This window comes from Chiroxiphia lanceolata, chromosome 29 (assembly GCF_009829145.1).
Source record: "Chiroxiphia lanceolata isolate bChiLan1 chromosome 29, bChiLan1.pri, whole genome shotgun sequence".
NCBI lineage: Eukaryota > Metazoa > Chordata > Aves > Passeriformes > Pipridae > Chiroxiphia > Chiroxiphia lanceolata.
In genome coordinates, this window is record NC_045665.1 from 2,304,732 (window position 1) to 2,426,627 (window position 121,896).

The 121,896-nt window shown below is 55.4% G+C and overlaps 8 protein-coding genes across 11 annotated transcripts in view; 6 read left to right on the forward strand and 2 right to left on the reverse strand.

Moving 5' to 3' along the window:
* The window catches only part of MEX3A (mex-3 RNA binding family member A), a 12,552-nt gene extending 7,295 nt beyond the window's left edge, over positions 1-5,257 (reverse strand). The window contains exon 1 of the mRNA XM_032713029.1: positions 4,737-5,257. Within this exon, the coding sequence (XP_032568920.1) occupies positions 4,737-5,205 (469 nt within the window). The 5' untranslated portion in view covers positions 5,206-5,257. The remainder of the gene's footprint in view (positions 1-4,736) is intronic.
* Positions 5,258-29,551: 24,294 nt separating this feature from the next.
* LMNA (lamin A/C) lies at positions 29,552-51,920 on the forward strand. The gene is made up of 12 exons (XM_032713149.1): positions 29,552-30,005; positions 45,572-45,728; positions 45,917-46,042; positions 46,150-46,320; positions 46,422-46,547; positions 46,660-46,880; positions 46,972-47,176; positions 47,301-47,408; positions 47,573-47,692; positions 47,776-47,871; positions 49,632-49,886; positions 50,536-51,920. Exons 1-12 carry the CDS (start codon positions 29,656-29,658, stop codon positions 50,566-50,568), a joined length of 1,968 nt encoding a protein of 655 aa, XP_032569040.1. The 5' UTR covers positions 29,552-29,655; the 3' UTR covers positions 50,569-51,920.
* Positions 51,921-54,441: 2,521 nt separating this feature from the next.
* Positions 54,442-63,380, forward strand: SEMA4A (semaphorin 4A). The gene is made up of 15 exons (XM_032713015.1): positions 54,442-54,559; positions 58,019-58,156; positions 59,111-59,268; positions 59,375-59,437; positions 59,519-59,617; positions 60,115-60,223; positions 60,328-60,444; positions 60,547-60,677; positions 61,071-61,240; positions 61,313-61,463; positions 61,662-61,851; positions 61,940-62,055; positions 62,141-62,304; positions 62,379-62,491; positions 62,752-63,380. Exons 1-15 carry the CDS (start codon positions 54,556-54,558, stop codon positions 63,267-63,269), a joined length of 2,241 nt encoding a protein of 746 aa, XP_032568906.1. The 5' UTR covers positions 54,442-54,555; the 3' UTR covers positions 63,270-63,380.
* Positions 63,381-69,195: 5,815 nt separating this feature from the next.
* SLC25A44 (solute carrier family 25 member 44) lies at positions 69,196-74,539 on the forward strand. Its single transcript, XM_032712890.1, is given in 6 exon segments — positions 69,196-69,392; positions 69,394-69,495; positions 69,497-69,734; positions 69,737-69,928; positions 71,933-72,013; positions 72,328-74,539. Coding segments are annotated over 6 exon segments (1,089 nt in total). The 5' UTR covers positions 69,196-69,305; the 3' UTR covers positions 72,717-74,539.
* On the reverse strand, positions 71,035-115,458 carry SMG5 (SMG5 nonsense mediated mRNA decay factor). Of its 3 annotated transcripts, XR_004361094.1 has the most exons (23): positions 115,370-115,458; positions 109,720-109,818; positions 108,813-108,936; positions 108,061-108,217; positions 105,119-105,208; positions 103,786-103,875; positions 102,826-102,904; positions 102,116-102,241; positions 101,598-101,666; positions 99,983-100,191; positions 99,716-99,853; positions 97,975-98,676; positions 94,813-94,982; positions 94,463-94,538; positions 93,519-93,694; positions 93,015-93,173; positions 92,736-92,795; positions 91,746-91,905; positions 91,318-91,408; positions 90,631-90,705; positions 89,769-89,907; positions 88,776-89,369; positions 71,035-71,046 (listed from the first exon to the last, which is right to left on the reverse strand). XR_004361094.1 is itself a non-coding variant. In XM_032712888.1 (22 exons), the coding sequence occupies exons 1-22, from the start codon at positions 115,444-115,446 to the stop codon at positions 89,286-89,288; spliced, it is 3,150 nt and encodes a 1,049-aa protein (XP_032568779.1). In that variant the 5' UTR covers positions 115,447-115,458; the 3' UTR covers positions 86,517-89,285. The 3 variants fall into 3 exon arrangements, 2 of the variants coding, with proteins under 2 accessions (XP_032568779.1, XP_032568780.1); XM_032712888.1 differs by lacking the exon at positions 71,035-71,046 and having other exon boundaries at positions 86,517-89,369; XM_032712889.1 differs by lacking the exons at positions 71,035-71,046; positions 108,813-108,936; positions 109,720-109,818; positions 115,370-115,458 and adding an exon at positions 108,646-108,765 and having other exon boundaries at positions 86,517-89,369.
* PMF1 (polyamine modulated factor 1) lies at positions 75,472-78,963 on the forward strand. The gene is made up of 5 exons (XM_032712875.1): positions 75,472-75,689; positions 75,778-75,883; positions 76,600-76,700; positions 77,326-77,521; positions 77,841-78,963. Exons 1-5 carry the CDS (start codon positions 75,472-75,474, stop codon positions 77,892-77,894), a joined length of 675 nt encoding a protein of 224 aa, XP_032568766.1. The 3' UTR covers positions 77,895-78,963.
* Positions 79,077-80,854, forward strand: BGLAP (bone gamma-carboxyglutamate protein). 2 transcript variants are annotated; one of them, XM_032712892.1, is made up of 4 exons: positions 79,077-80,042; positions 80,309-80,353; positions 80,437-80,503; positions 80,641-80,854. In XM_032712892.1, exons 1-4 carry the CDS (start codon positions 79,982-79,984, stop codon positions 80,771-80,773), a joined length of 306 nt encoding a protein of 101 aa, XP_032568783.1. In that variant the 5' UTR covers positions 79,077-79,981; the 3' UTR covers positions 80,774-80,854. The 2 variants fall into 2 exon arrangements, with proteins under 2 accessions (XP_032568783.1, XP_032568784.1); XM_032712893.1 differs by having other exon boundaries at positions 80,644-80,854.
* A 3,307-nt stretch (positions 115,459-118,765) lies between the features above and the next one.
* TMEM79 (transmembrane protein 79) lies at positions 118,766-121,646 on the forward strand. Its single transcript, XM_032713086.1, has 4 exons — positions 118,766-118,861; positions 119,674-120,490; positions 120,702-120,915; positions 121,165-121,646. Exons 2-4 carry the CDS (start codon positions 119,767-119,769, stop codon positions 121,367-121,369), a joined length of 1,143 nt encoding a protein of 380 aa, XP_032568977.1. The 5' UTR covers positions 118,766-118,861; positions 119,674-119,766; the 3' UTR covers positions 121,370-121,646.
* Positions 121,647-121,896: the final 250 nt, after the last annotated feature.

A 121,896-nucleotide genomic window follows, 5' to 3' on the forward strand; every position in this document is an offset into this window, starting at 1 on the left:
CCACGGCCCCGTGGCACACGCTCGGGGTCGGAGCCGGAGCCGGAGCCGGCCGGAGTGCGGGGGAAGCAGGGCAAGGCGAGCGACGGGGGGGGATGCGGGGAGGGGGCTGCCAGACAAAGGCGGGGGCCCCCACCCAACACCAGCACGCTTTTCCCACTGCCCTAGATTCCGGGCGGCTGCGCTGCAGCGCGGTTCACTCGGTCAGCGCGGCATCCAGCCGCCCGATCCGATGCGCGGAGGACCGTGTGTGTGTGTCTCCCTAGAAAATTCCCTTTGTCTCTCTCCCAGACCCATTTTCTCCTCCCACCTCCAGTTCAAACTGCACAAAGTCGATCCCATTCTGCACTTTTCCCTGGTGTAAATTCAGACCGATTCTCATTAACACTTTATAACAACCCAGCACTGACTGCAATTTCTCTCTCCCTTTAAGGCTCATCCCGAGCTGCCAGAGCAGTGTATGGAGGTTGGCTTCAGGCCCCACCAGACCAGGTGGCTTTAGCTCCAAGATTTCTGTGAAGCAAGGAGACAAGAGGATCTGCCCCACTCGCTGCTCCTCGGATGCTGTACATCCATCCACCTCCACAGGGTGGGTGGGGGAGCTGCAATCATCAGACTTCCTCAATGGAAAAGGCTTCCTTAGACTATTTTTAAATGCTGAAAGCGTTGAAGCATGTTTGGAGCTACACAAAGAGCCCAATCACCTAGGGTTAGTGAGGCCTCTTGTTATTTGACTTCACCTTGCCAAGAAAGAGCAATTTATGTTAGGCTCCTCTCTCACATAATCTCATTCCTGGTGACAAGAAGCTGGTTGAAGTAGGCTGGGAGATGCTGCATCCAAGGATGTCTCTGGGTACAGGTGACAATGGATGCTACCACTGAGATGAGACCAAAAACCCTCAGAGGGACCAAAAATCCTTAGAGGGAAGGTCCTTGCTGGGAGCAGGCGCAGCAGGAAGTCAAACCTACACCACAACGTTCTCCCAACACCTGCACACACCAGACACACAAAGAACCAGCACCATGTCTCCCTAACCACAACATCTGGCCTTAAATGCGCCCTGCAGCCTCTTCCCTGACTCTACCACCAGCAGCCCAGTTTGTCCATGGGAGTGGGCAGAAAAGTTGAATATCAAGCTTGATTTGGCTGATTTACACCCATCTCAGATAACTTCTAGGGAAGAACCCAGATCATCGCAGTGGCTGAGGATTTCCGTCCCTTTCTAAGTTCACAGCACACATGACCAAGACGCGATGCCCTTAAGACACTCTCTGCTCCCTTAGCGTCTCTCCTATCTAAACCCACTCCCTTGGGTTGCAAGAAACTTCTCCACAACTCCCTTAGTATCCCATCATCTTCTCAAAAACCACCTGTAAACCCTTCCAGTGCTTTGTCTTTACACCCTGGCAAATTCATCCACACAGATGTGAGAACCCATGCAGTTCTGGACAGGCTGTTGCAGGCAAGACCTCCACAACAAGAGTTGGCAGGAGAAATGCAAGAGCCATCAAGCACCCCAACGTGCCACACAGGCCCCGAGTGGCTCTAGAACCAGGGAGCACTGCCCCTGCCATGGCACATGCTGGGAGGTTCAGTCACCCAATTCAGCACAGCTGGAGTTCTAACCCACCAAGGGAAGTAGGGATGACCTGCAAGAGCCACGACCCAGGTGGAGACGCCCCTGCCCCTCACCCTTGCAGCAACAGGAGGGCAGGCAATGAAGGTTATGGCTCCACCTCCAGTCAGAGAAAGGGGTGTCACTGGCAACCCTGGCCAGGGGTAGAGTGTTCATAGGCACCAGTCAAAAGGATTCTTATGACTTCATCCCCTCATCCTTCCTTTCTCAGTTTCCTCTCCTTCAGTTTGCCAAGCAGCCCTTGGCACATCCCACCAGCCGCCCAGCTCTCTGCCACGAACCCTGGGGCATCAGGTGAAGGAGCAGCTCTTGGTGCCTGTCTGTCCAGTTCCCACCAAGCCCCCCTTTCCAGGGCCCACCATGTCATGCCAGTCAGCCCTTCATGCCAGCCGGCTCGCAGCCGCGCTGCTGGAGATGTGCTGCTCAAATTCAGCGCACAAACCAGCCCCAGCACAAACCCGAGCAAGGTTTCCAGCAGGCGATTGGCTCCGCAAGGGCACGTTCACAGTTCCTGGGGAAAGCAGGAGCTGCCAAGCTCAGGCTGAGCTCCTGCAGCATCTCTCACTCCAGGTGGAGCCACCCCCTCTGCCACAGTTAAACCTGTTCACAAACCACCCTTACAGACAGTCCAATAAAAATATATGGGGCTTGAGTCTTATTTATGTTCAAGTGCCTTTACACTCATTCAGCAAAATGAGGGGTGGCCTGATGGCAGGTGGAATTCCCATGGTCAGGTGTGGGCACCTGGGCCCCCATGGCCAGATCCAGGCCTCTCATATCCATACGTGCCCGTGAGAAACATCTTCGTATATGGTAAATATTATTTTAAAATAATCAAAAGGAACAGTGTGTTTCTTCAGATCAGAAAATAGTAAGTTAGAGAAAACCCTGTCACCAAGTAAAGCCCTGAAATAATTTTTATTTCATTATTACTTTCTGCAAGATGTTCATCACCCCATTTACAGGTACCCATAAACCACGTATTTTCCTAGAAAACCATCCACCACATGAGCAGTACTACTGAAGGGTGACAATCTGCAGTTTCTGGGATTCCTGGTCAGGCATTCATGAGATTGCAAGATTCAGTCCCCTGATAGCCCTGCATCCAACTCCAGACCCTCGTAATCTGGCCTTCCACTCAAAAACAAGGCGCAGGAGACATTGGAGACATTCCTACAGGCCTTTAGAAACAAGTGTGGGCCACAATCTCTGCTGGAGTAAAGAGCCATGGCTGTGGGGTCTGTGCTGAAGGAATCCTGGCTTCTCCCAGCACAGGATCCATCCCACCTGTTTCCATGATGGGGCACAGCCTGCACCGTCTGCCCCACCGGCGGATGGAGCGCAGCCGCGGCCACATCCCCAGGGCTCCAGCATACTGACATTTCACAGTTTCCCAGATGTGGGAAAACCCTCACACATGCTAAAAATGGTGGAAAAAATCCAGGTCTGCACGTTCCTCTCCATCACTCTGGCCACAGCAGGCACGTGCTGCGTTCTGAACACATCGGAACACACCCCCTTCTCGGGAGTCTAGGGTAGTAGTGAGATCCTGGAAGAAAACAGCCCCTGCACGTTTCCCCTCAGTTCCGCCTGCTGAATCCTCTCTCTTTCCCAACTTTATTAAACAAAGGGGGCCTGATTCTCCACAGCCTCACACCCGCCCGTGTGGAGCCGGTGCTGAGCCCGCTGTGTCGGCCCGTGCTCCACTCCTGATGGTGTAAAGGCATCACGGGGAGGATCAGGATCAGGGTCAGCAGGATCTCCTTGGCCAGACCTTCACCCCGCTCCAGCCATCTCCCCAGCTCCCTGGCGAGGGGTCCCCATCCCAGCGTAGTGGACATCAGAGCAAGAGCTGTTCCCTCGGCTGCAGACGCCCCAAGTTTTGGGGAGGTCGGCACCCCACGGACTCCTGCCCACTCTCCATCCCGGCATGGGGACCGGACCCTTGCTCTGCGGGTCAGAGCGAGTGTAGCCTCCGCAGGGCCCATTGTTCCCACCACACACCCCAGCATCATGATGCCCAGCCCGGAGCCATTTATGTCCCTCTCCCTGTGGCTTCCCCTCGCCCACCTCAGCCCTTCTGAGAGCACGGGGGGAGGTCATCACACACCGGGTCCCACCATGAACCCCTGCTCGGATGTCTGCAATCCCAACCCACGAGGGAGCATCTGACCGTGGAGCCGCAGGCTCTGCCCGTCGCACTTCCAGAGCGACAAGTTACTTGTGCAGAGAAAGAAAGAAAAAAACCTCAACACTTAGCCGCACTATTATTATTTTTTTTCCTCTGTAGCGACACAAAACTTCTCTCAGCAGCACCGTGCCCCGGCTCCCGCAGTGCCCACGGGCAGCGCGGGGCCCCGCACCGCACACCCGGGAGCGGTGGGGGTGGACGAGGGGTGACTTAAGAGTGGGTGTGGTATGGAGATAGATATTTTTATTTTTTTTTTTTTTTTTTTTTTTTTTTGGTAAAGCCCTCCTCCATTCCACCTCGCTCCGAACGGAGCCGTGAGGAGAACAAAAGCATCACTGTGGCGGCGCGCGGGCAGCGGCTGCGGGGGGCCCACGCGGGACGGCGGGTCCCGCTCCAGGGTCCTCCCGCTCCCACGAGCGGCGGGAGGAGCTCGGCTCCCACCCGCTTTACCGGCCGCTCGGACCGAGCCCGGCACCACCACACCCCCTCCGCCCAGCCAACAAAGGGAGACTCCGGGGCGCGGGGCCGGGCTCAGCCCGCTCCCCCCGCCTTATTCCCAGGATTTTTCTTTTTTTAAGGAGAGCGCGGCCGGGATCGGCTCTTTGGCGGAACCGGGAGCGGCGCGCGGGGCCCCGGTGCCGACAGCCGGACAAGCCCCCGCAGCATTCCCACAGACTTCCCGTCCCACCCTTCCCAAAAACCCCCGTGCCGGGAGCGCAGCCACCCGCCCGCAGCTGGGGAGCTCCAGGGCTTTGTCCCCGGCGGGGCCGAGCGGCCCCGACCACGAACAATGGGCGGGAGGGAGCGGCGGGGGCGGCGATGGGGCCCCCCGGCCGCGGGGGGAGTGTCCCGGGACCGGCGACCGGGAGGACCGTGGTGGGGATCGGGGGTACCGGCGTCCCGGCGCTCACCTTGCCGTCCCACGATCTCGGCCACGTGCTCGGAGCTGGGCACCGGGACGCACTCGGTGGTGTTGGAGCTGCTCTTGAGCCGCAGCTCGGCCTCCTTGTACAGCGCGCACAACTTGGGCTCCGCCGCCCCGGCGCTGGGCGCCGCCGAGCCCTTCGGGGCCGCCGGGGGCGGCGGCGGCGGCGGCGGCGGCTGCTGCGGCGGCGGCGGCGGCGGCGGCGGGGGCTGCTGCGGCGGCGGCGGCGGCGGGTTATTGTTGTTGTTGTTGCTGTCCTCCACGAGCACCACGGCCGAGGAGGAGGAGGAGGAGGAAGGCTCGCCTAGCCCCAGCAGACAGAGCTGGTCCAGGGCGAGCTGCAGCGCCCGGTCATCCTCCAGCAGCGTTCTGTCTTTGCCGCTCCCACCGAAACAGCCTAAATCGCCGAAACCCCCGTTCCTTTCCATTATCCCTGGGACTACCAGGCTAGGCATGGCTAACAAAGGCTTGGGAGGGGGCTGGGGGCTGGGGGGGGGGGGGGGGCGAGAGGAGGGGAGGGGGGGGGACACAAAGAGCTCGGGAGGGAGAAGGGAAAAAAAAAAGGCAGAGGGAGAGAACGAGAGAGAGAAAAGGACCCTCCGCCCCCCGCCCCCCGCCTGGCCAAGCCCCTTTCCCGTGTAACCCGAGCCCCGCGCCCGCCGCCTCCACCGCGGGGTCCCCCCGCCGCCGCCCCCGCCCCCGGCCGCCGCCGCCGGGGGGTGCGGGGGGCGCGGAGCGGAGCGCGGCCCCGCGGGGGGAAACTCTTTTGTTTGAAGGCGGCTGGGCGCTGCGGGAGCGGCCCGGCCCGCGGGCTGATGGGGGATGTAGTCCGGCCGTGGCACACCCCCGCCCGCGGCGGCGGCGCCGGGGACCGGGCGGTGGGACGGGGGCGGCGGGGACCGGGACGGCGGCGGGCGCAGGGGGAGTGGATATGGGGAGGGGAGGAACACCCGCCGTGACACGGGGACGGGGATGTGGGGACCCACGGTGACACGGAGAGGGGGGCGGCGGGGCGACCGGCACGGTGGGGAGGTTGTTTGGGACCCACAGTGACACGAGTGGAGTAGGATGTGAGGGGACCGGCTGGGACACGAGTGGGGGGCTGCAGAGAGGCACACTGTGCAGTGGGTGGAGGGGTTGCAGGGGCACACACCGTGTCCCGGGTGTAGGAGCTGCTGCAGGGGAACCGACCGTGTCACCAGTGGAGGGACATGCCATGACATGGCTGAAGGGGGGGGGACACACCAGCCGTGCAATGAACGGGTGCAGGGGGCTGTGTGGGGACTTGCTGGCCAAATGCGTGGGGACCCATTGCAACATGGGTGTAGGGGGCTCCTTGGGGGCCCACCATGCAGCAAATGGGTGGAGGGGGCTGCGTGGGGACCCGCTGAGATGTGGGTGGAGGGGCTGCATGGGGACCCACTGTGAGTGACTGTGTGGATACTCACTGTGCACACCCTCGGCACGGAGGGGTCACAGGAGGAAGGGATCTGTGTGAGGACCCACCATGTGCCCCCCAGCATGGAGGGGTAATGGGTGAAGGAGGGGGCTGTGTGGAGACCTGCACCCCATCAAGGAGGTTTTGTGTGGGGACCTGCCACTGCCCACTTAGGAGCGTGCTGCGAAGGTGCCCGGGGTTGGGATCCATCCAGAGACCCACTGGGATAGCAGGGACGCCTGGGAGGTGTGGTGGCTCAGCAGGGACACCTCGGGGTGGTACCGCCTGGGCACAGGCTGGCAGTGACGGCAGGGTTGGTGGGGTGAAGGGTGGGGTGAGGGATCTGGCCGTGATGGGGCAGGTCCTGAAGGAGTGGACGCTCCTGAAGGGGGGAAAGACCCCAAGCCAAAACCACAAGCATTTGAGGGCCGATACTGCGTGTCCACCAGGACTGGGAATCACGGAAAACAAGGAGAAGGGAGAACCCCCATCCCCCCAAGGCCTTGTGATGGCTCCAGGCGCAGCGACGCTTGGCGGGGCTGCTGGGGCTCAGCTCCCCGCCCTTGGCTCCGTGCCCCAGCGAAGCCCCCTCTGCAGACTGGGAATGCTGGGAGGGCCGTGGGACAGCCCTGCTCCCTGGGCTGGCCTTTCTCATTGAAATGAGGAGGGTTCAGCGCGGAGGGAAGCAGTGACAATCGCTCCCCAGCTCCCAGCCAGTCGGGCTGGGCGGTGTATGTGTGAGCGCGCGGTTCTCCCCTCTCCCCTTTCTTCCTTTTGAATCAAACCAGATGTCTCCCATGAAATGAGATTGCCGGAGCTCACACTGGAGAGAGACAATGCGGAGGGATGCGAGGCTCCCGCCGAGCCACATCGCGCCGCAGCTCTGGCAGAGGCGACGGCTGCGGCGAGGGGCTGGGGGGTGGTGGCACTGGTGCCTTGTCACCGAGGCTGGAATTTTCTACCCCCCACTGTATCCTGTATGATTTCCTCTCTCTGGCTCTCTGGGATCCTTGCAGGGAGGTTTATTCTTCCCCCCCCCCCCCCCCCTCTCTGGGTCTACCAGCAGAAGATCTCAGCTGCGGCTAAACTCGGCAGATGGGGCACCCAGCACAAGGAGATGGCTCATCCACTGACTCAGCCGGTAAGGTGCTGCTGGAGCTCTCCTTGAGCGTTTGCTCAGGCACTTTGGGAAGGGGATTTTTTACTTTCGGTTTGGTTTTGGCATCCAGGTTTCCTGATGCATTGCACAAACTCGGGAAGACGCCGGTCAGACGGGCTGGCAGTGGCTGGTCCCCTCTGCAACAGGATCTGGTGTGGAGCAGCTATGGGTTAGAGCTTGTGGTGGTTGTGCTGTGGATGTGCACAAGAAAGGAGAAAAAAGTAAAGCTAAGGGCAGGAGAACCCACCCCACTGCTGCATTTCACGTGACTCATTTTGGTCGTGGTTGTAGAATAGTGTCTTGGAATTACTCTTGTATTTCTTTTTTCACCTTTGTGTGAGGATGGAACTCGTGAAAGTGTCAGTTCAGGATTTTCTTTCATCTAAGAGGTGGTGTCTGTTTGTGTTGGGATATGATGGATGGTGGCTCCATAGGCACATACACGTCACATGGCGTATTTTAACACAGGCACTCAGCCCTGTGTGCCACATGGAGGTTACACAGACAAAAATGTGCATTTAACACACGTGGATGTTCACACAAACTGCTGGTTACCTTGCACACACCTGCTGGTACACTCCACACTTACAACCAGGTGAAAACATTGTGTGTGTCTGTGTAAGCACGTGTGTTATAGGTGTGTGTGTGCAAGTGAGCAAAGGTACACAGTTATGTACATTGAAATATGTACATGAACCACATGTATTTCTATACGAGGTGTTTGTGTGCACACACGTTTACGTGCAGGGGTGTTCCCAGTGTGGATGTGTATCGTATATGCACCCGTGTGCAGGAGCACATGTGCCAACAGCATGTTGTGGTGCTGTTGGGATCCATCGTGTTCTGCCCTGTAAATCAGGGAGTTTTCACCTGTCCAAATTGGATCTCACACATGAGGCCAATAGCAATGCCTGCTCTGGAGGCAGCCTGTTATTTTAGGGGCACAGTTTTGCTTCCCATCTCCACTTTAAGTTCTGTCCCAGAGCTCTCAGGAGAAGAAAGAGCCCCTGGAAATCAGAAAGTGAAAGGAAAAAAGGGAAAACCAAAAAGCCCAAACTGCCGAGCTCCAGCTCTGAGCATTCCGACAGCATGAGCCAGGCCCAGAAATCACTAAACTGACTAAAAAGTTTGTGTGACTCCAAAAAAATAGTGAAAATGGGGTTTCTTTTTATTCACCTTCTCCCGGGGCTGTCGGATTTCACTCTGGTTACATCACCTTGCTTTTCTGCACAGCCACAAGGTCTAGCAACTTCCTTTAAAAAATGAAAATTCCTACTCGTGCAGATTCACATGACTCACAGAGCTGGGAATTTCAGGCAACCGGGAATGCTCATAGAAAAATTGCAGGAATTGGCAACACGGGCAGTGACTAATCCTGATGGGTCCCTGATAGCAACGTCTCTCAGTTCATACAATATTTTGGGGGCGTAGCTGGGCTCCAGCCAAGACTTTGATCCTCTTCCCAGTGATAGCAACTGCTTGGGAATGATCTTACCTCCCGTCTGGCATCGCTGCCTTTGGGGAAGCTGGATTTCAGGAGTAATTCAGGTTAAAGTTAGCGCTGCCAGGTGGCTTGAACTGGCTCGATGAGCTGGAGTAGGTCATGGGGGCTGGTGTCGTGGGGCTGTGGGAGGCTGCATTGTTCACAACTACACAGATATTGGAGTAAAAGGTTATTTTTTGGGTGCAAGTAGTGCTGGATTGCGAGTGAGGAGTTTGCTGCGGGTGTAATCTCCGCACAGCTACATCTACTCTGTGAACGTCCCTGCCAAGGTTTTGGCAGAAATGCAGTGTTTCTAGTTAAAAAGTTGGTATTTCCAAATGGTTTAAAATCCACATCCCTGAATTACTGTCAGGGAAGAAAAAAAGTATTAATTAAGGCCAGGGACGGCAGCAGAGTCCTCTGAGCAGAGAGGTCAGGATCGCGCAGTAGCATCACGTGCTCCTCGTCCCTTCCCGAGGCAGGAGGCTGCAGAATGATCAAAGAAAAGGGAGAAACTGCAAACTGCAGCTGCTGCTGGTGCCAGAGTCGGGGAGGGGTGGCCAGGCACCATGGCTGGTGACAGAAAGCCCTGTGGGAGGCAGGAATAAAGCTGACATTGACTGAGGAGGTGCCAGCAGCCTGTCCTTAGGCAAAACAGCGACTTACAGTCACCATCAAGAGCCAACGCAGAGAGAAATGTTCCGGATGAATTTGTGTCATCAATGTGAAGCCAAATTTGGCACTTCCCCGTGCTGCATCCCTCTGCCCCCTGACACAACCCAAGTCCAGGGTAAAGGTGGCAGCTGCTAGGAAAGGTGTAATGCTGGGGGAGCATCCCACATCCCGTAGACTGAGGTGACGAGCCGATGATGGGGAGGCCAGAGGGAGCAAACACCTGCTTGGAACCAGGACATCATTTTTAGGCTTTTCTTCATTTTCAACTCACATAGAATCATAGAATATTCTGAGTTACAAGGCTGGAGCTGGGGTACTATCACCACGAGCACTCCCAGGCAGCGTCTCCCCGTCCCTGGAGAGCTCATTTCCAGAACTGCTCAGCCGCATGCGAAACAGGAGTATCCCAAATGCTGGAAAACTGGAAAGGTTGCCTTCCACCCTGTGGGGCCGTGGAGCTCTGAGCCCACAGCCCCATGTGCTGGTCATTCCCTGTAGTAAGCATGTGGTTCAGAGGTGACTCTGCCCTCCGTGTTGGCTTCTCTGCCTGGGATGTCTCTGCGGCCTTGTCTGTGGCTGCCACTGTCCGGACAATTCATCTGCTGCCCCTTGATGTTAAACCTCTTTGCTTTGTCGATGGCAGTGGCAGCAAGAGGAGTCTTGCTGTCCGTGCAGGGATCCTAAAGTGCTTTGCAAACATTTGTTAATTAAGCTCTTCTATGAGATAAGTAAATTAGCGCAAAGCCTGATCCAAAGCTCCTTGAAGTCCATTGGTTTTGGTGAGCCCAGGTCCATGGGATCAGGCCCAGGAGACCAGATTTTAAAACCCCTCAATTTTGTTAAGAGCTCAGCATATTGTCTGCAGATGGGTGCTAAGCTACGGGGACAATCTGGTGCTGGGACCACAGGTGCTTCACCGTTGGTTGTGATCATAACTGTAGAGGTTTGGACTTCTAGTCATGAGGGTTTTCTGGAAAAACTGCACTAAGTTTGCTGAAGAAATTCCTTCATCCTGAAATCTGGATGATTTTAGGTCTGGGATCAAAAGTGGAGTTCAGTTTCAAGGTCACACTCTTGCCTTATTCCTGCTGCTTAGACATGTAGTTCATTTTCCAAGGAATATGTTTTCCTCCCATTAGAATCCCATCTTCTGCAAGCAGGTAATTCCCGATTTCAATTTCTAGGTCAGGTTTATCATGTGTTTCCTTGAGTATGCCCTCTTCTAAATTTTGTCCAGGGGCATGTTGGGGTTTTGGCCACTTGTCTGGTATCTCTGAATTTCCATCAGCCCAGAAATCCCGGTGCAGCCACAGATCAGCTCCGTGGGCATCGCACCCACCTCCCCTGCAGTGCCAGTAGGGCTGGCTTCTTGCATGTGCCCCCACCGGCTGTGTGGGGCATCCGCCATCAGTCAGCTGCTTCCTGGACATGTCAAGCCCGAGGCCCATGTGTTGGCCAGATGGTCTGTGTGTGCCCAGCAAATCCAACACGTCCAGGATGTGTTGGATTCGCTGCACGTTCATTGTCAAGCTGTGCAGCGCATGTGCACATGTTTCTGTCCAGGAAATCTTGTAGGGAAATATGGCAGCTCCATCCAAGGGACTTACCTGTCTCCTGTTACCCTGATAAACAAGCCCTGTCTGTATGGGTCCTCCTGAGAGAGGGGGATGTGCCAGATAAGGGGAAATGGTTTCAAACAAAAAGAGGGGAGATTTGCATTAGATGATAGGAGGAAATCATTCCCTGTGAGGGTGCTGAGGCCCTGGCACAGGATGCCCAGAGAAGCTGTGGCTGCCCCATCCCTGGAGGTGTCGAAGGCGAGGTTGGACAGGGCTTGGAGCAACCTGGGGTAGAGGGAGGAGCCCCTACCCATGGTAGAAGCATAGAACTGGATGAGCTTTAGGGTCCCGTTCAACCCAAACTGTTCCATAATTCTATGATTCTAGGATTTCCAGTCTCGAGACAAGGATGTGAGTCATGGAGTCAAACCAACTTGCATTAGGTGCAACCAGAGGGGCAGTTGTATTTCCCTGAGCTACAGAGGAGCTCCCTCGGCACAGTCACATCTTTCTGCTCGGCGGCTCAGTGCACCCACTTTTAACTCTTTCCAGTTATTTGTCATTTTACATGAAAACAGGGCAGGTTCATCGGAGGGGTGAAGCCCAACAAAATCATATTCTTTCAGGAGTATGGATGTGGGTGGTGTGGGCTGACTGCAGCCACATTTTTAGTCAAAGAAGGCCAACAAAGAGATCTGAAGTATGGATTTGGACATCTGTGCATGGATTGAAGGATTGATGCCTTGTTCCCACTGCCTGTAGTGGAGAATGGTGACAGTGGTTATTCACAAACACTCTCAACATACACAGTTAAATACATATAAAAGAGATTTTTTTACCTTTAATCTGAATGTTTACTTGCAGTTTATAAATCTCAGATGGAGTTGGTGTGCATGATCTTTAAGTTTTTTGTGTCTTTCTAAGCAATTTTACCAAAGTCATACAGCAAGTCCATGGCACAGCCTAGCAGAGCCAGGATCTTGTTTTTTCTCCTCTGGACAAGCACTATCATTCCAATTTTGTGTGGGAGCACCTCCCTCCCTCCCTCACTTTTCCCCATCGTATTCCACAGCAGTTATTGCACATTCCTTCAGAGATGAGGAAAGTCATTACGTTGCAGGTGATGCCTCCTTTCCAGGGAGGCTCTAATCATCCCATCGTGCTCCAGAGCTCTTCCTGTCGGTGCTAATTTTAGTCTCCTGGTGGAAGTTGCTGCCAGGTGCTCTGGATCGGATGGAGGCTGAGCCACGCAGGTGTGTTGCAATTCGGATGCTGCTCCGGCATCCTACATGGATCCAGCAGTCTGGATGTCAGACCTGGATGGGAAAAGTCCAAAGAACACATCTTGGGGCTTTTTTAGTGGATTTGCAGTTGCTTCTGCCAGCTCAAGGGTGACTGATGCCTTTCCAGAGGCTCAGCATAGACAGTGGGGACCTGCTTTTCCAAGCAGTTCCTTCTCATGCAGGCACCTAAACCAGGGCCAGGTTTTCCCAGGGCATTCACCTCCCGGCTCTGCCTGTCTGGGCAGGCTCCTGCAGGAATACTGAGTGATTCTGAGCAAGCAGGTCCTCACTCTGCTGTGCAGAGAAGACCTTGTCAGCAAAGGGACTCTGGGCACAAACAAGCAGGTGATACCATCAGGCCTTTGCGTTTATTCTTTCTCTGCAATTCCATATCCTTTTGGAAGCATCTTGCAGCTTGAAGAGAGGGTGTTTTATCATGGCTCTGGGCTCAGCCTTGCACTGCTCCACTCTGGATACTGCTCTTGATGGTGAAGGTTGAGGAGTGGGACATGAGGGCCTGGTGTGTATGAGGCACAGCAAAGGGACCTAGAGGAGCTGTGGCTGCTCCATTCCTGGAAGTGTTCAAGGCAAGGTTGGACGAGGCTTGGATCAACCCATCTCCAAGAGACCTTAAAGCTCATCTTGTGCCATCCACTTGCCATGGGCAGGGACACCTGCTAGACCAGGTTGCTCCAAGCCCCGTCCAACCTGGCCTTGGACATTTTCAGGGATGGGGCAGCCACATCTTCTCTGGACAACCTGTGCCAGTGTTTCACCACCTTCACAGGGAAGAATTTCATCCTATATCCCATCTAACCCTGCCCACTGCCAGGGTTAAGACATTCTCCTTTGTCCCATCACTTCAGACCCTGGTCCAAAGTCCCTCTTCAGCTCTCTTGGAGCCTCTTAAGGCACTGGAAGGCGCTCTAAGGTCTCCCCAGAACCTACTCTTCTCCAGGCTGAATTCGAGCTCATTGAAGGTTTCTTAGAGTTCCCTTCGCCTCTGCCTCCCAGGCATTAAGGATCCTGGCAATACTCCCATTGCTAGGTTTAAAACCTGGGAAGAACAAGGTCTGTGCCCAGCCTGGAGTGGACACCTGACCTCGACCCTCCTCGGTTTTGCCCAGGCACCACTGCACCAAGTGCATGGCGAGGCAGAATCAGACCCTGAGCCAATTTAACCCTTCTTCTTATCAGTCTAGACATCCTCATTATCCAGATAAAAGTCTGATCCCTCACTGAATCCCACTAAGCTCCTGCCTGTACAGTGCTGAAGGCAGAGGGCACTCGTCCTCACCCAGGACTCCCCTGCAGGTGGGAGATGCTGCCCCGGCCCTGGTTCCTGTGCTGGGAGCAGGTCGTGGAGCGAGCGTGTATTATTCTGAGTGCTTTACCAATTATAAGTCATTACTAATGCCTTTATTACTATTATTTAATAGATCATGTTAATTATTATTATTAATTTGCTTTAAAAGCAGTGTTTCCATAGCAACGGGGAGATGTGTGCTGCTTTTCAGGCACATCAAGTGGACACGTTCCTGCCTCCTCCCCAATGAGCTGGCAGCCTACTGCAGGGCCGGGTGATGGAGGGGGCTGTTCTTCCGTTCCTGTGGGGATTGTACCAGCAGGGCCATTCAGGGAAGGATGTCAGCACTGCCTCTGTCACTGGAGAGTCCCTCGTGCCATTAAGAAGTTCCTACGGGATGCACACTTTGTGCCTAAATGCTGCAGAACCCCCAGGAGAGTAGATCAGGTGCAGTAATGTTTGTACTCTGTGTGTGACCCAGGAGTGAAGGTGCCAGTGTTAATTCCTGCTTTGCTGATTCCCTGGCCCCCAGCGCTCCCTCAGAAAGTGCCTTGTCTCGTTTTATGTTTTCCAGTCAGCTGCAGAAGGACCAGGACTTGGAAGTCAGACTGAAGTCCGACAGATCTTGCATTCCCTGGCTGCGAGATGCCAAAACCCAGACAGGTCTGCAGTGAGCTGGGAGCTGCTGCCGGCATGCAAGGAAGCTCTGAGCCTCGGCAGGTGCCACAATGGTTCCAGGGGCAAAGGACTATCCAGGATGCTCAGGTGTCACCTCCCCAGTCTCAGGCAGTGTGCAGGCCTTGGTACAGGTACTCATGTAGTGAGAAGGGAGCATGGGGATGGTGTTGGCTCTTCCGGGATGTGTTCAAGGCTTTGCCGAGGGTGGAAAGGGAACGCGGGCACGCTGCTTTGCAGATGAGATTTAAACACTGAGCCCATGTTTAAAGTTTGTCTCTGACCCATCCTGTCCCTCTCACACTGTGCCCTTTGGCCTTTGCCCTGTGCTCTGCCACGGTCATTCCTCCCAGGAGGGATGTGCCTCACACACAGCTCCTGGGGCACAAGGGACTTGGGGTGTAATTTGTTGGGGATCACATACTCCAGCAGCAGTGACAGCACCAGCACATCAGGCTGTGCGCTGTGACCTTGGGAGACAAGTTTGCAGCAGAGGAGATGCAAGAGGCCAAAAGTAAAGCTCAGCCAGGAGTGGTGGGCTGGGGCGTGTCCTGACCCCTGCAGTGCTCAGTGAGAGCACGTGCCCAGCGATCACTCTGAAACAAGCTGGAGCACTAATTGCTGGCAGCCTGAACACAGAACCCAGCGCTGGGGAGCCCATGGGGACCACGGCTCCATCTGCCCAACCTCGAGGGATCCCTGCGGGGCTGGAGCCAGACATGCTGTCGCCTCGTCCCTGCTGGTCCAGGTGTCCCCAAGGGTGGCACTGGGAGCAGACATGTGTCCCCACACTGGCTGGGTCCCCGGCCTCTGCCTCGTGCTGGCAGGTCATCATCAATTCCATTCCCCCACGGCTTTCTGTGTTATGAGAGCAGTGGAAATCCATCATCTTCATAAAGGTTCCAGCCAGAGGCTCGATCCAGCAGCTCCTCAAGGGGGTCTGGAAGCTGCAGCCTTAAGGCACACCAGCAGTGACATCCAGGCAAGCAGCAGTGCTTAAGGCATTTGCTATAAAGGTAAAAGCATTTGTTCCACAACAGCACATCCCACATCTCTCCAGTTCACCCCATGCTGGCCGCTGCTGTCCTGGGACGGTGGGTTCCCTGGGACTGGGTGAGGAGATAACCCTGCTAAGCCCTGCGTGTCCCTGGGGAGAGTAGCTCCTGTCAGTGTTTCAGCTGCTAAGGATCAGAAATGGGGATGGCAGGTGGCTGGGACAAAAGCCCCATGACACTGTCACCCCCCATGCCAGCCGTGGTGTCCCCAGGGTTCAGGGGGCTCTGGCTGCCCTGCCATGGGGACGTGGGGTGCAGGCAGGTCCTGTCTATGTCTAGACAGGACTCACAGGGAGCACAGAGGCACCGTGGTCCCACAGGGACACCCGTGCAGCTCTGAGCTGCACAAAAGCTGCTGAATGCACCCGCTCCTCCCCCTGCTCCTCTAGAAGTGGAGAAACACAAAAGAGAGAGGCAGGAGGGCTGGGAGCGGTGGGAGAGAGGGAGGGAGGGAGAATCCCCCATGCCCGGAGCTAATCCCAGCTTCACTCAGAGAGGGATCTCGAATAACAACCATCCGTGGTCGAGGCCAGATGGATTTGATTTAATAACAAAGCAGGGGGGCTTGGGATCATTTCGGAGCCTGCCAAGGGGCCAGATCCTCCGCAAGCAGCAAAGAGCCATCCGGTGTAAATCCAAGGGTGAGCTGCAGACTGCTCACATGCTTCCCAAACTGCCAGGATTGCCTCAACTGTGGGGACATCTCCTGTCCCTCAGGAGCTCTCTGGGTCCTGGCAATCCTGGCCACCCATGGGGCACAGGGCCATGCTGAACCGGAGGGGCTGCACGTTTATCATGTGGACATGGCCAGGAGGGAGAAGGGGAAAGGCAATGCCTGAGGGTTTCCACAGCCCCAGCTGTAGTGTGTCACCTTGAGTACGGCTCAGCTCAGTGGGCTCAGACCCCTTTATGGGGTGTCCAGTGAGAGGAGCATGGGACAGCCCTTGGCCCTGCTTTTGCAAAGCCCAGGAGACCTCCCCTCTGCACCCCACAGTGGCTGAAGCCTCCCACTCCCTAGTTTCAGCATCTTGGAGGCAAGGAGGTGGCTCAGGACAGTGTCATCCCATCCCTGGTCCCTGCATCATGCCAAAGAAGGAGGCAGTGCCCAGGAGAGGGGGTAGCACCTGGGGCAGTGATGCTGATCTCAGGTTTTACCCTGCTCCTGCCTCAAATCCCACCCTGGATTTGCTTTGGAGAGTGTAGGTGGGTGCAAGGTGGGTTCTTGCACATGGCAGAAATTCAGCATTTGGGGAAAGAGCCCCCCCAGCTGGCTGAGCCTCCTCCTGCCCTCCCAGGACACTTGGGGCCTTGTCCTAGACCCCAGTGTCAGGAGATGCAGTAGGTGCCTTTTATCCATGCCTGACCTGTTCCCTTCCTTAAAGCAGACACAGAGTCAGTGTCAGCAGGTAGATGCTTGGGATGACTTTGGGGACCAGGCTTGCTGAGGCAACACCAAAAAGGCTGCCATCCCCTTTCCATCCGTGTCCCACATGGTCCTTGGTGGTGCTGAAAAGGCGATGGTCCTGCGGCAGGCAGGGTCATGGAGCAGCAGAGTGGCACCTCACTGCCAGGCCATCCCCACAGCCCTGTTTGCCGCGTCTGCCAGTTGGTGCCTGGGCCAGGCAGCCTCCCTGGAGATCTTGTTTCTGGAAATCGGAGCAGCCTTGGCGCTGCCCCGGCAGGTCCCCGAGCAGCAGGAGGTGCTGCCGTCAGCCCAACACCTGCAGGCTCAGTCGGCGACTGTTCCCGTCTGGATCACTTGGCGCTCTGCCGTGGGAGCAACGAGATCCCGGCGCCAGTGATGTGCCGGCAAGAGCAGAGGAGTGTTTTGTGCTCGGGGGAGGATGCTGGGGTCGTGCAGCTGGGCTGGAAGGACAGCGGGAGGGAGGAAGGTCCATCCCAGAAGCAGGGAACCGGCATACTCTGTGCAGAGAAGCCGGGGTGCAGGAGCTCTCACATGCATATCTCCATGTCTCCAAGGGACTGTGTATCCTGCTCCAATGGTCCCCTGCTCAGGACACCGTGTTCATCTCCATCCCTGTCCCACCTGCTCCCCGGTGGCACCGTGTTCTCTTGCTCCGTGCGGAGGCTGCAGCTGGTTTCCGATTCCTGCTTCCACCCAGCAGCACTGTTGGCAGCATGTCCCGTCTCCTGGTGGGCTCACTGGGACTATCTGCTGTCCGGGAGCCTTTTTCCCTTCTCTTTGCTGCTGGCAAACGGCCTGGATGGAGAACCGGGTTGGAGTACGGTGATTGAGAGAGGCGAGGGCTGTGCTGCCGGTGCTGTTCCACTACTGGGGTCAGGACGTTCCTTCCCACGCTGGCGTCAAGGGGATGCTCCCCACAACCCAGCGCTGCACTGGGTGCTCAGGGATAAGCGCTGCCGGCAGCGCAGACTCCAGAGAGGGATGTTTTCTCTCCTCATCCCCTTGGGAAGACGCCAGCCCGGTATGGGAGCTCGGGACCATTTATTCCCAGCTCTGCTGCCCTAATGAGAAGCAGTCTCTCAGCTCTGGCTCCGTGCCTGTAAAAACGAAGCTGTGTCTGTGCTTTCGGTGCCACGTGCTCTGCGGCCAGAGCAGGGGCCTGTGGAGCCGTGTGGCACAGGGCAGCAAGAGGGTGGCATCCCTGGGGGCGAGCACCCCGGGCTGCTGGGAGCCTGAGGGCTCTGAATGGCAGCCGGACGATCCCCACGCCATCCTGGGTCTCCAGGCTGGGAATTCTCAGAGACGAGTGACATCTCTGAGTCCCAGCCTCCTGCAGGAGCCACAGGGTGAGGCTGACCGTGGCGCTGGCGCACCCGAGCCCACCCGCCGGGACATGGGGAGAGGAGCCGCCGTGGACAGCGTTGTCCCGGGTCTGGGCTCCCCGCTCTGTACTGCGGGCGCCAGACACGAGATGGAGCTGCCGATCCCTCCTGTGCCCTGCCGGGAGCCGGGCTATGCTGAGCTGACTTTGGCCCCCGGCCGGCCGGCCGACCCCGCTGCTGACCACAGCCGGAGTGACCCTCCCGGGGGTCTGCCATCGTCTTCGGGGGCTGTTGGCCCGCCTTGGCCGCGCGTCTGAGAGTGCGGGCAGGCGGGCGCAGGGCCTGGGGATGCGGGTCGGCGTGGTGAGAGGGGTTTAGTGCCGTGTCTTTGCTGATGCAGAGCCCCACGGGGACCACGGCTGTGCTGGTCCCTCACTGCCCAGGGGAAGGGAACAAGGACGGACCTGGCCGCGTGTCAGCAAAAGCATGCAGCTGCTCAGGCCCTGGGGGTTATGGAATCACAACTGGTTTGAGTTGGAAGGGATTTTAAAGCCCAGCTTGTTCCACCCCCTGTCATGGGCAGGGACACCTTCCACTATACCAGGTTGCTCCAAGCCCCATCCAACCTGGCCTTGAACACTTCCAGGGATGGGGCAGCCACAGCTTCTCTGGGCAACCTGTGCCTCACCACCCTCATGCCTGAGAGAGCAAAGCTCTGTGCAGAGCCTGTCGTGTGGATAATGCTGTATAATCATGAATAATATGTGGGTTTATTTGCATTATGGTAGTTTACAGCATCCTCATAGGAGAGCAGGGCTTGGATTTGCAAGGGGCCATGCATGGATGTCTTACCAGAGGGGATGTGTCAGTGGACCTGTTGGTCACCAAAGCAAGTGAACTCACTGGTGACATCAAGATTGGAGGTAGCCTGGGCTGCAGTGGCCACGTGCCAGTAGAGTTCGCAGCCCTGAGGGATGTGGGACAGGCAGAGCCCTGAATTTTAGGAAAAAAACTGTGACCTGCTCAAGGAGTTGGTCAGTGGGATCCACTGGGAAACTGCCCCTGGGGACAAGGGGGTAAGAACAGGGTTGACAGGTCTTTAAGGACACTTTCCACAGAGTGCAAGAGCTCTCAATCCATGGGAGTGAGAAGTCAGGAAAGAAGACAAGAGACTGGCATGGCTGAGTCAAGACTTGCTGCTCAAATCAAAGGGCAAGAAGGAAATGGACAGGCAAGTGGGAGCAGAGATCATGGAAAGGGGAGGAGGGGCAATGGCTTTAAACTGAAAACCAGTAGGTTTAGATTAGATATTAGGAAGAAAATCCTCCCTGTGATGGTGGTGAAGCCCTGGCACAGGTTGCCCAGAGAAGCTGTGGCTGCCCCATCCCTGAAAGCATCCAAGACAAGGTTGGACGGGGCTTGGAGCAGCCTGGCCTAATGGAAGATGTCCCTGCCCATGGCAGGAGGATGGAATGAGATGGGCTTTGAAGTCCCTTCCACTCCAAAGCAGTCTGTGATTCTGAGATTCTATATGTTTGAAGAGACCACCTCTATACAGAGAAACCCACAGATGTTAAGACGGAAAAAGGCTGGGAGAATGTGCTGAACCCAACCTGGCAAATGGAGAAACTGAGGCACAGACCTGTGCATCATGAACAGATCAGCTTCGAGGACCCCACGCCCCACTGGAGGGTAGAGGGGATGTTTTAGGGGGTGGACTGAGCACTACAGACCAGGCAGATCTGAGTGACCAGTGAGGGGGACCAAGCTTTGCACTGAGAAGTGCAAAGGTAGAAGCAGAGGCAGTGGAAGGAGGAACTCACCTCCAGCATGGAACAGTTTGGGCAGTTTGGTGCTCTCTGTCGGTAGAGCCGAGGGTGTTTCCTGACTGTCCGTGAGTCATTCCCAGAGGGGTCTGTCCTCTAGCTCCTCTCGTGCAGTGGCTCTTGGGGCTTGTGTTACAGCACCTTGTGCTCCAGCTGCCGTTGGCCCCCCCATCTTCCATTCTCCTGCTCTCTGCAGCAATCAGAGTCTCCAGCCAGCACAGCCCCCTTTCCAGGCTCCATCCTGCCCTGTCCAACCCAACCCTTTGGTCTCAGCTCTGCCCTCAGATCACAGCGGGGATCTCTCTGGCTTCCCCATCCCAAACGCCCTTGAAACAGTGGCTGAACCACAGGGCTCACAGATCCCAACCCGCAGCCGTGGGGCCCTTGGCAACAGGCAAACAAACAGCCCCGTCGCTGGCTCCGTCACTGGCGTGATTCATGGTGAGGCCGGGAGGGCCCGTTCAGCCACTCAGCCTCTCCTGCCTGGGACAAACCGGTATGAGGCGTTTTTTCATCACATTTTTCCTTTGATGTCAATCTGTTCGTCTCCAGCCTCCCTTGCCTTTTACGTCCAAATCCCATTAAGAAAACTCCCACTGCTCCTCCACTCACGCGTCTGGGGGTGCTGCAGGAGCAGCTCTGATGCGGGTGAGCCTCGGCTGTGGGGCTGCTCCAGCTTCACCCCTGCCAGTCCCTGGTTCCCCCTGCAAACCACATCCTGGGGTCTCCCTGCGGCCACTGTGGGGCTCCAGGCTCTTCCCCAGAGCCAATATCCAAAGCTTCCTCCCACGGGGCAGATTTGTCCACCCTCCCTTGGGGAAAAACCTTTCCCCCTCAGCGCAGATGAGAGCGGCCTCGGAACTGTTCAAACTGTGCAGGGGCAGGAGAAAGCGGAGGGTGAGTCCCCCATCCCCCCCTCAGTGCCATGCCGTGAGCGCGGCTTCGTGCGACGTCCTGCTCTCATTTCTGTGACTGAACCCGTTTCGTTTTCTCCTTTAACCTGCGGGACTCTCCCAGTGCTTCCGTTTTGCACTATTTTGAGTGCAAATTTTTTTTGTTTGGTTGGTTGGTTTTTTTTTTGCAGCACTAAATGTGGTAAAGCCAACCATCTTTACCCATCCTGCTCCCATGCGCCCCGGTGGGAAAGTTGAGGGGACCGGGAGGGAGAGGTGTAGTAAAACAGCAGGAAAACAGCCCTGGTGCAGAAAGCTCTGTGGAGGGAAATGAATGGAAGCGGCTGTGGACACGCCCGTCGAGGCTGGCGGGATTTGGCCGGGGCGGCTTCCCCTGCTGACGGATACCGGGAGCATTGGTGTATCTCTAGGAAATACCGAGAGTGCAGAGGGGGGAAGGTGCTTGGCAGCCCCCACAGCCCAGGCCCTGGGCTGGTGCCCAGCAGTGCCCAGCAGTACAGGTTCCCTCCCTGGAGGCTGCAGCCCCGGCGCTGAGAGCTGGCTGCTCCCAGCAGCTCTCCACTGCAGGAGGAGCCCGCGGAGGCTCAACACGCCAAGTGCATGGGGAGCATGAGTCAGGCCTCGGGACTGGGCGAGAAGTCCCTGAAGGAAGAGTGTAGATCTGCGTCAGCGGGGATTTAGGCTGAATATGCAGAAAAAGGTTCTTCCCCCAGAGGGTGGTTGGGCACTGACCACACTCCCCAGGGCTGTGGTCACAGCACCAAGCCTGACAGAGCTCAAGGACTGTTTGGACAACGCTGTCAGGCACTTGGTGGGATTTTGGGGTGTCCTGTGCAGGGCTGGGAGTTGGACTCCGTGATCTTTGTGGTCCCTTCCAACTCAGGATATTCTATGATTCTATGGTTTTTCCTGTCAGATCCTGCTCTCTGAGATTGTCAGCATTGCTCAGAGTTGCCTCTGCAGTAGCAAAAGGTTGTAGATTTAGGAGGAAAGAATGGAAGAATGGAGATTTCCATGTCCCTGCAATTTCGAGCTGAAAGAAGCCAACATGATATTTTATATGAGAAAATGTCTGGGATGTTTCTGGCAGGATGTGCTGTCACTGAGGGGTTTGTTGCTGTCAGATACAGGGTGGTTAAAAGGACAAACAGGCTCAAGACAGGGATGAGATGGAGGGTTTGGAGGAGCAGTGAGTTTATAAAACATCTCTGGCATAAGAAGACCTCAAGCTGCTTACCAGCAGCTGGATGTGCTGGGGCTTGATTTCCTTCTGCCAGTGTGGGTTGGGCCATCTGCTCTGCTCCCAGGTGGTCACAGACATCTGGAGACATGACTGCTTCCCTGGGGAGCTGCCAAAGAGCCATCCCCAGCTGTGAGATGGTGGCACTACCTGAGGAACTGGAACAGCATGAGGTCTGCCAAGGAGGTGGGATGCTATTTGGACACATGAGGTGCATCCACTCTGTCCCTTCTGCACTGAGGATGCCAGGAGGGATGTGCTGAGGCCATGTCATTCCCAGGCCATCTCTGGCATCTCCCTGCTTCTCCCTTCTAAAGGCAATGAAAAGGGATGTGAATATCTGCACAGCCAGTGTGGGGCTCTGGGTGTTTGTCCTGGCACTGTCCCTGCTCATGTGCCTTGTCCTTGTCCCCATCCCTTTCCCAGGGCTACAGGACTGCGGGAGTGATGTCTTGGGGTTGCTCTCTGCCACAGCCCCCAGTCAAAGGTGGGGTTTAATCACTGCAGCTGGAGCAGAGGGGCAAGGCTGGACGTTGTGTACATGGGCAAAGTGCAGAAGTGGGAGATGCCACTCTACAGGTTGGAATAGTTCATCCTGAAGCTATTCCTGGAGATATTTGTCTTGTGGGATCCTTAAAGTCCCAAGCAGTGAACACGCTTGAGCACATCGCTGTTTTACTGTGGGAGCTGCAGCAGCCCTGGGCTACAGTTTCTTGCACTGGCAAACACCCATCCTGGGGATTCCCCAGGACAGAGTGAAGGTGCCAGGAGCCCTGCCCACTCCGGGACTTGGGCCTTGAGGCCCAAGTGTGGGGCTGGGTTGGCATCTTGGAGGGTGCTGAGGAAGCTTAGCAGGGCTAAGCCCTGGAGGCAAGATGCCTTTTATCCACCTTCAGCGTGGCACTGGGGAGGGCTGAGCCCTGCCAACAGCCTGGATCCTCTACAGCTCCATCCTGCACAAATCTCCCTTCGGCACCTCCACTGCTCTGCGAGGAAACTGGAGAGCTGCTGCCCTCTGACACAGCCGGGGATTCCTCTGGCCCGAGATGAGGGCTGGCACACCCACGTTCTGCCCACGGTGCTGACTGGGGCTCGGAGGCTCTGGCTTTCTGCGTGCCAAGGTGAGCTGGCACAGACCGCATGGCAGGAAAACCTCCACTGCCCTGCCAACCACATCCCTGCCCTGGCACCCCTGGCTGTGCCACAGGCTGGAGAGGCAGTGCCACGGGACTGGCCAGGGAGCTCCAGAGCACTGCATTTAGGCCAGAGGGCAATGTGCCTTGGGCAGACACACCCCATCTCCAAGGGGGGATTTTCCCTTTCCAGCCCATCCAGAGGGCAGCCCATTCCTATCTGGGGTATCCTAAGGGGCATCCCATCCCTGCTTGGCAGTATCTTAAGGGACATCCCTGCTTTGGATCCTTTTGTAGCACAAACAGTGAGAGTGGGTAGGAATCACCACAGGCAGCTCTGCTGGTTTATTTGTGAAGTCCCCGGTCCCTGCTCTGCCTCGAGGCACTGCATGCCCACTGAGATCACCCACTGCCAGAGACCCTCAGCTCTCTCATGGCTGAGATGACTCTACTGCTGCACTGTGGAAAGCAGAGACTAATTTCCACCAGTGCTGAGGTTCCCCTGATTTGCCCCAGGTGTCTGGGCAAAGCATAAAGGGATTTTTAACTTCTTCAGGTCTCCCCCTCAGAATCGATGTGGGTGAGCCAGGGTCCTGCCAGTCACTGTGGTTTGGGGGGCTGTTCCAAGGTGGCATTTAGTGGAACGCATGCCTGGATGGGGTGTGGGGGTGTGGGTGTGTGTGAGCCCCCATCCTCTGCCCCATGCTGGCCTGGGCTGGTGCCAGCCCATTGTCTTTTGGCTTTTCCTGTGCGTGCCAAGTTTGCTGCTTTGGGAAAACTGGTCATGAGGATGTGAGCCTGACCCCAACTCCACAGCACCGGGGGCTGCGGGGAGCAGAAAACTCGCTTGTTTGGTACCTTACACTCATTTCTTTCAGTGAAATGGAATATTTCGAGCGGATGTTTGCATGGTCTACTGACTTTATGGAAAATAGGCTGACCCTGCTCGATAGAAGCAACCCTCAGCAAAGCTGGAAAAGGGGCAGGAGGGCTCAGCATCCCACCTCTGATCCCCCACGTACTTAACTCAGGGGTTGGATAACAGAGCCACAAAGCAACACGACACCAGATCAGCTTTTCCTTTATAACTCTCCCCTCATGGGAAACCATGAGATGCATTTTCCATTGGGTCACCTCTTGCCGCGTGGCAGCCCAGCCACAGTACCCGTGCTCAGGGTTTGGGAGGGTCTGGGGGAGCGTGGAGCAGGCTGCACACCCCAGAGCACACCCGGCACTGTGGGTGGGCTTCTGTCTCTGCTGCTGTACCCATGGGGCCCTGCACAAATGGGTCCCTGCTGTCTTCTAAAGAGGGACTCAGACGCTGAATTTTAGGGATGTTTTTTCCTTGAGAGTGAAACATGGGAATGTGGGGGGATGTGGGTGTCCTCATGGCGGTTGCTGTGGGCAGACATCTGCCCCAGCACAGGCAGACAGAGCTGTTCCCATCTCAGGAGCTCCAGCAGAGCAGAGGTGACTTGTTCCAGTGTCCCCGAGGGACACGGCAGGTGCCCCATGAGCCTGAGCCTGCACCCACAGAGTCTCATCCTCCCATTAGGCCTGTTGTCTGTCCATCTGCTCTGCCTGGCTGCTGCTCATGGGGCAGTTTGCTGCTGCTGGTGGTTCCCAGACTGTCCTGGGTGGAGGGGCTTGGACAGGATCCATGCCAGAGCGGCCTGGGGGCTGCTCTCCTTCCCACTGTTGGATATCAGAGCAGAACCACTGGCACTGTCCTGGCTGTTGTGTGCTGCCAGTCGCAGCTCCTCAATAAATACAACTGGTAAATCTATTAATTTTACGTCTCTAATTGATGTATTGCTGTAATTACCTTTTATAACAAGGCAATTAAACCCTATTAAAGATTTTAGCTAATTAAAACTCCTCTATACACACACCCCAACCTCCTTATGTGCACAGATTGTTGAGGGGGGGTGTGGAACTGGAAGCCCATTGCAGCCAGGGCTTTGAGGTCAGCGTGGCATGATGTGAGGGGTCAGGGTGCTGGATGGGGAGATCAGGGAATCACAGGATGGTTTGTATTGGAAGAGACCTTAAAGCTCATCTCGTTCCAACCCCCTGCCATGGGCAGGGGCTCCTTCCACTAGACCAGATTGCTCCAAGCCCGGTTCAACCTGGCCTGGAACACTTCCAGGGATGGGGCAGCCACAGCTTCTCTGGGTAACCTGTGCCAGGGCCTCACTGTCCTCACAGGGAGGAATGTCCTCCCAACAGCTCATCTAAACCTACTCTTTTTCAGTTTAAAGCCATTCCCCCTTCTCCAGGTCCCACCCTGGCCTCTGCCACCACCTCTCTCTTCATCCTTGGGCGTGGCACTTAGGCAGGGCTATAGGGCTAATGGACTGCTGCATGCACCCAACCCAGCAATTTTCAACTCTCTTGGGTCAAAGATGGGAAAAAAATTGGAGGCTGGGATCTCCTCCTTCTGGTAGTAGGGTGGGTGGGGATGAAGGGCTAAGGGTGCTACGTCTTTTTGGCCAGAAGAGAGGGTTGGAAAGGGAAAATCCCCACTTGGAGATGGGGTGTATCTGCCCTGGAAAGGAAATAGCTGGAGAAATGGCCCTGTGCTGGGGCCAAGAGTGAGGGGAGTGCATCGGCTGGGGAGAGCACTTGGAAGGTGTGGGGGGGACCAGGATGGCTCAGCCCTGGGTTGCTCTGATGCCAAAAGCTGTGCAGTCTGGGAAGTGAACGCAGGATCCTTGCTAAGAGCCTAAAAGAGCTGAAAAGCCACTGGAAAAGCAGCCCACAGGGCTCCCCCGAGGGGCATTGCCTGGCACCATGTCATGTCCCCTTCCTCACCCCTCTGTGCCGGAGCAGCTGCACGGTGTGGGGGTCCCTGGAGCTGCAGCTCCTCTTGCTGCCCCCACCCCCAGCTCCATCACTGCCCACATACGCACAAGTGTTTGCACCACATTTGTGATATTCCTGGAATATTTTGGAGGCTAAAGAGCTGGAAAGGGGTTGAAATTCCAGGGATGTGACTGCTTTCTGCCTTCTGAGTCACACGAGGAAGATACAGCCCAAGCTGAGAGCCTCTCCTCAAGCCACAGACTCCTGTCCACCCCTCATCCCTCACCCTTCTGTTGCTCTGTTGCAGGGTCCTGCACCCTGAGTTCCTTCGGTGCCCATGGAACCTGGAGAAACCCATATTTGTGGGCTGAAGCATGGCACCCTGCCCATACTGGAGCTGTGGAGCACAGACTGTCCTCCTGGCTCATCTGGTTTGAGTTAAACCCTCCTTCCTTGCACAAGTGCCAAGTGCCTCTTTGCCAGACCCAGTGACCAGCTCAGGGCTGTGCTGGTGGTGGGCTCCCCATCCCCCTGTGCCTGTGCTGGGTCAGGATGCTCTTGCCTGCCTTGCTCTGCAGTGGGGCTGAGGACATCGCCTCTGCAGCCCCCAGGGGGTGGTGGGGAACAGAGCAGTGTGGGGCTGTCTGTGTCCAGAAGAAGAGGGTTTGCAGAGCTGTGGTGTGGGAGCATCAACAGCCATCCCATCCTGGGGAGCTCTATGTGCAGCAACTTCTGCAAAGGAGCCAAAGTCTGACCCTCCCCAGGGGCTCTTCACTCCGGGCTGCCAACAACCACTGCAGGCTCTGGAGCCATCACGTTCCCTCAGGTCCCCTGTCTTGTCCTCCCCCAGCCCAGGGGAGCCCTCAGGCTCAGCCCCCCAGGCAGTGAAGCGTGGGACTGTGAGCCAGGGTCCTGTGCACAGCAGGAGCTTCACGGGGAGCCAGAAGATGCTGGGGGTGCCAGAGCAGGGACCAGCTGTGCCAATGCCCCTTAGCTGTTATTTTCAGCTATTGCCCAAGCTGGTCCCTCCCTGCCTTTGCCCTGGATGCTGTTTCCCACACTAAGCAAGGAAGCTTTGGCCCCGCTGTCCATGTCCCCGGGGGTGCTCTGATCCGCATCCCTGTGGACGCTCTGGACCCCAGCAGACACCTCCTGCTCAGGGAGCACTGTCAGGCAAAGAACACAAGCGCTTTCCCTCCCGCCCAGGGGTTACTTTTTAAAACAAAACAGAGCTGCGCAGTGGCAGGTGGCCCGCGCGTCCCACAGTGCCCCGCGGCTTGGCAGCCACAGCCGAGCCGAGCGCAGGCCAGACCCGCCTTCGGCAGCGAGACTCTGTGGCAGGAGCGCTGGGGGGCCCATGGCCCCGGCAGGGCTCACCGTGGGGCCAGGGCCACCACCACCATTCCATCTGTGTCCTCTGCCCCACGGCACAGTCCTGCCACTCTCGCCTGCCTTGGGGATGTGACACACATGGGGGTCCCCAGGGCTGTGGTGTCTCCCCAGCAGGGAAGGGGCTGGCTATGTGCATGGGAGGATGTGGGGAAGGAAAGGCAGCCTGGGACAGCAGAGGAGGCAGGAGGAGGGAGGAAAAAGGGAATTCATCTGGGACTGAACAAAGGACAGGGGTGAAAGAGAGTTTCTATTTCTCCTGTCGAGACCCCCCCGGGGCCACAGGGAGGCCAGCCCTGGGCGGGCACAGTCACCCCCTGCCCACAGCACTTTGTATGCAGAGAGGGTCTTCCTGTGAGCCGGGGTGGGAAAGGAGGTGCAAGGAGGGCGGGGGGGGGGGGGAAGGGGGTGGCACGAGCACCCCAACCACCTCCCAAACCCCTCCCATGGCCGTGCCAGGAGGGCTGTGCCCGGCCACCTCCCCCTCGGCCCCCCCATCTCTGTCACGGCGCTGGGGCAGATTCCTGGCATAGGGCTGTTGCTTTTTGAAAGTCTGATTCTTGCTTTTTGAAAGTTTGATTTTTGCTTTTTAAAAGTTTGATGGTGTCCCTTCCCCATTCCGCTACTGTGCGCTGGCGGGCGGGACTGACGAGCTGCCAGCGTGTTAATCATTGCCGGAGCGCGCACACGCGTGTGTGTCTCTGTGTGCGCTGCATGTTCGCATGTGTTGTTCCGTTGCTGTGTGAGTCATTCCCAGCCTGCCTGGGGCTCTGCTGCGCTCCCCGAGCCGGGAAGCAAACTGAGCTTGGATTGCAGCAGGGACAGGAGGAGCCAGGCAGCCGTGGCTCAGGAAGTGGCGTGTTGCCTGTGCCCTTGACCTTGGACCCCTCTGGCCTCAGGGAACGGTTGGAGGAGGTTGGCTTTGGGGTGCCCTGGCTCTCACCAGTGTCCCCAGCTGCGGGGGGCATCTCCCTTTCCTGCTTTCAATGCCGCAGAGCCCAGCTTCCCAAGCAGGGGCTCACAAGGAGGAAGCTGGAGCCCCCAGGACCCCCGCCCACCCCTCATTTCTAGGGTGTAAAAGGGTTGCTTTTCTGTTTCCTTTGTCATTTCATTCCCATTTCTCTGACACGGGAGGGATTAGCTTCACAGCACAACACAAGGAAACACGGGTGAAATCTGGGAGGGCCCCCTTTCCGTGGCAGCACTTGGGGATGCCAGAAGTGTGTGGCAGATCTGGAAATCATGAACTGCCTGAGTCTTGGCAGTACTTTAAGGGAGGCAGAGCACCCCAGACTCTGCTCCCAGCACCTGAGAGGACCTGGAATCACCCATTCTGGGAACTGGACATACTGGAAGGATGGCTGAGTGCTGGTGGGACTGGGAATGGCTGGAGTTAGGAGAGCAGGAAACAGTGCAGGGAATTGAGATGGGGGGAAACTGGGCTCAACTGGTGCTCAGGATTTGTGGAGTTACAAACTGGCACAGCTGGCACAAGAAACTGGGAGGAAGGATAAAACTGGCCACAGCTAGTACTGGGGATAGCTGGGAAAAGGGGATATCTAGTGCTGAGAGAACTAGGCAAAGCCAGTGGGGGGGGAGAGGGGGAATCCTCTGGTGCCCCAGGGCTCTGTGATGCCTCAGGATTCAGGGGGACCCCAGGCCAGGGTGTTTTGGGTGACCTGGGACTGTATTTGGGTCCCTGCACCCTAGAGTTTGGGCTGCCTCAGGGTCCTGTGGCTCCTGCATTCAGGGTGTTCCAGGACCCCACACACTCTGGGGTCAGCAGCTGCTGAGATGCTGCCTGCCCTGTCGTGTGGGGCAGCGATGTCCTGCGGGCGCTCATTACTGCAGCCCCTCTCAGGGTGCACTTTGCCCTTGCCAAATCCCCCCAAGCTTCAAGCCAGCCTCCGTGAGGGGGGGGTGGGGGGGGTGTATCAGGAGTCACCCCGGGATGTGCCCCCACAGCTGCCCTCCCAAGCCCCCTTTTCCCAGGGATGCCTTTCCCAAGGAAGGGCCGGGACTGATGTGAGTTGTCTCCACCCAGGTTCTGGATAACTCCACCCGCCGCTGCCTCGCAGCTCCTCCTCCCGGTTACAGCCCAGCTGGGATATAAGCAAGTCACTCAGACACCAGGAGCTGCCGCGACAGCTGGGCGGGTGGCGTGGGACATCGCGCGCTGTGACCTGTGCCGTGTCCTTCGCCTCGACACCAGACCCCATGGCGACGCCTTCGCAGAAGAGGAGCACCCGCAGCGGGGCTTCGGGGACCCCCTTGTCCCCTACCCGCATCACCCGCCTGCAGGAGAAGGAGGACCTGCAGGAGCTCAATGACCGCTTGGCCGTCTACATCGACAAGGTGCGCTCGCTGGAGCTGGAGAACGCCGGCCTGAGGCTCCGCATCACCGAGTCCGAGGAGGTGGTGAGCCGAGAGGTCTCGGGCATCAAGGCTGCCTATGAGTCGGAGCTGGCAGATGCCCGCAAGACTTTGGATTCGGTGGCCAAGGAGAGAGCTCGGCTGCAGCTGGAGCTCAGCAAAGTCCGGGAGGAGCACAAGGAGCTGAAAGCCCGGTGAGTGCCCTGGGAATGGGGGGTCCCCCAGTGGTGAGTGCCCTGGGAACGGGGGGACCGCAGCAGGACAGGCGCTGTCGTCATGCTTGGCAAGGAGCCGGGAGGGAAGAAGGAGCAACCTGGAGGAGGCAGGGAGAGGAAAAATCCATGACCCAGCTGGGGCAGGAGTGTCCATGGTGAGGACAGAGAGAGGAGAGAAGCTCTCTCAGCATTCCTGCTCTCCCTCCAAGCGCCATCTTTGGCCAGGATGCCCTTGGGGGGAGTATCGGGGAGCAGAGCTGTGAAGGCTCAGGGCTGGGGTTGAGCAGACATGCCCTGGGCCCCCGGGAGGGTCTGTGCGACGCGGAGCACGAGCATCGGGCTGGCAGACCCTCTGCCTTCGTCATTCTGGAGCTATTCCTAAACACGCTCCGGCACAGCCCGGGAAGTGGTGCCAGCCAGCTGGCTCTGTCCTGCCCACAGATCTCGCCTGCTCGTCCTATTTTCCTCTGCTGTCTTTGGCACCAGTTAAAGAACCTGCTCGGGTTTTGTTTGCCTTAACCCTCCTTGTGCCAAGCTGCTCCCACTCTGTGGGGTCCCCGGCTTTGGGGGAAGCAGTGCCGGGGCAGCACCAGCTGTTGCTGAGCGATGTGCTCCCAGTCCACACTGAGTCTAGAATCCCCCCAGCCGCTTCCCATTGGATTCATCTCTTTCCTTCCCTGCCATCAGAAATGTCCCCCTCCTGGGCCCCTCCCTGCTGCCACTGGGTGCGTCTGCCCTCCCCTCCTCAGGGCTGTTACCGGTGACCAGTGCAGGTCCCCTGAGGACACGGGGCTCCCTGGCCAGTGTCAGTGCTGGCCAGGCAGGGGCTGGCACTGGGCTTCCCCCATGCTCTGCCAGCCCATGCAGTGTCAGGATGTGTCCCTGTAGCACTCAGAGCTCCCTGAGTCCTGCTCCGTGGAAGGAGCAAGCGGATCCCTTTCCGTCATCAGCTTTGGCTCACGGCCGGATCCGGGCTGGGCAGTGTCGGGACAACCCCCTCTTCCTCCATTTGATCTTTCGCCTCTTATTCTGGATGCCTCATTTTGAGTCTGCACCAAATGAGGCTAAAATTAGCTTTCCTCAGAAGATGCCATAAATATTCTACCTACTGGGAGGGAGAGAACGTGCTGCCTGTTACAAACGTCTCCAGAAGCTGTGCGGGGTTTTATTTATATTTAACTTTCTATTTCTCGTGCACCGCTGCAGCTCCGTCCTCGGATAAGCCAGCTTCACTTGCCCCACTTGCCACTCGCCAGATCCCTGCTCCCAGATCCCAAGGATCCGGGTGGTGGTGGGAAGAGGAGCTGAGCTGTCTAAAGGCTTTTTCTGCCTTATGCAAACCCAGAACTATCTTGGCCACGATCTTTCGAGGGCTGCAAAAAATGCCCAGCCCACAGCCTTGGCTGGCGGGGAGCTGGGAGCTGGCTGTGCTGCAGAGCCAGCCCTGTGGAAAATGGGTGTGGAGTTTTTCCCTGCGATGGGCTGTGCTCCGGGAGCTTGTGTGCATGTTCTTGAGCGCTGACAACCCCCTGAAAAAAGTTCTGTGATTCGAGGGGGTTCCCAAAGAGCAGCTCGTGGCTGGGAGGTGGGTTTCGGTGGGTTTTGGAGAGCGGTTGGTGCGCGGAGCTCTGGGGGACAGGGGTGTTTCTGTGTTGAGTCGTCTCTGAGTCACGGTCGGTGAGGTGGAAGAGCGGTTCTGCGGGGGAAGCCGGTGCTGTTCATTCCTGCATCTGGTGTGTCCCCACTTCTTGGGCGTGGTATCAGGGCTGCTCTCCAACCCCCAAAACCCTTGTAAAGTCCCCACAACCTTTGCAAAGGGGCTGCAGCTCATCTCGTGTCCATGGGGACCCGCTTGATGTGGCAGTGCTGCTCAGAGAAGGGCATGATCGGCTGCCGAGCCGTGATGCTGCGTGCCAGGCTCAGTTTGGCTGTGGTGTCCCAAGTCTTTGGGGCATGGGGGACTGGGGCAGCCACAAGACTGACTCTCTGGAGGGGTTGGAACTGTTGGCGGGATCAGGAAGGACCTGCTCAGGTTTTGTTCTGCTCCCTGACATCCAGTTGCATAGGGATGTGCCTGCTCTGCCGGCTCTTCTGCCCACCCCAAGCCCTTGGGTCAGCACCTGGTCTGACCTTGACACGGTGACACTTTGGCTAATAAGTAACTGGCAGCCCTCTGCATCCCTCACCGTGTCTGTCAGCCCTGGGGAAGCACCGGGTATCTCCCGCAGGGCAGGCACTTGGGGTGGTGTTATCAGCACCCACAGCATCACCGCTGCTCGCCATAGGGGTTGTCTCGCCAACACAGAGGGAGGGTGGGGGGCTGGGGGTGCCACTGCATGATGTGTCTGGATGTGACACAGTGTGCTGGGTGCTGGGTTCTCTGTTTGGGGTGGGGGAAGAGATGCTGGCTGGAGGGGGAGAGGTTGTGCAAACAGGGGACCAGTCTAACCAGTACAGACGCACTACTGCAAGAGCTGCATGGGTGGAGGAGGGTCTGGGTAGAGCTGAGTTGGGAGGTGCAGGCAGCTGCCTACTCTCTCTCTCCTGCCACTCCTCTGTCCCTGGCCAGCTGCTTTGCCTTTGGGCTGGACCTTTCCACTGCCTGTTTGGCTTCTCCCGATGGTGATCCCAGAGTACCCACCCGGCTCCTTGCACAGGGACCCTGTGCAGCCTGGTGCTGGCTGTGCCCCAGGACAAGGGACACCTCCAGGCAGCGCTGCCTGGCCCTGTTCCACGTGTGTCCCCAGCTCTCAATGGCCTGTGGATATGCTGGAGCAGTGCTTGAGGCAAAGCAGAGGGTGCGGTGAGGGTGGCTGGTGACTCAGGGGTGCTGGCAGCGCCAGCATCATCCACTCCCAGACCGTGGGGAGAGACAGGACCAGTCTGAAATGCCCTTGTCTCTGGTGTCCTCGAGCTTCTGTCCCCCTTCTTGGAGGACACCTGGATTCCAGCACAGCACTGGGCGGTTGGAGAGATGCTCTGTGCCCAGTTCTGCCCATCACCCCCTCTCCTTAAGCTGACTCCTGACTCACAGGGTGAACGGGAGCCACAGCTCTTGCCTTGCTCCATGAGGATTCACCCCATACCAGATGTGTGATGCGTTTGTCAGTGCAAGGGCTGTAGGATGCGGCCCTTGGGCACCTCCATCACCAGGAGAGGCCCCCTGGGGGGTTCAGTGCCCGCTCCATGGGTGAGGGTTGGCCATGCAGGGACCAGCTCCCTCCTCCAAGGCAGGAACCAGCCCTCGTTAGCACCGCGGCTGATGAGCGATGTCTTCCTGAATTGCAGCCCCTAACATGATTAAGCTGGTGCCTTGGCAGCTCCTCTTCCTCCTGGGGCCCAGACCTCATCCCTGGACCTAATGAGGACAAATCTCCTGTTTCCCAAAGGTTGTTGTGGAGGGAGGAAGCTCACCCAGGGGCAGAGCAAGGGTGGCAGCAATGGGGTGCCAGGAGGTGAACCCCACAGCCCTTCCCCAGCCCAGGGGGTTTTGCCCTGTGCTGGTTTCAGTGAAGACCCTCCAGGCAAGAGCAGGTGAACAGGACCCATTTAGTTGAAAAAGAGGAGGGGGTGGAAACTAGGACTCAGTGCTGCCATAAGGCCAGGCCCTTCTTTCAGCAGCAATGAGCTTGTGCTGGAACATTTTGCGTGGGGTGAAACCTCTGGCTCCTGGGCTGTTCCCCCCCTCTTCCTTGTGGAATCCCTGCCAGGGAGGGAATGCTTCAGCTGGGAGGAGGCTTTGCCCTTTTGGAGCAAACAAAGAGCAGCTTGTACAGCTGGGGGTGCTTTGGGGGAGTCAGCGACATAGAGCTGGGCTGGGCTGGGCTGGACCCCCCGTGCCCCTCTGAGACCCTCTTAAATGCGCCACCATGAGTCTCCAGCGCCGCAGAAACATTGGTTTTCCCTTGACATCTACAGGCAACAGCTTGGGATGGCTGGGCTCCTGGGAGGGAGGAATTCTTGCTCGTGCAAACATCCAGCCCCTCTTTTTCCAAGGACAGCCTCAGCAGAGGAACAGGCTCCAGCACTTTCGGTTTGTGGCCCCGCTCCCATTGCTGCGTTTGCCAGCGTCTTCCAGCCACGGCTCTTCCCTTTGCTGTTCTGGGGGATGAGGGGAGTGAGAGGAAATCCTGCTGCCTTAAACATTTTTATGTCGGTAGGATCCACTCTTCAAATTAAGGATCTTATCCTTGGAGCTAGGGCTTAAAGAGAAACGATTGCAAAGAGAATCAGGACTGGGTTTAGTGTGGGAAGGGATCCATCCCCGACATCCTGTCCCAGCCTGCTCTGGTCCCGTGTGCTGCCACAAGTGTTTTTCAGCCTCGCACGTGTCACTTCACTTGTCTGAATGCCATCAACATTCAAACTCTGGAGCCCAGAGAACCAGGAGTTGTTCCCGGCCTGGTGCTCAGGGAGGCAGATGGAGAGGGTGGTGTGGCTGGGGTGGGACACACAAGGTGGCTGCCAGGTCCGTGTTCTGCTGCATTTGTGCCCTCTGGGAGCTGCAATTTCCTCCCCTGCTTCTGGCAACCAGCAGAGGAGGAAGCCACCAGAGCTCTCCTCCTGGTCTTGTACAAAATTAGGGCTGACACAGAGGATTGCCCGAGAAGAGTCAGCCCAGTGGGTTTGGGATGAGCTCGGAATTACCTCCTGCTGTCCTGCCACTGGCTGTGTTACCTGCTCTTTGTGAGGCTGTGTGCTGAGCCTGTTCCTCTGTGACAAACTCGGCACGTTCCCAAACAGCTGAGGCTGGTGCCATGTGAAACCTGTCTCTGTCTGCAGCTGCCGTCAGACACCCGCAGCCACTCACTGGGGTGTCGGGGCTGGGTGCCCACCTGCCTCTGCTCCCTTCCCCTCACTGCCCGGGGTTGAATAGCTCCAGTGTGAAGTTGAACAACTGTGGGGGGCTGGCACAGCCCCCCTGCCCCACTTGGTGTAGTGGAAGCAGCAGCCCTGAGTACAGAGACCTCTGTATGACAGCCAGGCTCTCAGCCACCCAGGAGAAACCCAAGTTCATGGAATCATGGAATGGTTTAGTTTGAAAGGGACCTTAAAGCTCGTCTTATTCCACCTCCCTGTCATGGACAGAGACACTTTCCACTAGACTAGGTTGCTCCAAGCCCTAACCTGGCCTTGAACACTTCGAGGGACAGGGCAGCCACAGCTTCTCTGGGCAACCTGAGCCAGGGTCTCACCGCCCTCACAGGGAAGGATTTCCTCCTGATATCTAATCTAAATCTGCCCTCTCACTTTAAAGCCATTCCTCTTTGCCCTATCACTCCATAAAATATGTATATATGTCCTAGTTCCTCTGTGTGAAGGATATCACAGCATGTCTGTGAACCCATGGTGTGATCCAGCACTGTGGGTGTTGAGGAGAGCCAAAGGGTGTGGAAGTTGGTTAATGACATGCAGTGAACCCAACCCGCAGAGATACCACAAAACCCAGCTGGGGTTGGGACACCTCCGTTCCTGGGTGAGGCTGAGTCAACATTGCATGTTCTCGATCATAAACCGATTTCATCTTTACGAGGAAGGTGAAGATGCCCTTGGCTTGGGGTGTCCTCCACAAGCTGCAGACAGCCCTTATGCCCTGTTTCTGCCTTCCCATGGTGAGTAGAGCCAGGAGTTGTGACAGCAGCAGGGACACAGTTCCCCAGCACCCAGGGTGCAAGATGGGTGCTGCCCTGCCTGTACTTTACCTTCCTTACTAACAAGGTTGCACAACTACAGGTGTTGGTGCCGTGAACCTGCAGAGAAGTGACAGAGCCAGGGTGGGAGCAAACATGGGCTCTCCTGAAGCTGTTGAATTTTTGTGTCAGGACTATGAGTGGTTCAGAAGCACCTCTGTAGGAGCAAGGTTCTGATAGCACAGGTCTCTCCACCCTCCTGAACAGGAGCCACTTCCAGCCACTTGCTCTGGCTCCTTCTTTCCGCACTGGCATCCTCCTGCCATCCAGTTTAGTGCCCCCATCCTGGTCAGGAAGAGTTGGCGTCTCCCTGCCGCGGTGCTTGAGTAGAGCTCAGAACTTCCAGTTTGCTGGGGGATTTATTTAATAACAGTGTAAGGACACACTTTCTCCCTTAAAACCCCATCTCTGAGTTATGTGAGCCCAAATAAACATCCAAGCTCTTGGTGTAGATGTGTAACGTGGGCTTCAAAGAGGTGGGAGCCCAAAGGAAATGTGGCCCCAGTGCCCATGGGCACTGAGGGTGACCAGTTGCCCCACTGCAGCTGCCAGTCCCCACTGGGAAGAGCTGCATGTCCCCCTCTCCTTGCAGTGCAGTGGGCTCGCCGTAGCTGCGGAAGGGCTCTGGAGCAGCCCTGGCAGAGCAGGGGGATGAGTCACGCTCAGCCGCGTGTCTCCAGGCTGGAGCAGGGTGTGGCACTGCGGGGCCGCGTTTTGGGGGGACTCCCGCTGCTCCGGCAGTCACGCTCGCCTTCCTGGCAGCACAGTGGATGACATGCTCCCCAGCAGCATCTGTGGGGTGTGAGGATGCTCCGCTGCAGGGCACCGTGTTGAGCGGTGAGAAATTAGAGGGAGTTTTCCAAGCTGAGCTTTCATGCTGTGGGCTTTAGGGGGGAACAGGAGTGCTGTGGAGAGCAACCTTGCCCCTTGGCATCGTGCTTTACCATCTGGGTGACCCCCAGACCCTCCATTTGCAGGGCAGAGATGCCACTTTTCATAGCCCAGCCTTTTGCTGTGCCATTTCTGTGGAAAAAGCTGGATTGTGTTTGCCCGGTGGTGAGCGTGGTGTGGGTACGTGGGACTGAGCAGGAGAGAGGTGGTGGGGAGACCGGAGCCTCTCACGGTGACCCTGTTTGCAGGGTGGTTCTGTGCAAGCAGCAATTGGGGCTGAATTGTGCTTTCTAGGGATGCCACGTCTGCAGTCCTTACTCTGGGGAAGTGGTTATTTCCTGCTCACGTGCCAGAGCAGGTCTGGGCTCCGTCCCGGCACAGTGCAGGCTGGAGAGGAGAGTGGGCAGAGCGTATGGCAGAGCACAGCAAAATATTGGTGTTCACCTTGGCCGCTGCTCATCCCTGCATCCCACCCCATCCCAGCAGCCACCCTGACAGCGGTTGGAGCTCACAGTGCCGGCGCTGACTCACAGCGGCCGTCGGAGCGCACAAACAAAGCAGCTCCAGCGCAGCCTGCACCGGCCTCGCTGCCACCGCCACACGCAAACAGACCTTGTGGCAATGTAAACACCTCGCCTGCCTTTATCTGCACTACTGGAGCCAGGATAGCAAACCCTTTTGTTCCCAGGAAGATGGGTGGCAGCTGGATCCAACAATCCCCCACTTTGTTTCTTAAACAAATGTTGCTGGCCGGAAGCTTTGCGTACCCGGTCTTATGGAAAACGACATGAGCTGCTGCTACTGGAGAGAAAAAAGAAGGCCTTGAGCTTGTTCCGTGTTTTGCCTCTCTTGGCTCCTCTCCAACTTGTCCCATCTTGTGCAGGGATTCTGTTCCCACTGTGGGTCAGGATGCAGCAGGTACAAAGTGATCTCCTCATCCCTTCCCATCACCCCTTTGCATTCAGGGACCACATGTGTGAGCAGAGGGAAAGAAGTCAATGTCTGTACAGTGGCAGCGTGTTTTCCTGCTCCTGGGGCTGGGATTGCATCCCTGCTTCTTCTCCACTGCCCCATGTCCTGGCCATGTTGCCAGCTCCCAGGGAAACAGGAGCTTGCGGCTGTTTCCCCCCAGTGCTCCTGAAGACATGACTAATACGAGTGACTAAGCTCCTTGTTTTTAACTCCGTTTGTAAGTCTCCGGCCATGCCTAATCCCCCAAGGAAACACCGGGAATCTGTGCTTTGTCTTCATCCTTTGAGGTGGTGGTTTATGGGCTTTGCGTTTCTCGTTCATCCAGAGAGGGATGTATTGAAGTGAATGGAAAGTTCTGGGGTTTCCATGGAGGTGCAACACTCGGAGCTGCTTTTGGGGAATAAAAAAAAGACAAAAAAGACCCACAACTATCCCATTGAGATTTAGCCCAGTTATTGCAAAACTGGTTTTTGTGGTGTTGCAGTGAGATAGTCAAGGCTGGGCAAAACTCCTTCAATTTCATCCAGTCCAAAGTGTAATTGTTAATTTGTTGTTACATTAAATATAATACAGTTATATTAATAATATACTTATATCTTATATTAATGATATATACTTATATTAATGATAAACTCACTTCTCACAATGGTGAGACTTGGAATTTCCTTCTTCCCTTCTCTTCCCAAAAGCTTTAGTCAGGCTTTTGTATCATATACTACCTACAAATTGTTAGGAAATTCTGGATTGGAAAAACAAACTGACAACATTCTTGGTGGGATTTTTGGGATGTTCTCTGAAGGAGTTCGAATTGCCAATCCTTGTGAGTCCCTTCCAACTCAGGATATTCCACGATTCCAAGCTTTCTTCTTGTGCCTTTCCTACTGAAATTCAGAAGGTGGAATTGAGTGGCTTGGAAGGTGGTGTATTCACATATTTGAGTAATGTCTCTAAATTCTCTTTCCAGCGCAATTCCAGGCTTTTTTTAGCAAGTTCCTTTTTCCTGATGAAGAGCGTTATTGCTTTAATCTGTATTTAAGATGGTTTAATTCAATTAAATGTCTTTTAGATAACCCGATTCAAATTCCATGGGAAACCAGGGAAAGGTAGGCTGGTGTGTTTGGAATGGAGGGGTTTGGTGGGGATTGCCCAGTGTTTGATGATGGTGTTGAGATGTTCAGGTTTATGAAGAGATAGAATCATATAATTTAGGTTGGAAAAGTCTTCTGAGATCATTGAGTCTGGCTGTTCCCTCAGCACTGCCAAGGCCACCGCTAACCCATGTCCCCAAGTAGCACATCCACACATCTGTTAAATCCCTGCAGGAATGGTGACTCCACCTCTGCCCTGCGCAGCCTGTTCAAGTCTTTGGTGATTTTTTTTTCAGTGGAAAAAGTAGTTTTTGCAAGGGAAGAACCACCCCTCCCTCTGGAAATCCCAGGCTCAGCCCATCCCCTCCAGACCTGCACAAACACTGGCCAGGTTTTCCTGCTGCCATGCAGACAATTCCCAGTTACTAAATCAAATTTCAACTGGTGGCACTTTGCATGTCACCCCAGCCTGGAGGCTTGTTCCAGCTAACCCATGGTTTGGTGGTGGAGGGGTTCCATAGGGAAATCCTGCCCTCATTTTGTGGTGCCAGGCTCTGTGTGCTCCCGGCGCTGGGGACTCCAGCAGCTCATCCTCCCGTGCACTTTGCATCCTCTTTGCATCTGTCTCCTGGGGCTTGCTGTTCCCTGGAAAAGCTACAGGCAGGGGAAAGGGAGTTCCACAGGCAGCAGTGGAGGGTCCCACAGGTGACAGAGAGAGGTTTCACCGGCAGCCAGGCATTGGCAGACCTGATGGGACATTGTGATGCCTGCTCCAAGCTGGGACACATGTCCATGGAGTCTAAATGCTGTGCAGACACACATATTTATACCTGATGCAAACCTCCTCCCAAAAATGCAATGTGGGCAGTGGAAAGCCAAGTCCTGCACATTCCCTTGGTGACTCCAACATGGCAAAAGGGCAAAACCCCCTTTTCCAGCTCCAAAACCCCCCTGGTAATGCCATCTACTCTCCAAAACCACGGACCCTCCTGTTACTAGGGGGAACTCAGTCCAAACAGCAGTGTCACTTGGTGACTTGGGATTTCCATTCCGAGCTGCTGGCAGAGGCTGGGATGAGTCACCAGCTGGCGTGACAGCCTGGACAGGGAGCAAGCAACACTGGGGCTCCCCAACCAGCACCGAGCTACAACACCATTAATTCTAAACAATTAATATACTATTTATTCTCAGAAATGTGTTTCCAGCTTTTCAGCAGTTGCGGGGCTGTCAGTCCATGCTGCAGCCGCCTCCTGCATCTGTTGGTTGTGGTGCTGCTGAAGCCAAAGTGCTTCTCCCATCGTGAGGGGAGAGGCTGTGGGGTGATAGGGCGTTTGCTCTGATGCATCCAGGGAAAGGGGAAAAGCTCCTTCAAGCCTTCAGGAGGGGCACATGTGGCCAATCTCTGGAGGTACTGCTGTGGTCAGGTCCCATCGGGCTGGAGTTTGTGTGTGCTACAGTTCCCAGCGAAGCTCCTGGTGATGGGGTTTGTGGAGGGACAGGAATTACTTGGATTTGTGGAATGCCAGCCTGGGGGGTCTATTTGCATCCGCATTAAATGCTTTTTCCCAGTTTCCAATGAAGCAGCGGTTTTGGTTCATTTTAAGGAGGCAAGGAAAGGCCAGATCCCAGTTCCAAGAGGGGGAAGTCCAGCTCTTGGGAGATGGCAATGAGCTGTTTTCATCTCTCTTGGGCCCCATGTGGCTGAACAAGCCCCTCAGCCCCAAAGATGAGCATGCCAGGAATGTGTGTCGGGGCCAGCACTGACCCTGGCCCCAGGAAGGGTCTTTGGCACCACTGACACTTGAGGGTGGGAGCTGTTTCCGTGCATCCATGAGCATGACTGACGCTGGCATCCCCAGCTCCCTTTGGCAGGGGTTTGGTGCCCCACAGGATGCCGACTCCGTGCGGATGTTGTCCTCGCTATACATCACGCTGGCTATTTCCAGCTCCCCTGCTAGGAGACCAGCCTGTGTTTATCCTGGTGATTTGGCAGAGGCGCTGCGGCACAGATGAGTCAGGAGCTGGGAGAAGCTGCTTCACCACATTCCCATTGCCCCACCACAGAGGTTTTCCAAGTCCTCCCCTCCTTGTGCTGTCCCTGCTGCTTGTTCCTGTGGGACCCTGGTCCCTGAGATCCTGTGGGGCCCTGGTCTCTGGGATGGGGGAACAATCCTTGATGGAGAAACACTCCCTGGTATAGTGGGGCGATCCCTGCAGTAGGACAGTGATCCCCAGGATACATGCAGTGATCCTGGGACCTATCCGTGGCACTGAAGGCAGTGCCATGCGGAGCAGCCAGCTCAAGGTGGGGCAGAGCAGGTTTTCTGGGTCCTCCCAGCAATGACAGACCTCTGAGGGCACATGCTGCCTCTTCTACCTTGGGCTCCCAAGCTGTAAATGTACCAAGAGCCTTTCCTGGGATAGCGTTCTTGGTCCTACAGTAGCGTGGCCAGGAGCAGGTGGACGTGGACCCTGGCAGCCAGGTGGGACCAAAACCTGCAGTCCCAGGGGATTTGCAGATGTGTGTAAAGATTTATGGATGGGGCATGAGCCGGCGAGTTCCCTGAGTTGGCACATTCTCCAGGGTGGGGCAGCTGCAATTTGGAGCAGGGAAGGAGGGGAATGCCTGCACCTCCATTGGCTCCAGCCCATCTGTTTGTCCCCTTCCAGCGTGTGAAGCCCGCTGCTGCCCAAGCTTCAGCAACACTCACAGGGATAAATAGTGGAGGGCAGAAACCAAAGGGTGTTTCCTAAAAATGCATGGAGTGGGCTCTGGCGTCTCAGAGAGGGTTGGCATCTTTCCAGCAACCTGGTGGGCTTGTACCTGAAGCTGCTTCAATGAGCTCTGATGAGTCTGTCCTGTCTAGACTTTCCCAGAGGGAGAGCCCAGAGCTGCCAGGTTTCTGGGCTGGGATTTTTGGGGCAGAGAGGAGCAAGCAGTAGCAGATTGTGCTCTATGGGGCTGTCCCTGAGCCCTCTCTGAATCTGTTGCGTGTACTTCGCAGCCTCGTGTCTGTCAATGCTGAGCGCAGCCAGAGCAGATCCAACTTTCCATTAACATTTGGATTTTCTGGCAGCTCAGCTGCAATTTTCATTCTTTTTTTTTTTCCTCCTTCCTGCTTTTAAAAGCTAAAAATAAAACGTCTTGAGGCCCCTTTTCCCTCCGTCTTTTCTCTTGAGACATTTGTTTCTTGAGGATTTGATGCTTCTGTTGTGTTTTCTCCTCTTGGATTGTTTTTACCCATGGCTGTCCCAGCACAGGGGATCAAATCCTGTGGGACACTGAGCCCATGTCTCTTGCCCGCAGGCACCCAGCCCTCTGGGGTGAGTTTCTGCTTCCCTTTTCCCTCGGGGATTTGGGATCACAAGATCCTAAGGCTCTAGCAGGCGGGATGGGGATGCCAGTGGAACCCTCAGGGAGGAGGAGGAAGGTCTGGCTTTGTCCCCTACTCCATGGAAGTGGAAGCGACACAGCTGCCATGGAAGTTTTTATTTTTAGCCAAGCGCCAGCTGGAGCCTGGGAGGTTGCTGGGGAATAAAAGCAGGACCTGAGGGGAGTAGAAGGGAAAACTCAAAGCCCTGGCTGGACTGGAGTAGGGAGCAACGGGGCTGGCATGGAGCAGCGGGCACTGGGGTCCCTGGCACCAGAGAGGACTCACCTGTGGACTGACATCTGGAGACTGCTGCCACATTCGGGGTCATGGTGTGTTTGGAAAGAATCTGGGGGGAGATGCTTAGGTCCTAGGGACCCGAGTCACACAGACCACTGGACCTGCCGGAGCAGAGGACAGGACAGGACTCCTCACCCCTCTCCCTCCTGCAGAACTGCCCCCAAGCTCAACCCCATGGCTAGTGAGCTCTGAGCTCCCGGCTCTGCTCCTCATGGTGGAACCCAGAGCTAAGCATGGGAGGCTTCTGAGGCAAAGTGATTTGTCCTTGAGTCATCTGGGATTTACCATGGGGCTTTCCAGGCATCAGTGCCCAGAGCCCTGGATCCCTCTGTTCCCTGGTGAGGGACAATCTGATGGAGACACAAGTGTAACTATCAGCATTTTCCCCTCTGTTTGTCGCTTAATGAAACTGCTGTCCCTGAAAGAGTTGGAGGATTCAGGATGTTCCAGAGCCCCATCCTGAAGAGCCGGTGCCCCCTGGCTGTACCAAACCTCCACAGACAACACGGCGAGCAAAGAGCTGCAGCAGCAAAACGCCCAGGACGTCCTGGAGTCACAGGGCAGTTCACTCCGTCAGGGATGGCAGGATTGGACCCCGCCGGCAGTGCCGGGGTGGCCACACTGGCTGTGGGGACGAGTCACAGCCACATGGGAACACTCGCCCTCAAACACTGGTTGCAGTGAGCCTTGGAGCCTCGGAGCTGCTCCCAATTGGCATTCTTGTCCTCTGAGTCACTGGTATGAAAGGAGTGGGTTGTGCAGGAAGGACCCGGCACAGAGCTCCAGCAGCAGCTCTGGCAAGTGGGACTGTAGTTCTCTGGAAAACGGGGACCAGCACCATTTCTTGGTCAGTTATTCCACTGCAGGCTAAATTCCAAATTCTCAAGATTGCTTAAATGCTATTTAGGCACAAACCAGGCTATTTTTATGGAATTCATGGACTATGAAATCATACTCTGTGCACATCATTAAGATCCTCTTACCTGAGAGCCCCAAACATTGAAAATATGATATGAAAATCTGACCACAAAAACATCATATAATTTATCACAGATCCAACATGTTACACTGAGCCCTTTGCACCACAACAGAAAATGTTCTGGTCTGGGAAAGGAACTTTCAGAAATGGAAACCAAGGCAGAAGATGGATCTTCACACACTTCCAAGAAAAAGTCTTCAAGCTGCTTCTGGATTCCCAGAGGCTCTTGGGCTCTGCTTTTCTTGACAGCAACACTTAAAGTGTTCTGAATTTTGTCACTGTATATGTAGGAATAGTGATTTTTTAAACTGTCCTTCCTCAAGCTGAATTCCTGCTCTTTTAATATAGAATTCATCCTGGGATATAAAGTGGAGTTTATGCTTAAAAACAGTAGCCTGGGATTTTGAAACCTTTGGTTTAGTCTGAAAAATAACGGAATGACTTTTCCGTGCTGGCTCAGGTCAGGAAACAGAAAGAAATGCAGGAAAATCTGCTATTAGCCAAGCCAGGATCTTCCCACATCCCTGCGAGTCAGGGAACGCCGTCTCTGCTGGTGCTGGGGTCCCATTCCTGGTGGTCCTGAGGTCCCATTCCTGGTGTTCTGGACCCTGCCCTGGGATGGGCTGAGTGCCAGTGGTGCCGCCGCCCGCTCCCTGGTATTTGTGACCCATGATCTCATGGCGTGGGTGTGCACTCCCCGCTCCAGGAATGTGCCCCGGGGCTGGCGAGCAGCCAGTGCTCACCCACAGCCCGGGGGCTCCACAACTGATCCCAGGGCACATCCCACCTCCACCTGTCCCACACCCCATTTTGAGGGAGGTGGGATGACAATCCCACTCTGAGGTTGGTGGCTGCTGGGGGCCGTTTGGGTCTTTTCTTTTTATAGGACCTACCAAAATAGCACCAGGCTGCATTTTGGTGGTACAGTCAGATCAGATTCCCTGGTCACACAGCGGGGCTGTAAGGAATGGCCTTGACCTGCTGTCAGAGGGCTGGAAAAGTGAGGAGGGCAGTGGGAGCCAGGATGGTGTGGGAGTCTGGATGGTGATGTTGGAGGTCGGGAGACCCATCCACAGCCCTGTGCTGGGTGGCTGAGGTGCCACAGCTCTGCACCCACCAAGCGACAGCTCGTGGTGAGGTCTGGCCTCCCCAGTGCAGCCCCTGGCCCCTGCTTATCAGCCGGTGCCTCCCATCTGCTCCAGGAGAGGCACCAGGCTCCTGGCACTGGCAGGGTGCCACAAGCTCGTCTGCCCACTCGCCTTGGTAGGACAGTGCTGGCTACAGGGCATCTCCAGCTCCTCCCCAGCTGCTGCTGTGCCATCCAGCCCTGTGTCACATGATGCCACACTATGCCACACCACGCTGTGCCACACGTGACAATATCACATGCTCTACCACACCACACCATGCTGCACTGTGTCCCACTGTGTCCCACTGTGCCCCACTGTGTCACACCACAACGTGCTTCAGTGTCCCCACCATGCTGCATCATGTCCCACCGTGTCACATTGTGCCACTCTGGCCCCAGCCTGGTCAGCACTGGTCTCTCATGGTGCAACCGTGCTGTGGGTGTGCGTATCACACATGGGGGCTGCATCCTGAGACACCTCTTGTTCCCCCAGTCCTCCCCAGCCCTTCCTGCTTTCCAGTGTCCACACTGGGGCTGGATGGCTGGGGCCTGCCAGTCTCCTTGGCAAGTGGGTGTTAGGGGTAATCCTGCACCTCTTTTGGGGGTGATCAGAGGGCTGTGGACATGATTCTCTGTGTGCTTGAGTTACAGTTCAGGGCGGAGTTTCTGATACCAGCCATGAGGAGAAGGACTTGGAGGTGTTGGTGGATGAGAAGCTTGACATGACCTTAGAGCACCTTCCAGTACCTAAAGGGCCTTTAAAAACTGGAGAAGGATTTTGGACAGGGGCTGGAGTGACAGGACAGGGGGGAATGGCTTCCCACTGCTAGAGGGCAGGGTTAGATGGGATATGGGGAAGAAATTCCTGGCTGTGAGGATGATGAGGCCCTGGCACAGGGCCCCTGCCCAGAGAAGCTGTAGCTACTTCATCCCTGGAAGTGTCCAAGGCCAGGTTGGACAGGGCTTGGAGCAACCTGGGATAGTGGAAGGTGTCCCTGCCCATGACAGGGGGGGTGGGACTGGATGAGTTCTAAGATCCCTTTGAACCCAAACCATTCTATCATTTCCTGATGACTATGATTCTCCCTGCCATGCAGATAACCTGTGCCATCCTTTGCCCCACAGGAATGCCAAGAAGGAAGGGGACCTGCTCACTGCCCAGGCACGCCTCAAGGATGTGGAGGCTTTGCTTAATTCCAAGGAAGCTGCGCTCTCCACAGCCCTGGGCGAGAAGAGGAATCTGGAGACTGAAGTGCGTGATCTGAGGGGACAGGTGGCCAAGGTGAGCAGTGGCAGCCCTGTCTCCAGCTTCCCCAGAGACCCCTCTGTCCCCCCCTACCTGGGGGCTGCCAGGTCCCCACTGAGCCAGGGGGCTGTGGGGCAGATGCAGTTGGATGGTGGGTCCCCAGCCATACCGGATGCTGGGGTGTCCAGAGCCCACTGTGATGTTCCTTCTCAATTCCCTGCCAGCTGGAAAGTGCCTTGAACGAAGCCAAGAAGCAGCTGCAGGATGAGATGCTACGCCGCGTGGACGCCGAGAACCGGCTGCAGACGCTGAAGGAAGAGCTTGAATTCCAGAAAAACATCTACAGCGAGGTGAGCTGCAACATGCCGCCACGGTGCTGGGGTCACTTGGGAGAACCCCTGCTCTGCGCCGTTGTGTCCCCTTCCTGAGGCGACACCATCCCCTGACCTGTCCTCAGGAGCTGCGGGAGACCAAGCGCCGCCACGAGACCCGGCTGGTGGAGATCGACAATGGGCGGCAGCGGGAGTTTGAGAGCAAGCTGTCCGAGGCCCTGCAGGAGCTGCGGAGCCAGCACGAAGCCCAGATCAGGCTTTACAAGGAGGAACTGGAGAAGACCTATGGGGCGAAGGTGAGTAGACCCCCCTCAACACCCTCCTCTCCCCCCAGCCCCACAGAACACTGGTGGGGAGCAGGTGCTGGGGATGCTGATCTCCCTGTCCTGTCTCCCAGCTGGAGAACGCCAAGCAGTCGGCTGAGAGGAACAGCAACATGGTGGGTGCTGCCCATGAGGAGCTGCAGCAGACCCGCATCCGCATTGACAACCTCTCCTCAGAAGTGAGCCAGCTGCAGAAGCAGGTGAGCAGGGGTTCCTTGGGACATCTGCCCTGGAGATGGTCCTCTCCTGGGGATGATCCCCTTCTGGGCATGGTCCTGGTGGAGTGGCCACTCTCACCTTCCCTCCCCACAGTTGGCCGCCAAGGAAGCGAAGCTACACGATTTGGAGGATATTCTGGCCAGGGAACGTGAGACCAACCGGCGCCTGCTCTCTGAGAAGGAGCGGGAGATGGCCGAGATGCGGGCGCGCATGCAGCAGCAGCTGGATGAGTACCAGGAGCTGCTGGACATCAAGCTGGCTCTAGATATGGAGATCAACGCCTACCGCAAGCTGCTGGAGGGCGAGGAGGAGCGGTGAGCACGAGGCACTGCACCCAGCTCTGAGCTATGCGGGTCCCAGCCCTCATGTCCTCACTGGCTCCATCTCCCCTTCTCCCCCTACCAGGCTGAGGCTGTCCCCCAGCCCTTCCTCCCACAAAGGTGCATCCCGAAGCCACTTGTCCACCCCGGGCTCCTCCAAGAAGCGGAAGCTGGAGGATGGTGAGAGCCGGACCAGCTTCTCCCACCATGCCCGGACCAGCGGCCGTGTCGGAGTGGAGGAGGTGGACTTGGAGGGCAAGTTTGTCCGTCTCAGGAACAAGTCCAACGAGGTGAGTTTCCTTGAGGGGGATCCCTGGGGTGAAGTTCAGCTCTGCTCCATGGACAGGAGGTGAATGGGACAAGCTGGGGAGGAACTGGGGTTCTGAGGGTCGCTGCTCTCTCTCTCTCTTGCAGGACCAGGCAATGGGGAACTGGCAGATCAAGCGGCAGAATGGGGATGATCCCCCCATCACCTACCGCTTCCCCCCAAAGTTCACCCTGAAGGCTGGCCAGGTGGTCACGGTGAGTCACTGCCCAGTGGAGGATCCAGCCGAGATCGCAAGTCCTGCTGGGCTGCTGGTGATGCAGAGCAGTTGGGGTGTGCTTTTTGCAGTGACAGACCCATGTTCCTGGGCTCTGGGCTCTGCAGACCTGAGAGGTCACTTTCCTATTGCTTTTCTCCCCAGATCTGGGCCTCAGGAGCTGGAGCGACCCACAGCCCCCCCAGCAACGTGGTGTGGAAAGCCCAGAGCAGCTGGGGCTCCGGGGACAGCCTGCGCACCGCCCTCATCAACTCCAACGGGGAGGTGAGAGCCGATGGCATGTCTCGGCTGGGGCATGGGGAGTCAGCAGGCACTGAACCCCCCAATTCCCTTCCTGTCCCCCACAGGAGGTAGCCATGCGGAAACTGGTCCGCACTGTGATCATCAACGATGATGAGGATGAGGACGATGATGAAATGAGCATCCACCACCGCCATCACCACGTGAGTAGGGCACTGGGAATGCCAGTGATCCCAGGGGGGCCGGGGGGGATGCAGTTCTGGTCCCAGTCAGGGTGGGAGGCATCATGCAGGGTCAGGCGTATGGGAGAAGGTAGCAGGGAGTCTGCTGTGGAAACAACAACTTGAGAGAAGGCAACAGACATCTGGCACCTGGAGGAGATCTCTGCTCACCAAAAGAGACCTTAAAACCCTGCTGGAAGTTGCCTCCAACCCTAAGCAACCTTGACATGCCATGAAAGGTGTTGGAGGAACCGGAGGGAGGCTGAGCTGGTACTCCATGTCACCGGGAGGACAGGATGGACGGAAGTTGATGGATGACACTTCTCGGCAGCAGCTGCTCCGTCCTCTCTGCTTCGCGAGGGTGCTGGAACAAATCCAGGGGTGGCTTTGTCCTTCTTCTCAGCCCATTATTACCCTCATGGAGCTGAAATATGCACCAGGAGGATCAGCGAGCAGAGCAGGCAGCAGGCAGAGGAACAGGCAGCAGGCAGAGGGTAGGCAGCATGCCAGGAACAGAGCTGCAGCCAATTCTCCCAAAGAAACATCCCTGGCTGCAGCCCAGGAGCCCCCACCAGCCCATTGCACAGGATGTGTGTGTCCTGCACATGAGATGCCCACAGGAATCATGCATGGAGAGGTGGCAAGAGATCTGCTGGATGCTGCCCCAGGGTCTCTGCAGGAGCAGAATGTGGAATCCATCATCTGCTTTCCTTTGAGTTCTCTGGATATGAAGAGTGCTGCTGTATCAGCGGGTTGAGCTACTGCACTGTCCTACTCTGCTCTGCCCTTGTGAGACCCACCTGCAGTGCAGAGTCCAGTTCTCGGACCCCCAACAGAAGAAGGACATGAAGCTGCTGGAGCAAATCCAGAAGTAACCATGAAGATACTCTGAAGGCTGGAGCCCCTCTGTTCTGGAGACAGGCTGGGAGAGCCGGAGGTGTTCAGCCTGGAGAAGAGAAGGCTCCTGAGAGACCTTAGAACCCCTTCCAGTGCCTAAAGGGGCTCCAAGAAGGATGGAGAGGGACCTTGGACAAGGCAAAATGACTTCCCACTGACAGAGGGCAGGGTTAGATGGGATATTGGGAAGAAATTCTTCTCTATGAGGGTTGTGAGACACTGGCTCATGTTGCCCAGAGAAGCTGTGGCTGCCCCATCCCTGCAAGTGTTCAAGGCCAGGTTGGACAAAGCTTGGAGCAACCTGTTCTAGTGGAAGGTGTCCCTGTCCATGGCAGGGGGTGGAACAAGATGAGCTTCAAGGTCCATTCCAACCCAAGCCATTCCATGATTCTGTGATTCTCTTCTACATTGATTATCCCTGGACAGAGGAGCCAAGCTCCTGCAGCCAGTGCTGCCCATTCATCTGAAGGCTGAATCTTTTCCAAGAGCAAGTTTTCCCATGGACAGCCGCCAGCTTGCAAGGCGGTGAAGAAGAGGATGTTTTCAGAGGAGCACAGTTCAGGTGTGCTGAGAGCCTGGGGTGTGAGGACAGGGCAGCAGGGCAGGTCACCCACTGGCATCACACCAGCCCCAGTCACTTGGGATTAGAAATACAAAAATAACAATTCTGTTTTATTGTTTTTAAACCACACGATGGAGAGGATGGGCGAGTGCGGACCCTCTTCGAGGACTAACATGAAGAGGTCCCCCCAGGGTCACACCATCATCCTCAGAGCAGGGGTTCAGTGCAGAGGATACTTGGGCAGGGGTTCAAGGTCATTTTGTCTGTCCCCCCTCATGTCTAGGGGAGCTGCAGCGGCTCTGGGGACCCCGGTGAATACAACCTGCGCTCCCGCACGATCGTGTGCGGCACGTGCGGTCAGCCAGCCGACAAGTCAGGCACCCAGAACGCCGGCATCAACACCATGTCCTCGGGCTCCTCCACCTCCAGCGTGACCGTCACCCGCAGCTACCGCAGCATGGGTGACTCTGGCATTGGCCTCGGGGACAGCCTGGTGACCAGGAACTACCTCCTGGGGAACTCCAGTCCCCGCAGGCAGGTCAGTGCCATTCCCAGACCCCGGGTCTGGGCTGTCCCAGTGCTGTCCGTTCTCAACAGGGCAGCACTGTAGGGGGTCTCATCCCCTCCCTCCCATCCTTCACCCTGCTTTTGCTCTTCCTCTTGGCCTTGCACAAGCCTCTTTGTAAGGGACCGGAGATTCTGAGAGGGATTGGAAAGGGATGTGGCCATAGCGGCTCCCCCCCCATCCCATCCCGTCCCATCCCATCCCACACTCTGCCCCCTTGGCACCCCAGAGCATCCTCCATCCTTAACACACTCATCCCACCACTGCTAAGTGTTGTTCATGCTGGTAACGTGAACGCTTCAGCACTTGAACATATATTTATATCTATATAATATTAGATTAATATATACTATGTTCTATATTAATACTCTCAGTCAATATTATAACCCTCAAGTATCACCTGCCACTAGTTCTCAAATTTCTGAGCTATGAACACCCCAGGGCCAGGGAGGAGGCCCATTGCACCCCATTGCACCCCAAGGGCCAGGGAGGAGGCGAGCCCTGGGCACGCACAGTCCAGACACTGCGGGCGTGCAGAGGATCCCACTTGACACTTCACAGCCAGAGCAAACAGTGACACTGGATTCTTCTTAACCCTCTTCTTTTTCCTTCTCCCTCCCAGGCTCAGGCTGTGCAGAATTGCAGCATCATGTAACCCTGTGGCGCATTCCTGTGGTTCCTGCCCGTCTCCAGCTAGGTGTTTTTTTTTCCCCAAACCAAAAAAAAAGATTTTTTTTTTCCCTAAAAAAAAAAAATATCAAAACCCAAGTTTGGGGGTTTTTGTTTTCTATAGCAGGAATTTTATATATATATATATATTAAAAGTGCTAAAAGATGCTTTGATTTTTTTTTTGTAAAGAAAAAAATCTATTTCTATATAAAAAAAATCCAAACCAAAAAAAAGCTCCTCAGCTTCACAATTTTTTTAAAACTTCAGCCAAAGACAGCAAGGAATCATGTTTACGGAGCAGCCATGCAAGAGGAGATCACAGCTGAAATGCTCTTTAGATTGTACCTTTTTTGCCAAAGCTTTTTACATAGGACTGGGAGAAGTGCAGCCATCCCCACTGGGGCTGCTGTCTTGTCTCGAGTGGAGCACAGTGCCTTTACAACCCTTTTTCTTGGGATCTGAAGCCAAAATTCCCTTTTTTCTTTTCTTTTTTTTTTTTTTTTTGAGTTGTGATTCCCGGTGGTGCTGGCGTGGGGGCTCCTGGCAGCTTGCAGGCAATGCCCGTGTCTCTCCGTGGCCATTGCCCCCTCCCCAGCCCCCTGCCTACCTGCACTCCCAGCGCTCCACGTGCTATATTCCCCATATTCCCCATCCCAGGCATCTTGTGCCCTTTGGGTTCCCTTTCTTTTTTAAGCAGCCGAGTTGTGCCTTAGCCGAGGCAGGGGCCAGGCTGGGAACGCCGCTGGACCCCGCGTGGCATCAAGTGGAGATGGAGTAGGGGAAGTGAAAACCCACCAGAGCTGCATCCCAGGACCAGATGGATTTGGCAGCTGGGGTGATGGACCTTGCTCCTGCAGGCTCGGCACCAGGAGGACCCTCCAGGTCCCTCTCTTTGGGGGCCACTGCATCTAACAGGGTTCACCCCAGTTTTTCTCGACTGTGGTTAGTTGGACTCATCGCCGGTGGCCAGAGCTCAGGAACTGTTTCAGGGATGAGGTGAAGGATGCTCAGTCCAGGCAGGGCTGGTTTGCCAGGAAGGCACCAAGGAAGGTGTTTTGTTTGAGCAAGGGGGAGTTTGGGATCTGGCAGGAGCAGCTTCCCCCTCTGCAAAAGTCCATCCAGCCGTTGACAAAGATCTTGGCTTCTTGCCTTGATTGAGGAATGCCTGCAGCCCCCCCAGTCTCAAATGCAGGGGAGGGCAGGATCAGGTCCCAGGACAAGCCCCCCGCTCCAGTGGGATCTGGGGAGGCCATGTATTCTACTCATGCTTGCAAAGCTTCTGTATTACTGCCTGTATCTCCTTCCAAAGTCAAAATACAGCCAAACCCTTCCCATGCTGTGTGCTGTCATCATTGCTGCCCAAGGGGGAATTTGGAGGTGCTGCACAGGGATCCCCCCAGGATTTCTTTTAGCCCCACAGCCAGGGTGGGGGCTCAGCAGATACTGTGGATGGGGGGAAGCAGGGTGGCCCCCACACCCTGACTTATCCAAGGGTGGGATGCTGAGATCTGGGGCAGCCCCAGGAGAAGGACTGGCGGGGAGGAGATGGAATTTGCTGTGAGGGCTCAGACCTTCCGTACCTTGGGGTTTTGGGGACCAGATATTTCCCAGGATGGGATGGCCTGGGGAGGGGACAGAACCTGAGCAAGCCCCTGACTGAAGGTTTCCTCCTACCGTAGGGATGACCCCCACACTCAGCCAGGGGGATCCCCTTTGCCCCCGGGCCGTGCCAGGCACCAGAGTGAGGTGGGAGGCGATGCTGGGGAGAAGGAGAGCCTTAAAGCCGGCACATAATCGGCTTTACCAGGCACAGCGCTGGGGAGCCGCGATGTGAGGGGACGCGGGCGGGCGGCACAGCCAGGTAGGTGCCTGGGGTGCCCATCCTGGGGGTACCCCCTGCCCCAGCGCTCGGACACCTGGGTCCCCCCGAGCCACACGGGGCCACATCATCCCGGGTTTGGGTGCAGCAGGGCTGAGGCTCACAAAGGTAGGGGTTGCCAGGGGGTCTCTGGGGCATCGCTGCCACCTCCCAGCTTCAGGCGGGCTTGTGGGGATGCAGTGAGATGCCATGTCCCCTCCCAGGAGAGGGGTACAAGGAGTTCTCAGAGGCAGGTTCTCACAGGTTGGCAGGGGGCACACTGGCCCCCTGCCTGTACCCCGTTGGCTCCCCGTCTCTGCCAGCTCAGGTACATGCCTGGGGCAGGTACCCCCAGAATGCTGCAGCCCTTCCCCTCCATGGAGATCCATCCCAGCTCTTAGCCTGGCACTGCCAGGCCCCAAAAGTTATGAGGTTGTGCCAAAAATAGCAGGTACTGAAATGGCAGGGAGAAGCCCCACGGAGAAACTGGGACCTTATGCTGCTGCCTGGCCATGCTGTCAGGAGGAGACAAGCCGGGAGACACAGAAACTGCCATGGGGAAATGCAACAAGGAAATAATGCCCTGGGTCCTTCCCGCGCCCCCACGGGACCCCAGTGTCCCGACACCCCTGGGCTGGGTCACACTGGGGAAGGGCTGAGCTGGAGACCTGTGGGGTCCCTGCACAGACCCTCAGGGACACTGCAGAGCCCCATGGGGATGATACACCCACTATGGGGAGCTTACAAAGCCACATGGGGACCATACACACCCCACAGGGACCTTGCACAGCCCCATGGGGAGCATGTACAGCCCACAGAGACCTCACACACCCCTATGGGGACTGTGACAGAGCCCGTGACAGAGCTCCAGCCCCATTCCAGCAAAAGCACTGCCAGCCCCATTCCAGCAAAAGCACTGAGTCAATGTGGGGTTTCTCCTGCTCCTCTTGTTGTCCCATGGGGCTGAGCCCTGCTCCAGGTTCTCCCAGAGTCTGCCAGGAGGCAGATGGGAACCTAGAGCAGGAGCCATGGCCTGGCCTTGCTCACTTGTGCACTGAGTGTCGCAGTCTCTGCAGAGGTGCCCTGGGGTGCGTGGTCGGGTGGGAGCACCCGGGTTTGGGTACACACTGAGGACCGCCAGGTTTTTTGGGGAAAATCTAGCACAGGGAGCCTTGGAGCAATCACTGGGATGGGGTAGAGCTGGGACTGACCCCAGTGTCTGGCAGTCACCAGTTTACCAGCCAGGGCATGGACAAGCAAGTACGGGGGGCCCCACCAGCCCCATGCCGGCCCCTCCAGGCCCCTGCGTACCCGGGGGGATTAAGGTCAGGCTGCCCCACTAATCCCAAAAGGGAGTTAAGATTTGAGCTTGTGCCTGCTGCCACTCCCTGAGGCTGCACCCCAAGGTGCTGCATGTTGTGGGACCCCCATAGGGCACCCTGAGGGGACCAGGGAGGTCTTGGGGCCTGTGGCTCAGCTGTGAGGTGGAAGGGGTCCCTACAGCAGGCTCCAGATAAGCCTCCAGCGCTGGCAGGCACGAGGCACAAGCTCCTTACAGCTCCCTGGGAAAGGCTCCAACCTCCTGAACACCATGGGAACCAAGGAGCCACTGGGGGGGCACTTGGCTCTGCTCCCCATCCCCAGCAGGGCAGGTACCCCCATCGATGGACCTGTTCCAGGCTTACTGGTTTTGAGGTGCTGGTACTGCACCCCAGCTTGTGCAGAGACTGACACCTCCCAGTGCCTCGTGTGTGCTTGTGCAGTGGGGACTGGGGGCACAGTCACTTGCGGAGTCGTGTCGGGACGGTGGCTGCAGAGGGGGGAAGTGGGGGCTGAGGATCCTCTTTTGGGGCTCGGGGCACCCCGCTCTCACCCTCCTGGGAAGGAGAAGGGGGCAAGTTCCAAAGCAGAAGTAGGATCTGCTGGCACCAGCAGGGTCAGATTTCCTGGAAAGGGAAGTTCCAAGGGAAGAAGCGTCATCAACCAAAATTTGTGGGTGCTGTCGGGGGGGGACACACTGGAGGCCTGGTGCCACTGCTGTGCCACAAACCCCCTTCTGGGACACCCCAAAGGCAGGTAGTGCAGGAAGCCAGAGCCAGCAGCACTTGTCTGGGATGGGTGAGTGGGAATGGGGGGGCTGAGACAAGAGTGGGGTTACAGGGACAGGATGTGGATATCGGAGTGCTGGCATGGGGTGCAAAGATGGGGGCGCAGAGATGGGGTGTGGATCTGGAGGTGTTGAGATGGGGGTGCAGAGACTTGTTGCCGATAGCAGAGAGCAAAACTGGGATGAAGGGCCCCAATGTAGTTATGGTGGTACAGGAGTGTGTCAGGAGAGGGGTTGGATGGGACACGTGTGGGGGCGGAGGCATGTCCCTGCACCTCGAGAGGATGAGGGTGTCAGTGGTGCGCCTAGGGTGGTGAGGGGGGTGCCCACGCGTGTGCCGGTGGGCACCCACCCTGCCCACACGGGGCGTGGGGTTCGTCTGTCGGGGTGTGCGTCGCTCTGTCGGTGCGGGGCGGGCTCGAGCTCTGCAGCCCCGTGTCTGTCTGTCTGGGTGTCCGTCGGTCTGTCGGCGCGGGGGGGCCGCGTCCGGCCGAGGTACTGCCGTAGCCATGGCGACGTGAGCCGGATGCGGGGCCGGGGGATGCTGCTCCCGCCCGCCCGCCGCAGGTCGGTACCTCCGCACCGGGACCGGGGCCGGGGGCGGCCGGGGCGGCCGGGGGTGTCCGGGGGGGCTCCACAGGGGCGGGGGGCCGAGCGGGGCGGGGGCAGTGGCCATAAAGGGGCTGGGCTTTGGGGACCCCCAGGGCTGATGCTGCCAGACAGCGACAAAGGGGCTGAGATCCTGGCCCTGGAGAGAGTCCCCCGCCCCCCCTCGCATCGCCCCGGACTCCCCTGCACTCTGCCCTCACATCCCTTCTACACTCCCCTCTCCGCCTCCCCCAGGTCCTGTTAACACCTTCACACCCCCTCTACCCCCAGCTCCTTCCTGTGCATCCTTCTCTCTCTAACCTGCACCCCCCCCCAGCTCTCCCCACCCTTTGTATCACCCCCCCCATGAATCCTCTCCCATCTCCTCTTGCACTCTCAGCCCCCAGATTCCTCCCTTTCATCTTCTCATGTCTCTAGTCCACCCCTCCTCCTCCCTTGCTTTCCATCTCCCTAAACACACACACCCTGCTCCAGATCTGGGAGGGGGGTGGATCAAAGGAGCCTCCTCCAAGCTGAGCTGTCCCAGCCCCTTCTGGGTGTTGGGAGCATCTCTGCACCAGCCCCCATGCCACAGGGATGCTCCTGGGAGGTGACATGGGCAGGGAATTGGAGACCAGCAGGAGAGAAGGACCCTGCTGTGAGAAACTGAGGCATCAAGAAGGTCTGGGCAGCCAGGAGATCAGTGCCACCAGCTGCACAGCTGCCCACACTGTCACAGCTCACCTTGCTGAGCACATGGGCTGGGCCTGCTCTGCCCCTGGCTTACAGGGAATCCTCCAAGAGGAGATCCAAGCAGGGCTGAGATTCGCAGAGCCACGGCCGTGGTCAGCCTGTAAGAATGACAGGTAAAATAAACCACCCCAGTGTTGAGAGGCCCTTGGTGACACTTGCTCCCATGTGCCAAATCCCATACGGGGAGTCTGTAATGACAACATCCCCAGACCACTGTGGCCAGGGAACCCAGAAAAGAGGAGGGACAGGGCTATGAAGGGATTCCGGCTCCCCAGTCTGACGGAGCAGCCTTGAGGCTGCTCCTGCCTCACATCCTGTCAGCACTGGCTTGTGCTGGGGAACACTGGGGAGAACACTGGTGTTTCCCCAGTCCCCTCCCCGAGCTTTCAGCCTTACCGATGAGCCTTTGCTCCCTTTCCCACTCCCTCCTCCCCCTCTGCGGCCCCGATGGCTCTGGCCCAGGGCAAAACAATGCAGCCAGTCCAAGGCTCCGTGCAGCCCCGTCCCTCAGCCAGCCCTTCGCCAAGTGGGAAATCCGGGGCAGAGTAACCTACTTTCTGTGCTCACAAGGAGCTTCTGTCCCAGCCAAGCAAGGTGGTGGGGACAGCACTGCCCTCCCGGGGCTCCGTGTCCCGGCGGGCCGGTGTGGGCACCGGGGGAGGCAGGTAAGGAGGCCCCAACAGGGCAGGATGCTCCTCAACCTCGGCCGGAGAAGGACATTGCGGTGCCTCAGGTGTGGCTGTGCTGTTCAGGGGACCCCAGGGATTTGGCTTTGGTGGGTTTCTTGCCTGCAGCCTGGGGTGGAGGATGGAGACCCCAGAGAGACAGGTTCCTGGGACAGCTGCAGGAGCTTTGTGGGGGAAATGCTTGGGCCTGGGGTGACGGTCTGTGGGGGCAATGCTTGGCCCCAAGGGATTGTTTGGGGAGCAGTGCTCAGGCGTTGGCAAGCTGTTTGTGGGGGTAATAGCCCCATGGAGCTGTTCGTGGGGGCAATGGATTCCTGGTCCCTGGGGCTGTTTATGGGGGTAATGCTCAGCCCTGGGGGGCTACTTGTGGGGGTGATGCTTGGCCCCAGGGGGCAGTTTGTGGGGAGCAATACTCAGCCCTGGGGGGCTGTTTTTCGGGGTGATGCTCAGGCCCACTGTCAGGTCTTCACAGTCCACAGGAAAAATGCCATTACTTTGCTCACCCCAAAGATTTTCCCAAAGTAGGAAGTGAACCCAGGCATCTGGGCACCCCATTTACCCCCTGCCACCCACTGGGCACGTAGCTGGAGGAGCAGAGCACCCCGAGTTCCCATCCCAGCTGCCTCCACCAGGCTTCGCTGCCGTCCCCGCGGGGGTTGTGAGGCCGGGGAGGCGGGCGCAGGCACCCGCTGCCCCAGCCTGCCGAGGCTCGTCCTCTTCCAGCAGGACTTTCAGGTTCCCGCAGTCCCGGCGGGGCCACGTGGGGCTGGGCTGGGCTACAGCGAGCCCAGCACGAGCCGCGCTGGGGATCCAGCAGCGGGACCACATTTCAGCTGGATGCGGGACATGGGCCCGCGGGGGTCCTGTGCCCGCAGCCCCCAGGGCTCAGGCTCCCGCCGGGTGCCGGTGCGCCAGGGGTGGAGGTGAGCAGCTCTGCTGGCGCCCGCCGGAGAGGTAATGCTGCTCACTGGGCACACAGTGGCCATGAGCAAGGGGTCCTGGGGGCTGTGAGGTTCTTGAGATGCAGCTCTTTCCCCATCGCTTCTGCTGCGAGCTGCAGAAAGAGCTGCAACAGGGGGGTACCCCGTGTATTCCCCACTCCTTTTTGTGGATCCTCTGGCCAATGACGGAGCAGGACAGAGGAACCCCTGACAGGGATGGGCACCGTGGGGCTCTGCGGGGGCAAAGGCCAGAGCATCTGGACACCCCTGTGTGGGCGGTCCTGGTGCAGGAGCCCCATAGGGCAAGGGGACATCTCTGACTGTACTGGTGCGGCAGTGGGAAGTTCTTACCCGTACTGGGGGGCCACACGAGGCTCGAGGCACTGAGGCGCCCCCCCATCCTCCCCCTCTGTTCCGGGTGCTGCTTCCCCGTCTTGTTTCCGCTGGTTCGAGGTGACGCGCAGCCCAGCAGCGCGTGCCCTCACCCTCTCCCTCCCCACAGGGATGGTGCTGGGACCCTCTCGGGGCACATCCCTGCCGCCCCCCGCCATGCCCACCGCCCTCCGCCTGCTCTGTGGGGTGGTGGTGCCGGCTGCCATGCTCTGCACCGAGCCCCTGCCCCGCATCACCTTCCCCAGCGGTGAGTAGGACACTGGGGAGGAGGGGGAGGGCTGGGAAGGGCTGGGACAGCTGGGGAGGGGGGACACACAACATTGGCCTGGGGGAGTGTCCATCCACAGGATTGAGTATCCAGCATCAGAAGCTGTGGCTGCTCTCCATCACAGCCTTATCACCCCTCTCCTCACCCCCATGTGGGGCTGGGGACTGTGCCAGTGGCCACAGGTGATGCAGTGGGTGAGGGGATCTGATTAGGCTGGTTGGCGCCCCAGCAACTGTGGGAGCAGGAGTTGAGGACTCACCCCAGGGTGCCAGACCCAGCAGAGCCATTTTGTCACTCACTTGGCACTCAGAGTCTGCTCAGGGTCACCCTTAGGAGAGGAAAAGGTGCCTCTGGAAGGGAAAAGGCACAGTGTGTCCAGCTGAAAGGCAGGTGGTGATGGTTGGGCAGCAGGAGGGTCTGTGCCCCATGGCGGGGCCGTGCCCTTCCAGCTGTCACTTCCCATTTCCCACACAGCCATGATCAGAATTACAAAATCCCCCCCATTTTGGTGCCTGGTGGGGGTAAATGAGAAGCTGCAGTCCCTGTCTGTGTCTGGGGGCACCCAGGGGGCTTGTGACCCCCGCCCAGGCTGGCATCCTGGGGCAGTGCATCCCCCAAATGGAGCACTGCCCTTGGCTTTGGCCCCAAAGCATCACAGGCACAGCCTGGGGGAAAATGCACCCCATTTCTGGGGTCTGAGACATCCAGCTCTTGCAGCAGGACCTGGAGAGGGCAGGGGGAGGTGGGAACCTGGATGTAGGAAGTGGAGACTGTGATGTGGGAGCTGCGGGGCAAGCACTGCACCCCGTTTCCTCCACTAGAGGTGACACAAGCCATGGTGGCAGCTGCTACCACATCCGCCTGGGGGTGATGGTGGGCGTGGGAGGTGTGTGTGTGTCCCCCTGGCCCCATCACCCCCTTTGTTCCTGCCAGAGGACCCACGACGGACCCTCACCCACTTCAGCCAGGACAACGTCTCGCACTATGACATCTTCCTCCTGGATGAGAGTGAGGAGGAGCTGTATGTGGGGGCACGTGACCGGGTGCTGGCCCTCACTGTCACCCCCGGCAGCATCCATGCAAGAGCCTCGGTGAGCAGCTGTCACTTTCGAGGAAGCGGAGGGGTTCCCCTCCTCCCTCAGTTCCCCTACTGGGGCTGGGCTCAACAGCCCAGGACCGTTTCCATTCCCTTTGCAGATAATGTGGGGACCCACGGCTGAGAAAACCTCTGAGTGTGCTTTTAAGAAGAAGAGCCAAGAGGTGAGATGGCTCTGTGGGGGCTCAGGGGGTCCCACGGAGCTGCTGGGGTGCTCAGCCCCCCACTGTGCTCTTCCCCCCCAGACCGAGTGCTTCAACTTCATCCGAGTCCTGGTGGCCCTGAACCAGACCCACCTCTACGTCTGTGGGACCTATGCCTTCAGCCCTGCATGCACCTACATTGTGAGTGTCCCTCCCAGGACAGGGCCTGGGGGGGGGTCTCTGGGCAGGTTGTGTTTGTTGAGGACCCACAAAATACAGCCCCAGGAGTGAATTACATCATGAGGTGTCCCCGGGATGGGGAGTGCTGGGTGACCCCCCACAAGGGGCATCTTTGTGTTCCATAAAGGAGCACCCAGTGATTCTCACTCAGCTGCCAGTGACTCTTCCCCTGGCAGGGAAACTCTGATTTTGGGTTCTGGTCCCCTCAGGTGACCCCAGACTCCCTGTCCCTGCCTCAGTTTCCCTCTGGCTGAGGATGTGATGGGGACCATCACTCCCCAACAGGAAAGTGGGGAAAGGTGACAGGAGCTGGGTATCCCCCATTGTCCCCTGTCATCATCCCTGGACCCACCTTGAAGACACAGGCCACCCCATGTCTGCAAGGGATTCCACATCCATTCCCTGCAGATTTGGGGTTGTTTTTGCTCCTTTGGCTGATTTTTCTCCCCTTCCCACAGCACCTGGAGAACTTCACATTGGTGTCCAGCGGCAAAGGACAACCCTTCCTGGATGGGAAGGGCCAGTGCCCCTTTGACCCCCAGCACAACTACACGGCCCTGCTGGTGGGTGAGTACGGGCCAGTGGCCCCATGGGTGGGCACACCCCTGGGATGGAGCGGAGGGTGACAGTGTCCCCACCATGGCTCACCCCTCTGCCCTGTCCCTGAGCAGATGGTGAGCTCTACACTGGCACCATGAACAACTTCCAGGGCAACGAGCCCATCATCTCCCGCTCACTGGGCACCCGCACCCTGCTCAAGACAGACGCCTTCCTGCGCTGGCTCTCGGGTGAGCAGAGGGTTGGTCCTGGGAAGGACACACCTGTGCCGGGGGTGCCTGCAGCCCCCTCGACCCCAGCTCCTCACCCACCTGCCCTGGCTATGCCTGTAGACGACGCTGCCTTCGTGGCCTCCTTCAGCATTCCTGGGGACGACAAGGTCTACTTCTTCTTCGAGGAGACAGCCGAAGAGTTCGACTTCTTCGAGCGGCTCCTGGTGCCGCGGGTGGCCCGTGTCTGCAAGGTGGGTGCAGGGGTGATGGCAGGGAACAATGACAGGGGACAATGGGGGTACAGAGATGGGGGAAGATGATGATGATGGGGGAAAATGACAGGGGACAATGATGAGGGGTGATGGTGGGGAATGATGGGGGCACAATGATGGGGCGTGATGACAGGGGACAATGACATGGACAGTGATGGAGATGATGATGATGAGGGACAACAGTTGGACGATGATGGGGGACAATGACAGGGGATGATGATGGGGGATCATAAATATGACAGGAACCATGGAGGGTACAGTGATGGGGGATGATGACAAGGTACGAAGACAGGGCACAATGATGGGGGACAATGACAGGGGATAAATTGGGGTATCCAGCTCCTGTTGCTGAGCACCCTCTGACTCCCACAGAGTGATGTGGGGGGGGACAAGGTGTTGCAGAAGAAGTGGACGACATTCCTGAAGGCACAGCTTGTGTGCTCCGAGCCCGGCCACTTCCCCTTCAATGTCATCCACCACGCCTTCGCCCTGCCCCACCATGGTGGCGGCGCCGACTTCTACGCCGTCTTCACCTCGCAGTGGTGAGTGCCCAGGGGTGTGACGGGTGCCCGGAGTCCTGCAGCCTCCTGGTGCCCACCTGGATGTCCCCACAGGCAGGCAGGCAGGGCGGGCAGCGCCGCCGTCTGTGCCTACAGCCAGAAGGATCTGGAGAAGGTCTTCGAGGGCAAGTACAAGGAGCTGAACAAGGAGAGCTCCCGTTGGACTGTCTACAGTGGCCCTGACATGAGCCCCCGGCCTGGCAGCGTGAGTGCTGCCCACCTTGGGGGACTGGACCCTCCCAGGAACAATGCTGGTCCCCAAGGGAAGGGGTTTGTCTGTCACAGTTTGCCCAGGGTGCTCGCACTGCAAGCAGGATGCTGGCACAGGGTAGCGCTGTGACACAGCACACCCTCCCCTCAGTTTCCCCTCAGTTTCAGAGCACTGACCCCTCTCTCCCTGCAGTGCTCCGTGGCTCCCTCCTCAGACAAAGCCCTCACCTTCATGAAAGACCATTTCCTGATGGATGAGAAGGTGTCACCCATCCAGGGGAGGCCACTCCTGGTGAAGTCAGATGTCACCTACACGCGCATCGCAGTGGATGAGACTCGTGGCATCTCAGGGACCACCTACCGCGTCCTGTTCCTGGCCACAGGTGGGTTTATGGGGGGGTGCACACAGGGCCACCCCTCTGATCCTGCCCTTGGCTCCAAAGCCCCAGTGATGTCCCCTGTACCCCACAGCGAAGGGTCTCCTGCACAAGGCAGTGGAGCTGCCCGAGGGTCCTCACATCGTGGAGAGCATCGAGCTCTTCCGGACACCAGAGCCGGTGAAGAACCTGCTGCTGGCTCCAGGGAAGGTAAGAAATGGGACCACCCAACAGCCACCCCAACACTGGCATGGGGGCTGGGGGGTGGCTCAGCCACACACCTCTCTCTCCACAGGGCACCCTCTATGTGGGCTACTCCAGAGGTGTCCTCCAGGTCCCACTGGCCAACTGCAGCCTGCACCGGAGCTGCGCCGAGTGTGTGCTGGCACGGGACCCCTACTGTGCCTGGCATAGCCCCGAGGGCTCCTGCCAGCCCACCCCCATGGCCACTGAGGACAGGTGAGCACCAGGATGAGGATGGGAAGGGGGATGCAGAGGGGACTGGGGTGCTGACCCCGCTCTACCGGCCGCAGGAGCATGTGGCTGCAGGACATCGAGACGGGGAGCCCGGCTACCACATGCCACCGCGGGAGGAGTGTGGCCATGCCCCGGGCCTGGGGGGCACCAGAGGATCCCACCATACAGGGTTGAGTATGGGAGTGTGGTGGGGTGGGGCACATGGGTTGGGATGAGGCACACAGAATGGGATGGGGCACATGGGATGGAACGAATCACACAGAGTGGGATGGGTCACATGGGTGGGATGGGGCACGTGGAGTGGGACGGAGCACAGAGAGTGGGATTGGGCCCATGGGGTGGGATGGGTCACACAGGGTGAGATGGGGCACATGGGGTGGGATGGGTCACACAAGGTGCTCTGCCTCACCCCACTCTCAACACCCACAGTGCTCAACCCCCAGCCGAACACCATCGTCCACCTGCTGTGCCCCTGCCATTCTGCACTGGCCACCTACAGCTGGCAGCAGCCCAGTAGTGCCCAGAAAGACACGATGCAGCTGCCTGACCACACGCTGGTGGTCATCATGCAGCCGGGGACAGCCGGCATCTACAAGTGCCAGGCCACGGAGAACGGCTACACCTGGACTGTGGCTCACTATCAGCTCAAAGGCTCTGCTGGGGCAGCCTTGGGGGATGGGCTGGATGAGGAGGAGCTGGCCTGGGGGTCCTCGACCATTGGCACCCCCATGTCATACTGGTCGCAGTTTGTGACGGTGACGGTGCTGCTGGTGGTGACAGTGACCGCAGCTGCCTGCCTGGCCCTGCTTGCCTACTGTGATCAGCTCAAGGCCCCGCAGCAAGGTGCGGGGCTGCAGTGCTCCCCACAGCCCCCCGTCCCGCCACCGGGAGAAGGTGCCCCTCAATGGGGGCACCGGAGAGCCCCCGGCGCCCGGAGCTGCCTCTGAGGAGGAGGAGGAGGATGAAGGTTCCCACGCTTGCTGCCTCCAACTCGATGGGGACATCGACGTGGACAACAACCGGATCCACGTGCCGGGGCAGACACGGCGTGACACTGTCAGGGACACCCTGGGGAGGGTGGGAGGGAGGGGATGTGAATGTGAAGGGGTTTTGATGTTTTTTGGGGGGGTGGGGGGTTGTTTTTGTTTTGGGTTGGGTTTTGTTTTTGTTTTTTTTTATTTAATACACGTGTTTTAACATAAGGTGACATGCTGGGACAGGGGGTGGGGTGGGCCCTAGGAGCAGGCAGGGGGCAGGATGGGGCAAGGAGAGGGCAGGGGGCAAGGGCAGGTCAGGGGGACAGGGAAAGGACATGGCACAGAGAAGGAACGTGGCTGTGGGGCCAGGATGTGGGGTGGGGATGGATGGATGGACATGGCAGATGCTGTCACTGGTGTCACCCAGGGAAATACCCCCAGGATCCATTAAAACCTCAACACAGGGAAGGCTGAGCCTGCCAGGCTCCATGGGCCGACCCCCCGGGCACCCACCCTGCACTGCCAGACCCCTTCCCGGACACTGCATGGCCCTGGGGCAGTGGAGCCCCCTCAGTCCTCCCCAGCTGCCCACCCCTTTCCGACGCCTTTGATCCGCCCTTTCTAAGCCAAACCAGCTGTAAATTTTCCTGCCCTTTGCTTTTTTTATTAAAAAAGGGAAAACTCAACGTATGGCACTGCTGGGTCTGGGGAGGGAGGAGCACCGGGGGCAGCGCCAGCCCAGGCCTTTCGGGAAACGTGGGGGGATGTGCGAGGGGATGTGCGAGGCGTGTTCGAGGGCAACACGGTGTGCATGGGGGGGACACGTGTTCACGTGCAGCTCAGGCACGTGCAGGGCGTGACACACATGCACACATGTGCACATGCGTGTGCAGAGCATGTGGGATGCGTGTGCAGGTATGCGAGGTGGGCACGTGAAATAAGGGGTGAAATGAGGAGCAACAACATGAGGAAGGGGGGGGGCTCTCTTACACCTGCCCACCGCTCCCTCCCTGTGCGTGCATCCCTGCTGTTGTCCCCTGTTGCCGCTGTGCCTCCGGCCCTTCCAGAATTCCCCCCAGGAAGCACAGGTCCCACGCGCAGCAGGCTGACAGTCGCTGGCCCCTTAAGAGCAGTGAATTGGGCGCGGTCCCTTTAAGGCGCGCGCGTCCCCTCCCTGCCCACCCCTCCCACCTCCTGGGGCGGCGCCGCCATCTTTACTGCGGGCGCGGCATACGGCACTTCCGGCGCGGCCTCAGCCCTTGCCCAAGATGGCGGCGGCGCCCGGGCGCTGACGCCACCGGTCACTTCCGGCCGGAGGGCGGCCATGGGGCGACGAGGCCGGAGCGGGCCGTGCTGGCGGTCGAGCGGGGGGTCCCGCCCGCTGCCGAAGGTGAGGGGGCGGTGGAGCCGGGCCTGCGGAGCGGGGGAGAGCCGTCTGACCGTGGTGGCTCTGCCCGGTGCGGGGCCGGCGTGGGTGGTGGCGGCGGCGGCGGCTTGAACGAGGCCCCGAGGGGGTGCGGGGGGGGCTGTGGGGAGGGACGGCGGAGCTGCAGGTGGGGAACGGGGGGGCACAGGGAAGAGCGGGGGGGCGCGGTGGTGTGGGCGGGGCTGGGTACTGCGAGACCCCCTCGACTCTGAAGGAGCCCCAGGATAGGGGCTGGAACCCCCCGGGCTGCGGGAGCGAAGCCGCCCCGGGCCAGGCGGGGACACCCCCGGGACAGGGGGCTGGGGACGAGTGTGGCCCGCGCAGTGACCTTGAGCGGGGTCCCCAGGCCCAGCTCTGCTCCTGTTCGCATGGCCGAGCTTTTGTAGACGAAGTGGCCAGAGCTGGGGCCTTTCGCACGGGGGGTAGGAGCGTGGGGAGGGACTCCTGAGTGCAGGGCTGGGGGTGCTGGAGAAGGAAGTGTCTGTGCCGCAGTGGTTACTGAGCGACAGCTGCTCCGGGGGGTTGCGGGTTCTCGGCGAGGCTGGGGCCGGATCCTTTCTTCCCCCCGGGTTTGTATCCAGAATTCTCCCCCCGAGGTTTATATCCACAGTTTCCCCCTCCGGGGGTTTATTTCCACAGTTTCCCCCTCCGGGGTTTATATCCACAGTTTCCCCCTCCGGGGTTTATATCCACAGTTTCCCCCCCCCCCGGGGTTTATATCCACCGTTCCCCCCCCCCGGGGGTTTATATCCACAGTTCCCCCCCCCGGCGTTTATATCCACAGTTCCCCCCCCCCCCGGGGTTTATATCCTCAGTCCCCCCCCCCCCCGGGGTTTATATCCTCAGTTCCCCCTCCCCCCCGGGGGGTTTATATCCTCAGTTCCCCCTCCCCCCCGGGGTTTATATCCACAGTTCCCCCCCCCGGGTTTGTATCCACAGTTCCCCCCCCGGGTTTGTATCCAGAGCTCCCCCCCCCCCGGGTTTGTATCCAGAGCTCCCCCCCCCCCCGGGTTTGTATCCAGAGCTCCCCCCCCCCGGGGTTTGTATCCAGAGCTCCCCCCCCGGGTTTGTATCCAGAGCTCCCCCCCCCGGGTTTGTATCCCGAGCTCCCCCCCCCCCGGGTTTGTATCCAGAGCTCCCCCCCCCCGGGTTTGTATTCAGAACACCCCCCCCTTCCTCGGCTTTGCGTCGCTCCCACCCCGGGGTGAATTTAAGAAGCGAACGCTAAGGACTTTGCCAGGGGAGCTGCCAGCTGGGGCTGGTGTTGTGGCACAGGGAAAAGGGCTCCGGGATTGGAGCCTCGCAGTGGGATTGTGGATCTCGTGCTTTCCCGCTTGGGAGCATCTCCACAGGCAACCCTGTGAGCAGCTGGGCTTGCTCCGGATGGTTCCCAGGGGGTGCTGAGGCATTAACATGCTGGGCAGGACACAGCCCTGGCCAGGGGACACAAAGGCCCTGTCTCTGTTTGCCAGGGAATCATCTTTAGCTTCAGCTGCAGCCAGAGCGGTTTTTGGGGACTGGACTGACAGGGCAACGTTTAAAAGGACCTTAACTGGAGCATTGTGCTAAATTGAGTTCTGTGTTCAGGAGGCTGAGGCTGTGCCCAGACTAACTAGAGGGCAGGGGACAGCCTGCTGGGTATCCCTTGCTTGGATTTCCAGACAGAAATTGAAGAAATGCTGTTCTGTGTAGGGTGAGAAGGGACCAGTGAGGGGTAGTCTGGACTGTTCCAGAGTGCAGAATTGGCTGTGGGAGCTGGAGGGAACCTGGTGCACTGGTGCTTTGGTTTGGAGACCAGGTGAGTTCTTGGGAGAATTTACTTGAAAGATCATCCAAGAGTTGTTGAATGGATGTGACAGGATCCCTGGATCCCTGCCCTGAGCAAGGCCCTGGTCTAAATTTCTGTAAGAATTAAATGCTGCTGAGAGAAACTCTTGTGTTGGCAGAACAAGAATTGTGGCTGTGCTGGTCATCCCTGGGATGCCAGCATGCCTTCCCTCTTCCACACAGGAGGGGCTTTTAGTGCCCATGGGCCCTAGGACTTTTTGTCTTTCTAATTCAGATCCTCGGTGAGAGGAGTTATTTGTAATGAGTCCAGAGCAAATGCAGCTATTTCCTCAAGGGGTTATGGCTGAAATTCTAAACCCAAAGCACCAGAGTACATGAAACTACATAAAATCAAGGATATTTTATTATTATTATTTTGTTTTCCTTATTGCAGCAATGAGAATGTTTTTTGCAGGCAGTCCTTCACTTTCCCATGGGGAGCTTGTTTCTGTCCTTGGGTGGCAGAGGAATTTGGAGTATGGACTAAACTCTCAGGCTTCACCAGGAAATTGCATTGACCAGACTTTATTTTTTTTTTTAATAAAATATTGAGTTAGTGAGACTAACTTAACTTACTTAACAAGAACCAAGTCCTGTTTCATAGGTTCTGTTTGCAGATAATTCCTGGGCAGGAAGCTTTGTGAATTAATCATGGCACTCTTAGCAAACCCAGTAATGCTGTAATTGTAATTAAAGCAATCCTGGCTTTGTTTAGCCAGGCCATGGTGTTTGTGTGCCTTATCTGCCAAGGCAATTGCTTGTGAGGATGAAGAGTAGTTCTCTTTGCATTGGTAAAAGTGTTGGACCTGGTGCCCTTAGGTATTTTTAACTGCCCTGTCTGTGACAGCCTGTAATGCTGTTTGCTGCTGTCAGCGAATATTTTCTTGGCAGACAGGCAACGAAATGGTCAGTTAATGGCACCTCCACCCCTGCCCCTGCTGTAATTTCATAACTGTAGTTTCTTCTCTGTGCCAGAGGTAATAATTTCCGGTTGTTTTGTTACTGCCTTTTAACTGAGTGGCTCTGGACCCTGTGAGCTCTCCACAGAGGCTGCAGTGGGGAGACATTTCTCACAGAATCACAGACTGGTTTGAGTTCAAAGGAACTTAGACCTCATCTTGTCCCACAGGACACTTTCCACTAGACCAGGTTGCTCCAAGCCCCATCCAACATGGCCTTGGACACTCCAGGGATGAGGCAGCCATAGCTTCTCTGGGTAACCTGTGCCAGGGCCTCACCACTCTCACAGGGAAGAATTTCTTCCCCATATCCCATGTAACCCTGCCCTACGGCAGTGGGAAGCCATTCCTCCTTGTCCTGTCACCCAAGAGCTTGTCCAAAGTCCCTTTCCACCTCTCTTGGAGCCCCTTTAGGCACTGTGGAAATGTAAAATGCCCTCAAATCGATGTGTGGTGGTCTACTGCCCCTCCCTTTGAGTTCTCACTTGGTCAATCTGCTTTTAGTTGTCAGGTTGTGGGCCCCCTCATTCCAGTTCCCACTCCTTACTGCAGCTCTGCTCTCTGACAGCTCAGGTCGTGCCTGGGCACACAGGAAAACCATTTGCCAGCACCTGGAATGTAAGCTGTGATCCAGCTGTAGTCAAGCCCTTCCCCAAAGTTTTAGTGATCTGTTACTCCCTAACACCCAAGGTGCCTTTTTGATGTGGAAAGAAGCCCTTGCAGGCAGTGAAATGATCGCTGTCGTGTTGCGTGACTCTCCTGAGCTGCCCTTCTCTTGCTGCCTGTTCCCTGTGTGGGGGTTCCCAGAGAATTAGAGGCTTCCTGAGGGGAAGGGTCTGCTGGAGGAGGCTGAGCCAGCACCTCCCTCTCCTCCCCCTGCCTCTGGCACTCTGGAGATGGCCAGTGGTGGAAGGGGGGACAGTCTGGGGGGGGTTAGCAGACCAGGAGCAGTGTTGGAAGGGAGGATGAACTTTGCTCTGTAGCTGAGAAGCAGCTCAAGAGAGATCCTAGGCTGTGATTTAACCCTTTCTTTTCAGGGTATTGGTCATCAACGTGGAGACTCTACGTGGCTCATTGCATTGGCCTTGTTTTCCTGCTGTTGTTCCTCTTTTCACAACTTTCTCATCCCCCTTTCCTGGCTTGCATCATCCTCCAGCTTTAGGAAGATCAGAATGGAAATGCCCAAGAAACGTGTCTGATTTGTGCAGGGAATCTGGGAACACAAACAGAAACTTGTCACTTTCTTCTTTGTACAGAGCCTGGAACTGAAATGACGTCCTGACAGCTGGAGCATCACAGCCCCGGAATGACTGGGGAGAAGCTGCTTTGGTTGGCAATCCGTGATCCTGTGTGTCCGTGACAAGGGAGTGTGCTGCTGGAGTGGTGCTCATCCTCTGGCTCTCAACCTGCTTCCCAAAACCTGGAGCTTTACTTTGCACGGAGCAGTGGTGGGCTGTGGTGGGAGCTGCTATGTGTGCGAGCTGCTGCTGGAGCATATGAGAAGGTGTCACCACCCAGCCACGTGGTAGGATCCTGCCTCCCGAGGTGTACAGTCCCTCTGCTCTGCTGGCACAGTGCTGTGTGAGGGCTCGTTGTGTGCTTGAGGACAGTCAGCACAGTCTGAGGTGATGTGGGCAGCCTGTAGCAAACGGGGGCTTTGTCTTCTACCCAAGGTGTCTCTCGTTTCAGGTGCCGGCACTTGCCATCTGGTCAGTCAAGGCTGGAGGGCTAGGCCTGGATCTGCTCTTTACCTTGAGGGAGATCTGGACCTCTCCTCCCACACCCTGAGGAGCCATGGAGGACAAACGCAACATCCCCATCATTGAGTGGGAGCACTTGGACAAGCGGAAATTCTACGTGTTTGGGATTTGCATGACTATGTATGATCCGGGTGAGCGTTTACCCCTTCACGCTCATCCGGACACGGCTGCAGGTTCAGAAGGGCAAGAGCCTCTACAACGGGACTTTTGATGCCTTTGTGAAACATCCTGCGGACAGAAGGGACGGCCGGGGCTCTACCGTGGCTTTTGGTGAACACCTTCACGCTGATCTCGGGGCAGTGCTATGTGACAACATACGAGCTCACTCGGAAGTATGTGTCGCGCTACAACAACAACAACGCCGTGAAGTCGCTGGTGGCTGGCGGCTCAGCCTCCCTGGTGGCCCAGAGCATCACAGTGCCCATCGATGTTGTCTCCCAGCACCTCATGATGCAGAGGAAAGGGGAAAGATGGGCAGGTTCAAGGTACAGAGCCACGATGGCAAACGGCTTCTGGTCTTTGGTCAAACCAAGGACATCATTGTACAGATTTTCAAGGCCGATGGTTTTAGAGGCTTCTACAGAGGCTACGTGGCCTCGCTGCTCACTTATATTCCCAACAGTGCAGTCTGGTGGCCCTTCTACCACTTCTATGCTGGTAAGTCGAAAGGAAACTTGTAAATGTATCTTATCCCAGGTGACCCAAAAGCCCCTCAGATCAACTCTGACACTCTGGATCCAGCATAATTTGCTTTCTCTCTCTTGGGGTAGGAGCAGAACATGCATGAAGACAGAGAGAGCTATATCTGGTGTGAAGGAAATTCTCCAGGTGTTGGGTGGAAGTTTAACAGAGCAGCAGTGTTTCAATGCAGAGATAAAGATGAGGGGTGTGAGTGCCAGATGACTTGAAACTGGATAGCTCTAGGCAAGAGGGGCTTGATGTGTCTGCTTTAACTTTCTCTACCCCCAATCCCAAATAATGCTTCCTGCAAATGAGGAAGGCCTTCATTTGTTGTTGGGCAGAGTTTTGGAGCCACCGTGTAAGTATAATCCATCTTTCAGTTCACAGGGATCAGGGATCTCATGGATCTCATAAGTGGCAAAAGGCCTTTGAGAGCCCCAGTCTCATGGCAAAGCAAACAACAGGCAGAGACAAAGGCGAAGTCTTCTGTGGGTTTGTGTCTGTCAGGTCTTGCTTCAGTTTGTGTAGCTTTAAAACCAGCACCAAGTCTTGTGATGAAAAACTGCACTTAGTAGAATGTTCTCTTTCTGTGGCTCAGCATGGTACTCCTTAGGGTGTTCCCAAAGACTAAAGGTATTGGCCAGCTAAGGGTTATTTCTTCCTGGGATGATCCTTTAGATTTCTGCAGTGCAGCTTTGCAGTGGTTTTTAGGCTTGTATTTACCTAATTTCTGCCCAAAAAGTGATGGTAATGAGTAGCTTAGTTCTGCTGTACTGGGCTTATCCAAGTTTATCTTGGAGATCACCTGTTCTTCAAAATCCAGGTGTCTTGAACATCACATTTGCTTTCCAGAGTTATGGTAGCTACAGGGAGCTTTGGTTCTTCATCCCTGCTGCATTTAAAAGGCAGTGGCAGCTTGGGATGTTGGTCCAGTCTGAACTTTGTGGGGAGCACTCCCTTCGCTCTCCACATCAACAATTTATAAGACCAAAATCCACTGTATTAATTGTAAGATTGTCATGCCAAAAGACCTCAAAGGAGGGCAGTTGATATGGAGAGACTGGAGCTCTCTGCTGGCAGGTGTTTGCTCTTCCCTGGTCTTCTTAGTGGACATCAAGATGTTGGGAAACGAAAGCCTCGGCTGTCAATGAGCCTCTACTTTGGCTACATTTCCCAATCCTGTGTCCCTGGACGAAAGCAGCACCAGGGGTCATGAACCCTCCTTGGGCTCAAAGTGCACTGCTGGCCCCGCTTCCAGTCGTCGTTCCAGGTCAAAGAGTCACTTCCTTCCCTCCTGTCAGACAGGCACAAGCCCTCCACATTATCAAAAAATAACGGGGCTTTTGGACTGTCTTCTGTACAACTTCAGCAATACAAGTGTGAGAGATTCAAATCCCATTGGCCCAGTAGCAGGAGCAGAGTGAGGATATCTGGAATGAGCACTACATGGTGCTTTTCTCCTTAGAGTTTCACAGTGGAATACTAGGGATGTCTCCTGGACAGTGTGCTTGTTGGTGACAGCTTCCTGTGTGAATCTTTGCAGACACCTTCCAATAGAACCTTGTCTAAAGGCTTCCCCCACATTCTAAAGGGATAGGTGTTTCCATACCTGTTTTGGGAACATGGAAAGCTCATTCTGACTGGTTTGCCCCATAGGCCTAAGAAGCCAGTGTGGGAGCTGATGGGACACTGTGGGACGGAGCACTGGGAGTGTCCCATGGCTACCTAGGTGATGAGTCCTGCTCCTTGCACTGTGCTGGCTTTTCTGATTGTTGTAGGAAGCCAGCACCGCTTGGAGATTCCATGGGAGAGGTGTCAGGCTGTAAATCAGTATTCTGCCCACTGCAAACCAGTTGGAATTAGGGAGTGGAGTTAAAGACTGATAAGCAGCCATTGAAAGTCTGAAACTTTCCTCTCTCTCCTGTTCCCAGAGCAGCTTCAAGCTTGACTCCTAAGGACTGTCCCCACCTCCTCCTGCAGGCGATATCAGGGCCGCTTGCAGCTGCAAACAGCTTCCACACTCACCAACCCCCATGGACGTGGTACAGGGCTCGGGTCCAGGTAAGAGCTCAGCCTGCCTGGCATGTCTGTGGGGTGGGGCTCGGCCTTGGCTCTCTGATCTCTGTGGTTTCAGGTGAGCTGCTGCTCCTCTGCTCTCCCTGGGCCTTTCATCCTGGGTATCACCCGCTAATTAGCTCTCAGTGATAGCAGGAGCATCCAGGGAGTGGGGCTGGCAGGGCTGGCTGGCCTGCTCCATGGGCTTTCCTTTGAAAAGGTTGTTGGAGGGCAGATCTGTAGTCTCCAGAGTCTTCAGTTGCAGCAGAGCCCCAGCGTGCAGTCTGGCAGCTCTGTGAATGTCTGTTCTGGCATTGCAGGTAGAAGGCAAGAGCTCCATCTCCTCACCTTCAAACAGCTCATTGCAGAGGAAGGTCCCTGGGGGCTGAATAAAGGCCTCTCCGCCCGCATCATCTCAGCCACTCCTTCCATCCATTGTCATCGTGGTGGGGTAGGAGACGCTGAAGAAGCTGAGGCCTCCGCCCGGAGCTGGTGGACTCGAGGCACTGGTAGAGGCAGCTGGTGGGAGGGATACTTTGTGAACCCTCTGAGCTCGGACTGTCACGGGGTGAAGAGCCCAGGAGGAGACGCAGCTGCTGTGCCTTTTTCTCTGGCTGGTGGTCACAGCACAAGGCAGACGCAGGAGCAACTGCACTTCATCTCTTTAGATTTGAGTGTCATACAGTCTCTGCTGCTGGTTTTTGCTTAAAACCATCAACTGTGACCTTTGGCAACGCTGTTTGCCTGGGACAGTCTATTCCAGGTGTGTGTGAACGCATCCTGGCAGGTTATTAATTCCTTTTTTTTTTTAATTAAAGACTTACTGGCTGAAGCAAAAAGCCAGTTTATTCTCTTTAAATTATTTAATCTTTGCCAAACTTCTGAGGAGGGGAGTCCAACAGCCTGCAGCAGGGTCCCTCCAGTGGGATGGCTCTGGTGGCAGTTATGCTGTGGAAAGGTGGAAGCAGAGAATAGACAAATGACTTCTCCAATTACCCGCATTTATTTCAAGAAGGTGTGAGACAAGAGTAACCTGGAACCACTTCAGACCTGATTTCCCGCGTTTTGAATAGATCTGTACATACTTCTTTTGTATGTTCTTGGAAAATGTTCCCTGTCTCTCATCCTCCAAACAGCGAGCAGGCCAAAGGCGAGTCAGGAGCTCAGCTGACTGTTTGGAATTAGCTGATGGCGGTTTTGACACCTAACCTGTGTTTTTAATCTGTTGATATTTAATTTTTTTTTATTTTAGGGAAGCTTATTCTGATTTCTGGGGAACTGAGTGGTTGTCTGTGGCCTTGTTCGATGTGTCAGTCCTGCATGTTCAGGGTGGCTGTGGCCACTTCCCACCTTTAGTTAGTTTAAGCACAAAGAAATGCAGTTTGGAAGTGTCCAATTGTGGTGCTACCAGCAGCCAGATGAGAACTGAATGTGGTTTGAGCTACAACTGGATGCAAGGTGGGGAAGGAAAACCTTGTGCTGGCTTTTGATCCAGTTCAAACCTGACTGGTATGTTCATATTGAATAAGAAGTGATGGTTCGCTAGTACTTTGAGAGTTTAAATCCTGCTCATCCTGTTTGGGAAGGGCAAGGACAATGCTTTGCACACTTGCTGGATCAGAATCCTGAGCTATGGTCTGTATATTTTACCAGGTAAAAGCTTCTGGGGATAAAACCAGAGGCTGCTCTTTGGGGAGGGGGAGGGAAGGGATTGTTTGACTGCACTGTGCTGCTCTGGGTGGTTGGGATTTGCCTCATGCTGCCAGCCCACACGTGATGCTCATCCCAGTTCACCGTGTCCAGGAGGTGTGGGATCCACCTCTGGTCACAGACATGCACCGCCTCCATTCCTCTTGCTGCCGTGACCAGGAATTCTGGTCAAGGTGTTGATCTTGCTGGCCTGTGGCTGCTGCTGGGCTCTTCTGGGCTGTCTCTTCCCTGGGACTCGTTGGGCGTGGCTCTGCCCTTCATCCCAGCATCGTGGTTCCGCCCGGCAGGGATTGGATTTGCCACCATGTCTGCCGGAGGCGGAACGAGTGCTGTGGTGGGAGACACTTCTGTGCTGAAGGACAGAGTTCTAAGGTGCAGTGCTGTGATGGGGCTTTGGGTCATCAAAGGCCTCTTCATCCCACCTTTATTTCCTGCAGTGCTCAGTAAGGCAGCAGGTGCTGGGACTGCAGGCAAAGCTATTGCAGCAGCACCTTCTGCACCTGCCCCATTGCCTGTTGGTGGTTAAAAGTTGACACCAGTCAGCTCTTGCTGTACTAGGAGATTCTGCTCTGAAAACAGAACAGCAGCACCCCAGCTCACAGGGAGGGACCCAAGGGGACGGTGTCCCTGCTCTCACACCACAGTGGGACTAACACCGATATTAACAGGAACAATGACAGTCGGACCCTGCCAAGGGCAGCGGGGCCAGTCCTGGTGTGTGGCATGGAGGGGTGGTGGCACCGGCATGGGGAGACACTCGTGAGCTTAATGTTTCTCTCATAACCAGCAAAGATCTTGACAAGTAATAAACTTCTGAGACCCCAGTCTGAGTTTAAAAGTGTGTGAGTACTTGTGCCAGGGGGAGGACTCTGCTGCTTTCTGTTGTGTCACAGCTGTGCTTACTTGGGTTTTTGCCCTCTGCCATTGGAGTAGGACTAGGAGGAACCTGACCTGCCTGAGAAAGCGGTGACAGTGGCTGCACAATGGAAAGAGAGGCCAGAGTACATGGAACACCTGAAACATCGGCTCAGACCCCCCCTGACGACACAGGGTTGGTTCTGGTTGGCTCTTGCAAAGGGAAATGTCACTTTCTCTGTCTCTCTCTGTCTCTCTGGGCTGAACTTGGCTACTTCTCCTGCTGAATTCTTCAGGCTTGATCACTTTAAATTAAAAGATTGAGTACCCAGGGGCAGGGAAAGAGGGTGTTTCCAGGGTGGTTGGGAGAGAGAGGAAGGATTTGCTGCTCTGGTTCAAGGCCCAGAGCTAAAAGGAGGTTGTAGCCAGGTGAGGGTCCCTCTCTTCTCCCAGGCAACCAGCAGTAGGACAGGAGGGCACAGCCTTAAGCTGTACCAGGAGAGGTTTAGGTCGGATATTAGGAGGAAATTCTTTACAGAGAGTGACCAGACATTACAATGGGCTGCCCAGGGAGGTGATAGAGTCACTGTCCTTGGAGGTGTTTAAGAATAGACTCGATGTGGCACTCAGTGCCACAGTCTCGTTGACAAGGTGGTGTTAGGTCAAAGGTTGGACTTGATGAGGCTATATCTAACCTAGCTGATTCTGTGATTCTGTGATTTTGTTGGGAGTGGTTTGACACGTTTTGGGTTTGAGCCGCTCGGGCCCGGCATGGGGAGGCCCCGCCCACCATCGGGCCCCGCCCACAGGCAGAGGGCCCGCCCACTGCCCCTCCGCCCCGGGCGCGCTCCCCTTCCCGCGCTGGCAGCCGGCGGGGGCGGAGCCCCGCGCCCCCACCAATGGGAGCGGCGGGGGCGGGGGCGGCAGCCAATAGGCGGCGGGCGGCGGTGCGAGAGCGCGACCATGGCGGCAGCGGGCGGCGTGGAGGCGCGGCAGCGGTGGCGGCAGCTGAGGGCGATGGCGGCGCTGGCCTGGCCGTGCCCGCGGCCCCAGGCCGCGCCCACGTGTTCTCCACCGTGGTGGACACGTTCCTGGAGAAGCTAGTGACCGCCGGGAGGTGAGGCGGGAGCCGTGGACGGCCGGGAGGCGCCTGCCGGAACTCCGGCCCCGACACTGACCCTGACCCTGACCCCTCGCTCTTGCAGCTACCAGAGATTCGCCAGCTGCTACCGCTGCTTCTACAAGGTGCAGCCCCAGCTGACCAGGAGCATCTACGATCAGTTCATCTCTCAGCTGCAGTCGTCCATCAAGGTGAAGGGGGGAGCGGGCCCGGGGGGCTGCGGAGGGGATTGGAGTCTCCAGAGAGGCTTCAAACTCCCTGTGAAAAAAGCACTGAACGCGTCGGTTTTAAAGGAAGCAAATGCGTTTCTTGAATGGCAAAAGCAGAAAGCTGAGGCAGCTCCCCAAACTTCTCTGTCTTCCCCTGAAAGAGCTGTAGAATCCTTAAGGTTGGAAAAGAGCCTGAAGACCATTAGGTCCAACTGCTCCCCCAGGGCCATCACCCATATCCCCAGGTGCCACATCCATACGTCTGTTAAATCCCTCCAGGGATGGAGACTGAATCCCTGGTGATTCCCAGGATGGAGCCTTCATCCAGGGCAAAGCTGGAGAGACTTTGGACAAAGGCTGGGAGTGCCAGGACAAGGGGAATGGTTCCCACTGCCAGAGGGCAGGGTTAGATGGGATATTGGGAAGAAATCATTCCCTGTGTGGGGAGGCCCTGGCACAGGTTGCTCAGATAAGCTGTGGCTGCCCCATCCCTGGAAGTGTTCGAGATCAGGTTGGATGGGGCTTGGAGCAAGCTGGGCTAGTGGAAGGTGTCCCTGCCCATGGCAGGGGGTGAAACTGGATGAGCTCTAAGATTCCTTCTGACTCAGACCATTCCTTGGTTCCACGCCCAACGAGGGCTCACAAGTGGTGCCTGTGTTTGGGTCCTGCTGAATGCCCCTCATGTCCTTCCCTTGCAGGAGGAGATCCAGGAGATAAAAAACGAAGGGAATCTGGAGGGGCTTTTTAACTCACTGGATAAGATTGTGGAGGAGGCGAAGGACCGGAAGGAACCAGCGTGGTACGGATGGGGAGCAGAGGGATCCATGTTCCTGCAGGGGCAATGTGGGGTTCCTGGGTGACATTTGGATGCTGCAGGGAGGGTCTGAAACCTGCTGTCTCTCTACAGCAACATCACTGGGCCTAAACCACCCAAAAATTAGTTAAATTTGTGCCTCTCTGGGTCAGAGATCCATCTCTCTGAGCTTCCTCAACACAGGGAGGTCAGTGCCTCTGCGGAAAACCCAGTTCTGGCTGATCTGAAGGGCTGATGGGATGTTTTGGGCTCAGCTCCTGTCCAACAGCAGAGCTTCTCTGGGCCCCCGGCCCGATGCCTCGGCAGGTGCTGCGGATACCACCCTGGAAATGGGCCAGGGCTGTGAACCAGCAGCATCAGGGGGTTGTGTTTCTGTTGGGAAGGTGAATCACATCCTGCCTGCTCCAGGCCTCTGCTCCTGGTTGGGTTTGGGGAACTCCCCATTCCCTCCCAGGGGGTTCCCACTCTGGCTGTCCTTGGCTCCCGGTGCCGGAGGAGCTGCAGAGCTGCTCCGGTCTGGCAGCAGCTCGGGGTCACATTGGGGGTGGGGGATGCACTGCTGGGTGGGATCGCTGCTCTCCGGCTGCTCCAGGTGCCGGTGTGTCCCCAGGCGCCCCAGTGGGATCCCGGAGGAGGATGTCCGAAGTGCCCTGGTGCCCTACCTGCTGAAGCACCACTCCTACCTGCGCAAGGTGCTCGGGGAGAAGGAGGAGGAGAACAGGAAGGTGGCCAAGTCTGTGCTGGCGGGGCGGGACAGGATTGCAGAGCTGCAGCAGCTCATCCAGGCTCGCAAACAAGCCTGGCAGGTAAAAACAGATAAAACTCTTCTCCTCACAGCACCAGCCCAACGGAGGCTCGATGGTGCCCAGTTGGTGAACGACATTTAAACCCTCCACTTCTCCAAGGCCTCCCCAGCAGCCAAGTCCTGCTGAAACTGGAGGCCTGGGCATTTTCTCTGGACGTCTCAGGTGCTTTTCCCTTTGCACTGGGTGGGATATGAACTGTTCCCACCGGAGAGGAGGGGGTTGTGTTCTGTGTGTGCAGGGGACAGCAGTGTGTGTGACACACTCAGCCCTGAGTGGGGAGCCACATCCTGCTGAGCTCTGCGTGTTGTTTCCCTTCCAGGCGATTGGTAAAGAGCAGCAAGAGCTCATCACGACATTCCAGGAGCCCCAGTGAGGCCGTGGGGAGCCTCCCAGGTGGGATGTGCTCAGCCCCCCAAACTCAGAACTGCCCCATCAGGCCACTGCCCTGGGACTGGAAAAGCTGGCACAATCTGATCAGATTTGGTGAAGAAACAAAAAAGAATACATTGGGATCTTTGGAAACAGATGGCAATTCCCTATTCCCCGCTCTGCTCGACAAGGAGGAGAGTCCCAAGAGTATGTCTATATGCTCACCTGGTCCCTCCCTGCTGTGACAGCCCTGATTCCAGCTACTAAAGCCACATTTTGGGCCTTGTAGGTATTTTAGCTGCATGTTAGACAAAAACCAGTGCCTTCTGCCCCAAGCTGGGCTATGGCCAGGCCTGAGGAGCCTGGGAGCAGGAGCACATGCAGCCCAGGGCAGGTTCCAGCTGCCACAGCCCGTGAGGCAGCCGATGTTCTTGCCCGTGTTTGCCGGTTCGTTCAGTCTCCGTGTGCTCACGGACGTGGCAGCAGCTCCTCCAAGTCCCTCCTTGCCGTTTATTTTGTTTTCCCAAGTTATTCTCCAACCCTGCTCCCCTTCCAGCAGCATGAGGGATCTGGGCATGTGCTGTTGGCGTGCAGGGTTTGGAACGGCCTTGCCTCAGCTCCATGGGCTCATGGCACAGGGGGTTTAATGTTTCCCTGTGGAACCTCCTGGAACCAAACTGATTTTACCCATCTGGAGTTGTCTGTTATGGCCTCGTTGGAAGTTTGCCTGGCTGGGAAAGTGAGGGTTCCCGGGATCTGCCTGGTGAAGCCCCACGAACGACAGTGTCTTCAGCGTGGAGGAAAGGTCATCCCTTGAGGCTGGGCAGGGAATGAGGAAAGTCCCCCGAGGACTGAGGGGGCAGCCCTGTCCGGCAGCCACTGAGGGCAGCAGGTTCCAGGTCACCTGTCTGGGACATCCCCAGGGAGAGGCCGTGCCCTGGGACAAACCCAGAGCAGCAGCAGCCGTTTGCACCACGCCCTGACCTCTTTGCAATTAGAGCCCTGGACGGAGCGGCTGCTGCAGTTTCCCCTCGCCGCGCTGGAATCTGAATAAATTGGGGCTGTTGTTCGTGGCTTGGCTCACTTGGCCCACTTACTCTGTACTTTATGGGTTTGTCTGACAGGCTCTAGGGTCAGCATTTCTCTCCTCCTCCTCCTCCACCCCAAAGCCTCCAGTTCCGCTTTTCAAGACAGGGCTGGGATTTATAGGATCTGAAAGCGGTCAGGATCCCAAATAGGAATCTCACCCAGCGGCCCCAAGGAATCCCATGGCCCAGAGCCCTCCTGGAGTTAAACAGGAGCAAACTGGGGGTGGGTGAGCACCCAGACACTGCTGGGGTCTGGGGGAGAGGAGCATGTGAAAGGATGGATAGATGCGAGAAGTTCTGCTGGTCCAGCTGTCCCACTCCCCTGCACAGGGCCAGAAGCACTAATTTTGTTCTGGAAAAGCCCTGTTTGGGGGTTTTTAGAGATGCTGGACCTCTCTCAGGTCCTGCTTTTGGGACCAGCTGCTGCCCTGGCCATGCAGCCTGTAGGATGTGACATGGGAGAGCTGCATGAGACCAAGGGTACAGGCACCTACCTGCTTGCCCTCCTCCTGGGACACAGCACAACACTACCACAAGAGGAGCATGTGCCGGTCCCCAAAAAATGGGCCAACGAGTCCTCACTGGCCCTGCACAGGGAGGAAAACCCCACAGGTTTTGTCAGGAAAGTGTACTGGTGTGGCAGCAGCCTGCTGCAATCCAGCAGTGGGAAGGGGGACAGGGTAGTGGGGGACTGGGAGTTTCCCAGTGCCCCATTGCCTGTCCCAGGGGTCACAGGGTGCTGCCAGGCCAGCAGGGCTGGGCCCACCAGGAAATCCCCCTTGGCCTGGGGCTGTGTTTCCCTCCCTTTGTGGGCTCTGGCCAGGCACGAGGGGACCAAGTTCATCCCAAACCATAATTGCCATCTGTTCTGGCAGCTCCGGCCGCAGCGGATGTGCTGGAAATAACCCTGGTGGGGCTGTGGCCTCCCCTCGCTGGGGCTGCAGCACCCTATAAATCCACTCAGGCAGCCGGGGGTGCAGCAAGCCCAGTGCAGGGAGGCACCATGAAGCCCCTCGTGCTGCTGACCCTGCTGGCCCTGCTCACCCTCGGCGTCTGCCGCAGAGGTACCCGTGAGTCCGGGGATGATGGGGCTGGGGGTGGGCCGTGCCCTGGGAAAGGCTCTGGTGGGAGCAAAGGGACTGAGGGAGATTTGCTGAGCCCTGGGGCAGCGAGGGTACGGGGCTGGAGCAGAGAGATGGGGAGCAGGATGTCCTTTGACAGGCTGGTGAGTCTCAGTGATGGGTCTGAGCCTCCAAAGGAGGAGTGAAGTGAGGGCAGGAGCCTGCATGGGACCTTCCCGAGCCCACCCACTGCTCCTTGTCACCTCTAGCTGCCGATCGCTCCACCAGCGCCGACGACTCTCCCAGCTCTGAAGGTGAGTGACCACGGCCATGTTGCCCCCGCTGTCCCAGGGACGGGGGGGCACAACCCCCCTGACTCACTGCGCTGTCCCCTCAGCTTTCATCTCCAGGCGTGCCAGTGCCCAGGTGGTCCAGAGGCAGAAGCGGAATTACGGCTATGGCAGGTAGTGCTCGGTCCTGGGCCAGGGCTCACAGCCCCCAGGTGACACTGAGGGGGTCCCCGCTGGCTCGGCCCCTCTCCAGGAGCCTCCAGCCCCCACGGGACCCCCCAACACTCCCCTGAGTCCCCCGTCTGTCTCAGCAGCGTCTATGCAGCCCCGCCGGACCCGCTGGAGGCGAAGCGTGAGGTATGCGAGCTCAACCCCGACTGTGACGAGCTGGCCGACCAGGTCGGTTTGCAGGAGGCGTATCGGCGCTACTACGGCTTCGTGTAGCCCCCGCCACCCTCTGGCCGCGCTGCGGGGCAGGGGCTGAGCTCTGAGCACCCCTCACCCCCCTCTTTACACCCTCTCTGTTAGCCCTGAAAAGAAATAAATGCATATTGTGGAGCCAGTTCCTTCCCGGGCTGGGGGGGGTGGGAAATGGGAGGCTTCAGTGGACGTGCCCCATGTCCCCCCACCCCACACGGCTGAGGACCTCTGGACCCCCTCCTTGTCCCCTCTCAGGCTCCACGGTGGAATGATGTCACCACACCTGGATCCTGTCCCTGGCAATGAGGAACCCAGTGCTGCACCACCATTATTCCATTTTATTTTGAAGCTGCTTCTCTCAAGCGTGGGGTTATGGGGGACAGCAGGGCTTCTCTGTGCACCCCAGGGTCCTGCACCCTGCCCAGCTACGGGGCTTCTGTCACAAACCACTCTAATTACTCATTAACCCTGACACACACAAACACGTGCACACACTGCTGAGTCCCCATGTAGGGTGATGTATCATCCCTGCCCCAAATTCGTGGAATCACAGCTGGTTTGTGTTGGAAGAGACCTGAAAGCTCATCTTGTTCCACCTCTCCCTGCCATGGGCAGGGACACCTTCCACTATCACAAGTTGCTCCAAGTCCCGTCCAACCTGGCCTTGAACACTTCCAGGGATGGAGCAGCCACAGCTTCTCTGGGCAACCTGTGCCAGGGCCTCACCACCCACCTCCTGCACCCATCTCCCAGTTCACCTCCTGCCACAGCCCCTGGAGTCCTGTGGGACAAGACCACTGGCCCATGCTCAGCCAGGGCACTGGGGACAACCCCATCAACCTCTGCTCCCACCACTTGCAGCCTCTGCCAGTCCTCCACACCTTTCCCTGAGCCCAAACCTGTCAGTTCTGCCTCCAGCCCTGTGCATGCAGCCCCTGGGGCTGATACCGAGCAGTGGCCATGCTGCAGCAAGACATGGACACACAGGCACAGACACAGAGACACACAGACATGTTCCAGCAGCTTGGCACCTTGGCTTTGGGCCTAAGCAATGGGAACCACCAAGAGGACCCCACAGCTGAGAAGGAGGAAACCTCCAGCCCCAATTTCCTTACCCCAAACATACTGGGAGTAGCAGGAGAGGCCAGTGCAGACAAAGGAGTTCAAAGCAAAGGACAAAGTATCAGTGCCAAAAGCTGCCGACTCAGTGGTTCACCATCATGGAGGCACTGTAGGCAAACATCGAGGTGCTGGCAGCTCCCTGCCCCATCCACACCCCTGTGCCAGCCCCTCTTCACAGAGCTCCCCCAGGCCAGAGGGACTGAGGGCTCTGCAACTGTAGAAGCAGCAGATGTGGCAGGCAGGTGCTGACATGGAGCTGAAGGTGTGGGTGCAGCTGGAGGGGAAGGGGTAGAGGCAGAGCAGCAGGTAGACGAGCAGGGGCTGAGGGTGGGGCTCCTGGCAGAGCTCTAGGGAGGAGAGCACCAGGAAGTGCCACACGAAATACCTGTGAGGGCAGAGCATGTTTTGGGGTGAGCTCCATCCCAGTTCCTTCTCCTGATCTCTGTCCCTGTCTTCCTCCTTGTCCCCATCTCCATCTACATCCCCTCTTCACCCCCAGCCCTGTTCCCAGCCCTGTCCCCATCTCCATGACTGTCCCTTGCCCCCATTCCCATCTCCATCCTTTTGTCACTCCCATCCTTGTCTCTGTCCCCATCCCATCTCCATCCTCATCCCTGTCACTATCCTGTATTCCCACACCCATCACCACTCCTATTCCCATCCTCATCTCCATCCCTGTCCCATCCCCACCAGGTCAGCAGGAAGTGTGCCCAGATGCAACTGTCTCGTTCTTCATCTGAAAGGAGCTGAGGGCACAGCCATGGGCTGAGCTCTTGGGGTGCCACTATCCTGACATGATCCCACTCTCCCAGAAGATCTGTGGGGACATTAGGGTTGGTCAGGGAACATCCCAGGGAGGGTGGGGCAGCCCAAGATCTGCTGTGGGGTTATGGTGGGTGGGAAAACTGAGGCAGGGTGGGCTGGGAGTATCTCCCAGCTGGAGCAAGGCTGGGTGGGGAGTCCAGATGATTTCCCACCTCGAATGAGGGAATTGGGGAAAGAATCCTGGCGGCAGAGCCCCCTTCCCCCAGTCACACCTTGCGGACCCTGAAGATCTGAGGCAGCTTTACCAGCAGCATCCCGGGGCCGCGGCGTTTAGGGCGGGGAGGGATCGGGGCTCGGGGCTGCAGGAGCCAGGACGGACACGCCGTAGAAGGCTCCCGGCTTTTTTCCAGGGTTGTGCCCAGCAAAGTCCACTCTCTGACTCTTTCAGAGAGCCACAGGCTAGGCAAGATCAAGATCCCAGGCCCAGGATAGGGGGAGCATGGTGGGGCCATGGGTGGGTGCTGGCAGCTGTCAGGTGGGCTGCAGGAAAGAGCCAGATCCTGCCTCATCCCCGCGGAGGCTCCCAGCCCTGGGGATGTCCCGGGCAGATGCAGCCTTAGGGCAAGGCCACCATGGCAGAGATGAGCCCACTCAAATACCCTGGAGACAGGACCCCTCACCGTGCAGGGGGAGTTACCTCCGGTGTGCTGCAGGGCTTGGATGAGGGCACAGGAACCTCCACCGCTGGAGGGGCCATTGCAAAGTGGCTCCGGGCACCGGATCTTAAATTGCCACCGAACTGAGAGAGCTGGGGCAGGCGACGGATCCGAGTGCAAGTCCACACAGGGACTCTCATAAACACCCAGCTGGGTCCCACCAGAGGAGACCTGGGACGGGAGAGGTGGAAAACTCAAAAGTCTGGGGAAACAAAACTGGCCCGGCAGCAGCAGGAGGGCTGGTGGCGGCTCTGGCTCAGTCCATGGGGGTGATGCCAGCAGAGGCTCCGCACCGCAGCTGGACGGAGCCACTGCTCGAGGGGGCGGAGGGCTGAGCTGAAAGCGGGATCAGTGCCTTCCAAGTCCCCATCCTTGGGGATTTACTGACCCCCGGAGGGCTTGTGTTGGGTGCTGGGCACAGCATGAGCAGCTTGAATCCACCCTGTGCCTGCCCGGGACTCGGCGGCCAGTCCACACCAGCAGGTCTCTGCTGCTCCAGCAGCTCCGGCCAAGGGGAAGCCGCGGGTCCCCAGTAGTGTTGGCAGGAGGCCTGTAGGAGGGTTTGGGGTCTCCACGCCAGGATGCGGACCCTGGTGCTGAACAGTCCCTCCAAAATAACCTGCATAAGCACAGCAAACCCAGGCAGGGTTCAAGGCGGGGGAATGACACGTCTTGCCAGGGGAAGGGGGAAGTGGAGGCACAGAGAGAGAGGGGAATGGGCTGTGAGGGAGGCTGGAGAGATGGCAGCTCCTGGGGTCCCTGAGGACTCGGCTCCCCGACGAGCAGGACCAGGAGTCCCAGCCCCTGACCAGTGTTGTGACCTTTTCCTGTTTCAATTTCATCCTCAGTCCATTCCCATGCAAAGGGCATGGGACAAACTCCCACCCATGGTACCCCTGCAGCAAGACACTGCCTGTAGGGACTGATGACGAAGGCTCAGGGTTTGTTATGGGGTCAGCAGCACATCCACAGCCTATACAGGGCCAGGAATGCCGGTGGCCTCTTGGCACAGTCCTCCCGAGCTGGAAGAGATGTTCCCAGTCCCAGTGGAGGGGACGGAGCCAGCAGTGACAGTCCCTTTGTGCCAGGGCGGTGTTGGGACACAGGGCACGTCTCACCCACAGCCCATTCCCTCACTGGGGACTGAAGCCGGATTTGCCTTTTCACAACCCCCCTCTCCAAGCTTCCCACCGCTGGCAGCCTCCAAAGAACGGGAGAGGGAGAGGGAATTATGTCGGTGCCTGGCTCGGTGCTTCCCACTAGTAGAGCAAATCAGGGAGCTCTGCTGGTGAGTCAGAATGAATACAGGGAAGGGAACACCGATTCATTTTCTTTTCCCCCTACAAAACATTCTCCAGCTTCCCTTGTCATCAGCGTGCAGTGGGACCTAGCCCACCCACTGTGCCCAGTGCCTGGAATGGACACCAAAAAGTTACATATTTTAAAAATTTACACTTCCCCCCTCCCCTGGTAAAACCAAGCTGCGAAGGCTCCCAGTGAGCCACAGCGGGTTCTTCTGCGGGGATCAGAGGTATTCCTGTGGTAGCAGCACGTGGAATCCTGGAAAGAGGGTGAACTCATTCCAAACTGCAGAGGCAGCAATGGAAATGCTATTTCCATCAGAAGGACAAGGAAGGATCCACCTGCATTTTTTTCCTGAAAAGCAGAAAGTTTGGTCAGCAAAGCACACATTTGAGGGCAGATTCTGAGACAGAGAATGTAGCCAACTCTGGGGCTGCACAGGAAAGGCAGAATGGTGTGGGAAGGACCACAGGATACGAGGTACAAACATCTCATATTTTATTAAGCCAGTCAATGTGTTCGGACCACTGTCACATGCTGCGAGCCCCAGCCCCTCCTCGCCCAGCTGGGCCCTGAGCCCCCTCGTCCCCCAGCGAGAGCGAAACCCCCTGGCTCTGCAGGCCCGTGTGCCACAGGAGGGCTGAGGAGAGGTGATTGTCCCTTGCCTCGAACCAACAGTCCTCTCGCTGCCAGTGGCAGGGCCAGCAACACAGCCCCTGTGCCAGCCCACCCTGTCCCCCCCCCGCTGGCTGGGCCAGCGCTGCTGCGTGCCAACAAGGAAAAGAACCCTAAATTGAAGATGCAAGAGAAAACCCGAGGCACTGCAGGTGGCCTCAAGCCCAGCAAAGATGGGAACAGAGGAATGAGTTGCTCCAAACAGCCCATGAAACCACAGAGTAGAAGCCCAATGAGCACCAGCGGTCGTGTCCACCCCGGTGTGAGGACAGCCCAGCCAGCCTCAGCCACCACAGACCTACATCCTCTCAGCATGGGGTCACCCCAAAAACCCCCAACAGCTCAACTGGGTGGTAACAAAGAGAAAACCAAACCCAAGAAACACACAAAAACACATGAAAACCCTTGGGTTTGGCCCACAAGATGGTTTTTCCATTTGCCCTCCCTCCCAGCAAAGCGGGTGCTACGAAACTGGCTTGGATCTGGTCTGGGCAAGCCTGGAGTCAGTGCAGGAGCAGCACTGCAGGGATGAGCTGTGGCAGCGCCTGCAGTCTCCAACCTGCCCGATGCTCTCGTGGTGAGGCAGCTCACAGCTCTGGTTGGGATGCACAGGCTGGGGGATGTCTGAGGGAGACCCCACCACAGCGCACAGGAGCCACAGGATACATGGAGCCTCCCACAGACCGTCCTGTTTGCTCTGCATCAATGACCACCACCCCAGAGCAGGGACACCAGTGCCAGCTCGGGGCCCTGTTGAGGTGTGGATGATGCACCAAATCCCAGGATGAGCAAACAGGTACAGGCCCTCAGACAGCAGATCTGTGCAATTTATCCCCAGGGAGGAAACTCCAGCTCATCCCAAGCACTGGGATGGGGGCTGAGAAGTGCCTTCCTTTACCCCAACCCTAAAGATGACACATTGAGCCCCCTCAGAAGACCATGTGTGCCAGAGGACCCCACGTGCCATCGCCCTGAGGCCGCTTTGCAGTCACACTGCTCCAGAGCTTTGGAGTCTACTGCTTTTTAAGCTCCATGTATCTGAGCGGGAACATGCATCCCCAAACCATTCACCAGGTTCTCAACCACAGCCACGCACTCTGGAGAGGGAACAAGAGCAGTTACTAAGGACAGCCTCTGCTTTTGCTATGTGGCCTCGCATGGGCTCACGGTAGCTCCACAAACTCTGGTTACAGAAATTGAGTTTATTTACTTTTGTTCTTAAACTGTGCCCTGTGCCCAAACGAGGCCTTGGTGACCCAGGACACTGTGCCAGCCCCAGCCTCCAGCCCCAGCCCCTGACCCCACGGCACTTGGCTCCCAGCTCCCATCCTGCACAGCTCTGGGAGATGCACAAACTGAGACACTTGCCACCAGTGAGACAGGGATTCCCTCTGGGTTGCTGCACTGCCTGCACTGCTCTTCCCTCCCCTCCAGATCCGGCTGGGACCAAGGGAATGACCAGCCTGGAACGAAGCTGAGCAGTACCCCCAGCTCCTCACTGCTCTGACTGCAGCTTCACCAACCCCAAGCGCGGCTGGGGGACAACTGCGAGGGCTCTCAGGAGACACATACAGTCAGGCTCAGCCCCAGCTGACTCCCAGACGGCTCTGCTGTGCTCAGGATCAGGGGAGTTCCCTATCAGCAAGAAAAAGCAGAGCCCACCACACCCTCGAGCCAGGCCCCCACCAGACAAGGAGTGTTTCACTACAAGAGCAGCACTCTGCATATCAGCTGAGGCGCAGAGGGTGATGCCTCTGCTTTCCACCATGTCTCACAAGGTGATTCCCTTCTCTTTTCCCACCCCATCAAACAGAAATAATAAGCTACACAAACACCACCACTGGAGGGAAGAGTGACTGAGTTTCACAGCCCATCTCAGATCCCCAAGAACTTCCAAGGTGAGCCAGAGTCTTTGACCTGCTGTTCTGTGTATGTCCTTTCCTTGGCTTAGCCAAGCAAAGCACTTTGTTTCAGGAAGAGCTGCAAAATGGAAAATCGTGTAGGGAAACCCCTGTCCCTCCCCCACCCCCGCCTGTCAGCCTCCAGGGATGGATCCACCTGAACTGTGGAGCTTGGCATTTCCCTCTGCTGCATTGCAAAGGAGCTGGAACTGGAAAAGAAATGAATCCTCTGGGACTTGTGCTGGTATTCTTAGTTTTTACCTGAAAACAAGGAACATCCTGCCCTTGCAGTACAACACACTGTGCTCAGAGCCCACACAGACTGGAGGATGTGACTTGCCTTCCCATCTTACACCCCGGCTGTAGCAGCTTCTGGCTGGCTCGTGTGAGAACACACACAGGTAGAAGACTCAAGTGGTTTGTACTTGCATAGCTGCTGCTGGTTCATGTGGGTGGAGACATCTGTTCCATGGGCACACGGAGGCAGAGGGAGCACAAAGAGGCCACCCAGCCCCTCTCCCACTGCCCTGTGAGGAACCCGCGACTTCACGTCCAAGCGCCGGTGAGTGACAACGTGCGAGACACAGGTTGCGTTAGATGCTGTTGGGATGGAGGTCTGTGAGGTCCCTCACGGGTCCTCTGGGGAACCAGCTCTTCTAGCATCTGTCCAGGTAGCATCATCCCTCCCGTCTGGGATGCAAAAAGTACGGAATGGTCCATGAGCTTGGTCCTCCTGGGCAGTGGCGGTCATGGCACTGCCTCTGCCGGCCCTGAGGGACACGAAGAGGGGGGACACAAATGCTCCAGCTCTGCAGCCCTCTCTAGCATGACATAGCAGCAGTGGTGCATTGAACAACCAGCAGAAGATAATGGCTTTTGGGATCCTCCTTCCTCCTCCACACTCCATTGCAAGATTTAGGGAAAAAAAGGGGGGGAAAAAGAAAAGACAAAAAAAGAGGTGTTGGGTTCTTTGGAGACGTCCCCTCCATCTCAGGGTTGCAGTGCTCAAGCCAAGCAGTTGAGCCTTATCGGTGTTTAAATCCCACCTGGCTCTTCTCTCTCTTCCAGCCACTCTGCTGGATTGCTCCTTTCCTCCGAGGTCTAATGTTGGAAGCAAAGTGGGAGAGACTGGGGATAAAGGCAGAGAGTCCTGTGGCCTCCCTGGAGCAGCACAGCCAAGCTCATGTCGCTCGTGAAGTGTGTGGCTCGTAGGGAGAGGGGGATGTGCACCATGGGGCTGCTCTCTCCTTGCAGGCCCACATCCCTTTGCACTGAGCCCGCTCCATTGGGGACTGGGAAAGGAAATAAATATGCTTGTTCTAAGACAAAAAAAATTATATTAAGAGCTTTCCCCCCCTTTTAAATAGCATAATTGTTTCCTTTTCTCTCTGACACTGGAAGAGTATCCAGAACCCCAAGGGAAATCCTCTTTTTCCTGTTTTTTTTAATATTACTTATATATATAAAACTGAAGAATTAAAAGGAAAAAAGTCCCTTGAAAAATAATTAATTCAAAGGAGGGGAAAAAAAAAGAAAAAAAAAGACTATCTGCTTTCCTGTCCCCAGATTGCCAAACAAGAGTAAAACACTCTTTGGATCTTCTTTCCCAAGCTGGAGGGCTCCGTTTCCGCCATGCTGGTTTGGTTTCGCTGAAGTCAAGTCCACGCTCTGAACCACCGGCCCATTCTGCTGGCCAAGCAAGCTTTTGGAGGAAGGAGGGGGATGAAAGACTGCCCGTCTCTCGCCCATCTCTGCCGACTGGGAGAAGGGCAGAGCTCTGCCCCGGCGGTGCCGAGGGGCCTCTCTCAGAGCAGTTGGCGCCATCGGAGCTGTACAGCCGTCTGGTCAGGATGCAGGTGGAGGGTGTCTGTGTGCGTGCCCACATTGGATTTTTTTTGTTTTTTAATTCGTTTGGGTAGGTATTTTTGTTACTGTTGCTGCTGCTGCTGCTTCTTCGTGTCTAAGTGTCGCCCAGATTGTTGTTTCCTTCGGTCAGACGCTGCACGTTCCGAGAGGGGGAGAGAAAGGTTCACCAACCCGATGCCTTTCTGACCATCAGCCCATCTCTTTCCACTGCTTGTAGAACTCCAGAACATTTTTTATTTCTACACTGGCATTGGCGGCTGCCTGGATGGCAGACTGCAAGCAAACACAGACAAAACAGGCAGTTATTTTTTTCCTTGCCTTGTCAAGACAACTGCCGTTCCCAAACTGGGGACTCTCCAGCAGTCTGGCATGGCTGGAAGGCCCAATTCTCCCAATTCTCATTGCTCTGGCACAAGAGGCCTGCACAGACATGAAATTCAATTCTCTCACCTCTTCCCGGATACTCTGTACCATGAGAGCATGACAAACCAAGGAACTTTCAAGGAAAAAGGAATCTCAACTTACAAGCTAACTTTGGGAAACCCAGGGAAGTTATTAGCCAAGGCAGAAAGGCAGAAAACATAAAAAAAAAAAAAAATCTTGTCAATCAATCATATTTTACCCTTGATAGGAAGCAGAACAGCTCAGCTCAGCCAGGAAAGAGCTACTGACCTGCATGGGCACCGAAAATGTGCTTGGGTCCTCCAGCTGGAAGCCTGTGATGATGGTGACCATTCCCGTGGTGTCGTCCTCTCCACTCCCTTGGGACACTGTCAGTTGTTTGCAGCTGTCCAGTATTTTATAGAGATTCCTGCCAGAAAAGATAACCAGAGGGGAAGGTTAGTGGGAAGATCACATCTGCTTGGAAAGGACTTTTCTGAGACCCTTCTGAGCAAAAGTACTAAATGTGAGACATGCAGATGGATGTCCCTAACTTCAGGGAATTTCATCATTACTCACTGTATTGGGTTTGTGTGGCCAGGTTTTGGTTATGTGGGGGCTACAGGGGTGGTTTCTGTGAGAAGCTGCCAGAAGCTTCTCCCATGTCCAGCAGAGCCAATGCCAGCCAACTCCAGGACGGACCCGCCGCAATGGCAGAAACAACAAGTAACCATGACCCCCACCCCCCACCTCCCTGTGCCGCTGGGCAGGGAGGAGGCAGAACTTGGAAGGAGGGCAGGGTGGGGGGAAGACGTTTTTAAGATTTATTTTATTTCTCATTCTTCTGCTCTGATTCTGTCAGTAATAAATTTAACGAATATCACCACTTTGAGTCTGTTTTGCCCGTGACAGTGGTGATCTCTCCCAGTCTTTATTTCAACTCATGAATCTTTTGTTATATTTTGTTATATTTTCTCTCCTCTGTCCAGTTGCAGAGGGGAGTGAGAAAGTGGCTTTAGTGTGTCCAGGTGGGTAAACCCACTACACTCACATAGAACAAGTTCTATAATGGGTTCCAGTGCTAACACCTCTCCCCAAAGCCACCTGTCTGCTGGGAACCAGGCTCAGAGACCTCCAGATGCTGAAATCTTACCAGGCATCTAAATCTTGTCTCTTCAATTTATGCCTCTCAAAGCTCTTCCCAACATCCTTCTGGCAACGAATGTACCTAGGAGAGAGCAGAGTCTCTGAGCTCACATGGAGACCATCACACAGACCAAAGTCAGTGCCCTACAGCAGCTCCTCCAGGTGCTTCAGGGTCTTTTACTGGCTATTACCAATCCAAATAACACCTAAAGGCCTGCCCAAGGAATCCCCTGTGAATCCCTTTGATCACCTCCCTGCCTCACCATCATCCCTGCTCACAGCACCACATCTCAAAGCCCACCAGCCCCAACATGGGCCTCAAAGATGCAGTTTGTCCTCACAGCTCTTTGTGCTTCTGCAGAACACCGAGGCACAGTCCAGCTCTTCCAGCGCTTCCAGTGCAGTGGCAAAGGGCGCTGCTCTGGTTCATACAGCGACAGAGATGTAACTCCCCCATTCCTCAGAAGCAGCTGCACTTCACAGTTGAGCAACAACTGCCAGCACATCTGGAGAACCAGGTGCCAAATCTGCTACTTCACCACCTTCCTGTTCCTGAAGTTTGGCTTTCCCTTGACCCACTCCTCACTCTGCTCCAAGGGATGCACATCCTGCTCCCACCACTGACGTTTTCTTCCCCCTCAAATCCCACTCATTCCAAAAGAAAGGGTAAATCACATCCCTCTCCCCCTCTCACCTGTTTCCCTTTTTAAACTCTGCCTCCAGGTACCGGATGCTGTCCCGAGCACCAGCGTTCTCCTTTTTCAGGAAGTCTAAGCCATCAATAACTAACAAAAAAGAAAAAAAAAGAAAGAAAACCATCTTGCTTACAGTTCTACTTCTGCAAACTAATCCAGAGGTGTCAAGTATTCCCCATTCCACAGAACTCTCTCTGGTACACAGCAGCCATGGCTGCAGGTGGAGGGAGAACAGGACCTCTCTCCCCCTAGCTGTTCTCCAACACACTCTGTTGGATTCCAAACACGTGTTTGGAAATGGTGTTGCAGTTGCTCCAGCCGAAGTCAAGGAGGAGGGAAAGCCACCACCCGGGCCCCTGAGGTCTGCTCCCAGCACAGAGGGGACAGGGGCAGGCAGCCACAGTTACCTGCCGTGGAGTCCCCATACCTGTGCGAGGGATGATGATTATGAACCTCCCGCTGGTGGCCAGCTGCTTGACAAGGGTCAGGTGCTGGCAAAGGGCCTGGGTGTCCGGGACAAGGTAAGGAGACATGGCTGACTGTGCTTTGGGCTGCTGGAGACTTCCCTCCAGCTGAGACACCTCCAGCTGAAAACACAGATGCAGAGACACTGGCTTCATATTTATGCTGAAACAAACCATCAAAAAGGGCAAGACTCGCCCTGCAAAGCTCCATCGGGCCCTTCCAACCTCCCAGCACACGGAGTAGAGGGTTGGATGCAGCAGAGGGTCAGTGAGAGATGACAGTCCCACTCTGCACTGCCCCAGCACGGCCCCACCTCAAGTACTGGGAGCAGTTTTGGGTACCTCAATATAAGAAGGACATTAAACTATTAGGGAGAGTCCAGAGGAGAATGACCAGGATGGTGAAAACTTGAGCCACTGAGGTTACTCAGCCTGCTCAGCTTGGAGCAGAGAAGGCTGAGGGTGATCCCCCACCACAGCCTACCCTGTCTTCATGGGGGTCAGCAACAGGGAGGTGCTGATTTCCTCTTTCCCATGACCAGCAATGGGACATGAGGAAATGGTTTATTCCATTTGCAGTTTCTTGCTGCATCAGGGGAACAGTTTAGGCTGGACATTAGGAAAACTTTCTTCCCCCAGAGGGCGGCTGGTCCCTGGAATGTGCTCCCCAAGGCAGTGGTCATGACACCAAGTCTGCCAGAGCTCAACGAGTGCCTGGACAATGCTCTTGGGCATTCCATTTAGTTTTAGGTAGCCCTGTGAGGAGCAGGGAATTGGACTCCACGATCCTAATGGGTCCCTTCCAACTTGAGATATTCTACAGTTCAGTCTATGCAGAATGAACTTACTGCCTCTGTGTAGGATGGGAGCAGAGGGTTCCCCCTTCCCTTCCCAGTTTCTGACATTCCAGCCACAACTCTGCTGATTTTCAGGCTGGAACCAGCATTTCCTACCTGCAGTCGAAGCTGAGCCATGTCTCTCATGAGCCTGTTCCGACGAGCTTCCTCTGCAGCCTAGTTGCAAAACCAAACTTCCATATCAGTTAGCAGGAAACACACCAGCTGACATTAGCTGACACTTCCAAAACCAGGGTGAAAAGGGGACACCAAAGTAGGTTTAAGGAGCAGAACAGTCATCTCCCCCCAAAGATCTGTGATTACAGTTACAACCTAATAGTAACCTACAAGAAACTGTGCCAAGCACAGAAAATTCATCCACCTCTGCCAACTCACCATGTGAAACTGGGCCTGGGCCTGGTGCAGCAAGTTGTCTTGGTCCGACTGTGCTATGCTGATGAAGATCCCAAGCTCCGAGTTGAACTGCAGGATGCTGCCCTGGAGATGGGTAATGAAGTGACCAAAGCTCCGAATGCAGCAGATCCGCACGACAGACTGCAAGGAAGAACAGGCAGTCAGTGGCCACGGGGCTGCAGCCTGAGACAGCTCTGACCCACAGCTCACACTTTTGGAAAAGGCAGGAACTGCTATTATACTGCTAATTCTGATGGATGTTTCTGATCTCAGGTCAGAGACTGCAGGAGGGGGCAGCAGGAAAGCTGACAGCTGGCCAGAGTGCTCAGGAGTGCCATTAGTCTGGGCTTCCCCAACCCAAGACAGCCTCGAGAAACATCAGCAGTCCCATCCTAAACCTCTGCTCGGGCCCTCAGTGCTGGGAAAAGGAACTACATAAAACAACAATCCAGGTCTGATTTTTTTCCAGGATTTATACCAACTCACCTCCTCAACTGCTGAGAAAATGGGCCGGTCCTGCTCAAAGTTAAACCTCCTGTGTGCATTTTTCAGAGGGGGGAGATTGCGCAGGGCCACATCTTCTGGGAGCAGGAGGCTGGCCTTCAGGTCTGGGAGCTCAGCCTCACTCAGGATGTCCTTGACTTCATCACACAGGGCCAGCCCTGAAGAGGAGGGACGGGAAGGAGAGCAAAACAACAGGTAAGGGGACAAAGAGGAAAACTGCTTTAAGGTATGTAATCTGTAACGGTCACTGGCAGAGGTGTTAATGGCGCATGTCCTGTGAGCACCTACTCAAGGAGGAACCAAAAGGCCACTTAAAACATAAGGAGCAACTGCCCCAAACAGCTTGCTGAGTGACTCGAGGAATTCTCCCATTTGGAGGGATAGTTTTCTCCCTCCTTCCAACAGATGAACATCCCTGTTTAAACTCTGCTTCTTCAGGCTCAGCCCCAAAGAGGCATAGGGCACATCATGAGCAGCTGGAGCTCCAAAACTATTTTCCAGGGTTGCCGTGACAAAATCACAGCCTTACTTCTGCTTCTGGCAGTGAATTTCACTCCTGCTAGCCACACGTGGATTTTCACACACTGGTGTCAGTGTTTCAGCATATTGTCAGCCATATATAATATGGTTTTTGTGCGTGATTTTTGGGCTTGTCTTGTCGGGGCCGGGAGTTGGACTTGATAACCCTGGGGGGCGTCCCTTCCAACTCAGGATATTCCATGATTTTATGACTCTAAAGTCTATGGGATAGTAGTCAACTGTAACGGTGTTTTAACAAAAAAAACAACACATGCATGTGTTGCTTCCCATTGTTCTTATAAAAACTGCTCCTTGGAAATATGTCCCCCGGGATCTCCCACACACCCTGGGAATCACTGAGGACTAGGGTTGGTGAAACATGACATTGCTATTTCCTTCTCCAGTACCTGATTCCTGCAGGTCTGCAGCAGAAGGCAGAAGGTTCAGGAGCACAGATAGCCTGTTCCACAGGCTCTGGGAGCTCTGCAGGAAAAGAACACAAAAGGCCACAGAAAATGTCAGGACTGATGTACACAACAACCAGGTCACTTGAGCCTTCCAGCACCTCACAGCCTGCAGAATGCTTATGAGAGTAATCTCACTACCCTTCTTAAGTCCACGTGAGCTTAATTCAGTTGGTGGGGGATGTAACATCACCCTCTGTCTGGGACTGGGGCTGTGGCTGCAACCCTTCACATCCCAGTCCAGGGGAGCTGACCAGACACAGCCTTGGAGGGAGCCCTGACACCATCCCCACCTGAGCACACATGATGATGAGGTCTGTGTTCGTCCTCAGCCAGTCCAGGAACACCTTGACAGTGAGCAGCAGCCCCTCGTTGGTTACGATCTCCAGCCTCTCCTGAAGGGATCGCTCATTCCTGCAGGATTTGTTACTTGAAATGCTTTCCTCAGAGTCAGACACATCATCTGGAAAACAAAGGGAAGTGCAGGATGGCAGGGGTTAAACCCCCTGAGATGCCAAGCCCTGATGGTGTCAGAACAGCGCTGAGCTGGTAAAGAGTTGTGTTGAACTACCTGGTGCCTCCACACACCAGTCCCTTTTCCACCACGGTCCCCTGTGCTGTTACCAGAATGTATCACTCCTGCATTTTCATCTTCCTTGGGAGAAGAGGACTAAGATCTCCCTGTGAAGGTCTGACAAATGCCTTAACCCCTGCAGCAGCCTCCGAGAGACTTGCTGACAGAGCAGGGCAGCACATGCCTGCACAAGGAGCAGGGCAGTTCCTGCAGGGAACAGAGCCAGCGGTGGCCATGAGTCCAGCATGCTCCCACCTTTGGGCCACGCAAGAGAAGGAAATGGCAGGGCTGTCCTATGACCCAGGCCTGAGGAATTTTAAATATTGAATATATTCTTTGTAATCCTGTAACTGATGATCTCAAAGCCATTGCCAATGGAATCACACGTGACACACGTGACCTGAGGTCCAGGTGGGAATCAACAACATGTTTTGCTACAGCCCCTTATTTCAAGGGCTGCCATTGCTGCCTATTAACACAGCAACGGGCATTCCATAAACCCTTGGAATCACAAGGGAGGAGGTGATTTATTCAGAACCCATCCCTGACAGTACTACGCCACAAAACACCAGCTTAGAAACAGCACAGCTGAGAAGAGCTCAAATCTAAAAAAACCCCAAGGGTTAGTGAACTCATTCCACCTCTCATTTTCTACATCTGTAAAGGTATTGTGGTCACAGTTCCTGGAGCTGCAACATCTGGATAACCCACTGATCAAAACCCATTTGTTTCTTCCTTGACCCCCCCCCCCCCTCTTTCATCTGTCCATGAAGCAATGCTGGGAGCCAGTCAACACTGACATGATCTAATACTGCCTCTTCAAATTCTGGCCCAGGAAAAGCCTGAATCCTGCCAGTGCTGCAGGCCAGATGGATTTGACAACAGGCTGCAGAATGTTTCCTTGCTCCAGGAAAGCTAGACGGAATGACAAACAAGACCGAACAGGCCCATGTGGTTTTATCTGAAATACAAACAATTCCTGTAGTGCACCAGATCTCCCTTTCCAGTTGCTTTTGCCCAGAGCATCACTCGGTCTTAAGTTCGGTGGTAATGGAGATATGGCAGCTCCACCTGCTGTGCATCTCCAGGGAGTTCAGCCTGGGACACTTGGTGAGGCACTTTCAGGGGGTCACTAGAGAGGACCCTGACACCTCTCAGATGCACCCAGGTCACATCTTACACATAAACTCCTGTGAGAGCTTTGCAAGGTTGATAAGCTGTCATCTCATGGAGAACTTCCTCCCCTACATCTGCACTGTCTGTCACCAGAGGCCCTAGTAAGTGTCTGATTAGAGATTTCACACGGGAAAAAGGAAGATAATTCCAATCTTTAATACCTGCTGGAATTATCCTCTGGAGCCAGCATGGTTTCACCAAGGCAAATTGTGCCTGACAAATTTAGTGGCCTTCTATAATGGGGTTACAGCAGTGGGGGATGAGGAAAGAGCAACTGACATCATCTACCTGGATTTGTGCAGAGCATTTGGCACTGTCCTTCACAACATCTTTGTCTCTAAACTGGAGAGATATGGATTTGATGGATGGACCACTTGGTGGACAAGGAATTGGCTGGATGTAACACTCAAAGAACTGCAGCCAATGGCTTGATGTCCAAGTGTAGAGCAGTGATGAGTGGCATCCTCAGGAGTCAGGATTGGGACCAGCACTTCTTAACATTTTGTTGGTGACATGGACGACGAGATCAAGTGCACTCTCAGTCAGTTTGCCAACAACACTGAGTTGTGTGGTGGAGTCACAGGCTGGAGGGAAGGGACGGCACCAGAGGGACCTGGACAGGTTGGAGAGCTGGGTCTGTGCCAACCCCAGGTGGTTCAGCAAGGTCAAGGGCAAGTACTGCACATGCCTTGGAGCAACCCCCCAGAAACACAGGCTGAGGGAGAATGGATGGAGAACAGCCCAGAAGAGAAGGACTTGGGGGTGTGGGTTGACAAGAAGCTCAACATGACCCAGCCACGTGCACTGGGAGCCCAGAAAGCCAAAGCTGTGCTGTGCTCATCCCCACAGTGTGGACAGCACTTGAGGGAGGAAATTCTGCCTCTCTGCTCTGCTGAGGTGACACCCCCCCTTGCAGTGGTGACTCCAGTTCTGCGGCACCCAGCACAGGAAGGACGTGGAGCTGCTGGAGCAGGTCCAGAGGAGGCCACAGAGATGCTCTCAGGTCTGGAGCCCCTCTGCTCTGGAGACAGGCTGGGAGAGCTGGGGGTGTTCAGTTGGAAAAGAGAAGGTTCCGGGGAGACCTTAGAGCCCCTTCCAGTGCCTAAAGGGGCTCCAAGAGAGATGGAGAGGGACTTTGGACAAGGGCCTGAACAGGACAAGGGGAAATGGCTTTAAGTTGAAGGAGAGTAAATTCAGATGAGGTATTCGGAAGAAATTTTTCCCTGGGAGTGGTGAGGCCCTGGGACAGGTTGCCCAGAGAAGCTGTGGCTACCTCATCCCTGGAAGTGCTCAAGGCCAAGTTGGACAGGGCTTGGAGCAACACGGTCTAGTGGAAGGCATCCCTGCCTGTGGCAGGGGCATAGAATGAGATGAACTTTGAAGTCCTTTCCAAAGAAACCAGCCTACGACCTTGTAATTATCTGAGCTGCTCAGTGTTTAGTCTGTGGAGCTGAAGCTATTCTGGTAATCCTGGCTGGCTGCAGGTGTTGCCTCTGCTTAGTGCCCATATTCCTGGATGTCGGTCAGTAAAAGTAAAGCTCCTCCTTCAGGGAATGCCTAACCCATGGCCTGCCCATTACTTGGGCAACCTTGTTCTCCAAACCTGGCCAAAGGAGAGCTCCCACCATGAGAAAAGGTGAATTTAGCAAACAGACTGCCACAACATGCAGTTTTCTACTTAAAACTGCAATAACAAGGCCCTTACCTTGCTCTGCCAAGCTGGGCTTCTCCAGATCTCCGTTGACACATGGCTTGCTCTCTATCCCGTCCTTCAAGGCAGGTGGTTCACTGCTGGGTTTCAGGAGGATGTTGCTGAACGTGGGGGCCAAGCGAAAGCAGCGTTTGGTCTGGAACAGCTGGGTGGACATGGCCTGCAGGTTACTGGCTATGCTTGCATCGTTAGTGCTCAGGGAAGCTGGCCCATTGACTGCTGGATCTGCTGCCTCAATTTTAGAGATGCTTGGGCTCTTGGAGTCCCCCAGCCCACTACCATCCACACAGTTTTTTAAGGCCCCTTTGGGCCCACTTTTGCCTCGGCTGCTTCCCTCCTCACCCGGCTCATCCTCCATGTCCTCCAAGTCAGACCGAGACTCTTGGCTGTTCATGTCAGAGTCTGTCTCCACATCAAAAGCAGCTTCTGCTTCCTCATCACTCTTCTCTGAGCCACTCTCTGAGCCATCGCTGCCCTTGATGGAGCCCTGGCTGGAATCAGAGTCAAAGCCCTCGCTCAGGTCGCTCTCGTCCGCTTTCTGGGGGTGGCGGCGGCGGCGCAGACAGGAGAGCCGGGAGTATTTCTTGCTTTTCTTGCAGTTGTTCTTCCTCTGTTCCTCGCTGGGCTGATGATTGGCCAGCTCAGCTTCAGCTTCCTTCTCAATTGAGTTCACAGGCTCCCGTGACTCCTGATCATCTGGATTTATAAGGAGAACACAAGCTAAAGTCACAATGCCTCCCACAGGCTGCTGCTTGTCAGCCCTGAGCCTGGGGCACCAGGGCCACAGAATTCAGCCACCACTTCCATCAGTGTCAGAATAAGCAGTGGTAACCCCAGAAGAGCTACTCACTTTCTAAAGGCACCTGAGGAAGCCCTGGGAAGCCATGATTCCTACTGCCCAAGCTGTGCTGCTCTGTTACCAGGCAGCCTTAGTGCTGAATGCTGCTAAAACAACACCAAACACATATGAATTCTAACTCTCCTCCCCAGCTTTCTACAGTCAGAGCAACCCCCCCAACAAGGCAATGACCTGACCCAATCCCTTCCTTGACCAACATTCTCCCAGCCTTTCCAGCAACCCTGAGTCACCCTGACAGCTTCAAAACCTGCACGGGAGGGGTCATTCATTGCTGCTTTTACCAGGAACCCTCTCACCCTGCCTTCAGTGAGGTATTGCAAACAGAATGTTTGCAGGGGAAACATTCAGCAGTTTTATTCTCTGCTCAGTGGGATTCCCCAGAAACTCAAGTGTTGCCCTTGCCTGAGCAGAGCTGAGGTATGTTGAAAGGGCCTGTCTCCCTCAGTCCCCTTCTGCCTACCCCAGCCCCCCTTTGCCCACCCCAGCCCAGGTCTTTCACCCAAGATCATCTCCTCAGTGGAGGAGGAAAAAAGCCAGTAAAGAATAGCAAACAGAGAGATAGAAAATAAAGTCTTGGACTGGGATAAACAGGTGATGAATGAGCTGCCAAGAAACACAGAAAGCAAACTCCTTACAAGGAAAGCAACGTGTCCATCCTGTGATGATTCTGATACTCACAAAGAGCATCCAAACGGAGACTGTTCAGCAGATAATCCAGCTTTGGGGGTTCCAGCCCAAGCAGTCATAAGATCAGAGCCTCTACCTCACTCAGGCGCTACACTACCAAACCCGTGCCCAGAAAATTAGGAAAGGAAAAGCCAGCCCTATAGGCAGGCAACTGGGGAGACCCAGCTGCTGCCACACCTGTCCTCTTACCTGTGCCATCACTCTGAAAGGCTGGGACGGGATTTTCCCCTTCTTCTAGCTCTGCTTGGAGGCGAATATTGACGTGATTTATCAGGTGAGAGAAGAGGGCCAGCGTGAAGGCAATGGCTGCGCTGTACTGCTTGGAACCTGCAACCAGACAGTGAGGTGGAGGAGGTGAGCACTAGGCCACAGCACAAACACCAGTTCACACAGCATCTCCAGCCTAACTGCAGTACTGCGTGTTCATCATGAAATTTCCATTAAAGCACTGGTTACCTGCCCTCTTGAGGCTGTGAACACTCATAAGGCAGATGATGACCATGCGAAAGATCAGGAGATCAGGAAGGAAGGAGTAGCCGCTCTCATACTCTTCTTCATCTTCACTACTTGAGCCCAGATTAGGAGGAGAGGGCAGGTAGAACAAGCACAGGTTGAAATCCTCCAGCACAGACTGGCAGAGAGACGTCAGCTCAGAATCCAGAGAGCTTAACAAGAGTTAAAAATAAACAAGAATTATTACTCAAGTCTCATGCTTCTGGCAATGTCTGCACAGGAGGCCATGTCTGAACTTCCAACAAGTCCTTTTCAGGGGGAATTGTCCTTGGGAAATTGAAGTAATTTCCAATTTTTCTTATGTGCTAAATACATATTAAGTGGATATAAAGGAGCCTCGTAGTCCCACCACAGTATAAGTCAAGGTTGGAAAGCCAATCCTACACTGGGCTGCATGAGCAAGGGCAGAGCCAGTAGGGTTGAGGAAGTGTTCTCCCTCTCTATTTGGCACTCATGAGGTGGCATCTGGAGCACTGCATCCAGTCTTGGGGTCCTCAGGACAAAAAAACCCACCAAAAAAAAAGACACTAACAAACTGGACTTCGTCTAGCAGAGGAACAGAGAACATGATGTATGAGAAGAGGCAAAGAGAATCAAGTTTGTTCAGCCTGAAGGACAGAAGGCTCGGGGGGACTGTCTTCTGTTTCCAGATGCCAAAGAGGTGATTACCAGATGCCAAAGAGGACCAAGAAAGACTCTCCTCAGTGGTGTACAACAAAAGGGAGGGAAGTGATGGGTACACACTGCAGAAAAGGAATATGAGACTAGATGCAAGGAGAAAAAAATTCTGTGGTGAAGGTGGTCAAACACTGAAAAAGGGACCAGAGAGGCATGGGATCTCTGTCCTTGGATCCAGTCAAAACTCAGCAGGATGAAGCTCTGAGCAACCTCATCTGACTTCACATCTGTATCTACCTGCACAGTGAACACTACTCTGGAGGAGAACTGGACCCCCACAGGGTCCCTCTGAACCTAAACCATTCCACAATGAGTTTAGGTGCAGCCTGTGTCTAAGCCCTTTAAAACACCTGCTATATTTCAAGCAGTTAGAGGTTAATTTACAATCACCTGAAAACCTCCAGCAGAGTCAGAGAAAATCCAAGGAAAAAAACCAGAAATCACACAGCTTCCCATTTATAAACACAGCCAGGTTTTGCTGTTTGTTTCTTTGAACAAGGTGTTTGGTTACAGATTTCCAAGTGCAGTGAACAGCCCTGCACATGTGTGGATGGTGACTCTTTGCTGTCCCATCAGCCCAAATCCAGGGCTTGCCAGGAAAAAGCATTTGATGACTGCACAAGGTAAGCAAACACCAAAGCACAGTACAGACAGAGACAGCTGCGAGGCTCAGGAGTTCAACACTTACTGAGTGCTGGCTCGATTTAGACCAAAGTAATCAACCCTTTTGGTATTGCAGCCTACCCTGTACAAATAGTCTGAAGTCTTGGATCTCTTGCAGAAAGCCTCAGCACAGGCACCATTATCCGACAGGATAACAATTCTAAGTGCCTTGCTACTGTCAGTTATCAACCGAAGATGTAATCTGCCATAACCTTACCTGCTCTTTGGCTGCAAAAGACTCTGCAGGTACATGAAGCTCACCAGCAACCTCTTAATGTCTTTGCCTCTAAAGAGATGGAAGAGAAAACACTGTTAAGCAGGTGCCTCGTCAGAGATGGGCTGGTCTCACAGAGCTCTGTTAACAGGTAAACCAGGTCTCAACTGAAAGCTGCATTCTGATTAAAGTGGAGGGAAAGAAAACAGTTTATACACTGCCAACTTTCACCAATATGCCCCAACCCTTATAAACAGGCCCCAACTCCAGGGGAGAGTGAAAAAAATCTCTCATCTCAAACTAAACCTGGCATTTAGCTTTTTTCCTGAAATTATGACCTGAGACATCAAGAATGGGATCTAGAGTGGGGCTCTTGAAATTCTGGGAGCAGTCACCGCATCAAATGGCCCATCTACTGGTTCCACTTCCCACAAAAGACACTTACTCTCAACCCAGAGGATGACACTGGTGGCACTGCAAACCCTCAGCCTGCAACCCTCTCCTTTTCTTTCCCTTCTTACCGTTTCTTGCTTGGAGACAACTTCCTGGTTTCACATTTCTTCAGCTGGTGATACATCTTGGCTGCTTTGTCATACAGCCGCTTCAGGTTCCCATAGGCACCTTCGAAGGACACTTCAGACTGGATGCTGAGACACAAAAGAGGACAGAGCAGAAGTTACTTTGCTACAAGGTTGCTCACATTTCATGTCTAACTCACTAGCAAGTTACTCAGGCATTGAGGCACAAGGACCGGTACCAAGTGCTGCTGTCGGCACACACTGGGCAACTCAACTCCCACTGACAGCTGCAAACCCGACTTTAGCTGCCGCACAGCTCCCACCTGCCCTGCTTACACACCTCATATCGGTGCCTTCGGGCCAGATTCAGGTAACTGAATTCCACCCACCTCACTTAGCAGGTTGCCTCCCTCAGTACCTCCACACCCCTTCCTGCCTGGCTCTCCAGCTCAGGCCAGGGCTTGGGTTGAAGGCCCCTCCAGGTGCAGCCCTGCACAGAAGTTTAGTGACCAGAACGATGGTTTGGTTTGACTGAGGCTTGCTCTCATTACCAGCCCTGCTCAAGGGTGAACTAAACCCATCTCCTTCCCTTCCCCTGTAATTCATCTGCTGAAAACAGTCCTAAGTCCAAAGTGAAGGCAAAGAGGATCCGGCATCTGCAGCAGCAGCACACTGCTCCACAGCCCAGGACGCCCAGAGCCACAGGCACTCACCAGCGTAAGTAGCAGTAGGTTGCTTCCACATTGTAGTATTTGCTGCCTGCCAATGTCCCCAACTGGTTGAAGGGCATTCCTGTCAGGAAGGAGAAGGGCAATGGAATTCTCCAATAGCCCTGATAAAAAGTAGATCCTTTCCCCCTCACTACGTTTCCACACAGGAAGAAAGCCAGGAGACACAAACAGTAGTGAAGCTGCAGTACAAAGGTCTGGACTAAATCCTTCTGCCATCCAGGCTTTGTTTTCTGTTTTACAGAGCTTTTAGATACTCCCCACCTTCTGCCAGTTATCTACATAAGAGAGCAGAGCAAACAATGCATCCTCCTCTGTATTAACAATGCTGCAGCCTTGATTCCGTATTTCTCAACACAGACATCACCTTATCAGCATCTGAGAGCTCTGCTCCAGCTTACTGTGGTGCAGAAATTTTTGTCACCTATTTGAGACCAGCCTATCAAAACAGCTCAGTAAGAACTCCACAAAGACAGCACGGAGAGAACACTTGGCTGGAAATGCATACTTTAAGGTAAGACAGGCCCTCTACTCCAGTGCCAATGTGTTCCCAGGAGGAGACACTTCTGAAGGAGGAAACAGCACAAGAGATTTTTTTTGCAGGTGTAAAACGTGGGACGTGACCAATAATGCTCTGCTCCTGGCAGTGGAGAACTGGATCTGCCCTCAGTCGACAGGCACAATGTCACCACATTCAGGGAAGTCTGAGCTTCTTAGAGGTTCTCAGATGAGTAAGGTGAAGTCACTGACAAGGAGCACCCTGGCTTTAACTCCTCTCTTTGGCTTGCCAGCAAGAGAGGTTCTCAAAGGAAGCAATCCTAGCCAGAGGATAAAACCACTCCTCTCCCAGCTGCAGGACATAAACCTGACCGGTGCAGTACCACATTGTTTTCAGGTTGTGGCAACACAGTTTTAACAACTAAAAATTCATGGTAAGTCACTCACCAATTTGTGGTGCAACAGAAAGGGCTTGATAGTAAAACCGCTCCGCCAGCAGCTCCGTGTCCACACCTGCCAGCTCATTCTGGTAGCGAGCTGAAAGGAAACCACACACCGCACATCAGAAACCCGAAGGTAGCGCCTGCTCTTCCCCACTGCAGCGCAGCACAGTTTCCCTACAGATTAAAGACATGACAATAATTGACATACTGGCCAAGTCAACAAATCCATCAAAGAACTGCTCTTGGCAAACACAACAACACACAGGGTTTGCCAGGCCTGTCTGAAGTTTTTTGTACCCGCTCACACCACACACCACAAGCTCTGCCCCTTCCGGGGGGGGCCCTCCGCACTTGCAGCAGCACGTGAGCAAAGCGTGCTGCTCACTTCATCTATCTCTGAAGTAACTCAGAGTTGTGCTCTATTTTCCAATACCTCACACTATATTCTACTACAGCAGAGTGTGAAATCTAAGTCAAGTAAGCTGACTTAATAAAATATCTGGCTGTGGCTAGACTGGACTTTATTAATTTTTTTCTTTTTTTTTTTTTTCTGTTTTTTGAAAAACATAGGCATTTTGGAAATCTTAGGTGACAGCACTGTGAAGAGGTGAGCATGTTTCTCTCCCACCACTCAGGTAAGTCATTCTTACTACCCCACAAGACATTTATTTGCAATGCCATTTTCAGGCTGATTCACGCACAATGATAATCCCAAACAGCTTTCACCAGCTTGAGGCTGCAGAGTGTCGACACACGTACCCTGCTGCACTTTCAAGAGCTGCTTTCCACACAGTACATGCTCACTCCCACATGTTCACAATCAAGAAGCTGACACACCACACACTTCAGGAGGGCGTCACTGTGGGACAGACATGCCCGCTATAAAAAGCATGACACACAGCCAGGCACAATGACAAAGAACCCGGGGCTTCGCAGTAGCAAAACTCTGGACCAATGCACAATATTGCTTAAATCTGATTTTCTGTCCCACTGGTGCTGATGGCAGTGGCTCCATAAAGCAAGTCAGAACTGAGCAGTCAACTTGCTTTGAGTTTCCTTCACACTGTCCAAATCACGTAAATAAAAGGCTTCCATTTTTACACACTCATAGCTGGTTATCAGCAGCAAACTCCTCATCTGCCTGCCGAAAACCAAAGCTCCTGCAACTCACAGCAGTTCAGCCATGAGGATTTCAGCTTATCCTGTGACAAAGGGGTCAGAGGGAAACAGAATCTGCAAGTAACCTCAACTGGTGCCTAACAGTGACAGCCTTGCATGGTACAGGCACCATCTTTTCCTGTTTCAAAAGGCTGCCTGAGAGGCGATGCTGTTCTTACCTAGATCTCCCAGGTAAACTAGACATCGGTGACATGCCATCTGCGCCCACTCCATCTCCTTCTCCGACGCAGACACGGGCTTCTTGCAGCCTACAAGAACATGAAATCACTTACAGCACCGGGTGGAGGCTGCTGGGAAGACACAGGAGCCACCCATGCCCAAGACAGCCAAATCAAAGCCCCCAGTCAGACCCCACTGCTGACTGCTGTCTGTGGCACCTTATAGAGCAGCCCTGGGTCACTCTTGTTGTCAAAACGTGGAAAATAAACATAGAAAATACTCACAGACACTGCTGCTCACCCACCTGCCTTGGACACCCTGCTGACCGGAGCAGTGTGTGTGACCACATCACCAACAGTCACAGAAATAAATGATGTCACCTTGTCTACAAGGTCTGCTGCAGTGACCTGGCTCCATCTGCCCTCAGATGAGAGGACAAAGGCCAATTCCTGTCTACAGGACCATATGATCATGTCAATACAGGACTGAACACAAGCTACTAAGGTTGATTTCATTAGCATGGCTAATGAGGCCTTTGGATAGGAGCAGGTACATATCCCTGGAAGCCAAACAAACTGTGTGCACTGTCACTGGGCAAGCAGCACACAACGGGGACAGACCCTTCCCAACACTGAAGACAGAAATAAATTCATTGTCTCAAGACTTAGCACTGGCCAACCAAAAGAGAAGTAAAAGAAGGAAAAATCAGGACAGAAATCTGTTCTGTGGACAGGGCAGCTGGAGTCAGTTAGAGAGAACTGCCTCTGGACAATGCTGCCTTTGCATCCAGGAGGGAACCAAGGTGGTGACAGGGCTGGAAGGCACACCCTGGGAGGAGTGGCCATCAGCTCCGGGCTTCCCTAGGTTGGAGAAGAAGAGGCTGGGGGAGACCTCATCACTCTCTGGAGCTTCCTAAAGAGGTGAAGGTGCTGGTCTCTTCTCCCTGGCATCCAATGATAGGATGCATGGGAATGGTTCAAAGCTGCATCAAGAAAGGTTTACACTGAACATAAGGAAGCCTCTCTTTACCAAGAGGGTGGTCACACCCTGGAATGGGCTTCCTAGAGAGCTGGTTGATGCCCTAGGCCTGTCAGTGTTTAAGAGGCATTTGGACAATGTCCCTGACAACATGCTTTAACTCCTGGTCAGCCCTGAGTTGCTCAGGCAGTTAGACTGGACAATTGTTGTAGATCCCTTCCAACTGAAATAGCCTTGTCTATACTAAACTTACAAAGAAAAGGCAGTTCAGGCAGTGGAAAGTGTCAAAAGCAACAGGGGAAGGCTGCAGCCAGCTGATCTGAACTAACTGAAGTCATTAAACGTGACTCAGTTCCTGGGAAGGGCATGTCCCACCTCCACCCAGCCAGCGTGGCCACAGTTCGGCCACAGATCAGGAGGCAAAGGCTGCTGCGCCTGCGCCTCCTCCCCGGAGAGTGTCCACCGGGCCACCCGCAGCACAGGCTGAGGCTGGGTTCAGTCTTCCTGCTGCCAAAGACTCCCACCTTCTGGAGGAGAAAGTTCCCTCATGTAGGAATCCCAAAGAAGATTTTTAAGATTGATCCAGTCCTCACTCTGCCTCCCCCCTGGCTGAGGTTAAAAGGGTCGAAATGAAACCTGGAGACTGAGGTGAAGAGCTGTTCCCACTTACCAACAGGTGTTGTATGAGTGGCATTATAAAAATACACAGCCTTAAATCTGTGTCCATGTGTGCTGTTGGACCTACTCTCCCTTTTTTTGCTCTGAATCCTCTTGCTCCCATTCATACAACCATTGAGTTGTGCCCACCCCAATCTGTGGTTCATACCGGATCCTTTCACATCCATCACTTCTGGATAGGCAGGGTTCCATCTCTATTCTCCGGTTACATGCCCACCTGCCACATCCTTTTAATTAGAGTCCAAACACACCAAGAAACCTGAACAAGGGGAGTTTTTCACATGCAATCATCCCCCAGGGTACAAACCCACCTGGAATGTGCACTTTGAGGATTTATTAATTCTGCAGTACCGAGATACATTTCTCAAAGCAACAGTTGCCAGGAACATCTGCCTAATAAACCAACATTTCAAAGTTGATAGTGATACCATCATGTCCCAGAACTAACAGTAGGATCTCAGCACCTAAAACCCTTCTTTTGCTAAAGACACACTAACTTTTCTTAGCCAGGTGCTGCCTTCCTACCCCCTGCCAGCTTTAAGCATATCAGTTAAACCCTTGCTAATACAGTTCACAAAACACATGGAGGTTCCATTTCTCACCCGGACCCACCCAAACAGAAACATGAGCCTTGAGGCCACCAAGCACAATCAAAGGCAAATGGACACAGACCACTACAAGGCAACTGAGGATGTGAATGCACAGGCAGCCTTGAGTTGCTTCAGGACTGTAAACACTCTTATTCTTCCTCCCCTAACAGGTACAATACCTCAGATTCCCCTGCACCCAAGGGCATGCACAGAGATCACCTGAGCCAGCTGGCATGAGCTACAGGACCCTCCTGTCCAATACCCAATAGTGGTTTTAAAGCCACACAGTGAAGAGAGCACAGACAGAAGAGGGACCAAGAGGAACAGTGTCTTACAGTGACTAGGATGTACTGAAAGAAATTTATTGATTTCAAGAACCTATTTCTCTGTCTGTTTTAATTAAGTTTTTAAAAACATTCTGTACAGTCAGTAGAGCTCTTCAATTTTCCATAAAAATCTGCCATCATCAGACACTTACTAAATAATTTTCTAATACTTTTTTCTGCTAGAAACCCTTCTTTCTTCCCTAATATAGTATTATAAAAAAGAAGTGCCATAGAGAAGAGAGCAGGACAGTCTGTTCTAGGCAGATAACTTGCTAATAATCCCTTGAATGCTGAAACGAAGATGGACTCGTGCAAGGTGAAGCCACCTGTCTGGGATTCAGCCTTGCCCACAAGCCCACGAGCACAAACCTATTAGAGGGTCTGTCACGTGCGTCCAGTCGATGCAGCACTGCAGCTCCAGCTGGTAGTGGGACTGGATGTAGAGCAGGAGGTGCTGGTAAAACCCTATGCCAGCCACCAGGTGAGTCCGGTACGCGCACTCCAGAGTGCTGCGGCTGTGGATGTGCTGCGAGAAGGAAAAGGAGCACGTTAATGCAGTCTAGGAAGCAAGACAGTGGGTAGTTCAGTTGTTAAGTGGCTTTGCACAGCTCTGTACCGCCTGCTCAACATTGTTGCCCCTAGTGGTGTTTACTAAGGGTCAACATCAAGGAGAAATACTTGCAACAACAAATAAAATCAAGCTGCCTGGTTAGAGCACCTTAAATATGCCCTGACCCCTGGATGACCAGGAGAGCTCACAGCATCAGGACACTGTGAGGACCTTCCAGTGATCAACTCTCATAAAAACAAATCAGAACTACTGATGAAGCCTCTTAAAACCACTGCTCTACATAGAGAGATCTGTCTTATGAAGTGGGGAACACAAAAAATCAGTGAATTCTGTTGAAAAGCCCTCTGCGATGGCAGCTCTCTCAGCAGCCTGTTAGCACTTACCTGCCCACTGCTAAAGGCACAGGACAGCTCCATGATAAGAATTCGGGAGCCCTCAGCTTCCCGCCCTGGACTCAGACCACAACTTCTCCAAGCAGATGAAGCTTTCAACTTGGCCTTATTCACTGCGCAACCGCAGACCTTCTCATGCCAGAGCCATAGATACCTGCCTTTTTATTTGTTTTAATGAGCTGGATAACTTCATAGTAAACTTTTCTCCAGAGCAGTTCTTCTGCTTTTCTTCCATAATCCACTGGATGCAGGAACATCAGCTTCACGCACAGCTCCCGCAGCCTGGGACAGACAGCAGAGCATTCACAGTGAGCTGCTGCAGCCTCAAGCACAGCTGCCACTACAGAAGCATGGAATCCACTACAGAAGCATGGAATCCACTACAGAAGCATGGAATCCACTACAGAAGCATGGAATCCACTACAGAAGCATGGAATCCACCACAGAAGCATGGAATCCACTACAGAAGCATGGAATCCACTACAGAAACATGGAATCCACTACAGAAACATGGAATCCACTACAGAAGCATCCGAATCCATTACGATGGCTAAGCTAGGACATGTGGTGATGATACAGCCTGGATCACTCCCACAAAAGAGCACCTGGAAAAGCTGTACACCCAAACCAGTACTCTGGGCTCAGCTGGCCAACAGTGACTTCCTAAACTGCAGTAATGACAAGAATTGGCTTGACAGTTTAAAAAATGAGTAAGAATAATCCTCTCCGCTTTGCACCCCCCAAACCTGATGAAAGATGTCACATATAAGTAAAAAGTTTCTGCCCCGCAATTTTTATTACAAGAAATGAACCAGTCAACACAAACACAATTTATTTCTATCAGTGACACCCAGGAAAGCATCCAGCTACAGATTGTGTGGTTAATGCTCACCAAATGCAGGTCTGAAATCCAGCCTATGCTCCCAAAATCTGGAGGAATTCCAGGTCAACAGGCATACAACAAACCAAATACACTGAGAAACTCCAGATTCGACAGCTCCACGTGTTGCTTCACACGGATTTTCCCCAGCCAAACACAAAACACAAGTATCCTGCCCAACTTACTTGTTCCTCAAGCTGATGTTCTCTGGCTTGAACACGTCCTGATACGCTGCCTTATTGCCAAGGATGAGATCCAGTCGATGCACGGCCTCAACCACTGCCCTGCATGGGAACACAGAACCAAGAGTTTCAGGACAGTGGGTGAGCTGAGATCACTGGGGTGTCCAAGTTAGTTCCACTGTCAGCACACCACCCTGTACCACCACAACACAGTCACTGTGTGATTAAAACAACTGACTGAATGCTAACAATCACTATTTTGATAGGAAGAATCAAACCTCCACCACAATTCCTGCTTCCTTACCAACTTGCCTATGAGGGAGGCAAGTCAAATCACTCATTTCCCAAAACTTCCCTGTCTTTGCTACAAGGATTCACTGGTTAAAACCCTTAAAGAAGGCTGTGACAGGTAACAGAGATATTCAAACCCAGCCTAAAGAGGAAAATTTGTTTGAGTTTTTTTCCCCCCAAAAGCCAGCTAAGAGAGAGCAAACAACCTCCAAACTTTTGAGTCATCCCAGAAATACTTCTGTGAATCACCTGCCCAAGACTTTCCTCTTGGAGGAGGAATCCCACACCACGTGCAAAACTCAAGCACTCAAAAGTTTGTAAGTTGTGAACAAATCAGACCATTCCAAATGCTGCAGTGAAATGGTCCCAGGGACTTTCAGCAGCATTAGTGCTGACAGAAAGAACCTCATCAATAGCTCATGGAACCGCTCGATAAAGCACAATCGACCATCAACTCTTGTGACACAAGAAGTCACCTCCACCTCTGCCTGTGCTCTGCCCCTATCCAAGGTCACTAAAGACACTCCTGAAGTCAACTCTTCCCAGCCGTTGACTCCACACGCTCCTCTTAAGCAAGCCATCCCTCAAGCCAGCAGCCACAAATTCCACCAATCCTTTCGCTCTCTCCCCCTCAGCCCGTTGTCACTCCTTGTTGCCTCACCACCTGAGCTGAGCCCATCACAACCCGAGAGCTGTTGGAACAAGGAGCTGAAGGAAGTCGTGATGTGCTTGTCAAACACAGAACGGGGCAGCATCAGAGCAAACTCCTCAGGTGCTGTGGCCAGACTGCTCCCCCTCCCAAAATCTCCATTGCCTGCTCAACGGGAACTGCCCGTCACACTTGCACCACCATGTCCTGACTGAACCTGCTGCAGTGCACTTATGGCCAGATGGAGCACGGGGCCAAAATAGCCACAGCCTGCGAGCCATTTGCTGGGGAGGCTGAAACCACCACCACTTCCTTGAAAACTACAGATATTACTGCAAAGTAACGGATAGTTTTCTATGCCAGCCCCTTCCCAGCAAAGCCAATCTTCCTTCACAAACCCACAACAACAAAAGGAACCTCCCTGAAAAAAACACGGGACATTCCGGAGCTCGCAGAGGAAATGTCCCATCTCCTGCCATGCCACAAGAAGCCTCTCACCCAAGGTAACTGGAAATGTCATTTCAGTAACCACAGAACCTGACAGAAGAAGGAAGCATGGGGAACAGGAGTGCCTTATGCAACACCTTGAGAGATCAAAACACCACAGGGTTGAACAAACTTCTTCCTGAATAATCATGAAGAAAACCAAGGAGGGAGTAAGAATCACACACAAAATCCTGCTACGTCCTCAACATCCAGCCCCTCCTGCTCACTGATCTCTTTCTACACGTGCCTGAAGGGCCTTTGCAACCTCTGACAGTCCAATACCCTCAACAGCAGGAAGTGAATAAAAAAATATTTTGGTTGACGGGTAACAGGCACTGGACTATGCAGCATCCAGACAAGCTCGTAGTGGGGGTGGGGGCACACTAACAAGCCATCCCCCAGTTTAGTTTCCCCACAAAGCACAGGTTGGGCCAACTCTCCACTGCAGCCTGGGACTGCTGTCCTGGCTGCGGCTCTCAGAGCCCCTCCCGGCGCACCAGGAGCTGACTGGCTTCCTGTACAGAAGGTGACCAGGGGAAAGGGGAACTGCTGGTCATTTGATTCCCAGGGAGAACTATAGGAAAACTACAGTTGTTGCTTTCCGATATGGCAGACTTCACCTCTTCAAAGCAGCTGTAAAACCACATTCACAGGTGTGAGCACCAGTGTCCAAACCTTCACATGCAAGTTAACCATATTTGGAGCCTCAACATTGTCTCCCTTCTCCTGACATTTATTCCACTCAATTCCCTTATGGCACACAGTCCAAGGTTCTCTCACAGCCAAATAAGGCTCTGATTCCTTTATATCCTAAGGAAGGGTCACAAAACTTCATCTAAGAATCCCCCTGAGTTCAGCAGTGTCAGAAATGCAGCACCACACTCCTGAATGGCAGCAATTTCTCGAAGAGCAAGTTGCCAGACCCCCCTTCCCAGTGATCAGCAAACAGACAGCTATTGACCTGCCAACAGTATCCATGGGCAAGAAATGTGATCGAGCCATGAAGGAAAGACTACTTATAGCACCAGCTCAAAGCCCTGCCAAATTAGAAGTACAGAAAAGTTTCCTTCCAGGGATGGGCTGAGCAAGGGACACTGAAAGGTATTTCACTTTCCCCTCAAGGTGGCCCAGAGGGCACTCTTGTACAACCTTTTTCCTACACAGCCCAGGATGGGCACGTGCAGACACTCGGTGCCTCTGCTGTTCTTCCAGGGTTTGTAAAGGAAGAGGGAGTTTGTGACTGGAGAGTAGCAGGTTTACAGGCCGGGATGTGGTTCCTGAGCCTTAAGACAGGCCCCATACTAAAACGTAGACTTGTCCACACGGGCCCCATGGTGCTGCTTGAAGAGAAGGAAGCAGGAGCAAAGCAGAATCTCTGACAGCTGGTGATGACCTGCCAGGATTCTGAAGTGCTGAGGAAAGGAGACTCAGTGAGGACAAAAGGTACAGGAACCAGCCTCACTGCAGAAATGTTGGAAACAGCAATGCAGGCCCTATGGACTACGCACTGGTAAAAATGCCCTTCGGCATCTGTGCCCAGACTGGCCTGAGACCATGGGCTGAACTTTACTTGGCAGTTAAGAGGCCAAATCCTGTCCCAGGACCCATTTTTCTACCTGCTGGGTTTAAACGTTGCTTTCAGACAGCACATCAGAGCCACAGAGGAGGCAAATCAGACGCCAGTCTATTAAAAGAATCAAGTACAGCACATGGAGCCAGGCAGGGTGGAAACGGGCCAGTGCCAAGTCCTCTCCAGACACGCAGACACCGATCTGTCCCCTTCCCTCTGTGTCATTAACAGTCTGGGATGGGGCAGAACAGCAGGCAGAATTATTTGTCCCCTCTCTGTTTCTTTATTAGTACATCATTAAGAGCCACAGCCTCTGAGGAGTAAGATATTCCTCAGGGAAAAGACCTGCAGCCGTTCATCTCTGCTCTGGCACGTGTCAGTCACAAATTACAGTGCCCGGAACAGGCTCTAGACAGGAGAGTAAACACCAAGTTACACAAGCTAATGGTTACCTAGAACCTGTCAAATAAAACCAGGTCACCAAGCTACAATATGCATTGTAAAAGAGCACCCAGGATATCAGTTGCCACATTCCAAGGTGAAACTTGGGAACTATCAATACAGGAGATTTGGAAAATGATCTAGGAAGCACCCATAAGAGCAACGGACACCCTCCTCTCCGAAAGAACACTCAAACATGCTGCCAAGGACCATGGGGACCCGAGCTCAACTCCCACAGGCAAACACAACACTGATCCCACGGGATCACAGTGCAGAGCTGGGACTGTGACAATTCACACCTGTGACTCAAAGGCGCTGCTGGATGCGACAGCCACGAGTTCCCAGAGACCACACTGACCACACAACCACACGGGCTGCTCCCAGGGCAGGAAGGTCCTGCTTCACCCAACCCCAGTCCAGGCTCAAACAGCTCAAACAGACTGACAGGAGACTGCTGAGGTGGGAACTTGCTCACAGAGCTCTCAGCTACGGAGAAGGAAATTTGTGGCCACTGCAAGTACTATAAATTCTGCACTGAAATCACAATGCTTCCTTCCTCCCAGCTAAAGAAGAGCCGTCCCTGCAGGAGATGGGGTTTCTTTTTCTGCTGTAAAAATGCTTCGAAGCAATCACACACCTTATTCTGCCATAAAAATTCAAACAGAAGGAACCCCTCCCTGTCTGGATGACAATCCCACATCTGGTCACAGGCCATTCCAGTGCCAAGAAATGCAGCCACTGCACCTCCAAAGTGCAGGAAAGTGTTTGCACCGAACACATGATGGAAACAGAGAAATTTCAGTAACCAGCACTCAAACCTGCAGTTACTGCCTGGTATTCCTGGGCATGGACCCTGCCAGAGGTCCCAGCAGGAGGCAAAGCCTGCCCTGATGCAGGAGGGCAGTGAGGTTCCACGAGGTGAAAGGAAATGGCCAATGTCACCGAGACAAAAAGAAACAGACCCCGATGTAAAATCCATGTCTTGTCTTCATCACTTGGCTCATCTTTGAAACCCACCGTTTCTGCTGGAACTCCACCACGGGTCTGCTGTACTGACAGAGAGCTGCAGCCAGAAGAGGGCAATTTCTGGGCCACTCTCACAACACAAGGCATGAGTGGAGCAGAGGCAGCTTGGGGCTGGCAGCAGGACACCCTCATCCCATGGGGGGCTGGGCTCACCGAGGCTAGCACGATTGCCTCAGTCTTGTCCTCTGATGCCATTTCCAGTGCACAGTGTGGGGATACAGGAGCAGAGTCCCAGGGAGTGTTTTATTGGGAAGATCTGCAGCTAGAGCAGTCTTGCCCTCCAGACAGCACCAAAGTGCTCTGGCTCAGGCTCCTCCTCATCCCACCCTCTTCTCCAGCACTTACCACATAATTCCTGCCTACTGCCAAAGCCAGGGACACCATCTCCAGCCCTCCTCTCCCTGGATGACCACACATCTCACCCTCATTCCACTGTATCCCAACACCTCCTCTCCCCTTAGCCCCCACCATCTCCCACCCCACCTCCCTGAATCCCACAGAACTCCTTCCTCCATCCCCCATGTGTGACCCATCCTCTTTCCCGTGACCCCCTTCTTACTCTCCCACCTTCCTCCTTCCCCGTCTCTCCATTCTCCCACTTTACCTGAATCCCCCATCGCCCCTTGGTTTGACCCATCTCCCCTGGAGCCTCCAGGCCCCTTTTCACCACTGTTCCCCCCCATTTGTTGCTCTGGATCCCACACAACCTCCTTATTCCCCTTCCATGCTCCCCAGTCTTCCCTAAACCTTCCCCTTCTCCTTTCCCTTTGCACTGCACACTTTCCCTGGATTCCCCGCCCAAGTTCTTCACTTCAATCTTTCTCTAATCCCGCTACCTCCTTTCCCCGTCTTTCCCGAACATGCCTCCGATCCCCCTCGCCCCGTCTCCCCAGGTCTCCTCTGGATTCCTCCCCCCGCCTCATTAATCCCTGCTGTTCCCTCCATTCCGCAGTCTCCTTCTCCAGCCCCCCCGAACCCTTCCCTGACAACTCCCACCTTCTTCCCTTCCATCCTCCCTAAATCCCCCCGCCCCAGTCCCCTTCCCAGACGCCGCCTGACCCTGCCCAGCTCCGTTCTCCCCCCACCGGGTTCCCCTCCCCAGACCCTTCCCCGTTCCCCCAGTGCTCCCCGCCCCACTCCGCGCTGAACCTCCGCAGCCTCCCCTGGATCCCCCGCGCCCCTCTCCTCACCGGTACAGCCGCTTGGTGTGCAGCACCTTGGCCTCCGGCTCGCCGCTCTCGCCGGCGGCCCCGCCGCCCTGGCTCATGGCGCCCGCGGCGGCCCCTCGGCCCGGCCCTGCGGCCCCCTCAGCACCGCCCGCGCCGCCGCCGCCGCCGCCCCCGGCCCCGCTCGGCCGCCATGGCTGCCCCCTGCCCCCCGCGCCGCTCTCGCGAGACTTCCCGCCGCGCCGGGCAGGCGGGCAGGGCGGGGGCGACCGACCCTCGCGAGAGCTGGCGCTCGCGCCCGCGCCAGCACTTAGTGATGGCAAACATGGCGGCGACGCGGCGTCATCTCGCGGGACTTGCGAACACACACGCGGCCGCCGCTTTGCCAGCACTTAGTGCTGGCAAACCATGGCGGCAGCGGGGGAATCCCTAAAAGGCCTAAAAGCCAAAAAAAACCCCCAACTTTCTAAGGCTCTTTTTGAGTGTTAGAAAAGTCAAAAATCTTATTACGGCACGCCCCATGCGCAGGTGATGCCTAAAAGCCAGAAAACAATTCTCTTTAGACTGAATTTTTGAGTTTTAGAAAGCAAAAAGCACTCGTTTTTTACGGCATACCCGGATGCAGAGGTGATGCCTAAAAGCCAAAAAAAAACCCCTCTCTAAGACTCTTTTTGAGTTTTAGAAAGCAAAAAGCACTCGTTGATTTACACTGGGTGCATAGGAATCATTTCCAAAGTACACACACCGAACTACATATGTGTTACAACTTTATGCAACGTTATACTGTTGTCTAATTACAATATTTGGACATTACCTCATCTGTTAGACCCACTTCTAAAACTGTCCCTCCCTCAGTACCACCCTCTACACGCCTCTTGAATGTGAGTCGGAGGTTGCAAAGGACCACTCCTTCATCCTGATCTCACTCTTTGTCATCATCTGTGTCCTTCTTGGAACAACTTCAAGGCTTCTAAGGTCTCAGAACTCTCTCTTTGACTCCATTATATCAAGCTGTTATGGCTTTTTTTTCTAAGCACATCTTCTACGGGCAAGGTGCTCTAAAAGTCTTTATCTGTTGGAATCCTTGACAAAAAGGTTAAACAATATTTTCAGAAATTCAACACAAAGGTACTTAGCTAAAGTGGTACTAAAACTGCTAAGGGCTATACCAAAATCTATATAATATGTATTTAAGGCATCACAGGAATATTTCACAAAGGTTGCATACCGAATACATTGGTGTTACAACTCTACACTACCATCTAATTACAATATTCAGTTTCTAATTACAATATTTGGCCGTTACCTCGTCGGTTACACCCATCCCCAAACCCACCTCTCTCATCGGACCGTCCCTGTCCCGCCTCAGACACACCTCCTGAATTGGAGTTGGTGGTCCCCTTACCCTTGTCTTCCTCATATTGTTCCTTGGTCTTTGGCACAGCATCACACCTTCTGGAACGGTTTCAAGGCTTCTGAGCAGCTTCGGACTGCTTGTATCAGTGTTGTGTCTGTTTCTCAGTACATTTTACAGATAGAAAACCTCTTCACCTCGTCATCTCCTCAGAGGGTAAGATCAACGGAGAGATAGACAACAGGTTAGCTAAGGCATATAATGCTTTTGGAAAACTCCACAAAAGAGTATGGCGTAATAAACACTTAAAGAAAAGCACCAAGATCAGTGTTTACAAAGCCATAGTGTTGTCTACTCTCCTATACGGCTCCGAATCATGGGTCATCTACCGCCACCACCTGCGTCTCCTAGAACACTTCCATCAGCGCTGCCTCCATACAATCCTTAACATCCGCTGGTCAGATTATGTGACCAATACATCTGTACTAGAGCAAGCAGCTGTCACTAGTATTGAGGCCATGTTACTGAGAACACAGCTGCGATGGGCAGGGCACGTCTCAAGGATGAAGGACCACCGCCTCCCTAAGATCCTGCTCTATGGTGAACTTGCCACTGGCTGCCGCATGAGAGGAGCCCCGAAGAAAAGATTCAAGGACTCCCTGAAACAACATCTCAGCCTTGGCCATACTGATCACCATAACTGGTCTACTCTGGCCTCCAGTCGGGAGGCCTGGAGACACACCATCTATAACGCAGCTGTCTCCTTTGAGAACTCATGCAGGATCACTCTCGAGGAAAAAAGACAATGCAGAAAGAACCATATCCTGCAAAATACACCATCTAAGGAGTCTTTCTGCTGCGCCTTTTGCAATCGGATATGTCTGTCACGTATTGGCCTCATAAGCCACCAGCGTGCCTGCAGCAAATGTGGATAGTGCCTTCCCAAATCTTCGTTCGCGAAGCCTAGCCATGATTAACAAAGAATGCCAAACAGCTCTTCAAAAAATCCTGCACAAAGGTACTTAGCAAGCTAAATGTACTGATGAGCTATACCAAAATCTTCTATAATATAGATTTTAAGGCATCAGAACAGGGGGAATGGAGCAGGAACCCCTGCCCGTGGCTTCCCCATGGGTGTCTTCAAACTGAATTAAGTGTCTCCAGGACAAATCTTCTCGCCTTTTGTAAAAGTAACTTCTACAAGAGAAGCTGCTCAATAAAAGAAAACTCCGTATTTCAAGCACTGTGTTAGATTGCAAACACAAATAAAAAATAATTTTTTATTGAAAAAACCACAAATTTTGTGACACAAATAAATATGCATTAGGTGGGTGGGCAATATGTATTAGACAGGCAGGGTCATGTAAATTTTACTTTCCAGAAGAAGAAATTTGGTGTTACCCCTTAGTGCATTTGATTTGCAGAAACTTCCAGCTCCCACCCTCGCAGAATAAAGAATGCCTAAACAAGGACTGACAATGTCTCCTTTCTAAACAGAGAGCTTCTCATTTAAACTCAGCTTCTAAAATTATTCTATTTCTTGTAAAGGAATATTGGTCCCATGATGGACTAGAGTAAAACAAACAGGGACACTGGTTCAAAGACACTTAAAGATTTTATTTTATTGTATTATACCTACAGAGTGCAGCTGTGCTTCTTATACATGTTTACTTCTGAGTATATATCTTGAAAGTGGCTAAAAACTCAGAAAAGAAACAACATATTTTTCTAGTGATCACCTGTAGAGTTTGAAACTGAGCTCATTTAAGGCAATAAAATGAAAAGCTAGTTTATAAGCTGTCTCATGGTATAAATGACCAGCCCACCAGCAAGCCACATCCATAAAACACAGAGATGAAACCACCAAAAATGCAGGCTGATAAGAGTATCAAAACCATACGCACATTACCCAAGTCAAAGCAGATATTTTACTTCAGTTCGGTTATTTAATTGAACTTCAGGAGCCCCGGGGGGACACCCGGGAAGGGGCGGGCGCAGAGCCTCTCCCGGCCGGGAGGACCCTCCGCCCGCCCCTCCGCCCGCCCCACCTGAGCTGGTCCGACAGGTTTAAGGTTCAGAGGCGGCCAAGAGAGCGCAGGAATTCCCGCCGGCTCCCGGCAGAGCTGCCCCGTAGCTCCCCATGGCCCCCCGCCTCTGCCCGAGTGAGTCCCGCAGCGAGGGGAGGTGGTGCCGTGGGGCGGTGCGCGAGCGGGGCTCGGGCTGGGACTGGGGCTAGGAATGGGGCTGGAAGTTGGGATGCGGGCGCTGGAGGTGCGGGAGGCCCAGGAAGCTGCTCTGTAGCCGCACTTCCGTGTGTGGATCTCGGAGGGAGCCTCGTGCCGCTCCGTGTCTCAGTTTCCCCACACCCGTGGCTCCTTCTGGGGATGCAGGGACGAAGGTGTACAGAGGGCAGAGGGAGAGATTTTCATTGTGGAGGTAGCACCCGAGACGAGCGAAGAGAGAGGGATCCCCAAAAGGGAAACATCCCCTAAAGGGGAACAATGCAGGAGCTCTGCCTGTGCCTCCTGCACCCCGTGAAGGGCACCTGGCAGCCGCCTGCACCCACCTCACATCAGTCTCGGCTACAAGAGGCAGCAAACCTGGCCCATCCCGGCTCTAGCTGGGTTCCCAGGCACAGCCAGGCCACCTCTCCCCCAGGGCTTGGGTGGCGCTGGCACAAGATAGAGCAGTGGAAGAGCTGGTTGTATCACCCAGCTGCTCCAGGGTAACCAGACTGTGCCCAGCCAGAACCTCCAGGGTGTTTGTCCAGCAGGGGAAGCCCTTCTCAGCCAGACCCAGACAGTCCCTGATCCCTCTGCCACGGCCCAGAGTGTGGGCATACTGGGTGCTGCTCTCTCCTTGTAGTGCATGGACAAGTGGGTGCTGGGGGCTCCAGGGGTGCCAGTTTGCCCCCGTGACCCCAAACCTCTCATTTCCAATGTTTTTTTTGTCTATCTCCTTACTCCTGGTGCAGGGTGAAAGTGGAAGAGACGGAAACCTTGTCCCCTCTCAACACAAGTGGAGCAGAGTGTCAGCAATCTGCAGCAGTGCGGACCTGGCCACTCTCATGGCTGCCGCAGACCCTGTCCTGCCCCCCGAGGAGGTGGCTTTGCTGCAGCTGGGGAAAGTGGCCCTGGACAAGGTGCCACCAGCCCCGGATGAACACCTAGAGGACCCTGATGCCACTCTGCCATGGGACCGGTGCCAGCACAGCGCCCAGGGCCAGCCAGAGCCTGCAGAGGCAAAGAGCCGCTCGAGTCCCGAGGGGGGCCGTGAAGACCCCGAGGAAGCTGCTCCTACCTGCCCACCAGCTGAGGCTGAAGAGGATGAGGAAGGCCCTGGGCTGCCCGTGATGGCAGCCCACGTCTTTGTGCCCATCGACCTGCAGTGCATCGAGCAGAGTCCCTGCAAGCAGAAGCAGCACCCCGCTCCATGGCCCCAGGAGGAAGGCAGGGGGAGCCACGTTCCCCCCAGCAACAGACCCAGCAGCCTCCACCACAAGCAGGTCTTCCTTCCCCTTGGCCCCTCGCGCTACCAGGACCCCCTGGGCTTTGAGGGGCGTGTGGCCAAGCCCCCGGCTGAGGCGCCACAGTGCCCGTGTGCCAGGGACTGTGGCTCCAATAACCTCAAGGCCATGGCCTCAGTGGCGGGGGCCCTGCTCCTCTGCCCCTGCCTCATCTACGGCGCCTATGTCTTCCTGCCCTTCGACGCTCCGCTGCTGCCCACTGTCAGTGCCCGCCTGGTCTACACGTTGCGCTGCGCCGCCTTCGCCACCTTCCCCGTGGTGCTGGGTGAGCCAGGGGGTTGGGGTACAAGCCTCTCGCCTCTGCTCTGGGCCATGTGAGCCCTAGGACTGCAGGGATCAGAGCTGGGGTCAAGCTCTTTGCGGCTCCACTGCTCCCACTAGGTGCAGCAGGTGGAGTTTTCCTCCCCTCTCTAGTGCTCCTTAGCCCCACTGAAGCTCCTCTGGGTGCCCACTCAGCCCCTCTCTCTGCCCCCCAGGGATGATCGTCAGCGGCATCTCCCGCCTCTGCTCCTCTGCCCTGGAGCCCTTTGGGGAGCTGCAGCGGGAGGTGGAGATCCACCGCACCTACGTCTCCCAGTCCATCCAGCTCTTCATCCTCTACTTCTTCAACATGGCTGTGCTAGCCACCTACCTCCCTCAGGAGCTCCTCAAGCTCATCCCACTGCTCACGGGGCTCTTTGCCATCTCCCGGTAAGTGGCTCCTTCACCCTGGGGCACCGCCAGGCTCTGTCAGTGCCGGCAAACACCATCCCTTGGTGCGACTCCTGCTCTGGCAGTGCCTCACCCAGCTAACCACAGCCAGGGAGGGTTCTTCATCTGCACCCTGCTTCCTGCAGTGGCCGTGCATGGAAAACCCTCCCTGGTCAGAACCCCCAGGCGAAGCTGGTGCCGGCCCCATGGCATCACCCCCACTGAGCCCGCACCCTCTGCCCTCTCCAGGTTGATTTTCTGGCTGTCCTATGCCATCAGCCGCTCCTTCCGTGCCTTCGGCTTCAGCATGACCTTCCTGCCGCTCCTGGCCATGCTGCTCTGGAACCTCTATGGCATGTTTGTCCTGGAGCCCGAGAACCTCCTCTCTGTGGCAGCACCAAAGCCCGAGGACCGCTCCAAGGAGAGCGGAGCCAAGCTCCGGCACTGGGGGTGAGGGAGACCCGGGAGATGGGGGGCCTAGATCCTGAGGGCTTGAGCCCTCCTCACTGCCCTACCCAGAGAGCCCTGATGGCACAGGGGTGCTGGCAGATCCCGCTGGGCCCCTGTTCCCTGCCCAGACATGGCGAGGTTTTGCTGTGCTGAAACCCTCCGCACCAGGAGTCTCCTGCAGGAGGGCAAACAAGGCCTGGAGCAAGACCCAACAAGCCCTGTTCTATGGGAATGGGGTGAGATTTGCCTCCCTTCCTGCTGGAGCCGACTTTGTCCAATAAAGCCCTTCACCAAACAGCTCTGTGTCTGGTTTGGGGGGATTTTGGTTAAATTACCCAGGGAATGACTTGGGACTTCACCCACAGGATGCAGTCATCCAGCCTCAAAATGATGTTTCCAAGAGGGGAAAAAAATCATGTTTCCCCCAGATTGTCCCTCTTCCAGCCCTGCATCCCACTGCTGTGTCCCTGCGTGGTCAGTCCTGCCCCTCTTGTCCCTCCTCTTCCTCCTGGTGGAGGTTCGGCACCCAGT

Bases quoted from the DNA above. Each gene is read 5' to 3' on its own strand.
- LMNA (XM_032713149.1), top strand. From the start codon at position 29,656: ATGGCGACGCCTTCGCAGAAGAGGAGCACCCGCAGCGGGGCTTCGGGG. The intron at 30,006-45,571 runs GTGAGTGCCCTG...TTTGCCCCACAG, and splicing joins CACAAGGAGCTGAAAGCCCG to GAATGCCAAGAAGGAAGGGG. The intron at 46,881-46,971 runs GTGAGCACGAGG...TCCCCCTACCAG, and splicing joins CTGGAGGGCGAGGAGGAGCG to GCTGAGGCTGTCCCCCAGCC.
- SEMA4A (XM_032713015.1), top strand. The intron at 60,224-60,327 runs GTGAGTACGGGC...GTCCCTGAGCAG, and splicing joins CTACACGGCCCTGCTGGTGG to ATGGTGAGCTCTACACTGGC. The intron at 60,445-60,546 runs GTGAGCAGAGGG...CTATGCCTGTAG, and splicing joins CTTCCTGCGCTGGCTCTCGG to ACGACGCTGCCTTCGTGGCC.
- PMF1 (XM_032712875.1), top strand. From the start codon at position 75,472: ATGGGAGCGGCGGGGGCGGGGGCGGCAGCCAATAGGCGGCGGGCGGCG. The intron at 75,690-75,777 runs GTGAGGCGGGAG...TCGCTCTTGCAG, and splicing joins AAGCTAGTGACCGCCGGGAG to CTACCAGAGATTCGCCAGCT. The intron at 77,522-77,840 runs GTAAAAACAGAT...TTTCCCTTCCAG, and splicing joins CTCGCAAACAAGCCTGGCAG to GCGATTGGTAAAGAGCAGCA.
- BGLAP (XM_032712892.1), top strand. From the start codon at position 79,982: ATGAAGCCCCTCGTGCTGCTGACCCTGCTGGCCCTGCTCACCCTCGGC. The intron at 80,043-80,308 runs GTACCCGTGAGT...TGTCACCTCTAG, and splicing joins CCTCGGCGTCTGCCGCAGAG to CTGCCGATCGCTCCACCAGC. The intron at 80,504-80,640 runs GTAGTGCTCGGT...CGTCTGTCTCAG, and splicing joins CGGAATTACGGCTATGGCAG to CAGCGTCTATGCAGCCCCGC.
- SMG5 (XM_032712888.1), bottom strand. From the start codon at position 115,446: ATGAGCCAGGGCGGCGGGGCCGCCGGCGAGAGCGGCGAGCCGGAGGCC. The intron at 103,876-105,118 runs GTAAGAACAGCA...GTTTCCTTTCAG, and splicing joins AGTTTACCTGGGAGATCTAG to CTCGCTACCAGAATGAGCTG. The intron at 89,908-90,630 runs GTAAGATTTCAG...CTTTTCTGGCAG, and splicing joins AGACAAGATTTAGATGCCTG to GAATCTCTATAAAATACTGG.
- TMEM79 (XM_032713086.1), top strand. From the start codon at position 119,767: ATGGCTGCCGCAGACCCTGTCCTGCCCCCCGAGGAGGTGGCTTTGCTG. The intron at 120,491-120,701 runs GTGAGCCAGGGG...TCTGCCCCCCAG, and splicing joins CACCTTCCCCGTGGTGCTGG to GGATGATCGTCAGCGGCATC. The intron at 120,916-121,164 runs GTAAGTGGCTCC...TGCCCTCTCCAG, and splicing joins GGGCTCTTTGCCATCTCCCG to GTTGATTTTCTGGCTGTCCT.